Source organism: Manis pentadactyla, chromosome 4 (assembly GCF_030020395.1).
Source record: "Manis pentadactyla isolate mManPen7 chromosome 4, mManPen7.hap1, whole genome shotgun sequence".
In the NCBI taxonomy this organism is placed as follows: Eukaryota; Metazoa; Chordata; class Mammalia; order Pholidota; family Manidae; genus Manis; species Manis pentadactyla.
Genome location: NC_080022.1, coordinates 176,034,783 through 176,171,781, shown reverse-complemented (window position 1 = coordinate 176,171,781; position 136,999 = coordinate 176,034,783). Strand labels below are relative to the sequence as shown.

Genomic DNA, 136,999 nt, shown 5'->3' with positions numbered 1-136,999 from the left:
TGTCACAACTGGATGGAGGTGCTACTGGCATCTGATGGGTAGAAGCCAGGGAGGCTGCCGAATGTCCTGCACTGCGGAGGCCAGTCCCATAGCAAAGAATTATCAATTGCAAATGCCAATATTGCCGAGTTTGAGAAACCTTGTGTTGAACCCGTCAGTTATTCATTTATTTACTCAACAAGCTTGTATCCATCATGCTGTTTTCCTGACACTGCTGGGAACAGAAAGATTATAAGAATCACGTGGTCTCTGCTGAACTGGAACGTACAATCCAGTAGAGATACAGATGAGTAGAGAGCCAGTAACAACAGTGGGTCAAAGGCTGTAGTGGAGAAACTCAAAGCAAATGGCACAGAGAGGGGGCTCCTTACTCAGACTTGGGGGGATCAGAGAAAGCATCCGAGAGGAAGTGGGTCTAACAAAAGGCCTGAGGACAGGTAGAGGATACAGGTGGAAAAGGTGGGGTGAGAGCATGGCCCCGAAGCAAGGGAGCTGACGGTGTTCTTCAGGAGTCGCAGGAACACAGCCCTTTAGCCCCAGGTCTTTTCCAGCCCTATGGCTCAGTGAGTTCTCTTCAGAAAGCCACCATTGTCCCCTGGAATTTCTGCCAGGCATCCCATTGGCCTGACTCAGTCTTTGAGGGTCTGAAGGAGAAGGTCCCTCACAATTGCTCAGCCAGAATTCAGCTCCCCAGCACGGTTGTTGTTAAGACTTCACCAGTGCCATTAGCACGTGGGGGAGGAAACCTCGGCCCTTGGCCAGACGCAGCCCTTGCTTACCACCTTGTGGCTCAAGTGAAAAGGCGGACTGGAGAGAAGTGGCCACCCAGCAGGCCTTGTGAGAACAGTCTCCGCAGCAGGACTCTGCAGGGTGGGGCAGGGGGCCATCCGTGAACCCCCAGAGAGTGGGTGCAGAAGTCGTGAGAGAACACAGTTTGCTGGGGGAGAGTCTGTGGCTCTTATCAGTGTCTCAGAGACATGATCCAAAAAGGAGTTGAGAACTATGAAATGATTAAAAATCGTGCATGCACCGTATGATTTGATATCTATGGAAAGCCCCCGAAGAGTGGTTAACCTGTGTCTTACCAAAGGGTAGGGCTCATGGAGAGTTTTAAATCCAATACCCACAGAAGGACTTGGCTTGCCTTGAAAAAATTGCTTAGAATAAAGAAATAAATGGTAGTTTCAGTGTTAAAAAGAGCCCTTATCTCTAAAAAATAATAAGCTATTAGACTGTTTTGGAAAGCACAGGACTGGGCCGTCTTCATAGTCCAAAGTACACCTGAATTGTCTCTTCATGCAGATTTCATAATTCAGTGGGAAATGAAATGTGACATTAGAAGAGAAAAATTATTTCCATGTTCACATAGTTTGAAAGATGCTGGAATGCAAATAAGATTCTTTAAGAAAAGTAAAAGGCAAGTTGGAATAGGAGATTGGCCACCAATTGGCTCTCTGAAGTCACACATCCTAGGGTTCTTCTGCAAAAGGTATATTCGGGCATGTTCTTTTGGGCTGCCATTGCAAATTACTACAAACTCTGACTTAAAGCATTTCTTGTATTTATAGATGATTTTTATATTCTCGATTGTTTATTTTGAGAGCCAATGCATGGAATATTTTCTATTTTCTCTCTCTCAGAAAAAAAGAAAAAAAAAGCACCTCCAAAAGACTATAAAGTTGTTTTCTGTCTATTTTTCACCCTTGTGAGTTATTTTTCCAGGGATTTATTGGATTCATTAGGGAAAAAAATCCCTAGTTACTGCCTTACTTCCTCTTAATCCTGGGATGTGCTAGTTTTCCTGGAACCTCTTGGCTCCTGAGGGTCTGGTTTGTGGCCAGAAACTATTCCATTTGTTTCTGGTGTAACCAACACTCCCCATCTCAGGGCCTGGGTTATTCAGGCCACAGTTTGCAGCACGATGGGACTCCCACCACTGGGCTTTGAAGGAGCCTGGGACTGGGTCCTAGAAAAAGGAAAGAGTGGATTCCGGTGCCTTCCAAGGTGAGGACAAGCCCTGAGCCAGAATCTGACACCATCTCTAGAAGACCTGTCACAGCACCAGCCGGTAACTAAAAGTGACTTCAGTTTCCAGGTCGCCTCTCCGGGAGGTTAGCTAAGGGAGGACAAGATGGGGAAAGGAGAAGCTCTTCTCTTTGCCATGAGGCTTCCACCATGATCTTGTCAGGAGACCCTCGGGCAGTTGCAGGCTTTGCATCTGAGGTCTTGGTTGCTTAGGAATGACTCAGAAGATTTAGCATGTGGCAGACGGTCATCCCCGCGGGCCCTGTGGCAGGGCCGTGTATGAGGGTGCATTTTGTTCTTTCCGGGCTCCTTCTGTCCCCTGCCACCATGCACAACTCCAGGAAGCCCTGCCTGAGGCCCTGTGCGCCCCTCACCCTGGGGAGGCTGTAGGCAAGGAGGGATAGGGGTGGAGTAGCAGGTGAGAGTCCCCAGAACAAGGAAGAGTGAGCTGCAGGGACCTGCTCGCTGCCCTTATGGTGGAGGCTGGTCTCTCAGGTCTGACCACAAGGGGTGTCCCAAGAGGCTGACCATTATGCCCTGGAATTTGTAACCTTGGTCAAGATCCCCATGCACTTGACATGGCAGGGAGCCCATAGAGCCATCTGTGTTCAAGGGTCCCTGGGAGCCTGGATTTCGAGGTGCTCCAGCAGTGACCATGACCAGAATCCCTTCCCCTGTTTTCCAGGAACCACATGGTCCTTCCTGATTCTTATGCAACCCTAGGGAGAGATGGGATTTGCCAATTGAGGCCAACATTAAATTTCCCAATGTCCTGGCAGCATAGGTGCTCAAAGGCAGATTAGATTTCATTTAATTATAATGAAATAATATGGTATTCATTGCACAACCAAGTTTGGGGTTGGTAAGTCATGCCTTCTATGCAGAACTTCGAATCATGCTCATTGAGGCTGGTGTGCAGGACTAGATAGCACCACTGCTGAGTGAGCCTAGCCAGCCGCTCAGTGGCCTCATCTTATTGAATATTTTTGCAAGAAGTATACTTTTTAAATGCCTGTTAGGGGTCATTTCCTGCACTGGGTTCACAGGATGCATCAGAGAACCAGACAGGCGTGGTCCCAGGAGACTGTTACTTTGCTCAGAGAAGTCGTGTTTTTCAATCATGCTTGTTTGGGGGAAAGTTGCTAGCATGTCAAATATTCACAGGAGTTTCCCATTTCCAGTGTGAAATGTCTTCTCAGGAAATGGGTCCCCAGATCTGGAGAGCTTTGGAGTCATTGAAAAAGATAATCAAAAACATGGGGACATATTTTATCAACCTAGAACTGCATAAAGGACAAGTTCATGTGGGAATCTTTGCAACACTGTTTATGTTGCAGGGTCCTTATACTTGAACACGTTGCGACCCATTGGTCTACCACATTCCTCTCTGAGTTTTTCAGAGCTCCAGTTGCTGATGGGTGCGACTGTCCAGCCCTCGACCCATGAATGTACATAAGTAGACATGAGCGGGAACACACACATATGCTCATCCATGTGCACATGCGCACACACACAGCACACGAGAGAACAAGGATGCCCCAGGCCTGCCCTTAAACAGATCCTGTGCCAAGACCAACACAGGTGCTTCTCTCTGTTTTGTAGGAGTTGTTGGCATATGGGGATGTGATATTTAAATCAAAACAGCATGACTCCAAACACTCCAATATATCACCTTTGCTTATCAGATTTTATTCTACAAACAATGAGCTTCTGGTTTGTGCCAGGCTCCGCATGTTCCATGGCTATGTGAAAGATGCCAAGGTAAGCAGACACCCCAAAGAAGCAGGAGCCCGCAAACAGCCAGCACAGACCAAAAGCAGTTCCAGGCCAACCAGGCCTCAAAGATAGCAGCCCTTCCCAGGGGGCTTTCTGCGCTGCAGGCTCCTGGCAAACCCATCTGTGACTCTTCTTTCCAGATGGAAGCAACTGATCCATGTAATTGAAGCAAAGGGATTCAGGCCATTCTGGCAGAAACCAGGGGTTTGATTGAAGCAGAACCTAGCACCAGTTGGTGTCTAAGGTCACTTGACACCCTGCAGGCTCAAGCTCCGGGCCCTCTCACAGCCAAGAACTGTCAATATGGTAGAAGCAATGCCAGGTGGAAAAGAATGTGTGTGTGAGCGTGTATGCAACGCATCTGTGATGGACAGAGTATGGTGGGCGCTCAGGTGAAGATACAGTCACAGTGACTTCTCTTTAAAAGTGCGCCAGACAGAAAAAATGCCTTGGGAAATCTTTAAAAAAAAAAAAAAAAAGACAAAGTGTCTATAAGAAAACATGTATTGTCTTTTATTCAAATATGTTGGCTCGTATTCATTCACAGGATATTCAGAGGCTTTGTAAAGAACTGGAAGCACCAGCACAGAACACAGCAGTTGTCCCCGCTCGATGATGGGAGACAATTTGCTGGCGGCCAGAACAGGTGAATTCGCTGGGTGTGCTGTCTCTCTCTTTTGGACACATAATAAACTCTAGCGAATACTCTATGCAACTTCGAGAAGCAGAAGTGACTTCCCTCCTGTCCTCTCTCCCTAGAGACGGAATGCCCTCTGGGGAAGTGAGAAGAGGAAAGAGGAGACCTTTTACAGTAGAAAATGAATATTTATCCAACATACGAAATTCCAATCCATAAATTCCTATGGTTCAGTGTTTCTTGAGGATTTGAGACTTCAGATATTTGTAAAAGATATTCCTAGACAGGTTGAACTATGTATCCTTTTAGATTCTCTGTCTTTCATCTTTATTTTCAGTTAGAGCGTCAGAGTAGAATTCACTGGAACCACAAGAGCTGTCCCGTGATTTAATGTTATACTCTAGTCTCTGCAGAGAAAAGGATCACATTCTTAACCATGACTGGGTTTTTTGTAAACGTTGGCCAATTTGGAACACAATGCATGTGACACAGAGTTCTCCTGTAGCAGATTCGTCCTGGAAGTGGGTCCCTGCTGAATGCTCATGCTCTCTTAGGTCAGACGAGGAACACTAGGCAGTCTCACGTGCTTCCTGTTTAACTCAACTGCCAAAGCATTTACAGCCAAATTCTGCCCCTCCGTTAGGGTAATTAACTACTGCCAAGGGCTTGTTAAGTCGGTTGACTCCCTCTTCCTTTAGATGGTATCTCTTCCATTTTGGTTCCTAACTGTTCCACTTTATATGACCTTTAATCTTGTCAGCTGCTTCAGATGCTCTTTGGAAAAGGCCCAACACAAATAATACAAATTAAAATTATAACTTAAAATTTAACTGATAGAAGTCCTGCTTTTAAATTATATTCAAGTAGAAGAATAGGGACGATATCCCTATAGTCTGTGTGACCTTGGGAAAGTCTTTAACTTGCCCAAAGACCAGGAGCTCATTTCTTCATCAGCAAAATCAGGGGGCTGGGCTCCGTTATCTTGAAGGTCCCATTAAGGTACACAAATATTTTCTTGTGCACTTACTATGTGCCAGACACTGTTCTACGTGCTTGTGATATATTGGTGAAGAAAACAAAGTCCTCATGGAATAGATTCTAGCAGGGGGAGGGAGAAGTAAGCAGTGACACAATAAGCAGATTACATGGTATGTGAGAAGGTGGTAAGGCTATAGGAAAAAGAATCAAGCAGGTTGAAGGGGAACCAGAAACAGGTGTAGGGGCAGGTGGCAGCGTTCAGTAGGGTTTTCTGGGCAAGCCTCATTAGGAAGTGAGGTTTGAGCAAAGGCTTGAGGGCGCCTGGACAGTTGGCCCCGCGGAAGGATACCTGGGGGCAGAGCAATCCAGGGCCGAGGAAAGCTAGAGCAGAACCCCCACAGTCTGGAGCCAAGTGGCTTAAGGGCTGCGTGGGAGGAGGGGGAGAGCAGTAGCAGAGACCAGCTTCGTTGCTGATTATAATATGAAAACAATCGTTTCCTAATTTCAACAGCTGTGTTTCTTCACGTGCTTGTTCTTAAACCCCTGCTTCTCAAAGTGCGGTGTGCTGGCGGGCAGCATCACAGTCACCCAGTAGCTTCTTAGAAATGCAGAATCTTGGGACCCACCCTAGTCCCACTGACTCAGGATCCTGATCGGCAATATCCCCTGGTGATTATGAGTCACATCTGAGAAGTCATCTGGAAAAGGTACCGCCTTTACGAATTTGCAGACATTTTTAATGCTTCACCAAATAGCCCCCTTTTCCGATTGAGACAAAAGCACCAGGCTTTCAAGAGCCAAGGGCTACTGGGAGCGCCACCTGGTGGTGACATAAGAATTTTTACATTTCTAGGACAAGGATCACACCTAGAATTCAAGTGTCATATTTAAAGCAATCGTAGTTTCAATATAATTGGCTTGAACTGTTCGAAAATCTCCATGTTAGAAAAAACCAAAATGGGCTGAGAACCGCTCTAGATCAAAGAAGGCTAAGGAGGCCAGATAACTATATGCAACACATGATCCTGGATTGGATCCTAGACCTTTAAAAAAAAGAAAAAAAAAACTATTGAAGAACATTATTGGACCAATTGGGAAAATCTGAAGGTGGAATGTATATTAGATACTAGGATAATATTAATGTCAGATTTCCAAGTTTGATATTACACGTGGTTATGTAGGCTGTCCTTGTTCTTAGCAGACAAACACTGAAATATCAGGAAAAAAAGTGTCATGTCTGTACCCAAATTCCAAATGATTCAGCAAACATGAAAATTATGTATACATAAAGAGGGGAGCAAATGAACAAATGTTAACAACTAGTGACTCTAGGTGAAGGATATACGAGTGTTCATTGTACTATTTCTTGTAAATTCTCTGAAGGTTTGAAATGTTTCGGAATACAAAGAAGAGCCATCATCTTTGGATGTGCTTTAAGTCTCAAGGAATGACTTAAGGAGACCTGGGGCCTGTGTGGGGGTCAGGCATTACCAGGTGGGGCAAACTTAACGCCTCCCCCGCCCCGCAGTGGCTCTCTCTGTTTCTCTGGCTTATTTTCCTTGAGAGATTAAATATCACACCCACGAGCCCAGTGAAAGCTGCAGTGATGGTGCCCATCCTTCCGGGCCGGGGAAATGGGAAATCAGGCTCAGCCCTGTGTCTCAGGCATAGCTGTATCATGGGCTCCATTTCTGCATTTCCCATTTATTTCATTTCCTCATTTTGTATTACTTTAATTACAAGCACAATGCATATTTATTGTGGAAAAAATTCCAACAGTGTGTGAAGCATAGAGAGTAAAATATAAACACCCTCATTAGAACCACTTCCCTGCTCCCGCACGCCCTGCCTAGAAATAATCGGTGTGAAAGGTTCCTTCCCGTCTTGTTTGTGATTATTTACAAACCCTGGGTGCCCACGGTTGGTGAGGGCAGGGGCTTTATGGAACTTGCCTGGCATATGTAATAGGTCCTCATTAAATGTTGTTTGAATGAAGTATTTCCATTTACATAAATGGGATCGTTTTGAGCATATTTTTCTTCTGCCTGCTGTTTTCATTCAGCAGGGGGCGTTTGCCTGTCATCTGTGCAGCTCTGCTTCATTGTCTTTTTTGCCCCATTATTTTTTTTTTTTTAAATAATTATTTTTTATTGAAGGGTAGTTGATGCACAGTATTACATTACATTAGTTTCAAGTGTACAACACAGTGGTAGAACATTTATATACATAATTCTAGGTTCCAGCTATCACCCTACCAAGATGTTACAATATCTTGACTATATTCCTTATGCTATACATTACATCCCGGTTACTTATTTATTTTACCATTGGGAGTCTGTCCTTTTTTTTTTTTTTTTTTTTTTTTGTGAGGGCATCTCTCATATTTATTGATCAAATGGTTGTTAACGACAATAAAATTCTGTATAGGGGAGTCAGTGCTCAATGCACAATCATTAATCCACCCCAAGCCTAATTTTCGTCAGTCTCCAATCTTCTGAGGCATAACAAACAAGTTCTTACATGTAGGACAAATTCTTACATAATGAATAAGTTACATGGTGAACAGTACAAGGGCAGTCATCACAGAAACTTTCGGTTTTGCTCATGCATTATAAACTCTAAACAGTCAGTTCAAATATGAATACTCATTTGGTTTTTATACTTGATTTATATGTGGATACCACATTTCTCTCTTTATTATTATTATTTTTAATAAAATGCTGAAGTGGTAGGTAGATGCAAGATAAAGGTAGAAAACATAGTTTAGTGTTGTAAGAGAGCAAATGTAGATGATCAGGTGTGTGCCTGTAGACTATGTGTTAATCCAAGCTAGACCAGGGCAATAAAACATCCACGTATGCAGAAGATTTCTCTCAGAACGGGGGGGTGAGGTTCTAAGCCTCACCTCTGTTGATCCCCAATTTCTCACCTGATGGCCCCCCTGCGACTGTGCCTGTCTTAGGTTGTTCCTCCCTTGAGGAATCTTACCCGTCTCTGACTAACCAGTCATCTTCCGGGGCCATACAGGGAAATGTGAAGTTGGTAAGTGAGAGGGAAGCCTTATTGTTTGAAAAGGTTAGCTTTTTACTTCTTTGCATATTTATGCCCTGTGGCTTCTATGCCCAGCATTTGTCTTGAGGTATCTTTACCACTTGGAAGAATTACGATACTCGGTAAATTTGATATGAGGCACGAATTCTATTTAAGGGTTGTAATTAGGAAGGAAGAAGAAAAGCTATAGAAGTAGCAGGCGGCAGAAAACATGGGAAGATTGATTATTTCTTTGACATATCTTCTTGTAGAGTAACTTCAGCATGTATAGGTTTTAAGCTACTACTTAAATTGCGCACACACATTAACATAATAGGAGTATAGTTATATAACCAAAGCATATCTGTAATTACCAGCCATCTCCAGTGAAACCAAGAAAACCATTAAGGCACCTTATTGCCCCATTATTTTTAACTGCCTGGTGCAACTCCCGTAATATGGAAGGACCTTCACTTATTCCACCAGTTACCTCTTAGTGGGCTTTATCCCCCCATTGCAAACAGCAGGGAAAGTCCTTGCAGACTGCATCGTGCACATGTGTGGGCATTCTCTGGGATGCATTTCCAGACTGGAAACTGCTGAATGGCTATTGGCCTTTGGACACAATGGTCACAGGCAGTTCCCTCCTTCTGGAAACTTCTCTTTGCTGACTCTATGGGAGCTCAGGGAAACTCTCTGCTCTCTGGCCACAGGGAAGGGGGCTGGGGCCATTTCTGTTCTGAGGCAGACAAACAGGACAGCAGGCTTTTCCCTCTGGTGCGTGTGGGTCCAGACTTCGTGAAACTCTGCCAGGGTGGCCCTTGCTGGCCAGAGCTGAATGGAGTCAGAAAGAGAGAAAATGTGAAATATGACAGCCAGGAACATTGAGCTTTGAGTGTAGGCGGCGGGCAGCCAGCCTTCTGCCCACACTGGGTGTGAGCACTTCGGGTGAGGGGCCTGCCGGTAGCTGAGCCTCTGGGGAGGAGGAAACTTAAAGGCTACATTTCTCTCTCTCTCTGTCTCTCTCTGTCTCTCTCTCAATCTCTCTCTCTCTCTCTCTCACCTCACACACACACACACACATACACACACACATACACACACACATAGGTGGGGCAGAGGGGAGCCCTCCCAAGAAAATGCCATGGCAGTAAAAGCCCAGGAAAATAGACGAAGTGACGGGTGCTCACAGCGTTGGCAAAATTAGCAACCATGCACAAGAAAATAATGAGCCTGTGTGTTCCTCGGCTTGATTAAACAGTAATTATACTTGAAAAGCTTGCTAAATGTCCCTTTAAAAGAACCATCCAGCTAGGCAATTTTTCTTTCACATTTAATAGCAACTGTTCTTGTGTTCCTTCTTGTCCAAAGTGGCCATAATTATGGGGGTGTGATGAGACAAGCACCCTCATAAGCAGCTGGTGGGAAAGGACAGGGGTGCAACCTGTCTGGAGAATAAGAGCCCTAAGAACCTTCCTGCCCTTTGGCTCAGCAATTCCATTTCTAGGAATTTGTCCTGAAGCAATAAATAGACCCATAGACAAGATTTATATACAAAGATGTTCATCACAGCCTTATTTACAGTACAAAATACTGGAAATCACCCAGGCAGCCACCTTTCATGAGGGATGCACCTGAGAATCAACTCAAGTTTGTTAAGCATGTGTGCATGTACATATGCACGTGAACACACACGGGAACAGAAGCTGGTGGCCAAGCTGAAATTTGAGCATCTCTATTTTAATAAGTTCACACAGGTTCTTCTTACGCTAATACCAATTTGAGAATCATCCACCTGATTCCTCTAGGATCATGGGTATTTCTTCTTTAAATGTTTTTTCTTTAATCTCACAATGGGCATGAATTACTTTTATAATCAGAAAGCTATATTAAGAAAATAGACTAGAAGACACTAGAAGTCTGACTGGCAAACACCCATTGTGTACCAGGCCCTGTGCTTGCAGTTGGTTATGAAATAAAGAAAGCACGGTCTGCCCTTCAGAAAGTTCACAGCCTACAACAGCAGACAGCCACTGGAAGACAAATATTCCTCAATATATGCAGAGAAATATGTTGTACTAACGGTAAGTGCTAGGTACAGGGCTGGTGCAATCGAGGGAGCAATTAGTTCTCGTTCGAAGCCTTGGGAAACTGCTTCTGGAGCAGGAGGTATTTCAGCTAGTCCTTCAGGAATGTATAGAAGGGAAGGAGGGAAACAGCATTCCTGGTGGAAGAAACAGATCATTCAAAGGCAAGGACGTATGAATCCCTAGCATAGTTGAGGAAATGTCTGTGGTGAGGTATGGCTGGAAAAAAAGGTTGACATAGGATACAAGGAGAGGAGAACCTAGAGAGGCAGGCAGGGCCAGCTCAAGGGCCTGCACCCTTGGCTAAGAACCTGCAACTCCAGCCAGAGGGCCAGTGGTTCCCAGACAATGTGCCGAGGAACACCATCCTCCTTCAAACTGTGGTGGAAGCTCGTGCAAAGGGGCCCATGGCAAAATGCCTTTGGAAAACTCCAAGTTAAAGTGTTCTTTTATTTTTTTTTTAATTTAAGGATGCATCAAAGCCTATAGTATACTAATAAGGTAGGAATTCCCCAAGATGGGGCAGCATAGAGAGCATGTCTCTATTTAACTGCAGACCCACCACCACACACACACAATTTTTTTGCTGTTGTTGTTTTAAGGAAAACTTAGTATTAACATCTTATACAGTGGTGTCCCCGGGGCATATAGTTTGGGAAACTCAGCTGTGGTCAGTATGAAGCCCATGAGGGAAACCGGAGAAATGAGAAAAGCACACGCTTGGAAGTCCCACAGACCTGGGTTCCAATCCCAGGGCCACTTTTACCAGCTCAGTGACCTCAACCAAGTCACTGAAGCAAGTCGCCTCATGAGCAAAGTGGGACTAATAAAAACTGCCCTGTCAGCTTTTGGAGATTAAATAAGGAACATGGCAGACACCCAATAGCTTCTGAGTAATTGATGGGCACCACATTAGGACCTTTGCATCTATGTTTCAGAAAGATCCCTAGGCAGCTGGCATAGAGGGTGCTCAGTCAAACTCAGGCCTCGGGGTAGAGGCACTAATGAATGCGCCGTGCAGCTGCGGGGGCAGAAGGGGGCTGAACTCGTGGGGCAGTGAGGCCAGGGGAACCGCCCACAGCTGCCAGAGCAGCACCCCCGGGGCTTGGACCAGTGGGCCTAGGGGTTGGCAGGGCTTTTAGCCAGACAAAGTCCAGGCAGAGCAGCATTTCAGGGAGAAAAACAATGAATTATTGGGTATGTACAGCCTCCTCTGTCTCAGACCCTTCTGCAGGACTCAAGACTGGCTCTAGAAGCTACTCCTTGACTGATTAATTTTTTTAGAATTGTAGACACAACGATTACTCCCAGTTTCAGATTGTATCTCATGTTGCTTTCCTTTGCTAGTCTCAAAAGGTTTTTATTATATCTTTTCCCCAGTTTATAATAACAAATGAAGAAAGAATAAATTCTAGGTGGGAAAATAGAGAGCTCTGCCCCCTCCTGAAGATTTCCATGTTTGCTCGTGTCTAGGTGCTGTTGCAGAAGAAAGAGTCTAGCTCCACAGCCGTGGAGCATGGTGGGCATGGAAGCATGTGGTGGCCTTTTGAACAGATGCCAGTGGCACGTAAATGCTTTCACACTGGCCGACAGCACGTCCCCTGACGACTGTGTGTTCACCTCGAAGCCACCACTTGTTTTAAAGAACAGATGGTAGGAGGCGCCCTGAGCCAGACATTGTGCTTCAGGTAAATCTGATCCTCATGACCTCCCAGAAAGGAAGATGGCTCAAGGCAGCACCATTTTGTAGGTGAGATACTGGTGCTGAGAAAGCTAAGTCACCCAGTTCATTGTGGCAGATCTGAGATAATGGCTCAGGTCTTTCTGGTTCCAAAGCACAAATTCCACTATCCCATTTCCACTTGTCCCAGAGAAAGACACAAATGAAATACTTAGCTCAGCACCTGGCACCCGGAAAAGAAGGCGCCCGGTAAAGGCTGGCTTGGCCTATTATCATGATTATTATTCCTGCCACTCAGAGCAGGGTGGCTGCTGTGGTAGCATCTGAGAGCTACTGCAAGATCTCTGCCCCCAAGGTAGTAATAGCGCATCTGGGCTGAATGTTCTCATGGCATTTCCTTTCAGCTTAACAGCATTTGGAGCAGAGGGAAACGTTCTCTACCCGAGTTTGGGAGTTTTACAGACAAGGAAACCAGAGGCTGGGACTTGCCTGGGATCACCCAGTGAGGATGGCAGAGTGGGACCTGAATCCAGATCCCCTCCCTCCTTAACCAGGGCCCCATCACACCCTTGGCTGAGCTGTCTTCCCATTCCCTTGGTGCCCACTTTGGATTAGGGGTAAGACCCCAGAAAGCCTCCTCTAACCTACCTCTAGACCTATAAACCTAGGGGGAGGTCATTTGATCCTATTGATGATAATTGGAGATAATTATTGCAGATAATTGCTGGATAGCTATATTCATTTCCTAGGGCTACTGTTAACAAATTAGCACAAATCATGTGGCTTCAAGCAACACACCACATCTTTTCTCTCACAGTTCTGGAGACTGGAAGTCCAAAATCATTATCACTAGGCAGAAGTCAAGGCATTGTCAGGGCCATGATCCTTCCAGGGGCTCTGGAGAAGAATCTGCTCCTTACCTCTTGCAGCTTCTGGGGGCTGCCAGCATTCCTGCACTTGTGGCCACATCACTCCCAGGTGACATCTTCAAATCTCTCTTTGAAAACTATAGACCACCAGCTGGCTGACCATTTTTATAAAGTTTTATTGAAACACAGCCATGCCCACACATACTATCAGTGGTTGTGTTCAAGCATGGTTGAATAGGCAGAGTTGAGTAGTTGCTACAGAAACTATAGGATCAGCAGCCTAAATATCTGTTATCTGTCCCTTTAAGAAAAAAATTCCTATTCCCTGCACTAGAGAAGTAGGGGAAGCAGGCAGATTGCTCTCTGTTCATTTTTTTTTCTGTCTTCCCCACACCTTTCTCCATGTTTCACTGTGGGTATTTTCTAATGCTATGTCTTCAAGTTCACTCATCTTTTCTTCTGTAGCATCTAATCTGAAATTAATACCACCCATTGTATTTTTTTTCCCCTCAGGTATTATATTTTTCATCTCTTGAAGTTCAGTTTGGATCTTCCTCCATTATTTTCCAAATCTCTACTAAACATGGTCGAGCTTTCCCCTACATTCTTAAATATAGGGTATATCGTAGCTGTTTTAATGTCCTGGTCTACTAATTGTATTATCTGTGTAATTTTTAAGCCCATTTCTATTGATTGATTTTTCTCCTCATTGTGGAGATTCTTTGCATGCCTGATAATCGTTTATTGAACATCAGACTGTGACTGTACCAGTTGCCAATGTATTCCCTCTAAGCTCCACATCTATTCTTCCTTGCCTGACCGGAGATCATTTCATTGGACTTAGTAAGCATTTCCTCTTTGCAGCAGGCACCACGTTAAACTCTGTCCGCAGGGGGCGCTGCAGGGACGCTGTAGGTAGAAAGGCTTCTTACTCTGACCTGCTGGTGGCTTGCTCTTACTGAATGGCCGCTGTGGAGCGTGGGGACGTCCAGGAGCCTTCACCCCACCATTTTTTAGCAGCTTCCCATCACATTTCGGAGCTCTCTCATGGGTGGATCCCAGTCTCACAACCTCAAAGCCGTTTTCCACTTTCAGCCCATCTGGGCTCCGGCAGGAGGATTTCCTACTTGCAATCCAACCCCAATCCCATGGTTCTCTGCCCACCACACTGACTCGCCTGCACCCCAAAGAGGAGCTTCCGTGAGGCCCACAGCCGTGGACCAGCTCCGGCCCAGGGCAACCCAGTGAACTTCACCATCCAGTGGGCTGCAACCAGCCTCCTCCAGTGAAGTCTGATTTCCGGTTTGGGGTTTCCCCCTCAGCCCTGGGATGTTATTTAGAGTTCTCTTCACCCATTTGTAGTTAATCCCCTGTTATAGTTAATTCTTTATATTAAACTTCCCCTGTTCAGATTACTGTGGGGTTTCTCTCCCTTATTCAGACCCTGAATGTTATACAGACATTGTGAATTTTACTTTGTTGCTTGCTGGATATTCTTGTATTCCTATAAATATCTTTGAACTTTATTCTGGGTGTAGTTACATTGCTTGGAAACAGTTTGACCCTTTCGAGGCTTGCTATTCAGCTTTGGTAGCAGGAGCAGAATGTGTTCAGTGTAGGGGTAATTTTCACCCACTACAGAGGGGAAAAAAAACCAATGCCCCATGAATTACAAGGTTTCCACTCTGGCTGGTTGGAACATGGACTGTTCCCAGTCCTGTATGAGCTCCAAAGATTGTTCTTTCTTGCTCTTTTTGGTGGTTCTTGCTCTGGCTTCTGGAAATTTCCTCACATGTTGGTGCTGATAAATATTTAGCTGTTGATTTGAGTGGGACCCTCTACAGATTTCTGGAACTTTCTTGCTACACAGCTCTCTTTTCTCCAAGTCTCTGCCCTGGTGGCCCTGCTCCATCTCCTCAGCGCAGGGAGCCTGCCACACTCCACCAGATTCCTCCTGCCCACACCATGATCTGCAAACTCTCCAGGCAGCTAATTGGGACAATTGAAGGGCTATTTCATTTGTGTCTCATCTCTCAAAGATCACTGTCCTCTGCTACCTGATGTCTGACATCTTAATAACCATTGTTTCTTCTATTTTGTCTGGTTTTTAAGTTGTTTCACGCTGGTCCCTGTTACTCTGTCTTGATCAGACACAGACGTTCAGTCTCCTAGTTTTAAAAAATTCATTTATTCAACACATGCACAAAAAATTATTGCATACCAGCCATCCGGACGCATCATTGAACAAAATAAAAAAAGGCTCTGCCTTCCTAGAGCTTGTGTTATTACGGCAACTGAGTAAGAACCTGTCTGATGCTGTGTGAGCCCACAAAACATGTCCTGGCCGGGGCCCGCCAGGCTGCAGACCTGCCCTAGCCCTCCCCCCTCCCTCCCTGCGGCTCTGTCCTTTCCTTCCCTCCTTCTCCACTCACTGCCCACAACTCCAGAAGGGAGCCCGCCTTTCCTTTCCCAAGATAATCCATACACTCCTTCACACCGCGTATCTGTGCATGCCAGGGGAAAGAAACATGATGAATGCCTCTAAAGCCTGGGACATGTGATTTATGTTTTTAATTATGTCTTTCTAGCATCATGAGAGGAGTTTTCTTTCCGATCTCCACAGCATCAACTCACTTGTTAATAAACAGCTGAGATCAAACCTTGCCCCTTGAAAGGTCCCAGATAACCAGCCCTGCTCAGCACCCAGCATCTGACGGCTGAAGGCCAAGGTCTGTTTATTGGCCCTGTCACATACTCACCCTGCCCAGTTCACCTTTTATTATCCCATTTTAAACTGGGGAGAGAGCCAATGCCATCTCTGTCTGTCATATCACCCAGTGGCACAGACTGGGTGATGGCCATAAATATGCACGTATATATATTTAATAACAGCTTAGTCAAGATAGAATTCACATACATAAAATTCATCCTTTTAAAACGTACCACTCAGTGATTTTTTTAGTGTAGTCACAGAGCTGTGCAGCCATCACCAATCAAGTTTGGAACATTTTTATCATCCCCAGAAGAAATGCCATACCTAGCGGCAGTCATTCCTCTGTCCTTCGTCTCCCCTGGCCCTAGGAAACTACTAATCTACTTTTTATCTCTCTTGATTTGCCTGTTCTGGATATTTCATAGGAATGAGCTCTGACTGTATGCGTCCTCTGTGACTGGCTTCATTCACTTAGCATCCTATTTTTGAGGATCGTCACGTTGGATCGTGTGTCAGTACTTCACTCCTTTTTATTGTGCCACATGTATTCCTATTGACACACCACTCTTGGTTTATCCATTCATTAGCTGATGGACTTTGCAGTCATTCCCTCCCTTTGGCTCTCGTGGATAACGTTGCTACGAACACCCCTGTGCACATTTTTGGGTGATGGACATAAATATTTCACATCAATTTCCACCAGTGCTGGGGTTGAGCAGGTGCTTGAGAAAAAGTCAGTGAAGGCAGCCACAAAAGGTAGCCCATTTTCTGGCTGTCACACTGGCAGAGACTTCAAGAAGGAAGACAGGAAAGCTGGCTGCTTCTTAGAAAACTCGGCCTAATAAAGAAGGCTTTGTGTGGGGCACTGGGGTGGGTGTGTGGCCTCCCTCCTCCTCCAGACACCTTCGTCAGCTCCCGCTCTCTGCCACCCTGGGCAGTGCCCAAGGGGTCTTAGCCTGGCTGGTGAAGCAGGCACTTGCATTCAGGACAGTAAATGCCCTGGGGACTAACGGCTCCTGTCCTGCAACAGCGGCAGCCCACGAGAGGGGCGCTCGGTCCAACTCTGGGAGATCAAGGAAAGCTGCTCAGAGAGACTTCAGTCTTTCCCACGTTACGCTGTATAAATTTCTAAGCAGGCAGAAGGTCAGACATGCTTATCGACGGGATTTAACAACTATTCAATTCTTGACAGATTTTTTCCTAATTCTTTTCTGAATGGTTTTAAAGTAAATTTCAGACACTGTGGCAGCTCCCCCTTAAATACTTCAGTGCACCTTTTAAAAACAAGGGTACTTCTGTGGAGGCAATACCCTTATCACATCAGACATAAGTCATAATATTTCTTTAATACTATTAATACCCAGCCCGTATTCAGATTTCCCCAATAATTTTGAGAGCAGTTTTTACAGTTGCTTTATTGGAGAGCGGATCTGATTAGGGTGGGGTCCCCTTCACTCTGCGGCGTGGAGGGCCGGGAGGGGGCTCTGCGGCAGAGGCAGCGGGCCCTGACGGTGTGCCGGCTGCGCGGGACTCTACTTCCGCGGGGCCTGGTGTCCGGCCGTCTGGGCTCTGGGACGTGCAGCTTTGGCACCACGCTGCCTGTTCCAGTTGTTGGGTTGATCATCGGGGAAGGAAACAGCTGCAGTCTCTGTTCTGAGCCCTGTCCTTTGAGGACAGCTGGGAGGTGACCTCTGAGAGTCAAACCCTACTTCCTAGCAGCCATTCATCTTGTCTTGGAGATGTCACTCTTTCTCTGTGATGGAGCTTCAAAGGGAGGCCACTCTTCAGCCTTAGCCTTGCTGGCCCTAAGCTCACATGACAACCTGTGAACCTTCTTGAACGAGGAGCATTTAATGTCAGCTGGCAGAGATGGAGGGGCCGGAGGCAGGGAGCAGCTGGCTGCCTGACTGTGAAGCCAGGGCATCTGTCTCCCCCAGGCGCCCCCATGCTCCATGCAGTGGGGTGCGGGGTATGGAGCGGGGAGGAGTTCTCCCTTACTTATCAGAAGAACGTCTTTCTAGGCAGTGCTTGTTCAGGCCTTACTTTTCCAAGAATTTCTTTGTCAGCTTACTAATCAAGCCCTCAAGAGCTGGATAATAACCCAGCAGACCAATTTTATTCACTCATTTATTCATTCATCTGACAGTTATTTATTAGCACTTTCTTTGGCCAGGCACTGCTCTAGGGGCTGGGCCTACAGTAGTGAAAGAGACAAAGTCCCCACCCTGTACGGGCTACAGTCCAGTAAATTCATATGCAGTTACTTCTTTTCCACCAAGATACAGAACAGGCAGAGCACCGAGCGCCCATGTCAGCTGACCCATCATGCACGGGGTCAAAACTACAGTGCGGTTCATGGACTCTCATGACCCATTTTGGTCCCTGGACTACCAGAAACACCTCCAGTGCCTTCGGTGGCGTCCACTTCAGGAACCCTTGAGCTGTACCATCACGTACTGTCCGTAGGGGCCTGCACTACAGCCCTTGTCACCACAGTTGTCCTTGCCTGTTCCTAAATCCCCTCAGCCTCCTCTGCCCAACCTTCCCCATCACTTCTGTAGATGGTGCAGCAGTCCCTGTCCTAGGTATGCCACCTGGATTCACTTTGGGAGGGGCAATAGGGGTGTGGTTTGAACCCTGGGTTTTAACTACACCTATAGGTTCTTTTTCAACATTGATGGGCTATATCTTTTTTAAAATTATTATTAAAGATGTGCATCTGTATATAATAGAAATAACAATAGTTATAATAATTGCTACTAATAATAGCTCTTATGTTTTAGACACTGTTTTAAGGGCTTTGAGCTATGCATACATAAAATAATTATAATTAAATGTAAATATAAGTATAATTTAATTCTAATGAATCATTTAATCTTCACTGCACAACAGCCCTTGGAGGGAGGTATAATCTTATCATCCTCATTTCATAGATGAAGAAACTAAGGGCTAGCAAGGTTAAGGAACAGAGCCAGGAGGAAATCTGCTGCCTCCAGAGACCAGCTCTTAACCACAATGGCACATATACCACTTTGGGATGTACTTGAAGCAATGCCACACTTGGAGGAAGTTTTCCAGACTCCACAGGAAGAAGATAGACTGGCAGGTCCGGAAGGGCCATCACCTAGAGAGTCCCGTATCTCCAAACCCAGGGAGCTTTAGTCCATTACGGGTTCCCAGGCCCCCCTGCAGATGGCCAGCCACAGAATCTGTGGACTCAAGAGACAAACCTCATTATGTCAAAGCTCCCCAGGGAATTCCAGTGCAGCTGATCCGGGTGTCAGCCTCTGGGAACCTCAGGTCCCCTCCTCTACTTTGTAGGAGAGGAGGCTTGGCAGCTGGTTGAGCTCCTCACAGAGCGAGGGTCACTGGAGAGCCTCTGATGCTGGCGGAGCTAAGGTCAACCCAGGTGCAGGTGTGTCCTGGCACCGTCCCCCGCCCCAGGTGATTTTTCTGGTGGGGAGGTGTCGGCTGGGTTTTCTGTGCACTGGCAGTAAAGCCTGGGGAGGTGGGCTCCTCCCTGAAAGTTGGACACAATGGAGAAAAGCTCCAGAAAGGCTCAGGCTGAATATAAAATATCTCTGAGACAGCTGAGCTTGATTCAAGCAGGACATCTAGTGAGCTACTTGAACATATGAAATCCTTAAGCCATGTTTGTCACCTGAGGTTACAAAAACCTCATGTAATCGTCCTCAGGTGAGATGCCCCTCAGGATACCCCATGGACTGATATGGGCCTCAGGTTAGAAGTCCCACGGTAGAAGACCCAGCGTGACATTTATGCTCCTAGAGAACTATTCCATTGTCAGTTTAGTTTCCATTGAATTTTTGTCTAAGAGCAGTAGCTTAGTTTGGCCACAAGATAGCGCTAATGGGCCTGAGGCCAATAATTGGAGACGTGTAGGCATTGTGGACTTTTAAAAGGAAAACCTCAAGATGGCCCTCTTCTTAATAGAACAAATCTTATATTTTTTCCCCTGTTCTGCATTTTCCAAATTTTTTGCAGGAGCTTGCATTGATTTTGCAAAAGTAGATTTGGTTGGGGATGGGAGAATCACCCTCAATGATAAACCGTTATTTTGATATGTTAACTTTGGACACTTTTTCTTCACATGGCTGTGGTTATATAGTAGTATATTTATTTAATCATTTTTAAGCTTGGTAATATAATTTTTCTATGTAACTACAAGTTATTCATAAACATGCTTATTGCTAAACATGGTACATTGACAATATATTGAGGGCTCACTTGGAACCAGGCAAACACTTTGCTGAGTGTTTTATGTGCATGTTTTACCTGGTCCTACCCCACTAGGTGGACACTATTATTACCCATGTATTATCTGTGAGTAAAATAATGCTTCAGGAAGACTTGGTAGTAAACAGTAGAGAAGGTCTTCTAACATCACTGCCTTAACTACTCACAGGTTATTTTCTTGGGTTTTACTATAACTTCCTGAACCACTCACCTAGTGTGTCCATTTTATTTATTGCCAAAATTCATTATGATGAACAAACTGCAGAAAACATCTCTATGTATAATGATTTTTCTGGATTCAGGAAATATTTCTGGAAGTGAACTTATCAAGTCTAAACATTCTTAAGATTCTTGATAAATACATAGCACCAAACAGAAAAATTTCAGGAAAACTTGACTCTGGCTGGATGTTTGATGATATTAAAGAATTAATCTTCATTTTTCAAGGCATGCTAACAGCATTGTTTTTATATAGGTTTAAAAAAGACTTTCCTAGAGATACATAGTGAAATATTTACAAATGAAATAATATTATATGGAATTTACTTAAAGATAATCCAGTGGAGGAAGGAGTAGGGGACTGATTATAGAAGGAGGCATGTGTTGCCTGTTGATAAGACTCTGTTATGGGCACACAGTTGTCAAGATGCTATTCTCTTTACTTTTGTACAAATTTGGACATTTCTATGATAAAAAGTTTAAAATATAGCTATAAAAAGTCTTATATAAGAGCAGCCAGACCCATAATTCCTATTCTGTCTGATTAATAAGAAAGGCAGAAAACGGTGTTGCTTTCTTAAACAGTTTTGTTCAACTCTCTCTCTCTCTCCCCATCAAACAAGAGTTAAGGTCTTCCTAAAATTAAAAAACATCAATCGATTTTGTTTTGCTTAACTTTTACTTAATTTTACTGGGATTATAGAGCTGGAAAGAGTCTTAAAGATCTGGTCATCATTCTTTCAAACTTCTGAGAATCCTCTTCTGAATTATAATCAACGCTCTTACGACAATTTCAGGCACACACTTGCCAGCCACAGTTTGGTGAAGGCTTTGTTAAATTTGTGGAACTGTCCAGTGTTCCCCTCCATTGTGGAGAAACTCACTTGTCGTTTTAAATTTAAATATCAAAATGTTTTGTATTTTAAGGATGTGGGTGAGCATTGAGCATTTGGTGACTGTCCCCAGGGGAGGTCACACTATCAAAAACAAAGAGTTATACCGCTTGTCTGCTGGCACACACGAACCCCATGGCTTTAGGTCACTTCCCTTTCCCACACTTCTTTCTGTGGATTGACACCTTCTATCCACCGTCCTACATTCTTGTCCTTGAACACACAGGCCTCACTTGGCCAATTCTGCCAGGGTCAGCCTGGACCTGTGCAGCTGGTCCCGAGGGGTGGACCCCAAAGGGGAGGCTGAGGAGACTGTGAACAACATGGGTCCCCCTCTGAGGGTCTTTGTTTTTCAGTCTTCAAGAGTTTGTATATGTGGAACCTTAGAAAAAAAGAGAAGAAAAGAAAAGCCAAGCTCCTAGATACAGACACCAGATTGGTGGTTTCCAAAGGCAGGAGTTTGGGAACAAGTTGGGGGGCTGTAGGGGGCAGCTGTTGGGGTGTATGAAATGCGTGAAGGGGTCAAAAGGTATAAATTTACAGTTTTAAAATAAGTAAGTCCTAGGGACATAACGTACTGCATGGTGACTATAGTTAATAATACTGTGTTTTTGAAAGTAGGTAAGAGAGTAGACCTTAAAAGTTCTCATCACAAGAAAAATCTTTGTAACTGTGTGTGGTGATGGATGTTAAGTAGATTTATTGTGGCGATCTGCACAACAGGTTCATAAATATCGTGTACTTGAAACTAGTATAATAAGTCAATTATATATCAACAGAAAGGAAAGAAAAAAAGAACAAAATAGGTGCTTAGTAAATACATGATGTCTTCAGCTTTTACTATATGAGTAATTATAAATATAAATTTATTAAAAACCCTGGATATTCTGGGTCGTGGTGGAGGGTGAGAGAGTCCTTAAGGGAAAGCAAAATTTAGCATGCTCTGCTTCCTCTTTTTTTCCTGATTTGGCCACAGAAAAAGGAATTTTTGCCTATCCTTACATATTGTATGTGATTTAGGAAATAAGATCTTTTAAGGCAGGAAGAGTTCATTCTCTAAATACTGCTCCTGAAGGGTTTTATTAGGTTCAATGGATACTGGATATAAAGTCATTGGAGTCGCCACCCTCCCTTCAACCATACATGGAAAATGTTTTTGTACTTTTCGCCAGGCCTTGGAAATTCCATCCTAAGGATTCAGACAAGAGGATTTGCGCCCCTTTTTCCTCATGGTACTGCTCTTTTTCCCCAGTGGGATCTGTCAGTTTGAAGCTTCTGAGGCAGAGAAAGAAATGCCTGTCACACCACCGCGGGGTGAGAGCAAGAGTCTGGCTTATCCTAGCAACCTCAGCCTAAATACGTCTCAGCTCAGCCTGCGGGAACTTGTCCTGTCTTTCTTTCCGGTAGGCCAGGCGGAGGCTGACGGGGACCTTCCCAAACTCAAGCTGGATAGCGCACGCGTCTAGAAGGCCGACGGTGAAGAGAAGAGCTGAGAGATGCTTCCTTCCCGGGTCCAGCAGACACCGCAAGAGCCCTTCCCCTTCTCCTAGTGGACGTCTGCCTTCAGCAGCGAGGAGTTACAGAGGGCCTAGGATGGGCCTGGGCTTGCAGAAGGAGGGAGAGACGAGATGCATTCCCTGCTCTCCCGGAGCTTGTGGTCTAGGGGGGGAGATGCTAATAATTATTTGAATTTCTCTTTTGGTAAGTGTTGCAAAGGGACGAAGGCTACCTGATTTATAACCCAGGGCCAAAGGAAATGGGTTGCCAGGGTGACAGGGCTTGGTTTCACCCTTAGAGAAGGAAGGGTCTGGTAATAACAAATGAAGAGGTTTGAGAAAAAGGAAGTGGATATTGATGAAAATTGTTGGGAATCACTACTGACCAATCTCTAGAAAGAGAGAAAAGGCAATGAGATTTCAGGTTGTTCTCCGGGCACTCTGTCAGTGTAAACATCCACCAGAATTGTAGCAGATACATGAATTCTACAGCCAAGCTCTTGAAAAGGTCACTGAGATGCAATCAGAGCTGCATGGGAGCCTTGAGTGATGCTGACGTCAGGCCCCAAGCCACCCCATCCTCCAGAGCCACGGCCGGCGGGTCACCTCTGTGGATTGCTGCCCACGTGGGCACCTCCTTCCCGGCACTGCACCCACAGATAGAATCCTTTTAGGTGAGAGGCAAATCTCTTCAGGCATTTTATTTATTGACACCCAACTTTCCTGTGTTGCCTAAAAGTCACCATTAGAGCTGCAATAATGGAAACTGAGCAGGGGAAAAGGAGGCCCCAGCCATCCTATCCCTCTCCTATTTCAGTGGGTGAAGTTTTCCATTTCCTGCCCTGTATAAAAAAGATGAAAGGAACAGGCTGGTGGGCACATTGTTCAGTGATTGTAGCTGAATCCCAGGGCCCGCCCTGCCAACACCCCATTCTCATATCTCCTGGCACCGGTGGACAGATGGGGGTCCCACCTGAAGTCCCATCTGCTGGGCAAGGAACAGGCCCCCAGCCATGCACGACCTGGGTGCCTGAGCTCGCCATCTCCATCCCACCACGGCTTGGAGGGAGTCTGAGAGACCAGAGTTAGAGACTGAGGTTCCGATGAGTTGAGAGGTAGCCAACAGATGTTTGAAAAGGGCTGAGTAAGGGTCAAGTAGGACAAGGGACCTCCGGATTCGGGGGAGTAGAGGTCATGGATGGTCTGACAAGAGCAGCTTCGGGGGAGTGGTGGAGGAGGAAGACGCTTTGAGGCAGGTTAGAGGATGAGGGAGGAAAAGAACTCCTTTGAAAAGTTGTGCTGGGAAAGGAGAGGGGAGAATAGGCCAGCAGGGGCCAGCGGGAGGGGATTTTCCAGAAGAGAGATACATGAGCACGTGGGTATGTTGATGGGGATGATTCCATAGGGAGAAAGAAATCGACTGTGCAGGAGAAAGAGGGGAGAGGATCACAGCAATAAACCTGGAGGAAGCCAGCAAGTTTAGGCCGTCGGTGGGATCAAGGACAGAAAACAGATGGCAAAGGCCATAGGCAGCCCCAGTGCTAAGAAGATGGGGCAATTCTGCTTGACTGGGCCCGTATTTCCAGGGATGGATGAGATGAGGTCAGGGGCCGAGGTGGGGGAGGAGGCATCTGAAGAGGAGCAATCATAACTGTATCAGAAAGTAGAGAGTGAACTAACCCAGGAAATGCAGGCCTGCTGGCCAGGGTTGAACACCCATTTGAGATCCGTGATTGTCAATTAGAAGCAGAAGTACTGAGTGAAGGTGAAAGCAGAGGGGCCAGGTGAGAGCTGATGGGGGCTGCGGAGATGGAGAGAAGCAGACAGATTTCCCATAGAGGTTGGGTGTGCCTGGACCAGGACTTGCTTGTTGCCTGGATGTGACCAGGAAAAGATGAAATCAAGAAGAACATATTGTTCTCAACTCAAGCAAGTCAGTCAGTTGGTGGTGGTGCCTTTGACTAAAATGAGTGTGGGCAGAAAGCAGGAGCTCTGTTTGAGGAATTTTAACATGAGATGATCATCAGGTATTCATGGGAGACTAAGCAGGCAGTTGGAGCATAAAGGGGAGGCTCGGTGTTTTCTCCTCTGCTCTAAAATGTATGAAAACTATACCACGAGCTGGTGCTGGGCATATGATATTCCCCGTGCTGACTTGAATGGAGAGGAGGAAAGGAATCAGTACGAGATGACAAGTTCCTTGCAGACAGAGCCTAGGTTTTGTTCACTGCTGTGTCTCTGGCACCTTGCACAGCACCTAGGAGACAGAAGCTGGTCAGCATATTCTGGCTGGAGGGATGAATAACATCATGGCCAACCCCTCCCCCTCAGCCTCCGGAAACTGCATGACTTTAAAAATTATGGAACAGATACCTTCATAGCTTAATGAGAGAGGCCTTACTAATTATGATGATTATGACAATGATTTGGGGATGATGTAGTCATCCAATTGGACATAGTCATCCAAGAGGACCAGTTGCTCTTCTGAATAATCTCTTAAGTGGGTCATACCGTTTAAGCATCATGGCTCATGTTGAGAGTGGCGTGAGTGGCAAGGAGGTGCAGGAAGGTTGGGTGGATGACTGGAAACGGGAGGGAGGCAATCCCGACTCCACAGTAAGCTGGGTTTGCTTTATGAACTCAGGCTAACTACTTGACTTCTCTAGCCCTTATAGTTTCTTGTTTTGTTTTGTTACGGGAGTGACCAAGATCTACCACCCCTAAATGCCTGTGGGCACCACTAATAAAATTGTGGGGTCTCTGTGGCAAACAAGGGAACCTAATAAACCAGAAGCCAAGCACTAATTGTCAGAAGCAGAAACTTTGTCTCTACTCCAGGAAACTGGGCAAGAGCCCTGGGTTCTGTGAAAGACACCAATCATTTTCTAGCCAAATGACAACTATAGGAATTGGCCTTGAGTAAGGGAGCTGGAGAACTTAGTCTGTATGTGTTCTGCTCTTTGCCTGTGTCTCCCAGGGCCCTGTCGGGAGTGTTTCCAGTTTCCTCTGGCTGAATTGAGCAGGGGCTCCCTGCAAGGTGGCAGGCCTCTGCCTATCTCCTCTGGCCAAGTTAGGCATTGAAATCGCCAGTAGCGATTCATGAGGTGAGCCTGGAGTGCGTGCATGCCACGGAGAGAAAGAAGGAACTGGCGTAGGGGTGAGGGACAGAGATGCCACACACACTGGGGTCTTCCTACGAGAGTAAAGTGACACCAGGAGGCGGGCAGCCAGGTAGGCAACCATGAAACAGTGAGGGGTGGAAACTTGCAGAAAGAAAGGCCTGGAATGGCTTACCCTCTGTGACTTTATGGAAGAGGAAACTGAAGCCCAATGAAGGTCATCCATTTATTCACAAGACATTTCTCAAGACCCAATCACATGTCAGCTGCTGGGTCAGTGTTTTGGTTAAATACTGCTTTACAACATATCACCCCCAAACGCCTAGGCTTGCAATAGCAGCTATTTTCTTATTTCTTACGTATCTGTGGGTTGACTGAGCTCAGCTGTGTGGTTCTTGTGCTCCATATGGTGATGGCTGCTCAGCTGGGTCCTCCAGAGACGTCCACTAGTGCTGCTGGCTGGGAGATGAGCTGGGCCTTTCACCTGCTATGCCTCAGTTCTCTTCTATATGGCTTCTCCAGGTGGCTTTGGCTTCTCAAAGCGTGGTGACTGATTTCCAAGAGCCAGAAAGTAGAAGCTGTTGGTCCTCCTAAGATCTGGGCTCAGAAGTCCCAGAATGCTACTTCTAATGTATCCTACCAGTCAAAGTCAGTTATAGAGTGTATTAGTTATCTAGTGCTGCATAACAAATAATCCCAAAACAGTGGTTTAAAATGATATAAAAAATATTTATCTCATAGCTTTTGTGGGTTAGTCAGGAATTATGGGGCCGTTTTACTGAGTGGTTCTGACTGGGGGTATCTCACGAGATTGCAGTCAAAACATCGACGAGACCTGCACTCATCTGAAGGCTTCACTGGGACTGGAGGGTCTGTTTCTAAGGCGGCTCACTCACCTCACTGGCAAACTGGTCCTTGCTGTTGGCAGGAGGAGTCAATTCTGCCGCACATGGGCCTCTCCACAGGCAGCCTGAGTGCCCTCACCACGTGGTGGCTGGCTCTCCCAGAGCGGCTGATCCAAGGAATCCAGGCAGAAGCCTCAACCCTTTATGAGCTTGCTTCCAAAGTCAGACTTCGTCTCCCCCACCATACTCCTTCTCCCACACAGACCAGTGGAGGTGCGGCAAGGGTGGAGACCATGAGACGGCGTGAATGACCAGCAAGTGAGGGGCACGGGGACCATCTGAGTCTAGCTGCCACACAAGGCCAGCCCGAGATTCCAGTGGGTGCAGAAATACACTCTGCCCCTGGCTGGGTGGAAGGAGCAAGGCTGTGTGGCCGTCTTTAATCCATCAGAACCACGCGCTAGGGATTTAGCAGGGGGCCGGTCAGAAGGGCTTTGTCCTCACACAGCTTACAATAGAGACCACAGTCTGGGTTCTACAGGCTAGGATCACACAGAAAACTAACGGCAGAGAATGGACGTGTCTATCATCTTCATAATACAGATGACAAACCCGAGGCTCAGAAAAAGTCAGTCATACGCCCAAAGCCATATGGTGAGTAGCGGGCAGAGCTGAGATTGATACTCAGACTCTTCTGACCCCCAAGCCGAGCGCATCTTTCCCGCACTGCTGCTCACTCTGTTAAATTTTAAAGAGGGAATCCAAAGTATGGTAGAGAATAACAGCTCTGTAAAACAAACTATGCTTTTAAAGAGAACAGAAGGAAATACAAAGAAAATGTTGACAATTGTGAATAAGCGGTAAGAAAATGAATGAGGCTTTTTTTTCTTTCTCCTTCTAGGTTTCTGTGTTTTTCTTTAATCCTCTAAACAGAGCTTCTATCGCTTTCATAATAGAAAAACCCAAACTATTTCCTGCCGTGGGACCCAGGTCCAGCAGGAGAGAGGGGTGCTGGCCGGGGGAGGCCGGGGGAGGGGGGACGCCATCCATCGGAGGGTTTTGGCTCTTCCTCTGTTGCATGGCATTCACTGTGCTTCAAGTGTCTGGTTCTTCTCAAAGTCCAGTGGCTGTCAATTAGCTCACTTGTGTAATAAAGCTGGCCCCTCAGCCGAGGTGTGGGAGGAGGAACCGCCGCAGAACGAAGAGCTATGCTTCCCACACTCTAGGGGGAGGTGGAGCAAAAGAAACTAGAGGGCTAATGTTTTCCCTTCTTGATGAGCTATGTCTATGAGGCTGTTTTCTGGTCCAAGATCAAGGTGACTATGTGTATATGTACTGGGACAACGAGAGAGAATATTTGAAGTTGATGTTTTCCTGGAAACTCCAAGATATATAGTCACTGTAGATAAAAGCTGTTTGGTTGTTTGATGTATTAGAAATCTTTTTTGGTTTCCTACAACCACATGATATCTTCTTTCACTTCTATTTTAGAGGCTGAAGCATGCCACCCCATTGTCTTCCTGCATGAACTATGCTTCATGGCTAGTAATTTTCCCTAGAATAAAAAATAACAGCTTCCATTAGTTAGGCACCAGTTATGTAGAGACACTATATTAAGCATTTGTATATGTACTTAATCTTTACATGTGATGTGACTATCTCCAATTTACAGATGAGGGAACATGGGCTCCAGGAAGTTCAATATCTTTTCCAAGGTCACATGGCTCAGAAACGACAGAAGCAAAACCTGAACCCAGGGCCAAATGACCCCCAAAGCCACAAGTCTAATGCTACTTCCCTAAAAAGAACATTATAACAACACTAATAAGACATTTGAAACCTTATATCCCTCCATCCTGATTTAAGATGGCAGTTTTGGGGGAATAGTGCAAGGTTCCTCCTTTTGAAAACAGGCTTTGGGTCAGAAACCTCATCTACACCACTTGAGATCTTCAGCCACTGCTGTAGTGGCCAGATCTGTGAATGTCCCTATCAGCTCCTAGCAGGTGCAACCTGCCAGTGTCTTGCCTTGGGCCTGCAGCTGGCACCTCTCAACCCTGCCCAGGGCATCTCTGTCAACACCCACTTGGTGCCAGGCCAGTGCATGCTGGAAGCAGGGCTCAGGGCCCCATGCAGAGCCTCTCACTGTTGGAGAAGAAGCTGCTGGACAAATACCTTCCACTTTCTCCCCATCCTGGATGGTGGGCCCTGAGCTACTTTTCATAGGGCCTCTCAGTGTCTCTAGTGGAGCAGCCTGGAATGTGGCTGCCCCCATAACACATTACCAAGTGCCTCTGCCTCCATCTTGCTGTGGTGCCTGAGCCCCAGGTAGATGCTCCCTGAGCTCACGCTCCCCACTTAAGTATTCACACGTGAGCTTTTGTTACAAGCTCTGCTTTCTGGGAAACTCTGGCCAAAACAGATTCAAACACTTTCTTTGCCTAAGGTCTCACCCAAACCCAGCCCATCTTTGTCTTCTGGATTGCATAGGTGTTAAGTAGAGTAGCTTCATGGAAATGGCAAAGGTTAGCAATTCCACCATTTCCACGTACAGTTCTGTTTAAAGACCTGGTCAGGAGCAGACATTGCCCACTGACTTCTAGCTACTCTCTATCAGGGTGCATAAGTCACCGTCCCAAGATTAAAAAAAAAATCCCTTATGTTTCAATGAATGTGTATGTCATTAAATGGCCAGCTGAGCCTTCTCACTTCTGCTGTGTTAGGGGTACTGTGTTCTAGTGGGGACCAGAGATGTGGGGCTGGGGCCAGCGCTTGGCTGCACAGTGACCCTGCTTCCCTGGAGTTAGAATTGTACTCCAGTGTGATTAGAGGTAAGCTGGTGATTGAGTTTCCTGTGCTGGAGTGGAGCAGAGGACCTAGTGGTTGGAAGGCAGCAAGGATGGCTGTTGATGTCAAGGTTGTAGGGAAAGCAAGGTCATGACTGCTGGAAGGGTATTCATTCTCTGTGGGAAGCCTGGGAGGGCCCTGGGAGGCCAGACACAGGGTAAGCAGAGAAAGGGGGGAAATGTCGGTCTCTCTCCCTAGAAATTCCCCTCTGGCTCTGCTCCACACAGATTAGAAGCCACCATGCCCCCAGTGGCCCTCAGAATGACACAGAGCTTTGAGACATTTATATTTAATGACCGTGGGTCTCACATGCTAACTAGCAAGTAAATAATGGATGGTACCTCGCCATTTGCTGCTCCACAGTGGCCGGGAATTATTCACGGGAGCATCAACCCCCTGGCTGGGCATCTCTAAAGCCCCTGAAGACTTCCCTCAGGTAGCCTTTCCCGCAGATGCTCGTATCTGGATGAGGGTGGGAGTCCTTCTGATTATTAACAGGTTTTCATTTTAGAAGGACAACCAGATGAGAATGATATTCTCCCCACCCCTCAGCGTCTTGGAGAGTCACCTGGTGGTGGGCAGGGTGAACAGAAAGTGCTGGAGGGTACAGTCTCCACTCCTTCTCCACGACGACCTGGGGCAGGGGAAAACGCAGTTGAGGGTCTTTGGAAACTCCAGTTCTGTGGTCACACCTCCCGTCGTCATCGCTCAGAATTGTTCTGTGCAGACCTTGTCTCCCCCACCCACTCCAACTGGGCCCAGTCTGGTTCTCTCACCTCTCCCGCCACCCCATTTCCTCCTGTCCATCCCTTCCACCTTGGGTTTCTTTCTCCATCTAACATAGAACCCACAGCCCTCTGTTGTCAGTAGCAAACTGTATTATCCCCTGTTCCTGACCCTGTAAATTCCTGGATGACTTCTTCACACCTGGGCCCAGCTGCCCAGCTCCAGATAACCATCTACCCAGCACCCCGGTCCCAGGGCCCTCTGCGATGCCTGGGCCCTCGTGGCGGCGCAGGACGCTCCTCAGCCCAGCAGCTCCCTCCTTCATTCCTCTCAGTGGCTTTTCCAGTCCTTCACTGTTTCTCTGCAAGCCCCTGTTATCACTGCCCACCCACTTTAAAAAAGATGACTTTCTCATTTTAGATCTAGAAAAATAGAAGCCAGCAGGCAGGAATTTCCTCAACTTCCTATGAATGTGTCTGCAGTCACATCCATTCTTACCTGGAAGAGCAGACCCTCTTCCTGCCCCAGGGCAACTCCCCCAAGCCCTGGGTCCCCAGGGACCCCGTCCCATCCGTCCTCTCCGGGCCAGCCTCTTCATTCTCTTTTCTTAGTTCTCAGCCCTCCTTCTGGGAGCCTCGGAATTTCCAGCCCCACCTACACTGCTTTTATCAGCGACCCCAATGACCTTCTAATTTCCAAATCCCAAGGTGTACTGTCATACCTCTTCTAAGTTGACCCTCCTGAGGCAGTGCCTGCTCCTTCCTTTCCAATCCCTTCTCCCTCGACTTTGGTGATGACACTCTTAGATGGGTTTTCCTCACCTTTCTGGTTTCTCTTCTTAATAGGCTTTATCTGGCAACCCCTAAAACATTATCGGGGTTCCCCAGGGGTTATAAGTGCCTATTCTGTGCCATTTAGCTACTGGGCTTACCTTTGTGGACGGTTGTAATGGTTTTTCAGCTTCATCTTTCTCTGCTAGATCTAGGGCCAGAAGTCCCCCTTTTTTATAAGTACCTTCATTTCTACCCACTCCCCCTGCAGTGATTTCTCATTCCCGGTGCAGCTTGCCACACAATGGATCCTTAACCTTTTTTTAGGTGTATGAGTGGATCAACTATTTTTTTCATTTACTTTATAACCGTTTCTCCCTCCAAAAGCGCAATGCAGTGTCAAAAAAATTGAATACAAACATCTTAAAAGCATTTTTTGGTTTAGCACTTCATGAGAAAATAGGGATTATCTTGAAATGTCATAATTCAGAGTAATTCAAGTCTCCTAGAGCCCATGTAGGCTTAGACTGAAGCCTGGGTTCAAACTCTGGGCTGATGATGGGGGTAAGGGGGACAGATGCCAGGCTAATAACTTGGGCTTGGATTTCTATAACTTCTACCCCTACTGTAGGTGGAAAATTTAGTTCCCTTTGTAATGCTGTACATATAGAGCAGCTATTCCAGGGAGGCAAAGTAAGGAATCTTGCTTGATACCAGAATTTCATATCACATCCCTGACCTCTGTCATAGGTCGCTGTCATGAGTCACAGATGCCAAGCTCTAAAATCACTCTTTTCATTTGCAAGTTCAAAGTACATGTATATTCATAGATATATTCTTTATTTGACCTGATTTTCTTGCCAGCCCAAGGAGGCAGGATTTATTATCCCATTTTATAGATGAGCAATCTGAGGCTCAAAGAGATTTAATTATATAACTTGTTCCAGGTCACACAGCTGGAAGTTAGAGCAATGGAATTTAAACTCTCAAGGTATTGCTCCTATATTATACTGTCTTTTAGTGAAGATTAGTGTATTTGCTTCTTTTCCTCTTGAAGTTACCCATTCTGTTTCTGGCAGCAAGAAAGGGCATTTTGGCAGGCACTGGAGCAAAGCAGTTTGGAGGAGCCTGGTCATTAGGGCCATGAATGCTGGCTCCTCTCCTAGCTAGTCTTGCAGTCTTGCACTCATCACCATCCTCTGTGAGCTTCAGTTTCTGCGTCTGTAAAATGGAGAAAATAACAATCCTACCTACCACTCAGGGTTAGTCTATGTTTTCGTTGAATATGTGTAAAGGCTTAGACATAGTATCTGACACAAAGTAACCTTTTAATAAGTAGAAAGTGTATTACTGGGTTATTATATGTTCACTTATTTTTCAAAGCATCCAACTTCCTCACTTTTTAAAAAGAAGGGCTCCTTCTAAGAGTTCATGCTGGTTCTTATTGGCCTCTAGTTTGAGGTCAGGTTGATAATGTATTAACTAATCTAACATTTATGTACGGCTTGTCATGGGCAAAGAGATGTATTACCAGCTTCCAAGGCCCCTTACAGTGGTGCAGCTTTGGGGCCCATCTCCACCCCTTCTCCCGAGAAGGAAGTCTTAAGATGCAACCAAGAAGAGCCTTGGGCTGTTCCTCCACTGATAACTGCCCTTGTCGCACATTTCCAGATATCCAAGACTGGAGCCCTTCTTTGCTAAGACTGGTTTTCCTTTTCCGTTGGAAGGCCAAGGAGAGGTAAATGGTGATCCCAGGCAGTGATGTCTGCAGCCCAGAGCCTTAACCCTGACCAGGCTGATCAGGGCGTGCAGAGCAGTCCTGGCAAACGCAAACACAGCACCCATCATATATCACAGCAAAACACAGGTTGTCCTATGGTGGCCATTCACTCCTCCCTGAAGGGGCTAGGTGTTAGGAGGCTGACCTTGAAGGTGAGGGCAGCAGCTTCTGGGTCAGATGTGTGTCTGGAACACCAAGGTGGGGAGAGGAAAGTGGCTAGTAGGGTGGGCAGGGTTTGAATGGCATTGGAATGAAGCCCCAGAAGGGCAAGGCACCCTCCTGGAGGTTATGACTGGGCCTGGTGATAGCAATGAGAAAGGGTGTGTTTGCCATGAGGACATTTAAGCATTGTCTCAGGAGTCAGAGGGCAAGACTGGCTTGTGCTCCATTCAGTCCATCACCCTTCAAGTTCAGTTCTTAGCGTGACCCACTCAGAGACCGAATCGGAGTTTCTCAGTAGGTAACCTCCAGCCCTACTAGCAAGTCTGCCACCCATATTACTGATTTTGTGGATAAAAAACTGTTTAGCTTTATTTCTGGCGGTTGTATTTGAAGTTCATCATTATGATGCACTTGGAATATGTATATGAGTGGGGCTCTTGTACACTTAAATCTTGTACATCTTGGGGGAAGGATGTTGAAAAATGCGTATATCCACCCCACACCCAACTCCGTCCCATTTCAGACACAGAGAACTGGAGGCTCTGGGTGGGACCTAGAGATCTGCATGTTAAGATCCTCCAGGATGAGGTTGAGAATATGCCTTTTTCGGGGATTGGACCGGGATAGAGGTGTCTGACGGCCCTCTAAAACCCAAATTTGAGTGAATTTGCCCAGCAGGAGACCCCTGATTCCCGGAGCCTCAGTTTCTCCCTCTGACAGAGGCAGGTTCTGTTTCCATTTGATGCTTGGCTGCAAGAAGAGAAAATTACTAAGTGCAAAGAATAGGGGAAAGCGCCGCAGCGGGTTGTGAGAGAAAAGAAGCTCTTACCCCTCCCACCCCGTACTCTCCTAGTAACCCTGCTGTCACCCCTTTCCAACGCCCCTTCTTGGGGCAGTGGCCCCTTTAACAGACCAGACCAATCGCCAGCCCATTTCCGGGGCCGCTCCTAGGCGCGCGGGTAGGGCCTGGATTGGCTGGGTCTGGCTCGCCGCCTGCTCCGCCCCCGCCGCCTATGGTTGGCAGCGGCGGCCGCGAGCGCGGGGCGGGTCCGCCGGTGGGGCGGGGCTGCCGGTGCCCAGGGGGGGGCGGGCGGCAGGACGGCGGCCGGAGCTGAGCCCGAGTCGGAGCCGCGGCGGTCGCGGATCACCGGCGCGGGCGCAGTGCCATGAGGCAGCCCGCGGATCCCGGGTGAGCGTGCCGGGGCCAGGAGGGGCGGTGGAGGAGTCGCCGACGGAAAAGGCCCGGGCTCGGGGCGGTCCGACCCGTGGGGTTCAGGGTGCGCCCGGGGGCCCGCGGCCGTTGGCGCGGTGGGGCGCAGGGCCGGGCCCCCTGCGGCTCCGCCGTCAGGGCCCGGGTGTTGCCGGGACCGCCCACCCGCGATGCCGCCAGGGCAGCCCTTCCTTCCTCTGGGGCTGTGTGGGGGCGACCGGAGGTGCCCTCGGCGCGTCGCCCCAGCCTGCCGTCCGCGGGCTCCCGGCTCGGGGTTCGGCCTCGGCGGGGGAGGACCGTCCACAGGCAAACTGAGGGAACACAGCTGTAGTTTTATGAATGGGGCCCCGTTTCCTGCCGCGCCCGTCGTGAAAGGCTTGCAAGTAGAGAACCGCGGTTACTTTTACGCGGATCTGTCAGAGGCCGGCTGCGCCTCGGGTTGTTTTTCTCCAACTCTTGGAGATCCCGGGTGACGGTGGGGTGGTTTGCATGCCTTAGACCTGAGGCGGCGGCGTGTCGAAAGTCGGGGATCCGAAGGTTAACAAGTGACATTGGGCCGAGGCCTAACGCCAGGTGCCCTGCCCGGGAGCGCTGTGTGACGGCGGAGGCTGTGGCCGCCGGCGAGCGCACTGATGAAGCGGTGGGACCGAGATAGGGAACCAACAGCCGACTTCAGTTGCACCACGCACGCTGCCCAGATCCCGTGTCTGACGCGGGAGTTGTTGCAGGGGAGTTTTCCCCTTTTGAAAATGGTTTTTGGGAAACTTATTCCCTCAGTGGGTTGATGGTTACTTAAACCATCCGTTGTTATGGATACAGGGCATCAAATGTAAGGGCAAAATCTATTTCCATCCTCGCTCTTTTCTCCAAAGCTGAGAAGTACTTTGTCACTACGTGTTACAGACACTGCACAGAGAGGACATGGTTTTTTTACAGTTGAAGGGAAAGCCTGGGCTCCTTGAAGGTAGGCTTGGTGCCATATTCATGTTTGAAGTCCCAGGACTTGACACCGTGGCCGCTCTGCACAAGAATTGAAAGGAACCAGTCTTGCGTGTTTTGATGATTCTCACCAAAGGATTTTAAAGTTCTTTCAGGAGCCAGATTTAAGCTGGAAGGGAAACAATGAGTGACTTTTATATGGAAATCAATAAGGAAAACATGGAGGGGCAAATGATCCTTGAACTCTGGGGTAGACAGTGTGTGAGGAGTCTAGGTTTGTGAGTCTAGAGCTTGGTGACACAGTGAAGCTTATCTCATAGGAAGTATGGAAGAGTGAAGCTGCCATTTCTATTAGCTGTTACCCAAGCTGTTCCAGTATTCTTTCTAATTCTCGCAAAAGTTGGTAGTTGGTCTAAACTTTCAGAAAACAAGTAGGCCTTCTGAGGTGATGGGGCTAGAGTGGGATTTTTGCCCTCTAGTTTCTCTCACTTGGGTATTTCTGGGAGTGTCCGTGACGGCTGCAATGGGAGTGTAAGAGGCTCTGGGTGAACTCAACTTGTGTGCACATTTATCTCCAGAGGAAAGTGCTGTGCCTGAGAGTAAGGAGATTAACAAACTGATTAAGATCAGAAGGTGGTAGTAATTGAGACAACTGCCAGGTAACCCAAGGGCTGGGATGGACGGGAGGGAAGTGTAGAAGTTTGGTTGGGCTGACTGCTGGACATGGGAGGTTCGAAAAGCAAGTGGAAACAGCATACACCACGTGTATGGCTTGTTTATTGAGATTGCGACTGCTTCTGAGAAGAAAGGAAAAATCAGGCTTTCAGGTAGAATAAATGTGTAAGATGTCTTGGAGTTGTGGTCCAAAACAGATTGCACATAGTAAAAAAAATATTCATTCAACTAAATGAATATTTTATTGAGAGTCAGCTGGGTGCCTGCCACAAACTGTGAGGCATTATGGGTCAATGGGGGGATAAAAACAGATCAAGAGTTTGTTTCTACATTCCATATGATTCGCCTTCCCTCCAAGTCTAAAGCTGGCATCTTCTGATTTTATGAAGCTCTTGAGGAAAGAAAGGGGAGAAGTGCACAGAACATTACTCAGCATGAGAAGAAAGCAGAGGAACAGGGAAATTCTTCCCACTGTAGATCAATTTTGGTGTCATACTGAATCTTCAAAGACTGGTTTTTCTGTTTTCAGGTTTAGTATAAACTACCAGCATTCTCATATCTACTGACCAGTATCTTTTGGCAGTATTAAGTTCCTGGTCTTTCTATTTTTCCTTTTCCTGTCCATTTATTCCGAAGTTTGGAAGTTCATTAAATAAACCCTGCCCCTGTCCTCCAGGTGCTTCCAGTTTATTTTCTTTGCCTGAGTATCCTTCAGGGTCTATTGCCTTCTGCTGATCCTTATTCTCACCTGATGATCCCCGCTGGGAATTGTTGGAGTCATAAGGAATGTTTGTTTTTTTATTCTTTCCCAAAGCAGAAGGCAGCAAATATAGGAAAGAGAGCATTTGTTGAATCCCAACCCTGCCATGTACTGCTGTCTCCCTTCATATATGTGTGTCTTCTCTCCAGTCCTCAAGCAGCCCTCTAGGGAGATTGATGGTGGCAACCTCCTTTTATAGAAGAGGAGACTCAGGTTCAGAGCAGTTCAGTAACTTACCCAGGGTGATAAGCTGGTTAGATGGTGGCATAACAATTTCAGTTGAGGATTTTCTGATTCAAAGTATGCTTTTTCCATTGTACCATGTTGTTTTTCCCAGAAAAACAGCAGTTTATTAGAGATAGTTTACACTGTGCCACCTTTGAACATATGAAAAGTCAGGTTCAGAGGTGTTCAGAGAATTGCCACAGTTACTGTGCTCATGGTAGAGTGAGAGTTAGCACCCCATGTCCTGCCTCTCTGCCCAGTGCATTTTTCAGTAATTCATGTGGCCATTGGGAAATTTGAGTTTATTGCAGTGAAAAGGTGACTAGTCTTACCAAGTCTGTATTCCAGTGCTGCCATTTTCCAGCTCTGTGACCTTGGGCAAATTATGTTTTCTCTTTGTGTACTTTAGTTTCTTTATCTGTAAAATGGGACAATATCCAACAATACTAAGACAATTCAATTTGTCTCATCTTAACATTTCTGAAAAAAAGCATCTTATCTATGGGGTCTTACAGCTTTAGGCAGTGGCTTCCCTGTTTTGTAGACGGTATAATGATGTATCTTACAGTCAGAGGGGTCTTAGATTAGATGAACTATTATAGTCATGAGGATTGCATGAAGAAACTCATGTGCCAGGCACATAGTAAGCCTCCAGTAACTGTTGATGCAGGTGAATGACAGAATGTACAAGTTAGCTGGTAGATGCTCTGCAAGAAAGCTAGGGAGCATCTTGTAAGATTTACCTCTCAGAGCCCAGGCAATAATCCGTGATCTGTGGGCCGGAGGAATGTTTTCGATTTGCCTTGAGCTCTGTCTGTCCTTTGGCTGACTCTTGTCCCCATGAGAAGCATTAGCTTAGGAGCTAATGAGCCATGGATAGACAGCTCCCTTTGTCCTGCCTATTCATTAAGACCTTTGTCAACTTTAAATCCCAAATTAAAGTAAGTATCATTATAAGAGATTGGAAATCTACGATGATGTGAGTACTTTTACATAGGAATTTTAAAGCATCTCAAGGTTATGTACAAGACTGTGATGCCCCTTCCCTAACTGCTTATAATGCTTAATTGCATTGCATGAAATGTCTGAGACACCATTAATCAGAGGGACACGAGGAAGCCATGAAAGTAGAGCAGCCCTCAAAGGGTACTGGGTGAGGTGGGGCACTGGAGGTGGGGCACTGGAGCTGGCTGCAAGGGGCCAGTTTCCCATCCTGGGGCTTCACCTGTCATCCTGTCAGCTGGGGGTTCTCCTGCTGTTGTGTGTGCACATGTCACCACTCTGGGACTCGAGGGTCTCTTTTCCAAAATGAGGACTTGATTTCTTAGTCTCTTCCCCCTACTCCCTCCAACACAGTGTCATGGATTATACAAATTTATGAACCTAAGGATCTGAGAAATTAAATGGTTGAAAGGAAGTGACTTCATGCAGGACCCCTGCAGTGTCCGTTGGAGGTTTCTGATGGGGCTCTCTGTAAAGCAGAGAAAAGTCAGTGTTAAAAGTAGCCGTCATGTATGGAGAATTGCTGTGTTCCAAGCATTGTTCCTGCATTTATTATCATGGGGCCCTTAGTACTAGATGCTGTTATCAGTCTTATTTTAAGATGAGGAAACTGAGTTCAGAGAAGTAAGTAACTTGTCCAAAGTCACTCAGCAAGCACAAGAGCTTATAGCTGAGACTAGAGCTTAGACTTATGTTGCTCCCCGGTATGAGCTCTGTGGTTGTTTCCCTGGACCCTTCCTCACCTTGGAATCCTCTCAAGCCATATGCTCTGGAAGTTTTCCCAGCTTAAAAAGTAAGATTCCCTGCTTTGGGGTCCCAAATCCCTAGTGTTTTAATGTACACTGATACCTGTTTAAATTCTAAGTTCTCATTTAGGACATCTGCTGTGTCTTGGGAGAACTTTGCTCAACCTAAAGAAAGACCCCTATTGGAGTTGCAGATGACTTAAGACCTTAAAGAAAGATTTTTCTTTGGTGAACAAAAGCTGTCAGCCAGGTCTCTGAGCAGAAGTGGGACTGTTGAAAGAATAATCTAACCATTCCATGTGGAAGCCTGTGCGATGGGAAACATGGGTGGGCTTTGGAACAACCAGGTAACCTTTGGGTTTGCCTGAAATACTGGTTCTAAGGGCTTTCCTCCAAGAAGGTCATTGGAACTAACAAATTGAGTGCCTCCCTAGCTTATCCTAACAGCTGAGAACAGCACAGGGCTAGAGGAGTACTTTTCAGTCATAAGTTTTTTTAGGATTTGAGATTTAGGCCCACCCCTTGGATTGCTACTGCAAATAACCTTTCAGAATCACATTTTGCATTTTATAAGACTTTCATTTCTCTTTTGTTACTTAAAGCTGACATAAGCTGACTTGTTCTCTTATTCACTTTTAAGTCCTTTCTTACATCTAGTGCTGTCTTTTAAGCAGAGTTTCTAAAGATGGTTATACTTATCATTTGGGACTTGAAGAATTAAAAATCTTCCCACTGAAAGGACTAACAGTGATTATTAGTTACTCAACAAATATTCGAGTATCTCCTTGGGCCACCCTTTGTGCTTGGTATTGGAAATCCAGTGCGGAGCGAAACAGATGTGGTCCCAGCATGTAGCACGTTATCTAGTCTAGACAATAGACATGTCAACAGATGTATGCAACATATATACTCAGTTGTGATAAGTGTGACACCTTCCTCTGAAGGAAAACAGGGCCCTGAGAAAGAAGGGAAGGAGCCAGCACCTGGGAATGTTAGAGCACTTCAAGAGAGACAGCAGCACACACAAAGTGCCGTGGGGAGGAGGGCAGGGGGAGACAGCCAAGGTGGGACAGGCAGGAGGGCGTGTCGCAGGGAGAGCAGCTTGGTAGAGAGGTGGGGAGGTGCAGAGCTGGGGCTCAGGAGTCAGGCCCTGCTTGAGAGGCTTTGGGAATTTCTTAACCTCTGGGGGCCTCAGTTTCCCACCTCCAAGTGGCTGTGAGGATTGAATGAGCTAATATCTGGAAAGGCCTGGGAGCAGTGCCTGGCACTTACAGGAAGGGGTGAGGGTGAGGGTCTGCTGACTCTCAGACAGTGGAGAACTTGCGCTGGAGGGGATGGGCTTCTGTTCTGGGTCACCACCTTCCATCATCCCAAGTCTAAAGTAACCACAGGGCTGAAGTGAAAGCTAAGATGGCTCATATGCATCTGCTGGAGGCATTCTAAGGCAGCGTGGTGTTGGACACTAACTGTTACCACCTGTACCTGGGGGAGCCTCTGCAGAGGGCACAGTGCTCAGCGTGAAGCAAGGGGACCAGTAACTTATACCACGTACCACTGCTCCTTTCAGCAGTTGTCTGCTTTAGGGTTTGAATTTGGAAGGTAGATGTTTAGCCTTTTTTTTTTTTTTTTTTTGGAGAAGAGGAGGCAGAGGCCAGTGGCCTTATTACCAGGTGATCAAACATGACGACTCAGGGCTTCTCTGTGCAGTGCCCGCCTGAACGCCATCTCCAGCAAGATTTGGTGTGGGCTGTCATCTGGAGAATCAGCCACACCTTGGCATCATCCAGGAGAGCTTCATTAAATGAGTCACTGGCTTTTGTTCTTTGGCCTGCTTGGGATGTTCAGTGAAACACTGGTAACCCAGCCGAATCAAGGTTTATAATTACAATACAGAGTATTTGTTAGAAGTGATCAAATTGGTGTATGATTGCCTTAGTCCCTTTAAAAAAAACTTTTATTCTGGAAATATTTTTAAAATCACAGAAGTAAAGAATAATATAATGAACCCTGTTATCTCTCACTCAGTTTCAGTAATTACTGATATTTTGCTAATCTTGTTCCAGGATGGTTTCCCATTTGAAGCATTATTAGTGGATTTTTGGTCACAGTAAAAATAAAAAATCACATGGTGATTATGGTCCTAGAGAAAACAAATTCCTGCATGCCACATAATTACAGGACTGGTTTTAGTAGTTGAAATTCAGAACTGTAACGAACGTTTCTTGGAAGCTCCTTATAGACTTACTTATGAAAAGTAACCATAAAAAATAGAGTACTTTAAGATGACCAGTTAATTATATATTTGCTAAGTATTGACACTATTGGGCAGTGTGTGGAGTGTATACAAAAAAGGTACACAGTCTCTGTCCACAGCAACTTTATAAAATTATGGTCCTATTGTAAAATCATGGTTCCGTTCTTCTTTGCAAGAAATCAGTTATTTTAAAACATTCATAATGAGATTTACACAAAGCCCAAACTGTGAAACTGACTAAAAAGCAATATTGTCAAAGTTGAAGTTACAGCATTTACTTCTAAAATCAAAGAGTACACAGTTAATATGCTGAAAGTCTGTTTATGTTAAACTTTCGTGTATTTTTTTAAAGGGGAAATTCAGATTGACCATGTAAACCTGTGGAACTCTGTGCAACAGACATCCCTAAAATGTTGGACACGTGCCCTCTCTGTGCTGTCAGCACGGTAGCCACTAGCCACAGGTGATATCAAACACTTGAAACACATCTAGTGCAACTGAGAAACTGAAGTTCTAATCGTATTTGATTTTAATTAATTTCATTTTGGTAGCCCCTTGGAGCCATGTTTAATGGTGTAGCTCCAGGGTTTATAAAAAACCTTCAGCCTTCATGAGAGGATAGAATCCTGCACAAACTAATTTTGGCAACAAACGAAAGAGCACGACTCAAATGTGGTTCCAAACTCAGTACATTTTAGAGAAAAGATGTTTGATGATGGAGAAGGAAGAACTGCCTGTTGGAGCTGAGAGCAAAGTTTTGGTGGTTCAGAGACCTGGTTCAAAGATTTGACTCCATGATGCACCCCCGCCCCGGTTGCAGGCTGGGGAGTGAGCCTCCCGAGAGGAAAGTGCTGGTGCCGCTGGCTGCCTGGGAGTGGCGCGAAGAGGCAGGGGAGTCTGTGAAGTGGTCCGTAGGAAGGTTTCCGGAGGTGGGACGACCCCAGCCTTGGGAGTTGTTTGCTGCCAGGATTTAGAGGCTCAAAGGAGACATGCTGAGCGCCTGGGCTGTCTTGGTCACTTCTTTATCCCCATCACACAGCCGATGCTCAATACATATGTTTCAGAAATGGATGACAGTTTTCAGGAATAGATTTAAGAACAAATAAAGAGAACAGCTTTAAATTTATCCAGAAATTCTGAAAAATAGGTGCCAAGGGAAGTGTGATACCAGTGAGCTGCAGAATGTGCACGGCAGTGTTGCCTGCCAGAGGTAATTTACATTTCTCCTCACAGCAAATGCGACCTGGCCCTTGTCTAGTTCTTACCAAGTACTGTTGATTTTTATCTTTAAACATTTCTTGGATGGTTCTTTCTCTCCAGCTTCGTTGCCACCACTCTCATCCGCATGACCATCTTTTGCTTGGAAGACGGCAGCCGTCACCTCTCTGCTCTCCCCACAGCTCCTCCTCCTCATTTCTGGTCTGTTCACCCCACTGCAATCAGAGTGACTTTAAAATTTCCTAATATGATAATGTCTCGTCCTTGCTCAAAACCCTTTGAGGGTTTCTTGTGGCTCCTGAGAGATCCATATTCCGAACATGTTCTGAACAGTGCTGTGTGACGGAGCCCCTCCTGCCTTAGCTCCAGCCTGGGCTGTGCCTCTCTCCTCCCGGTTTATTAAATGCCAGGCACCTTTCTGCTCCCAGCTGGAAGGGACCTAGGACTTCCAGGAACTGAACCACCTGCTCCCTCTTCAGCAAACAGCTCTGCCCCCTCATCTCCCTCCCTCTTTCTTTGTCTTTCATAGCACTTTTCAAGATTTCTTATGATGGCTTCTTTAGTGGACATCAGCTTTTCCCCTTCCTCCAGGAGGGCAGGGACCTTGCCTATTTTGCTCACCATTGTGTGCCCAGGGCCTAGCACAGTATCTGACCCACTGTACATGCTTCTTAGATGTCTGTTGGGTGATGAAGGATGAATGAATGAATTCAACCACAGTAGAAAACAAGGGGAAACTTGGGGTTTTTTTGGGGCTTGAATAGAGTAGAATCACCCAGGAAGGGAATAGGGGGGAAAAAGAGTCTGTGGGGATCCACTTTTGGAGCTGTTCAGGGGGGTTAGCATATTCTGTGCCTGTGACCCAGATTTGAGATGTATTTGCACTTTCAAAGGTGGGTCTCTGGTCTGGATGGGCGTCCTGTCCCCACTGCAGGGAGCACGGCTCTCTCCCTGAGTACTCCACCGGTAGCATGGGCTCCCATTTGGGACCTCAAGGTTGGACTCTTCCATGTGCCACCCAAGTCAGGAATGTGGTAGTTTTTCTCTCTTTATAGAGGATAGCCATTCTGCCTTGTTCCTGTTTGTATCTCTCTCTTCCCTCTCATCCACCCTCCTCATTCCCATCAGCAAACTAGAGTACCCCATCCATGGGATGTGGTTGGCAGGTATTTAATAGCTCCTGGTACTGCTAAAAAATAATGCCAGGTGGGTCCTACAGAGGGCTCCAGGCCACAGTGGGAGGGAATTCTGGTTACGCCCTGCAGGTGAAGAGGCTTCCTGATGCTGGGAGAGTCCCTGTGGAGCAGGGCAGGGGCTGCTGTGTTTAGATCTCACCCTGCAGATGGGGAGAGTCTCTCCCTTCCTGAGGCTGCCTCTGGATGAGGTGGGGCCTGCCTGTGCTGTCAGGTCCTTCTATCATGTGGGGGGTACTCCCAGGAGACACCTGGACCCTTACTGGAAACTCAGAGGTTCTACATAGGAAATGGAAGCTCTGGAGGCCGAGATGGTAGTTACATTTTCTACAACTTTTGTGATTGCTATTCTGAAAGAGGAAACTGATACGGATGGCATGAGCTGGTTTCCTAGGTAATGGGTTGTTTTGTTAGGGAGGGACTGGCTCCCTAGGCCAGGGCCTCTGATAAGCAGAGAGGATATTTTACGAAGATCAGAGGGTGATATGTTTTGTGGGAGACTTGCACGTCTGGTTAAGAAGGCTCGAAACTGAATATTAAGGGAACCCCAGAAGAGAAAAGTGTACAGGAAAATGCAGAACAGCAGACATAGAGACCTGTGTGACTTAGTGGCAGTGTGGGCCCCCAAGTGGTGCCCAGGAACTCTCAAGTGGAGATTAGCACCAAAGCTGGTGGAGAACACTGCTGAGGGAAGGGGTCAGGTATCTGTAGACTCATGCCTGAGGGCAAGCAATGAATGCCTCTTTTAAATATGATGTGGTAGGTTGGGTTGGAATAGAGCAAAGTAGTGTGGATAAACCTGTCCCCAAAAGAAAACCCTATGGGAGATTCACTCTACGTTGATCACTAAAGGCTGATGGAAAACATTTCAGTTTGGATGGAAAGACCAGTGTGTGTGGGGTGGGGTGGGGGGAGAGGTAGGGGGGTTATGTCACCAGAGGACTCTGCTGTGCAGGAGGGGCAATGATTTTATTCTGTAGACAGATTTTAAAACAGGTCCCTGGGCAGGTATAGTAGACCATGCAGATGTTTGCAGATGAATTTTATTAAAAGTGGATCATGTGGTAAATTCTAGTCCTACTTACTGATAATTTACCTCTGAGAGGTAGAAGTGTGTGTGTGTTGGGGTGGTGCTGTTTGGACCTAATGATGACAAAGAAGGAGAAGCCAGCTGGTGGACAGTGTGGACAGGGTAAGCCATTCAGAGGCCAAGGGAGCCTATGACTGCGGCCCAGAAAGAATCTCAGAGATCGGGTGAGCAGGCTGTCTGCACAGTGTCTGCACTTAGCCACTAGACTCACCAGGCTGAGCATATAGTGTTGTTTCCTTTGATAGGAATGATGGAACTCCTCCTCACCTAAGCTGGCACAGGAGCCATCTTGGTGTCCTCAAATCCAGGTGCTTGTTAGAAGCGACCTCTTGAATGTTAGCCCAGAGCAGTGGCTGATTTGATGTGGCCCCCCCCTTGGTTTCCATCCACCTCACCCCCTTGTGGAGTGGAGAACAGCAACTCCAGGGCCCGAGATGGAAAGCCTGCAGGGAGCTGTCAGCGCAGGTGAGCAGCTTGCCCTGGCTAAGTTCAGAGGCAAGATCAAAGTGGAAAATAAGTCAGAGTAGTAGGACACCCATGGGAAAGGAGTTGCTTCTGTTTTAATTTCCCAGGGTAGGCTCATGTCTGTGGGGATGTGACGACTGGTATTTGATCCTGACTGGGTAAGTTAATAGTTAAGGAGGAACATTAATTTTTTTTTTTAAGGCTAAAACTCCCAGCAGAAATGGCTATCGATCATGCTCTGAGCCAGAGACCAAACTTATTTGGTCAGCCTAGCTTTTGTCTTAAGGCTTGACTCTCATTGAGGAGTGTTGGCAGAGGCTTAATAGCTGAGGTAATTTTAATTCATGAGTCTTATTTGTGGTGTGAAAATCTCATGGAAGGGAAAAACACATCTTGAGTTTCCGAATTACATGATAGTTATTTTTGCAGGAAATGGAGCAAGTACAGGGTCTGGAATTTTCTGGTGGATAGTCAAGCGGTCCTTCCAATTATATGAAGTTATAATTTCAGAGTGCTAATCTTAAAGAATAAAATTAAAAACATGTTTAAAAATGTATGTTTTTTGACCTACAGCTTGGGAGTCTTCCAGAAATTGCAGAGGTTTAACTCTTTCTAAAACCTAACTCTACCATGGCCAATACAAATATTAGCCATTTTGTGTTATTTGTTAGGGTTGACCATTTAATGACAGTTTCCCCGCATGGAAACATTGTCCTGCATTTCTGCAGTGGTAAAGCAGGGGCAGGTCCCTGGGTCGGCCCTGCAGGTCCTGGGCCTGCCTGTCACTGTCAGGTGTGCATCAGTTTCTCTGAGCCACGGTGTGATGCTGTTGCTGAGGGAGGGAGTGGCCCTGCCAGACAAGCAAGAAGCCCAGAAACTGGCTTCAGAACCCTCCTCTAACCACTGTGATGATTTCAAGCCAAGTTCTTTGAGGCTTGAGAAAGGGCTTATCAAATAGGTTGTCCCCACACTGAGTTAAGACTGGCTGGTTATCCAGCGGTCCCTTGAGCATTCAACAGATGCTGCTGCTCAGAAGACAATGGCTGTACTTAGGGACTGTCACTGGGCAGGTCCAGACTCTTGCAGGGAAACTCAGTCTCCTGTGAATCTCTTAAATGAGATTATCTTTAAAGTCTTTACTCACTTTGCTATTCCTTTTAAGGAAGGTCTTTGAAGAATCTTAAAGCAAGTATTTGAATAGTATTAAACATGACACATTCTTAATTATAAAGTGGTTCATTAGATTCTTTTCTCCCAGGTAAGTCAGTATGCCAGTTTTTCTTTCTCTTTCTTTTTTAACTTAGGTGTGTTTTGGAATTTTATTTTGTTTTTCTTTTTTCTTTTTCAGTTATTTGTGGGATGGCCAGAAAGTAACCAGTTTTCCCATTAAGATCTTGGTTCTAGGAGTAAAAATAACGGCAGTTTTGGGTGGCATTGTAAGACTGTTACTTCCTGGAGCAGTCAGTGTGCCAGTTTTTCTTTCTCTTTCTTGTTTAACTTAGGTATGTTTTGGAATTTTATTTTGTTTTTCTTTTTTCTTTTTCAGTTATTTGTGGAATGTCTAGAAAGTAACCAGTTTTCCCATCAAGATCTTGGTTCCAGGAGTAAAAATAACGGCAGTTTTGGGTGGCATTATAAGACTGTTACTTCCTGGAGCAGGACTTCACCCTACCTTCTCTCTCTGTCCTGCCCAGACTCCCAGAAGACTGTGCATCCACCATCCAAATGGGTGTAGATCAAAACTCTACACCTCTTACTCCATGTAATAAGTTCTTTGTATCAGGGTTTTTAACCCTGGGGAAGGGGAGGAAGTCTGTGTCTTCACACAAGCTGAATGTGGAACCGTGTGGGTACTTGTGTATGTGTATTTGATGGAGGGGAGAGAGGATCTGTGATGTTTATCAGGCTTTCAAAAAGCCCTTGAAGGAGAAAGGTTAAGGAAGAACTCCAGCACTAAAGTCTCTGTACTTCTTGTCTAAAATGCTCTAAAGCCAGCTTTTTAGAATGGAAGGACCGATTAACAGTAGGGGATAATGAAGAGCACAGACTACGGGTTTGTCTACGCATGCAAGCCTGGCTGCTCCTCACTAGTCACACCAGGTTATCCCTGGGTCCCTGAAGTCCTCTTCCTCACCGCTGGCCTCTCGTCTCTCCTAAATCCATAAGGTAACCTCTTGGGGAGAGCATTGCATAAACTTGTCCTCTAAGCCAGGCATCCTGAGCCAGGATACTTTCTCTGTTTCCTTAGTTTCTTTGACCAATGCTCTAATTGCCCCTCTAAGTTCTCATGGCTTCTTACCATTTTTTCTTGGGTTTATTTCCTTTAATACTACCTTCTCTTCCTTTTTTTTTTTCTTACTGTTGTTCCCTGTCATTGGCTTTTCTGTTAGGTCTGGTAATTGTCTGTGGCCAGAAAGGGGGCCCTGCGGTAGCCAGAGGACGGGGAGGCTTGTCCTCCCAGCTGTGACTCTGGACAGGTGGATCCTGCCCCTCCCTGGAATGTCTTGGAGTCTCAGCTCACCCCTTCTAGCCCAGAAGTCCAGTGATCTGCTCCTGCAGCCTCTGGCTGGTTAGGAACACACATCTGCCTTTGCTGTCCCTGGCTCTCTCCTTTCTTCCTGGACCTCATGTGTGTCCTGTGATGGTGAGCTCTGGTCATAAAAGTATGATTCTGTTCTATATTGCTTATTCCTATTTTGCCAGACGTAGAAAAGACAGAAGTTATTGCTTTCAGAAAGACCGTTCTTCCAGAGGCAGGCCCATTTATAAGACAACACTGGTGGCAGATGGGCATGAGTTCAATAGAATCCTGGTAGCAGAAATTCAGATTGCAGTCAGATGATCATCTTCTACCTTTGGTAGTTTAAGCTTCTTCCCCTCTGAATTTCTCCGTCAGTGCTCTGTGGGGAGTCCGGGATCTGGCCCTGAAAGGGTCTTGGAGGAAGGTCTCCCCTTGCTACTTCTGAAGTTCCATTAGCCCTGTGGCAGCGCACACCTTCATGTGAAGGTGGCCGTGTGATCCAGGAGACTGCTTAGGAAACCAGAGCTCTTCATTGGCAGAGCTATCCCGTGAGCTAGTAATGCAAGCTTGTTGGTAATTACAGAAAACCTACCGTGAAATTCATCTAAAATTAATGAAGAGTCAGCTGTGTGGGTTTTAAATACAGAGGGAGTTATGGCTCCGACTCTCAGTTACCTGAGGGTGGGTTGTTTCTTGCCAGCTTTTAGCCTTCAGCTGGCCTGCCTTTGCCCCCCAGTGTGCCTGCCCATCTGGTGACATTCCCCCCACACAGACCCATCATAGTGGGGAACTACCAAAAAGTGCAGTGCATTCCCAAGTCAGTTGTTTGGGATTGTCCATTCTAGTTTTCTCTTCTGTGGACACAGAAGTGAAAGGTCCAGTGTATTTAAAAGAAAACAGTAAAACGTATTGAAGAACAAAAACTTGGGAGTGAAAACCAGCTAGAAGAAAAAACATGTCTGCTTTTCCTGACTGATTTTTTTTTAAAGGAGCATTGTTCAATACTTCATTTTGTGTGTATGTCAGCATCAGAAGGTCTCTAGATTAGTGCTTATGTACACCATGATAAATGGTTAAGGTATTTGAGCCTGAAATCTTTCCTGCTTTGGTGACATGTACTTTATCGGCATACTATCCCCTGATTTAATAGGAAGGATCTCTGGTCTGTATATTCTTTTATGTGACCTGAAAAGGACTAACTATTCCATTCAAATAGATTTCAGTTAGGATAACAGTTTTGAGACATCTCGCAATGGTACATTTTCTAGATTCTTAAGATAGAAAGAATTGTCAAATTATAGCAAATAGAGTTAGAAATTATTCTGCAATTTTCTCAGCAGATTGTAATTTCTCCCTCAGTACATCTAGTCATTCTGGAAATAGCAGTGTAAAGGTACCTTTTTTGTAAAACTTGTTATTTTCCAAATACAATGGTACCTTTTGGGTTAGAAGGAATGGTAGAAGAAGGTAGGAGTCTAGGAGAGCAAGCAGAAAACAGTCATTTTCAGCCCTCTCTGTTATTGTACCTTTGGCCTAATTTTTGAAGAAAGACAAAAATTGCCATAAGCATGAAAGAGTATTGGTAACTGGGTAGACTTAGAACAAAAGTTAGATTTTCAAAGTAGCAAGACTACTTTCTTCTGTGGCTTTTAGAAACAAAGGATGTGTGATCACAGCAGGTCTAGCAGCTGGGGTTGGTGGAAGTGGTGAGTTCCAGGAATCTGTAGCATGTTTAAATTTGTAGAATATTTAAATTTCCATGTTAGAAAAAAATCAGAGCAACAGTTTGTTAAAACAAAAAAGTAAATTTTTTAAAAAGGGAAGGGGATGTATGTGTATTAATTCTTATGGATATTGAAAGCATTTTAATTATCTAGGACATGGTTTGTTGAGGGAGCCAGAGAACAGTGGGAATGGTGACTTAAGGGTTACATTTTAATGTAAAAATGCTCAGCCAAGGAAAAAACTTGCCTGGGAGGAAAGTTTCTGTGGAGATGTGCCCTGCATTTTGAGTGATGTACTGAAGCATCAAAGACTCAAGATTAATTTTGATCTTTCTTAGGAAGCTGTATAAAATATTGTGATTCTGAAAAAAAAAAATAAGTTATTATGAAATGTCAAAGCCTTGCAGTGGAAAATGCCAGCATCCAAGAGTCCAAAGCAGATTCAAGAATCCATACCCTCATGCAGACCTTAGCATCCTGGTTTCGGGGCTGCGCAAGCCATGAGGCCCAGCAGGTTGTCTTGGGGCACCCCAGCGATGTGAGGGAGCTGCACCCACAAAAGGAGGGTGGCCTCTAGTACTCTGGCTTCCTAGGATTTTTCCTGGGAAAAGTGTTCGATCCCAAAGTTTTACCAGCTTGATAGAAGCCTCTCACCAGAGGCAGCTCTGAGAAACTTGGTTTCCCAAAATAACCCACAGGATAAAGAGTGGTGTTTTAACTTCCTCTGGGACATATGCCCCTTTGGGCCTCTATGAGCCTCTATGAACTCTCTCCCCAGAAAACCACATGTACCAAATTTTGCATGAAAATGTTAGAACCCTTAATTTAAAATTAATAAAATGCAAGGTTTTGAAGGGATGGTTAGGAGTTTGCTACTGTTAGATACTATTTCTCATGAGAGGGCTGGGGTGCTCACTTGGGAATGTACTTCGGGATTGTGGGACAGTAAGACTTAGCAGGGCTGGAACATGCAGCCTGGCCTCATTGGGGGAGAGTTATGCAACCTGAGAGTGTGCTTCAGGAAGGTACAACTCCCCACCCGCTCAGGGCTGAGGACCAGTATTTCCGTCAGGGGCTTTTTAGAGAAAGTCTTTTTGTCTGAAGACAGTTTTTTTATGCATATTTGAAGAAGCAATACCAACTCTGCATTTATTTCCCTGGTTATTTATATGCTTTTCCCTTAGGGTAACAAGAATGATGTAGCCTTCAACCTAGTGGGTTTTTAGAGCCTGAAATTAATTTGTTAGGTAAATTGCTTCTTATATTAGTTACAAAGGCGGCATTGCATGCTTTATTGTATGTAAATTGACATCAGAATTCTCCCATTTGAGAATGTGTGTTCTTAAGAAAGTACCTTATGAAAACTGCCTATCTTGGATTTGTGTCCTGCTTTCAGATCCTCTGCTGTACTTCCCAATAGGCCTTGAGTGCCGGACAATCTGGGAGTGGGGTGATTCTGACACAAAGGCAGGCCCCAGAGCCACAGGCCTAGAACCTGGAGTCTGGCTGCTGGCAACAGCTCTTTGATTTCCGCCTCTGACCGCTGGTAGATGGTGACTGCAGAGGAGCTTTATTTATGCCATCAAGATCTGGACTTCACCATCATCCAGGAGTAATACCTCCTTTTCCTGAAGGATCCTTTCTTTGCTACACAGCTGGGTTGGAATTTCAGTTTCCTAAAAGAAATGCATTTTCTCAGCAGAATATTATACAAAGTGGTTCTGTGGAAAGGAGAGGTACCATGCCCCTAGTCCTCAGGAAAGCTAGCATTTCTGGGAAGGATACTGTTGAGTAGATATGACTGGGGTTCTAAGGTAGATCTCTCTCGTAGCCACAGTGTCATAATATGTTACATTCTGGAGCTAAAACTTTACAGCCAATTTCTAAAAATACACTCAACTGTAAATGATATATTTATCTTCTGTACTATAGGGAATTTTCTAAAAAAGGCATAAACAGGTTACTTAGGTATTAAGTGCAGGGTTTAGTCACTCATTCATTCAGCCAATAAATATTTAAGTGCCTGTCTGTACAGCAATGGGGACATAGCATTGAATACATTTTTGCCCATATAGCATATGTTCTGTGGGGCAACAGGTAACAAGTTAAGTAGCCATATAACGCAATGTCAGGTAATAATATTGTTCTGAAAAATAAAGAGACTGAGGGTATGGGGAGGCCTTTTTTTTTAGGATAAGGTGTTCAAGGTCTTTCTGACAGAGGAGACATTTGAGCTGGTTCTTCCATTATTTTTACTACAACAAATTTTGGAGAGTAACAGTCATCTTGGTGGCCGTGGAATTCTGGGAGGCTTCCTTGCAGAGATTTAGACTGATGAATTGGAAGGAGCTTTTGAGGAGTTGGGACTTTGGTGTCAGAGACCTTTTCAGAGAGTGATCCAACCTTACCTGGTTTGGTGCCCTCTTTTCCTTACTGTCAGGTTTCCTGCAGCAAACAGCAGGCGGGATGAAGCTGCTGCTGGCCTCATGGCCACAGTTCAAAGCAGGCCGAGCATCTCCCTGCCCCCCAGTTGGCTTGGAACTTGGCCACTTAACCTAGCTTCCTGATGTGCATGCCCGGCAGTCTTTAAAATGCATGAACCAACTCTTCACCAGTCACTCCGGGCGGCATTCCGGAGTGGTCACCACATCCCGAGACCAGCTGACCCAAGCGTGCCCCAAGTCCCAGACAGAGGGGCCTGGGTATAGGGTGAAGGATGGCAGCTGTTGGCCTAAGGCTGTTTTTTTCCTGAATGTCATTTTTAAGCATTGAATCGCAAATTATAAAACAGTCTTTTAGGAAGCAGTATACTTCTGCCAGTGATGCTGCCACTGTTCAAACCCTTCTTCACACCTATGATCTGTTAACCTGGCATTATCCCCCTTACCCACAGCCCCCGGGTATGTTAATGACCAGTATTTGTGTATGGCTCCAGTTGACAGACACATTGCCATACATCTTCCTTTATATTTCATGACATCCTAATGTTATTGCTGCCCCTTTGCAGACCAGGAAACTGAGTCAAAACCAGTCAAGGAAGGAAGTGGGGGAGTAGCCAAACTGGGAGAAACCTATATGGGGGCTTGGATAGAACTGCTTTCATCTCCACACAGTGACTGTGAGGTAGAGTTTATTTTCCCATTTTGGAGATGAAAAACTGAAGCTCAAGAAAGATTGTGTAACTTGCCTTATGCCTCAGCTGGGGTGGGGTGGGGGCCTGAGCTGGGGTTTGCCCCAGGTCTGCGTGAATTGCAAACGTATGCTCTTTCCGCCCTACCAGGTGCCTACCTCACCTGCCTGGGGCCACCTGCCCCTTGCTCCCTTTTTCCTTTTGTAACTCCAGCTCTGCCCTCCTCCTCTTCAGTGTCACCTCAGCCGCTTTGCCGTGTATGGGAGCCAGCGGCCTGCCTGAGTCGGTGCCAGAGCAGCATGGTATGGGCTGGACCGTGGTGGGCAGTGCCACATTGAGAACTGCGTTTATCTCAGGTACTTAGAGAGTTAAGAGACTTCAGAACATTTGTTGACAAAGAGCTTTGTACACATACACATATATGTACATAACTATACTTACATACACATGAGTGTATGTGGGGTAAATAGATATCTCTATAGAGGAAAGTTAAACTCTGTTATTACTAGCATATCAGACAATTGTTTACATTTTTAAACATTGGGTAACCAGTGTGCTTACCACTTGTGTTTTTTCTTCCTCATTTATTATGTTTTCATTTGTATATTTCCTCATTTCTGTATAGTGCACACATTTGCCATTGATAAAGACTATGTAGTATTTCCTGTTAGCATAGACTCCTTGGTTGACCATTTGAGCTGTTAAGCTTTGGTGGGCTGGTAAGGAATTTACCTGATAACATTTTTTTTTTCAGGAAAAAAAGTTCTGAATTTGGCTTAAGAATAAGTGGTTTTTGAAAAAATGTTTTGTAAGTTAAGGGTAGCTCATTCACCGTAGTTTCAATGGATTTTGGCTGGAAACATGTGGTAGGCATCTGATGGAGAACAAACATTTGTTTTTCCCAGATTTGAGTTTACATTTTAATGCAGTAAAAAGAGCTAAGACTTAGTTCTTTTGGGTGTGATTTACATGTCTGACATGGCAAAACTCTTTAAGAAGCTGAAGCAGAGAGGATTGAATTGACAGAGGCAACTCCTTAAAAATTAAGGTTGTCTTGAGACCAAGAATGTAATTGCTGAGTTGTAGGTAATAGTCGAAAAGACTTCCTGAAATAAACATCCCAGCACTGGACCTGCACAGCAGAGAGCTGGCCCCGGGGCGGTAGTCGCTGCTTCCCTTGCCCAGTCTGTGCACTGGTAAAAGGGCTTTCGTTGCTGAAACCTGTTTGATTTTCACTTCTGCCCTTACTAGTAATGATGCCTTAGGCAAGTTTCTCCACTTCTCTGTCTCAGTTTCCTCATTTGGGAAAGGTAAACACAATTCCTGCTTCATAGGGCCATGAAGATTACATGCAGAGTGTCTTGATATGTCTAGGACATAGTCTTCAATAAAAGCTAATTCTCTTTTCTCATTCTGAACTCAGAACTGTGAGTTCGTACAGGCTAAGGGAGTTGTTTGGGTGATGAAGAGACCTCTCGCTGCTCATTTCAAGGGAAAGTTATCTTTCTCCATTTTGAAGTTTTTTTGTTTGCTGCCTAATTTAAATTAGGGTGGCAAAAGTTGAAGAATTCTTTGTGTAGCATTTCTCTTGGAAGATAAATTCCAAAAAGTGGAACCTATGCAGACATTTCTGAAATGGTTTATTATATATGTTATGGTATAGTATTGTTAGAAGTTCATTGCCAGTTCAAGAAAATACTTCATCATCCAGCAAATTCTCTTTCTATTGGTTTTAGATTATTTGTAAGAAATCATGAGTCTCCTCTCTGGGTGGACATGCAATAGTATCAGTTACTGAACCAGAACTTTCACCACCCTTGTGACATCCGCCAAGTGTCAGACTGAGATGTCCCAAACTGCGTCCACTGCATTCCCCTTAAACCTCCTCCTCCTCCTCCTCCCAGATGTGGTAAATCAGAGCACCGGCCACTGTCCTTGTAAGCCCCAAGTCTTACTGAGCCCAAAGACTAGGCTTGTCTGTAAGAGCACCTTCTGGCTCTCCACAGCCTGCCACCAAGTCCCAATCATTTCATCTCTAAGTCTCTTGAGTCCCTCCGTTTATTTCCATAGGCACCTCCATCTCTCACCTAAAGCGTTGTAAGAATCTACCTGACCTTCCCGAGCCCCTTTTCAGTCTGCTTTCACACTACAGCTGGTGAGCTTTTCCACATGTATGTCTGATAGCCTCCATACCTGCCTCCAGACCCCAGACCACACACAATAGCCCTTCAGGTCTTCCTAATTGCTCATGGGATAAAGACCAATTCCTCAATGTGGCCTTCAAGGCCCTGCATGACCTGGTCCCTGCCCACATCTCCAGTCTCATGCTGCATACACTGTACCTGCATCCAACTGGATTTAAATTCCTCCATTAGGCTGTGCTCCTGCCTCAGGTCCCTTGCTCACACCATTCTCTCTTCTAGACTATGGCTGCTCCCATCCCTTAGCCATCGCTGATTCATCATCGAGATGTCAGCCTAATTCCCTACTTGTTCCAGGGACCCTTCCACGACAGGTGCTCAAACTGATCAGGTCTCTCTACTGGCTGGGATCTCTTGGCACCCTTCAAGTTCCTTCATAGCTCTTGCCTTGGTTATTTGACTGCTTTCCCACCACCCCCATCTAAGCTTCCAGAGGGCCGCTTGAGGACTGTGCTGCTTTGTGAATTGTAAGGCAGGATACAAATGACAAGTTCTGAATGCTAAACCATGGCCCCACTCTCAGAGCTTCAATTCCATATGTCTGATTTAAAAGGTTTGGCTTAAATTAAGATGTTTGTGCAAACAGACCTGGAACAGGGCATAAATTGTGAAACCAAGAGAGCCTTATTAGATCTACAGTCAACTCCAAATGCTTGTTTTATGTGCATTAATAAAATGAGAGGAAAATAAGAATTTGTCTTTAGGTGTTATTTTTTAAGTTAATTTCTGTACAGTGGTACCTTGAGACATTTAGATGAACATTTTGTGGAGAGGTTTACATAGGGAAAATCTGTGGTAGCCACTGCATGAGACAGCCAGTAGAAGGGAAGATAGAGACATCAGTACATCACCAGTTAATCAATGGTGTGGACATTAGCTACAGATGGAGCCTCATCTGATGGAGCCTCTCTTAGTGTCTCTGTGAAGTCCCAGTTAATTGTAACCAGCTTCCCCAAAAGATGGAAATAGATTCCCACAGCACACAAAAAGGGATGTGCAGTACTTCAGGAGTTTTTATGATTTTCTTACATGCAATAGAACATTAACTCAAATAGAGCAATGGATTAGAGGGGTGGGATAGGATAGGCAGAGCTGAGGGCTGACGGAGGCCTGCTGGGTTTCTTTTTGCTGTACACTGTCGTTTACTATAAAAAGTCTTCCCAATATGGAACCTATTTCCTTAATAGGTTGATTGTTATCCCAAGCAGGCTTTCAGGGGCCTATAACAACAGAAAGAATTAAGTATTTTAGAGCCTGGTCTGTGAATTACTGCAACTTTTTTTTTTTAATTTTGTTGTCATTAATCTACAATTACATGAAGAACATTATGTTAACTAGGGTCCCCCCTTCACCAAGTCCCCCCCCAAACCCCATTACTGCAACTTTTTTTTTAAAGACACTTTTCAAAGCTTTCCTGAGTTGTCTTTAGACTCAGGGTCCACCCTGGAATTGATGCTCCTCCTGGACAGATAGGGTGAAGGTTTTTGTGTTCCAGAGATGCGGTTGGCACATAGCCAACCCTCAGTAAATGCTGAATGGATGTAACTCTTTCTTGAAGCACAAAGCACCTGTAGAAAGTTTCTGTTGACTCTGGGTTGATAATGTCCACGAAAATATCTGAATGAGGCAGTAGTTTTGTTACCTTGGTAAGTTGCCTAAACCACATTTAGTCTTTTCCTTATCTATAAAAATGTGGAAATAATAATAGTACCTACCTCTCAGAGTTGTTAGTCTTAAATGAGATATTGTTTGTGAAGCACTTAGAGGCCTGGTCCATGTAAAATTAATTGTTAATTGTTGTTAGTGATTCAGAATCCTTCTGATACATCCTCACAAATCAGGACTGTGTCTGCTTGGATCTCGGTGGCCCATGGCCTCCCTTTCCTCCTACAAATAATCCCAGCTGACCAGGGCATGTACTACTCAAGTGCATAAAGGGTGTTCTTTACCACACAAATATAAATGCCTGTCAGTTTTGGAGTGAAAAAACCCTGTATTTTTTCAAGAAAAGAATAGCCATGATACATCTTTACTGAAATAGAAAAACTGCCCAACAGATAGGGTCTTTGAGAACAGGTAATAATATTCCCTGATACATTTCAGCCTATCATATTCATGGGGAAAGAGCAGTGTAATTAATTCTAACAACATTTCTATGCTGTCTGTGCCCAAACTTTACAGTTTATGAAGTGCTGTCCCATTCATTCTTTCTGCCAATAATCTCAAGGGTGAGGTTTCACCATCCTGATCCTTATTTGACAGATCAGAAAATGCAGACCCAGCGAGGCTGTCCCTGAACTGGAGCTTTTTCCTGTTAGCCTCTGCTGTATCTGGCAACACACTCTTGGGTAGTAAGTTATCTGAGTGGGATTTAATGGATCCTAATTGCATGTGGATGGCCAGAAAGTTCAGCTCCTGTTTTGGTGTTTTGCTTTGGCAGAGTGCTCTCTGAGGACTGACAGGAGCTGGAAGAAAAAAACCCACCACCACACTCAGCACTAACCATCTGGAAAGGGTAGGTCACTGCTGTTAGGCAGTTATTGGACCTGTGAAGAGAAAAACATCAAGATCACAACTTAACAGCATTTGTTTCTTTGAAACGTCAGCTGGAGCCCCAGTACAGCCATAAGGATTATAGTGCCTCCAGAATTAGATTAGACGTTTGGTTCCATGCCCTCTACTCGGATTTCTGATTATGAAATGCTACTTGTGCTTATTTTCCCTGATCTGCAGAGAAACAGCTTTTCTCCTGTTACTTTGTGCACCCAGGTTTCTTTTTGATTATCCTTGCCTTTCATTTCTGCCTTCTGGCCTCCTGCTTTGGGCCTTGAGACAGCCATGAAACAGACCCTCAGGAATGGGCAGCTGTGGAGGCCTCGGCTGGAGACCGCCCTCGAGGTCTGACTTCAGGGATGGTGGCTGGGACCTGTCCCAGGAGGTGAGGCCACAAGTCAGTGGGCAAACAGTGTAGACAAGTGTATCAAAGGTCAGGAGCAGAACTTAGTCCAGTTGTGTCCTGTACCCATGGAGCAGCAGCCCACCTATGATTTTTCCATTTAAAATAGCTGAAGGAGTTGATTGATTAACCTTGATGGCACTAGGACTGTTTTTTTTTTCACGGAGGTACAGAGCATTCGCCTCTTAAAAACAACTGCCTCTCGGGTGGTGCCATCTAATGCAGATGTAGACTGGATTAATTAGCTACCTACTTATTCTAGGTAGCTGGGATTGTATTTCTGAGTTGCTGGTGATTCCATCACCTTTTTTCTGTGTGTGGGTGTGTATATTTAAGTAAGTGAAATACCCTGATATCCAGGTTGATTTATACCAGTGAGTCACAATTCCATGGTAAGTATTGGGGCGTGTGTGTACACATACATAGACTGTGATTACTGGGGAACTTTTTCAAATTATATGTCTTCCCTTCCCCCACCCCACTCTTAATTATGATAAGCCCTGAGATGGGGAGGGGTGGCTGGGTCATCTGTGTGAAGACCTTTCCTAGAATTTTCTGGTACACCTGCCTTCTGCTCAAACCCAAAATGCATCTGCCTTTGAGAACTAGGAATAAGAAGGTGATTAGATCTGGCTGGTCATTTGTCCCCATGCAGTCTTCTGGGTGTTGCTCACCTAGGCTAGTCGTTCCAATCTGGCATCTGCAGAGGAACCCATGGGTCCAGGGGGCCGTTTTTGGCATTTCAAAGGACTTAATAGAAACTATACATTTGCTCAAGGTAAGGCACGAAAGCTGCCCAGACCATCAACTTTCCTTGCCTTTGTTTGGAATTGCAAGTCTTTATGGTTTCATGCTGATTCCAATTTCTGATTGGCTGTGGATGACATAAAAGGAATTTCTGAGACAGGAATGGTCTAACTCTACATTGTTAGTAGAGCTGGTATCAGATCTCACTCCCCTTACTGAATATCCTCTTCACCTTTAGAATGAAGTTGACCTTGAATGTGAGCGTCATTGACTATCCAAATTAAGCAACTGATAATCTCTTGCTTACTTAGCTATGCTTATCAGCGTCACACCTGTGGCAGCAATTTGATTTCATAATATTATTATGAACCCTTTGTAAATGTGGATTTTTGGCTAAAATTTAGATCAGCATTGAAATGGAAAAATAGTAATTACTGTTAAATGTTGTTAGAATCTTGCAAAACACGTGGCCAACATGGGGGAGGGACGGAAAAAAAGAGGTTGGTGAAACTACAAATCTCACCCACTGCCCTCATTAGCCAGTTTCCCACTAAAGGCAAAGATAACTCACAGGTCTCTGTAGTTAATACATGGTCTCTGTAGTCTTTTAGGATCCTGTTGATTGTAAGTTCTTTTTGCCTAGTTGTGTTTTTTGTATGCACATCATCCCAAGTTCTGCTTCATTTTGTTTCACAATGTGTGGACCTTTACATATTTCTACTTGGCCCCTGTGTTTGTCATTCTTAATGGTCACAGCTGCCTGAATCTGAAGTCAGACAGTCAGGATGATCTATTTCAGGTGATTAGAGAAGGCTGGAGACAAGCTGTCTGTTTGATCCTTGATAACATGGCTGATGGGGTCAATTCCAGACAGGTCAGCATGGATAAAAGAGATGTGCTCACACCTACTGCAGATACTGATAATAACAGTTGACATACGCTAAATGTTACTTCTTAATTTTCCCAGAAGCCCCTATGAGGCAGACACCGTTATCTTCTTATTTATGAGAGAAAAGAGGCTTTTTTGCAGTAACTCCTCGAGGGTCACACACTGGTAAGCAGTGGAACTGGCATCTGAAGCTCGGTCTGTTTAATGGCAGTTGGAGTTCTTAACCAGGTTTTTCTGTGCATCATGGGGCCCATCCAATTCTCAGCTCAGTTCAGAAAAGTAACCACTTTCCACCTTAATTCTGGCAACAAACACATTTATTAATGTGTATTAAACTCACAGAAGCTTAATATTAAAATATCCAAGCTAGAGAAGGCGCTGCAGGCAAGCAAAGCAGGAGCCCCTGAGAGTCTCCTGTCCGCTTTGGGGACTGTGGGCAGAGTGGTGTGAATGGCCAGCCCACGTGTTCAGTCTTTTCTTTAGTTCCATCTCCTTTAGTCGGCCTTGAAGTTTCTCAGACTTGAAGACACAAAATGATGACTAAGGTTGCCTGATACAGGTATACAGTACTTTGTAGGCGACTCAAGAGATTATCCCAGGGATAATTGTGGCCACAGGCAGCTTTTCGCCCTGACCTTAGAACCTAATCCCCACCAGGGAGTGGCTACCAAGTTCCTGTATATGCTAAAGAGAAACCCTGCTCTGTTCTCTGGATGCATCACAGTTTTCCCATGCTCTCCCTGATGCCTTTCTCCATGGCACTGCTTGGAGTCCCTCTGCTGCATGGAGCAGTCACGGGAGGAATCTCGTCCTCTGACTGCTGTGTGGGCTCCTGTGTATCCGGGAACAGGCAGATTGAATTCCCCTCTACTTTTACAGGGTCTTGTTTCTGTTGAATGAGAAAGTTTCACACATAAATTAAAGCAGACTCATGTCCATGGGCTGGATTGGAAGGTGAGAGTTCAAACTTTAGAAGTCTGGTTGGGGCAGATGGATGAGAAGCTTCTGGGCTTACCTCCAGGGCCTTGGGCTTCCTAGTCTTTAGAATTGTCTTTTTCTGGAGTGTGGGCAGGGACCCTTATTCTAGGTTCCTGGCATTATCTGAACTCAGATGTGTTTTTCTTTTGAGTTATGTATGAATAGTGGTTCTGTGTAGTTGGAAAGGTACATTTGTACCATGAGTTAGGTTATGTTGTGGACTGCCTAAGTTTTGTGGGCCTATGAACCTATTTCCCATTTATTTTCCTTCAGGATAAATGTGTTTTGAATTTCAAACAATTGACCTACAGATGAACTTCTGGAACTCAACCTGCTCTTGGTTAAGGATTCACTTTCTATGATTATTTGTGTGGTATAAATGTAGGAGGTCAGCTGAGGGGCTGGAATCTTCTAGGAGGAAGGCCCAGGGCTTAGTTCAAGCATGAGTGCCTTTGTGGATGAAGCTAGGACTGGACAAGGCAGAGAGAGGGGAAGGCATTTCTAACATAGGGAGCTGCATGAATGGAGGTGGGAAGGAGTCGCTTTTACATGAGCCGGTGGCTCATCAGACCTAACCGGAATGTTGGGAACATGTTGAAGAGTAACTAAAAATGAGGTGGAATGGAGAGGGGAGCTGGGTTATGTTGGGCAGTGAGAACCAAGGAAATTGGATGAGACATGAGCCCATGACAGGTTTTTGAGTGACAGGATGAGAGTGGTGTCTAGAGAAGGCTAGTCTGATGACAGAAGGCCATGTGGGCTGGAGACTGGGAGCAAGGGATGAAGTCAGAGAGGAGTGCAGAGGTGGGAGTGATGAAAGAAGGGCTGAGGCAGCCGGGCTTGGGGAACTGAAGAGGTTTGTAGGATAAGAGAAGACCTTTGGGGTTGAGGCCTTAATGTTGGATGGGCAGTGGTTCCTTGATGGATGAGAGGGAGTTAGTGTGGGGTCGGGTTAGGGTGGCGGGGAATAGATGATCCTTTGGGCTTAGAATTAGGCCTCTTTGGTCCTGGATAGGTTCTGTGTGTGGGTGGAGAGTAGAGAGGAACAGAGAGAAGAAATTCTAGCCAAGCGGTGGGAATAGTGATCCATGTATATGATTAGGAATGGAAGCCAAGATGGCAACTCCTACCCCTTTCCCAGCAAATTTGGGGGAAGGCCATCTGCTTAGAGGGAAAAAGGAGGGAGATAAAACTGGAGGCCTGGATGAGAGAAAAGGCCTGGAACCACACCAGTGAGGCATCTGACTTGGAAATTAGTGAGCTAATTCAGGAGTTCCTGGAAACAGCAATGGCATGAACCAGGTACGCATTCTACAGCCACCTCCTGGTTGGAGTCTACAGCAACCTCCACCTGACCCTCTGCCCCCCGTACCCTCACAGCTGGAATGCAGATGGGCTCAGGCCCAGGGTGAGGATGTCTCACAGCCAGTACATAGCAGTGCTGATGATTTACAGACACTGGTACCAACGGTGGTTTGGTCTTGAAAGCTAGGCCAGCCCTTCTCTTCCCTTGCTCTCCTTCCCACTTAAAAAAAAAGCCAGGCAGAGTAGGAAGGGGATCGTTTTTGTGAGAGGGCCTGGATTTGGTGCCTGTAAGATGTCCCTGAAGGGCTCTGCAGGGTACTGTAGAAGTGAGGGTGGTGGGAGTGTGGAGGTGGTAGTGGTATATCCACAAGAGGGTGAAGCCGAGAGGTGGTGTTGGAGTGTTTGTGTGCAGTAAGAGTGAACAGCATTGGGGTAGAGAGCCTGAAGGGAGCTCTCTCTCTATCACAGCCAGTGCAGAGGCGTCTTGGGCAGGAGATAGCTTTGTGCAGCTTGGCAGTGGTGGGGGAGGGAGGAGGGATGCTTTAGGGGGATCGACACGCGTTCTCTGTTGCCACAGCGCACAGCCGTGCTGATGAGCTGCGTCTTTCTTAGACTTGGCAAACTCTTCCACCTATGACCAGACGAAGTAAGGGATGTTTTCACAGCTGGGCTAAGCAAGACAAGTCCAGAAGATCTCAAAGTATTTGTTAATGCAAGACAAACTGTTTCAATATTATTAGAAAAGTATTTGGACTTAATTGCTTTGGGCACATTAGTCGGTTCGAGTGTACTCTGGTTTCCTTTGCTTGACTTAAGTGGTTGCCAAGAATTCTCTGGTGCAAAATGGAAAAGTAAAACTCTAAGTAGTTCTATTCCATGGACATCGAATCATAGAATCACAGACTATAGAATTTAGAGCTTCCTGGAAAACTCCTTGAAGACAATGGAGGAGAGTGCTTTCAGTTTACAGTGTAAGGATCCAAGGGTCAGGGAGATGAAGTGCTGAGTTCCATCCCTGCCATTTGAGGCCTTGTTCCTCCTCGGAGCGCCTGCCTCTGCTGCCTTGTAGCTTCACTAGGGATGTATTTTCAGTCACTGATTCTGCCACCAACAGAGCAGTGGTCAAAATCTCCTACTTGGGTGGAACTTTTGGGCTGGTTCACATCACTGGGCTGCTCTCAGCGGAGTCCATCCCTGTCACAGTCCACATGGTGTTGGAGGCAGATGGGGGACTGCTACAGGGCCGCTGGGAGGCGTCCCCTCATGCCTTCTCCTCTCACCTCCTCCCATCGCTTTCTTTCTCTCAAAGAGTTTTTTCAACTTATGAAGAATTAATCTGAAATACTTTCCTCATATGGAGAAGCTGAACAATCAGTAGATACTAATGGATTCAGATATGTGACATAGGTTTTCTAGTTTACTAATATAATTTGGAGGGGAGAAAATCCAAATACTTCTGTATTTTGGTTAGAAAATACAAAGAAATAATTGTTCATATAAGTCAGTTCTTCTAAAGTTGAGAGTTTAGTCCATGTACAGGGAACAGAGGACAATATGTATGTTATATACACTGTTGTAAACACCTAAAATGATTTTAGAGATTAATGTTTTATGTTGATGGAATGGAGAAGGCATCCTCGGGAAGTATAAAACCCAGAAAGAGATTCAACACCTCAAAATATAAAACTTTGTATATTTAAAAAATTAAATTAAAAGACAGGTCAGAAGAGGAAGACAAATACCATGCGATGTCAGTAATATGTGGAATCTGAAAAGCAAAACATGAATAAAGAACAGAAACAGACTAAATACAGAGAACAGACTGAGGTTTGCCAGAGGAAGGTGGGTGGGGGAACAGGTGAAATAGGTGAAGGTAATAAAGAGATACAGACTTCCAGTCATAACATAAATAAGTCCCAGGGATGAAATATAATCAGTAATATTGTAATAACTTTGTATGGTGACAGATGGTAACTGCTGTACTTACTGAGTTGAGCCTTTCGTAGTGTATGTAAATGTTGATCAGTATGTTGTATGCCTGAAACTAATATATTATTGTATGTCAACTGTACTAAACAAAAATAAATGTACAAAGGTCAGAGGTGGGGAAAAATATGCAGCGTGCATAGAGAAAGCATTAACCATCCATGATTCATAAAGTAAATTAAGAAAAACCCTCAGGCAAGAAATACAAATGACAAGTTAACAGAAGAGAAGGAGATGGGGAAGAACCTGAAATGATTATCAAAGCATTGAGATGCCTTTTCCCCCTCCATCAGGTAGGCAAAGATTAAAAATAATGTTCAGTCCTGACAAGAGTTCAAGGTGGATACTTTAGACACTGTTGGTAGGAATGTAAATTAGCAAATGGGACAAATTGACAAGACAGTTTTAAATGTTTAAACATGTACCTCCTTTGACCTATGGATTCCACTTCTAGGAATGCATCCTACAGATAGGCTTGCCCTCGTGGGCAAGGTTTGTGTAGAGGGCTTTTCAAGGTAGCATTGTATCTAATAGTGAAAACTGGAAAAAACTCAAGTTCCTGCCCATAAGGAATGATTATGGACGATGGTATATCTGCACTACATAGGAAAAGTGTGTGTGTGTGTGTGTGTGTGTGTGTGTGTGTGTACCTGTCGATTTATATGAAGGGATCCAAGAAATAGTACATGAAAAACAAACTGCACAGCAGAATGTATAGAAGTGTGATCTTATTTAAGACCAAAACCAAAAACAGCATTGTGTTTGTGTATATTTATAAATGCATACCAAAGAACAGGAAGGATACATTCTAAACAGTTGATTTTGGGGGAAACAGGAGTAAACCTCACTTTTCCTTTACATACATCTGTTTTTGAATTGTTTTTTACAATGAGCTTGAAATTGTGGTATGTATTTGTTTTCTTAATTAAAGTATCATTGATATATAATCTTATGAAGGTTTCACATGAGCAACATTGTGGTTTCAGCATTCACCCATATTATCAAGTCCTCATTGCCCCCATTACAGTCACTGTCCATCAGCATAGTAAGATGCTATAGTCATTTCTTGTCTTCTCTGTGCTGTACTGCCTTCCCTGTGACCTACCTATATTGTGAGTGCTAATTATTATTCCCCTTTTCCTTCCCTCCCTTCCTCTCTCCTTCCCTCCCCACCCATGCTCCCCCATCCCTCCCCTTTGATAACTGCTGGTCCCTTCTTGGAGTATGTGAGTCTGCTGTTGTTTTGTTCCTTCAGTTTTTGCTTTGTTGTTATACTCCACAGATGAGTGAAATCATTTGGTACTTGTCTTTCTCCGCCTGGCTTATTTCACTGAGCATAATACCCTCTAGCTCCATCCATGTTGTTGCAGATGGTAGGATTTGTTTTCTTCTTATGACTGAATAATATTCCATTGTGTATATGTACCACATCTTCTTTATGCATTCATCTACTGATGGACACTTAGGTTGCTACTGTATCTTGGCTGTTGTAAATAGTGCTGCAATAAACATAGGGGTGCATATGTCTTTTTGAATCAGTGATCTTCTTTTCTTCAGGTAAATTCCTAGGAGTGGAATTCCTGGGTCAAATGGTATTTCTATTTTTAGTTTTTTGAGGAACCTCCATATTACTTTCCACAATGGTTGAACTAACTTACATTCCCACCAACAATGTAGGAGGGTTCCCCTTTCTCTGTATCCTTGTCAGCATTTGTTGTTTCTTGTCTTTTGGATGTTGGCCATCTTAACTGGGGTGAGGTGATAGCTCATTGTGGTTTTAACTTGCATTTCTCTGAAGATGAGTGACATGGAGCATCTTTTCATGTGCCTGTTGGCTGTTCAAAATTGCAGTTTTAAAAAAATTAAAGTGAAAATTTATATATGCTATTCAACCCTGTGATTTCACTTCTAAAAATATTTACTAGGGAAAAAATCAGAAAGGCACTCAGTCAAAGGCTACATACAGCACCGTAATGGATTGCAACATGGGTTTGTAACAGCAAAAAATTTGAAGTAGTATCCTGTGTTGAAATGGTTACATTATGGAATATTCATTTTAAATAGCTATTTAAAGACTTGTGTAAAATAATTTTTATTGACTTGAGGGAGTGTTTAATAGTTAACATTTAGGAAATGTTTGCTTGTACTGGAGACCAAGCTCAGTGCTTTACTTAGCTTGTTTTATTTAATCTGAACAGTCTGTAGCCATTCCCATGTTACAGGTGGAGAAGTGGAGGCTTGGTTAAGGTAAATAATTTGCCTGAGGGTCAGACTCCAGCCACGTTGGTGGAACTGAAGCCAAAGGCCTAGCTGATACCCACATGCTCGATTACATCACTGTGTCATCTAGATTATAAAAGCAGATTACATCCATCCCTACATACATAAAGTGTGACTCACTTTATAAAAATGGATCTTCCTGTGTATTAGTGTGTTAGGGTAAGGTGTGGAGGATGGACCAGTGCAATTTTATATTCTGAAGATAGTGATTTTATTTTAAAGATTGACATGTATTTACATGTAACTTTTTTCTAGATTATAAAAAATACCTACAAGTAGAAAAAAAACTACTGATAAGACTTTTATGGGGAGAAAGCTAGCAATATAGCCCGCCCCCCGCCTTTTTGCCTGGTGTGTGTATGGATATAAACATTTTTGAGGTACTTAACAGCTACTGCAAAATTGGTTCCAGAAAAGTTTTTACTAGTTATGTTCCAACCCTTAGTGCACCAGAGCATTTGTCTCAACCTGCCCTTGACTGCATCACACGTTATATTTTAATGATGGAGTTTGATGACTGAAATTGTTTCATTGATTTTTGTTCCAATTCTATGCTATGTTTATTGAGTTGAGCTTTTTGGGTTTTTACTGGCCATTTGAACTTTGGGGTGAATTGCCTGTTCATGCACTTGGAAGGTATGTATTAATGACGCCTTCTTAAATTTGACCATTGAAGACCTCAAGAAGAAAGACTCTTACAGTATCGTTACTAAGGGGAAGTTTCACTCTGCCAGTTGGGATGCATTTTTCTTACAGCGGTGAATTAGTGGTCTTTGGTTAAAACCAGATTTCTTAACCACTTGGAATTTATTTCACTTTAAAGTTTGACCTTAAAATTTAAGGAATGATTGGTAAAAGGTACACAGGACCTCTCTGTACTACTTTTGTAACTTCCTGAGAGCCTATAACTGTTTCCAAATAAAGTTAAAAAAATTCAAGGAATGATAAAACTTTGACACCCTCCTTTTACTACTTGTAATGGGGCTTGATAATTCTGACGGAACCAAACAGTGGGAAGGTGGTAGGAGGTGATGTATGATGACAGATCCCAAACCAGACAATGGTTAGGAATACTGCTTTTTTTGGTTAGTTTTTGAATTTGGAAATAATCTCAAACTTTAAAATAGTTGCAGAAATAAAAACTAAATAAAGAACACAATATACTCTTGACCAAATTCACCCTTTGTTAATATTTGACCCCTTGAGCATCAGCTTTTGAACTGTGCTCCTTTGTGATCACAGCCACTACCCTCTTCTCATCCTCCTTCCCGATTTTCAGCCCAACGGTGTCCCAGGTTCCAGGCGTTCATTCACCTGAACAAAAATATTTACACCCAGTTTTCAGACAAGAACCTATAGTAGTTCTGTTTCCTAAGCTCTTAACTATAAATCCAAACACTTAACCTTTAAAGGTTTTGAACAATTGATTTCCTGCCCCTCAACTCAAATACAAACCTGCCTCCCCAGCCCCCAGCACAGCCCCAGCTGTTGCTGAACTTGTTCTGACTTGACTGACCGGTCCCCATGTCATTGCCTGTCCGAGCACTTATGTTTCATATCTGCTGTATTCCTTTCTCCACACCTTTTGCTCTGAAGTCACATGCATGACTTTTCTGCTAACAAAAAGAAAAAGTTATTTCCAGGCTGCTTTACTTAGTTAGCACCATCTGATTTGAGTAAGCCTGTACCACACTTTAATTACTTTGGGTTTTCTTGCTGTCATATAGATGTCATCATGTGGTGTCCGCCTGTTGTCACCTTGAGTTCCCCCAGTCAATGGCACCGTGGTAGCTTTCATAAACCTCCATAGGTTTTGAGTGGTTGAGCTGGAGGCTTGACTTGGCTTGAATGAGTGACTGTGAGCAGAGTTTGGATTTCATTATCAGAACCATCTAGCAGTCTAAAGCAAGATTCTAATTGTGTTGATGCTTTGGAATACCTTTTTCCTGCAGAGATGTGGCACTGTTCCCAGGTGGGCCTTGCGCGTGGCAGGTGAAAAAGTCCCTGCAGTGTCTGAAGGTGCGCACCTGTTGTTTACTAGGGTGTCAGCCCTCTGTTGTGTTTGTGGTGCAGGCCGCTGCTGGGTTGGAAGAGACTTTGGGTGTGGGTCTGGGAACCTGATAACTAACGGGAACGGATTCTAACAGTCCAAGTCTAAGTGCTGAGGAGACATTATCTGTGCTGGAAGTGGAGTACTTCTTTTTCCTTGTTTTTAAAAAATCTAAGGCTAGAGCTAGTTCATTATCTGTAATGTCAATATTGGTTTTTGTTTTCAGCGTGGAGTATTAACAGATTAGAGTGGCTGCTGGCAATTCTCAGCTGCTTCATTGAATTTCAGTGAATCAAAGGATAGCTATTAAGATGTACTTGAGAGTTTTGGGCTAAATCAGATCTTCTACTGTGGCTGGCTTTGACTAGATTTACTGTTTCCTTTGCAGCATCAAGACAGAACAGTGGAATCTCAAAACCTCTTCCTTACTTTTTATAAAACCAGATTCTATTTAAGATGCACAGATAAGAGGTGTTAAGCCACCCTCTGCAATACAATGCAGCTTTCCTCTTTTCCTCTGCCAAGAGAAGTTTTTGAATTAAAACTATTGACTAACACAATCCATGCTAGCAGATGGTGCTCATACAGCATATGCCCAAATGAAAATTTGTTCAGCGGCAGCAAGTGTCTAACAGACTGAACTTTATAAAGATAAAAAATTTTAGTAATCTTAAAGGATTAGCGATGCTCCAGAGAAATGAGGCATTTTTCAAACCAGGCTTCTTAAGATGCTAAATTACTGTGCTCTCTATATCTAGAGACTAGTTCAATTTTCAGTCAGAGTTACTTCCTACCCTCCTTGCTTCCCTTCTCTTTTTCCTTCCTCCAGCACTTCCTCCAATCTAGCATATAAATTAGAAATTAATAATTATTATTATTATATAAATGGCTATATCACTATTTTTTCTAATGTGGGAGGACCATATGGATAAGTCAGCAGCCTGGACGAAACTATATTCTCTTTTTTTATGGCTCTGTAGGATCCCAGGATTGAATTGTTTGAAATACAGCTGGGGGTTGGAAAGGGAAGTTATTATTAGAAAACAAAGAAAGAAAGCAAGGAAGGAAGGGAGGAAAGGAAATAAAGAAGAAAGGAAGAAAAAGAGGGAAAGAAAAAGAAAGAATCCCTCTCATACCAGAATTTAGAGAGGTTATTATATCTGAGTTAATAAATGCCAACATTGAGTCTTGAAATACCCCTTCATTTTTCATTATACAGCCTGATTTATTGTTGATTGGCTTTTCATGGCCTAATTAATGATGATAACCTTTTGAGTGACTAGAAATAAAATGAATTTCATGGATGTTTGGTATTCTAACTCTGACTCCACTGAAGTTGAAAGCCTTTTGGGGTTCATGATAAGATAATTGTTTACAGGCTTCCTGTTGGAGGCCTTTGTGTTTTATGAGTTCAGGTCAGTAAGAGTCATAAATTTGTTCCTTGTTTTGATGGTATAGAATAGAAACCTGCATAAATGCTGGGGAGAGAAACCTTATTAAAGGCTTTCTCAATCTTAGAGCGATAGACATTTTTGCAAAACATAGTAACTTCAGTTAAGAATTATAGTCAAGACCTTGGAAAACGCTCATTGGCAGACAGGTTGAGATATTCTGCTTCCTGGAAACATAACTAAGGCTGAGGTTCAGAGGACATTTTCTCTAAATAGCTTCCCCCCTAAAAATATGGGAGCATAAGTACATTCATATTTATTATCTTAGAACATAACCACATGGTAGTGTAAACACTAAAGAACAACGTGAGCTTTTTGAATAGACTTACCTGAGTTGGCCCACTGAGTGGAGAACAGTCATTTTGCAGCTGGGCAAATGGACCCTGAGATTTCCTTGCATTTAAAGAGCAGAAGGTGCTGTCTAGCCTCGTGGTATGTCTTGGTGAAAAACTAGTGAAGTGGAGCCAGGCTTTGGTCAGTGTGGACTTGGGGGAGTTTACTCTGAATCTCTGAAGCTACTGCCTGAGCCCTGGAGAAAGACATTAGTGATGGTGGGCTGGACTGCCTCCTGCTACTCCAGCTTCCCAGTCCTGCCCCCCAACCACATAGTTGGGCCCTGTTGGCTGGAGACAGCCTGGTCAGAGATCAGCAGAGGTCCCAGCAAGTCAGGGCCCTGACTGTGCGGAGGAGGATTGAGCACGTAGGCAGCCTCTGGTGGCCGTTCCAGGGCAGGTGCCAGCTCACTCTTGCCTGGGGCCTTGCCTGGGTGCTGAGACCACAGGCTTCAGGATGCACTGCTGTTTCCTCCTGTTGGCCCTGGACTAGACCTGACTTTGCAGATTCCCAGGCCATCCCACCCTCACCTGCAGACAGGACTGTCTGCTCATGCCATGCTCCACAGAGGACCAACTCACACTGTTCACCCCCCAAATTGTACACTCTGTATTTGCACCTGCGCCCACAGTCACCTTCACATGCAGCCACTGCTACTTGTGAAGAAGCCTCAGAACAGCAGAGCCTTGCAGACCATCCTTTATGTTATTAAAGCAATTCAAATGAAGCTTATTTTTCAGCCTACTGAGGATTATCAAGTTCCAAACTTTAAATTACCCATATAATTTTCTTTTTAAATTACCCTCATAAAAATTAGATGGCAGTTAATGAAAAACATGTGTTGTGCTTGGTATTTTTCTTCTTACTGAGCCTACAAACTTGTTGGCTTAAAGACAACAGGGCAGGATTGTCCTGGACCCAAGGCTATGTTCTTTTAGCTTGCTGCCAGCTCCTGGATTTAAATTGCCTTGTGTGATTGATAAAGATCATTCCCTTTCCATGGATCTAAAGGGAATAGGAAAGCCTATGGGTCATGAATGAGCATGGGCAAAACCCTGTTGCAAAGTGTTTATGAATGTAATTTCTCTCAAGTATTCATACTCAAATGGGTAGTTTCAGATATGCCCATGTGCTGGGCTTGTGAAACGTAATCCTTGTCATCACTGGGTACTCCTGTTTCTAATGACCCAGGATCACTGCTTCCTGCACCCCTGCCTCCCCCCCACCCATTACCTTTTCTCTTGTTGGTAGTATCAGTTGCCAGCATTTTGAACATGAATATTTGGCAGAAGGCTTACCAACAGGAGTTTTCCAAACTAAAGGAACAACCAAGGAACACAGTATTGAATGTCAGTGGTAAATTACTTGTATAAATATATCACACTGGGCTGTGTATAATTGTCAGTAAGCATAACATGTAGGGTTTTATATTTGAAAAGAACTCTTGATCTTTCATTTTACAGAAGAGGATTCAAAGAACCAGAGACGTATTGGCTTGTTTTAAGGTCCCACAGAGTCAGCTGGCAGAGGAGAAAGCAAGGCAGCCCTGTCTCCTGGTCCCCAGGCTGCTCTTCTGCTCCCTCGTGGTGCCTCTCTTATACTGGTGGCCTCCCACGGTTCCCCACAGCCACCCTCCATCCTGGAGGTGGAGGACAGACCCATGTGGTGGGACACACCCATGCTTCTTTCTAATTATGCTCCTTCTGCCACAAACTACCCATCAGTTTACAAGGCCCAGTTGGGTGTCCTGCCTCCCACACTGGTCTCACCATCCTCAGAATGCCCCAAGTCCACTTAAGTGTGTTTTAGCTCTTTTGACAGGGCCTCATTCCAGATTGTGGTGGTAATTCCCATCTTGTAGGACCTGTCATGATGCCTGGTGTGCAGTAAACGGGCCTGAAGTGAATAGGGAGAGAGGTAATATACTAGATGTTACAAAGTGGGCTTGGTGTCTTCTGATTTGCTGCCCAGCTTTTCAGGTGTCTGTCTGCTCTCCAGCTGGCTACTAAGCTCCAGAAGAGCAGAAAGTATGGCCTCTGTGTCTCTCACCATAGCCCTTAGCAGAGTTCTCCATTCATGGTGGTTACAGCATTGACACTTCATTTTCCTGCCCTTTGAAATACAAGTTTAAAATACAAGTTTACTTTATCTTGAAGCCTCAGAACATGGCCCCATCTTCATGGCTGGCTAAATGGCGCCCACCATTGGAATAAAGAAGTCAACAGGTCGTGGCAATTAGTTTACAGATTTCCCTTTCTGTACTTGGATACTGTGCTACTTATTTGCAGTGACAAGATAGTGTGGGTGTTGGTGGGAGATGCAAGCCAGATAATTGTTAGGATTGCTGTAAAAATTGCTGTGGAAACAATAATCCTCCTGGGTTAGCTTCTTATAGCTAGAAAACCACTAGTGAAATTTTTGTTCCAAGAGCTTCAAAATCACCAGGTTGCTGCATTTTATCCTGGTGGACTTCTGAAGTAATGCTGGTAACATCTACTGTGCAGGTATTTAAAACCTTGGAATACAGAATTGCTGATAGAAATGAGCCAGTTAAGAAGGAGGAAATGACACACAAATGTTGTGAAGTAAGACAGATTATATGGCATTTATAACACTGGTTTGTAGTTTGCTCAAAAAAAGAGAATACCTAACTGGAATTTATCTGGTGAAAATGAAACCATTAAACTCACTCAAGTGAAAAACCGGCGGCCATCTGCCAAGTAAAAGCATAATTACCATTTGGAAGTGAGCTTCATCTGTGCTTCTGTCTGTACATGATGGTGTCTCCCGCGGAGAACCCTCTCTGACTTATGGTTTTCTCACTGTTTCCAGAGCCTGAGCCCCTGTGAAGCCGGCAATGACAAGCCTGAGTGGTCGCCATGCCGGAAAACCCACTGACATGCCAAAACCATCAGCCCCCAGGGTGCACGTGCAGAGGTCCGTGTCCCGAGACACTATCGCCATTCACTTCTCGGCATCCGGGGAGGAGGAGGAGGAAGAGGAGGAGGAGTTCAGGGAGTACCTTGAGGAGGGGCTGGGTGACCAAAGCATTGTAACGGGGCTTGAAGCCAAGGAAGACCTCTATCTTGAACCCTGTGGCCATGACCCTGCTGGCCCTGCTGCCCAGCCCAGCCTGGCAGATGAACTGTCTGTGTCCCCTGCCATTTTGCCTGTGTCCAAGAACACTGTAAAGCTCTTGGAGTCCCCTCCTCGGTCAGTGCAAGTATTCAGTACAGTGCCATTGGCTCTGTCCCCAGGTACATCTTCATCCAGGCCCTTAGCTAGCTCCCCCAGTGTGTCATCCCTTTCTGAGCAGAAAACCAGCTCTTCTTCTCCATTGTCCTCTCCTTCCAAGTCTCCCAGCCTCTCAGCCAGTGCCTCGTCCTCCACCCTTTCCAGCACAAAGCCCTTCATGAGCCTTGTGAAGTCCCTGTCAACCGAGGTAGAGCCGAAAGACTCCCCCCACCCGCCAAGGCACAGGCACTTGATGAAGACATTAGTCAAGTCTCTGTCCACAGACACCTCCAGGCAGGAGTCAGACACTGTGTCCCATAAGCCACCTGACTCCAAGCTGAATCTACACCTGTTCAAGCAGTTCACACAGCCACGAAACACAGGTGGGGATTCCAAAACCGCACCCTCTTCCCCACTGACTTCTCCCTCTGACACGCGCTCCTTTTTTAAAGTGCCCGAAATGGAGGCTAAAATCGAAGACACTAAACGACGCCTTTCAGAAGTCATATATGAGCCTTTCCAGCTCCTTAGTAAAATTATAGGGGAAGAAAGTGGCAGCCATAGGCCCAAAGCCTTATCTTCAAGTGCTTCAGAACTCTCCAATCTGTCCAGCCTGAATGGTCACTTGGAAAGCAATAACAACTACAGCATCAAGGAGGAAGAGTATGATTCCGAGGGGGATGGCTCTGGGAGTGACCCCAGCGTCCCCAAGAGTGACCCCTCAAAACCCACTGACGAGCCCACAAGAGAGGCGGAACTGAAAAGCTCCCAGGTGAGCAGCCTAAAGGATTTAGGCCTGAAGACTGGTTCTCTAGTTCTTGAGAAATGTTCTTTGTCTGCCCTAGTGAGCAAAGAAGATGAAGAGTTTTGTGAACTGTACACTGAGGACTTTGATTTGGAAACAGAGGGCCAGAGTAAGGCTGACAAGTTCCCAGATATCCCCCTGAAACCAGAGGTGCTGGCGGACGATGGTGCGGCTCTTGACAGCGAAGAGGAGGTAGACCCGGCGGCGCAGCGCCCGGAATTACCAGTGAAGACGCTGGGCTTCTTTGTAGTGTGTGTCTACGCGTACCTCATCCTCCCCCTCCCCCATTACGTGAGCGGACTCTTTCTGGGAATTGGCGTTGGATTCATGACTGCAGTTTGCATGATTTGGTTTTTTACACCACCAAGTGCTCATAAATATCACAGACTACATAAAAATCCAGGACGGTGGAACACAAGGTCTCTGGATATCAAAGAGCCTGAAATACTAAAGGTAAGTTTCTCTGCAGCAGCTGGCTGGCACAGACTTTCTCTCATATAAGGCGTGTTTTAGATACAACTTAATTTTTTCAGTTATTGTCACTGGGTTTTGCGTAAGTGGCATTTTTTACTTTAGGGGTTTCTTCATTCTCTAGGCACCCAAGACACTTAACCTGGTAAACCACGTTCTGGTTCAAGTTTTACCAGTTCACCAAGTAGTTTTTTAAGGATAGTGCTGTAGAGTAGCACGTACATCCAGTTCCTATGTCATCTCTCTAAACTTTCTAGGGGTTTGCTACTTGCTGAGGATTCGTTATAGCTGAATCTGTTAGGATTAAATATTCTTGAGACCCTGGAGAAGGGTTAAGTACTCCTGGGATGCAAGAGAAGGGGAGGAGAAAGAGAAGGCAAACTAAGGTCAGTGGATGGCCAGTGCTGGCCCTCACCTTTCCTCTGCACACAGCGGGATGTTGGCTGGAGAAAGAGACATCACCTGTCAGTGCATGTCAGATCTCGGGATTTGGGCATCGTGAGGGGTGTCGAGACAATCTGTTAGGATGCAGGAAGAAAATACTAGAACTTCCATTTATATTTATTTTTGCATATTTAAAATATTTTTAGTATATTGTATATGTTTCATAATATACACAATATAAAAGTACAGCTGGAGCTTATATAGTTTATGCATCATAGGCACATACATTGCATATATTTATATATCAGTTTTTTTAATTGCAATAAAATACACAAAATTTATCTTCTTAATTCATTTTTCAAGTTATATGGTATTAAATACATTCACATAGTTGCACAGCCATCACCACCACCATCTCCACACCTTTTCATCTTGTAAACCTGAAGCTGTATGCCCATTACACAATAACTCCCCATTTTTCCTGTCCCCGTAGCCCCTGGAAACCCCCATCCACTTGTCTTTTTGATTTTGAATGCTTTAAGTACATCATCTAAGTATAATCACACAGTATTTGTCATTTTGTAACTAGCTTATTTCACTTCTCATAATGTTCTCAAGGTTCATCCATATCATAACATAATGCAGAATTACCTTCCTTTTTAAGGCTGAATAATATTCCATTGTACGTATAGACCACATTTTGTTTATCCATTCATCCATCAGTGGACTCTTGGGTTCCTTCCACATTTGAGTTGTGGTGACTAATGCTACTATGAATGTGGATATACAAATAACTCTTTGAGATGTTGCTTTCAATTCTTTTGGGAATATACCCAGAAGTGGAATTGCTTTATCATATTGTAATTTGATTTTTAGTATTTTGAGGAACTGCCATACTGTTTTCCACAGTGCCTGTACCAAATGTTTTACATTCCTACCAGCAGTGCAGGAGGGTTCCAATTTCTCTACATCCTTGACAACACTTGTTTTCTGTTGTTTTTTTTAATAGTTCAAAGCTTGTTTGGTTTCTCTGTTAATATGTTTTTCCTCCTCTCTGTTTAATTTAAGAATACTTAAAAATAATCTTTATTGTCCCAAAAAACAAATAAAAAAACAAAAACAAGGGGAGGAACTCTCAGGGTCCAAATACTAATTTGTTTTGTTTTTTAATTTCACAGACTTTCTACCTTATTCAAAAGAAATGCATGGCCAGTGTTTTAAAATAAAACACAAGAAACCCAAAGAAAGAATTTATTCTTTATCATGCTAGTGGGAGGGAATTAGAGTTAATGTTTTGGTATATATCCTAGTTTTTGCTTTTGTATTTTTAAATTTCTGCATTCATAGATACATACATCATACACATGCATATTCATGCACTCTTTTTGTTTAGATTGAATGGGATCATATATTTTGCAACCTGACCTTTTTTATTTTTTCCATATAATATATTAGGAGACCATACACACACACACACACACACACACATATATATATAGAGAGAGAATATATACATATTACAATATATAACATATGGTAATAGACTCAGAGACTCTTTTTTAAGAGGAGCTGGTGCTGAGTCTGGAGGATATGACATACTTAGGCTTAGTATTAATATATGAAATGGAGCAAAAATGACTCACTATGCATGATTGCAAAGCGTTTTTGGTAGAGCAGTGCTACTACCTGAATTACATACCCTCTAAGGAAATTAGTGATAACTTTACCAAAGAAAAATGATACTTATGTTTATAACTTCATTGCCCAATGACCAACTATGGCATTCAGTTAAACTGGTTTGAGCACTTGTTTTGGGAAGATTTTAATTTTAGTCCAGTCAGTGTTCAATGCTGAGTGTAATCACTGCTATGTGTCAAGAGTTACTGACTACACAAAGAATGCCAAGAGAATGGGACTTTAATGGGAGTCTGGTCGCTTTGATCTGATCATTGTAAATATAAAACAGCACCATGATATAGAGCACCTATAGTGAGCTAAGTGTTGGGTGCATTGTCTCATTTAATCCTCAGCACAGCCCTTTTCAGTTAGGGTTGTAGTCATGAGGCAGCAGAGGCACAGAGAGGTTAAGTTACTTGTCCATGGTCACACAGCTGGTGAGTGATGGAGCCGTGCAGGACTGTTTCTTTTAAGTCCTGATTAAGCCATGCAGGACTGTTTCTTATCTCTCTGTGCCTGGATAAATGTATTTGAATTTTCCTTGTAGAGAACAAGTACTTACATGCTGTCACAGATGGACACCTATTACCCAAGCAAATTGTCTTAGGCTGTCTTATGAGTATTCTTCATGATTGCTGTTTTAACGACTCTGATGATCATTCTGGTAATTCTTTTTCATTCAACTTGTTTAGAATAGCTTCATTACTAATAAGGAAAGTAATTTTAGGCTGAGGTCTGTCATTTGGTGTGCAGGACTGTTTTTAGAAACCTGGCTAAATACATTCTTTTTTTTTAGATAATTATTTTTTATTGAAGGGTAGTTGACACACAGTATTACATTATTTTCAGGTGTACAACACAGTGATTCAACATTTATATACATGATAATTCTAGGTACCAGCTATCACCATACCAAGTTGTTACAATATTTTGACTATATTCCTTATGCTATACATTACATCCCGGTTACTTATTTATTTTACAATTGGAAGTGTATATATATATATATATATACACACACACACATATATATATATATATATAAATACATTCTTTATTTTTAAAAGGGATGCCACTATAGATTAGGAGGGTCATGTATGTTGCAGTCCAAAGATTTCAAACACAGATGTTCTTTGGTCTTAATTACTTTTACTGAGGAAGAGAGCATACTGTTGGGTCTGTTTTAAAAGTATAACCCTTTAAAACCTTTAGCAGCATTGACATTGAATTTAGGACCCAAAGGTTGTGATAAAAAAAGGAAGTATAGTGGAGTCTAACTTTGAGCGTCTATTTTCTGTTGTATTTTCTCAGTGAACATTGTGCTTTACTTTCTGCAGGAGGTAGGATAGCACAGGCTATTGTAACCAACTAGAAGTTTGTTTCTTGCTCCATTAACAGTCCAGTATGGGTATTCCTGGTGCGTGGATGACCTCCACATGTTGATTCAGGGGCCTGGATTCCTTCTGTCTTGTGACTCAGCAAACTTTTTCTTAAGGGGCCAAGTAGTAAATATTTTAGGCTTGTGGGTCATACCATTTTGGTTTCAACCACTCAGCTCTTCATTGTAGCAAGAAAGTAGCCGTAGACATATGGAAAAGAATGGGTGTGGCTGTGATCCAGTGAAACTTCACAGAAACAAACCTCAGGCCCAGTTTACCCTGCCCTTAGGTAGCAGAATTTTTTGCATCCAACTGGCAGAAGGGAAAAGAAAAAGTAAAGAGAATGTATACTACTTATAATGCCCAAATCTAGAAGCCAGGCAGTGACACACATCACTTCCATGCACATTCCCCTGGGGTGAGCTATTGCACAGGCCCTGCAGAGTGCTCAGAGTCCTGGGAAATCCAGGACGTGGCTGGGCAGCTTCTTCCCAGCAACAGCGCTACACTATGGAACGGGTACCTATATTTTGGAGGCACAGCTGCTTTCTCTGCCTCACTTTCATAGTGCTTATCAGTGCCACAGTTATCTGTTTGCTGCCTTCTCTAACACACCATAAGCTGCGTGAAGGCACAGCCATGTCCATCTTGTTCAGCATTGGGTCCTTAGCACTTAGGCACTTGATAATTGTTATGCATGGATGCGTAGATGGATGGATGCATGGGTGAGGTTTTATCAGAAAATGTAGGCAGTGAGTCAGTATTGAACCTGTCATCTCCCAGTGAAATTGCTTTTTAAAAGAAATCCCTCATACTTGCTTTTAAAAAAAGTTTGGCAAGAGGTTGATAGGGGTGATCTTTTACGAAGACAAAAAAGTAATTACTAAAACATACAGCTTATGGTGAGTTTTTTCTTTTCCCACTGCAACGGAAAAGCCAAGATGGTCCATCTTTGCAGGATTTGAAACTTGATGTTTATTGCTTGATCATTTGGCAATAAGTCTGTTCTCTTACCAGCATTCCTAGAGTACTGCCCTCCTGAATTCAAAGGGTGTATGCCAAGTAGAGTCTTGGAGAAATGGAGATGGTAGCGAGTTCTAGATTTCTATTCTGCCTCCAGATTTATGGCTTTAAGGTGATGGAGGAGATGGGCTTTGGTTTCTTTATATAACAGATCTGTGCACTTGTTTCTAGGGTGAATTGAAAGGGCTTCTTTCTGAAAATAGCTTGATTTGGGGAATTAGCTGTTTGGAGTTACTTTCCGTGTATCTGGTCCTTTTTAGTTATTTTTTTATAGAGGATATAATGGTGCAGTTCTTGAAGGCTGGTATGGAAACTTTTAAAGAAATTCACTGACATAGGAGGCTATAAGCCTGCCTGTGAGACAGAGCTCTAGTACAGGGCCAGCCTCTTGACAGTGATCCTGCATATTTCATGTCCTATGTAGATTCTGCCTGGGAGCCCCATGAACCAAGCAGGGCTTGGTACTTGAGGACTGTTTCAGGAGACTATGTGTTTTTTTAAAACTCTGAGCCGTGTAAGTTGTCGTTGATGGGTCCAGGAGGTACTTGCAGCCTGGACCAAGAGTCTTGTTCCTTTTCTGGCTCCATAAACAATTCAAGGAGCATTGCAGTTTTTCTTTGAAGTGACTTCACATGAAGAGGCATGGGAGGAAGAGAGAAGTAAACCTTCTCTGTACTTTATCTCTGGGTGATTTTACTATTCTATCCACACTGCAGACGTTTGTATTTTAAAATGACACTGCTACAGTGATGGGTATGTGGGATGGTGAACCAAAAAGACCAATTTGCAGCCAATAGTAGATATTCTGAAAGACTGGTGTGCCATTGGTTAGGCCTCATGGGTGCTCCACCATCTCCCCCTCTGAACCCTGCCAGTCGGCAGCTTTACTTTCTGGAATACAGCAATCAGAGCCTCTGTGAAGCCAAAGAGTTGTCAGAATCCAGGAAGAACTCTTAGAACCTCCTCCAAATCCTGCTTGTTCTTGATGTTTGGGATCATAGATTCATGCTGTTGATGAGAAGCAGCAAATAGGAGAAAGGTTGCCGCAGGCATTCAACCCAGAATGACATGTGAAGACGCGAAAGCCAGGGGGAAGACCAGAATGTTAGGAGAAGCTAATGTGATTTAAAGCATGGCAGTCTGGGTAAGTGAGCTCAAGGCAGGGCCTCGCACCTGCAGAGCCCAGGGGCATCATTTACAGCAACAACCCGTGGGGATTACCTTCCAGGGCTTTCATTTTGGGTTCCCTGAGCGGACCGGGGAAGGAACAGGTTTGGGCATGGGGAGAATGAGGGATTTGGAATCAGCCTCTTGTGCTTGGAATGTTTGTTTGGCTGGGCATTCTTACCCAAGTTGGATGTTCCTTCTCTGAGAGTGTACTTGTCACTTGACCAGGAGTATGCTTAATTCAGTGCCTTCCTGCACACTGACCTTGCCACATGTCTGTGATGATAAGCCTCCTGAAGATTTCATAAAGTTCTTGGATTTCTGTTTGTATGACTCATGCAGTTTTGAATTATAGTCATGAGCAAATTATCTCTGACTTAAAAACCGCTTGCTTAATGCAGCAGTAGGCTGTGCAAGTGACCTCGAAGCAGGCCATTGGAAAGGTGTGGATGATACGCTCTTGGTGTTTCCCTTCCCTTGTGGACTTAAAAAATTCTTGCTGGTGTCTTTGAGCAGCATTTATTTTGAATGTTGAGTACTTGCTTGAGGCTATCATTCATAGTATGAATTCTATAAATATGTAGATCTGTTTTTCATGGTAAATCAAATTTGTATCTAAAGCTCTGTAAAGTTGAGTAGACTGTTCATGCCATAGTCTTTAAGTCCATGATCTAAGATACCATGTTTTAAGTGTGACTCTGGTTCTAAACCATTATTAATACATCAAAAAGGGCTTAAGCCTGGCAAAGAGGAAAATCTTGCTTATGTTTTAATTTTGTGGACAAAAGAAAAGTAATTATCTTTTTGTCTGCTTCAGAGATGATTTTCAGCAGCAAGTCCTAACTCTGTTCTTAGGGTTAGTATTTGCTCCTCCTAATTTAGGAATGAGGCAGGGGATCTGAGTGACAGGCAGCCTCAAATGCCCACACAGCCATGTGACAGCAGGGTGTCAGCTCAGGCATCTCTCACACTGACGTTAGGGAGCCTCATCACCTCCTTGGGCCAAAGGGCTGGCGCTTTTGTCTGGTCAGCTCAGCATCAAGCTGACCAAGAGAGCTTTGGCCTTGACCTCCTGATTGGCACTGTAACTGCAAGTGAGCACAGTAGTAGTTCTTCCAGACTCTATTATTTTGCAAAAGGTTAATTGTAGCTTTTAATCTTTCCAAGTATTAAATGAGTCCCTTTATAGATTGTGGTTTGTACTTTCAGCCAGATATGGCTTCTAAATCTAGCAGAGAATTGAAGAGAATCCCTGACCTTTTACAGACAGGATCACAGGACGAGTCTGTGGGCTGGACAGCTGCAGCCCAGCTGACTGTAGTCACTGTCTCCCAGCGGGTGCACTGTCTCCATTTTAACAGTTCCAGCTTCAGAAAGAAATAAGGCTTGTTTGAGTTGCTTTAGGGTGGGTTGAGAGCATCTCTAGTTTTTTAGTTGAGCTGTTGAAATGGAATGAGTTGCTAGCTATATGCTATATGTCTTTATACCCACTCCCATGTTCCAGAACAAAATTAAGTTGTAGAAATATCCTACTTGGTAAGAAATTCAGGGTGAAGAATTGTGGACCAGCTGAGCAGTGGACAGTTAGACACTGTATGGGGAACAGGGTGAAGGCCTTGGAGTTGCTATACGGCTCTCAAGATTTGGTATTTAACCAGTTAGGTCTGGAAGTTCCAGGGAGTTGGTCAAGTCCTATAAAAAATTAAACAACTGATAGTATCAAAAGGAAATTTGGGTTTGCATTGGGAAATTGCTTTCTGCAAAGGCAGCCTGGTCTCATGTCAGTAGGTGCATTGGGACTGAATCGGGGGACTCAGAAAGAGTTATGCCTGGTCATCTTTGGCCTGAGCCTCCCAGAAGCCAGTCAGCATCCTGGATGCCTGACTGATGTGGGTCAAGTAGCAGTACCTCTGAGTATCTCAAGGTTTGCTGTCAAAGAGTGTAATGTTCTGGAAAGAGCCCTACATGGGAGTCAGGAAGCATGGGCTCCAGTCACAGCACTTACCTCTCTCTGCTATAGATAAGAAGTAGCTAATTTAGTCTCTGCCTGGGAAACCTTTAACATTTTTTACTCTTAAGGTTCTTTCTGAGGTTACTTATTTTCTTGTTCTGTGCTATTTTGTGCAATTATGATTTGGTTTTCTCCTTGGGAACAGTGTCTAGGTTTCCTACTTTAAGGTAACTTCTGCATCTCCCTGCATTTAGTAGGACCTTGGCTCTTCCTTTGCTTCTCTCCTGTTATGCAGCTAGAACTATACTTACAAGCTGTGAAGAACACACTAGCCTGTCCTATTTACTTGTGCTTTACAGGCAGATTTTATTTAACCTTCCAGGCACCCTTTGAATTAGACTACATTCATGTATTCAGCCAACAAACTGTTGTTAAACAGGCAGTGATAAGAGGACAGCAACAGAGACCTGAACCTCAGTGATGAGAACTTCCTGGGAGAAGCGTCATCTTCGCTGTGGCCTGAGGGACAACTAGCCAGAATGAAGGTGGGCTACGCCGCGGAAGTAAGATAGGAGCCTGGGCCTCAGAGTTCAGCTAGACTTGACTTAAGGCTCAGATTTGCCACCCTTTAGAACTCTCTTCCCTTCTTAACCATTCTCTAGGCAAAGGACTTAGCCTCTCTTAGCACTTTCTTCCTTGGTAAAATTGTAGGGAATTGCAGAAATAAAGGAGACAATGCACCTGCAGGGCCTGGGTCATAATATGAACTGTGTCAGCTAGTATTATAAATATTAATATTAGTGTTTTTTAAATCATGTGTGTAAGGTTTGTTCCTTTTACTATATGTAACTTATGCCTCAAATTTGTTTGCATGGAGTCATTATGGCTTGAGCAGAGTGTGTGGTGGGAATCTGGGAGGCATGCAGCTGGGAAGTAAGCCATGACGGACCCTTTCACAGGTGGGAAAACTGAGGGTTTAAGGACAAGCATCATGCACATGGCAGTTAGTAAGTGGTGAAGCCAGCTTTGGAACCCACGTGTGTCAGACTGAGCAATTATGCTAATGTTTGGGGTTGGTTTCAGTGCCTGTGTATTGACTAGCAGTCTTTCATGTACTCAAGTATGATCAAGGGTTGGGCCTCACTTAAGCTAACAAATGTTCACAAATAGACATGCAATACAAATCCGGATTCATGGGTTGCATTTATTTGTTTTTTGGCAGCTGTAGACTTAACCTCTGATAGGTAATTAACACAAAGGAAAGAAAATGGTAGTGCTGGAAGGAAGAAATGTGAAGATGAAAGGGGAGGAGAAACCACGGGTGCCTCTGTGTTTGGAGCACAGCTGCTGGTGGCTGTAAAAGGATGGGGGTTGGGAGGAGGGTCAAACCAGGCCTGACTGGAAGCAGGGATCTTGGGCTCCTAAGGGATTTCTCAAGGGAGGGCATCTCAAATTCCCTTCCTAGGCCTACTCCTGCCTCTCTCCTCTGTCTCCTCGAGAGGGGCAGGTAGGGGCTTTGTGGTTTTGAACCATACAAGATTTGAAACCCTCTTCTCTCTTTCACATTCCTCTGAATCAGGTTGTTCTAGTATTTCTGCAACTTGGCAGGTGGTAGAGGGTGACCTGTATCTGTCAGAGCTGTCAGCAAAGGATAAGCACGTATCATCACAGAACCGTAGCCATGCAGGCAGATACTGGCTACCGCAGGCCAGCAAGAACTTTGTAGATGACTGGCTCTCCCGCACGGGTAGAAGCTCAGGCTGCTGGGTCGAGAGTTTGGATTTGTGGCTAAAAACTGACTCCCTGAAGCGCTATGAAAATGGTCATTCTTATTAACCAGGTATAAGAATTGTTGTTGAACCAGTAATTGAGCAGTTTGTTAAACTAGTGCAAAGAACTGGTCTTCATCCAAGTGACCGTGTAAACAGAGACGCTGATGTGGTGCTTATATCTCAACACACATGCTTGTGTGTCTTGTCTTTTCTACTAAAAATCAAAGGAATAAGCTAAAAACTTAACTGGAAGTTTGGTTGTAAATTGAGTACCTTTTAATGATGTTATAGAACTATAAGGGTTTTGAAAAATTTTTGCCTTCTAGCTAGATTACTTTTATTCTTATTCCTGAGTTTTTAATACTGCATGTTAGCTTTTTAAAGACTTTTTGAATTTCTAAAGTAGATTATTTCATCTGGAGATTCCTTAGATTCTCTTCTCTCATTTAATTATATAAATCAACTAGTAAAACAGCGCAAAACTGTGTGTTGAAAGTGTCCGCAGGAGGAGAGGATTTGCACTATTCTGGTTGAGCCAGGTATCTAGGTCTGAGAAGAATCGGACGTGCACCTCTAATTCAGTACTGCTGGCTACATGTGGCCATTGAGTGCTTGAACTGTAGCTAGTTCAAGAGCACAACTGAGATGTGGTCTAAGTTTTTTACAATGCCCATAGAATTTTGAAGACTTAGTACAAAACAAAGCATGTAAAATGTCATTAATAATTTTTAATATTTATTACATGTAGAAAGGGTACTATTTTGGATATATTGAGTTAATAAAATACATTATTAAAACCAATTTCACCTGCTTTTTTCTTTTTTAATATGGCAACTAGACAATTTAAAGTTACATATTTTCATGATGTACATTTATGACTCACATTATATTTCCATTGGATAGTGCTTCCCTGGATAAGGCTGCATGTTCTGACTTAGGAAAGACAAAATGAAAGCAATTAGGAAAAAAACTTTTTATTCCTAAATTTCTCTTATTCATGTCTAGTCTCAGGAGTTTTGAAAGGGAAAAAAATCTCTGCAGCTCATATTTCTCTGTTTCTGAGAGATTGTCTGATTACCCGAGAATAGCTTTATAATACAGTGCTTGTCTTTTTCCCCCTTCAGCCTCTCTAGTCTGGTGGTGACTGGATGATAACTATAACTCTGAATGTTTGGCCAAAATTCTGGTGCCATGTTAATTCTGTTGCCTTTTTTACATGTCTTCTATGATCTTACATAGCTGGAAATGAATGAAAAATTTTATATGAAGGTATTATTATGTGAATGTTTGTCTTATATCAAAGTATGATTAGTATAATTCAGGATAGTCATTCAGTAAAGGTTGAGTATCTCAGCTAAGAAGTTATAATGGGCCCACAGAGGTATCACACACGCTCTATACCTCAGGAAGCCTCTTCTCTAGCCAGGAGATGGACTCTCAGAGTGAAATGACTCAAGAAGAGCAATCCCAGGTGGGGACCATACAGCCAGATGGCTCATACATGATATTGATTAGCAAGTTGTAGTTTTAATCTCATAGTCAATCCGTGACCCTAGGGAATTCTTAGAGACCAGCCCCTCTATCCCTCCTTCCATGGAGTCTTCTTGGTTTTAGTAGCTCTGCAAGTCAACATAACCTGGCTTTGAGCATGGCTCTTGAGCAGCCCAGAAAAATTAAATATGCTTCAAGTTTTGTTTTAAGCTAGTTGCCTTTAGAAGTTTAGGCCTAATAAACTTGTTACATGTAAGAAAGTATGTTCTGCAACCAAATTGGATAAAAAGAAAATGGATTATATACCAGGAGATCGTTAGTGAAAATGTTTGTTTAAAGCACTTAAGCCAAACATTGTTTAAAAAGGCAAATAAGTGCATTTATAAAAAACTACCCAACAAAAATAGACAGGATGCATATTTTTTTATAGTGTACTTGAACATTCACCAGGTAGACCATATTCTGGGCCATAAAACAAACTGTAACAAATTTAAAAGACTTAATTATAGAAAGCATGTTTTCTGACCATATGGAATTAAACTAAAAAAATAATGAAAACATCTAGAAAATGCCCAAATATTTGGAAGTCAAACAACACACTTCTAAGTAGCCCTTGGGTCCAAAGATAGTAATAAGGGAAAGTAGAAAACATTTTCAATCAAATGAAATTAAAAATATAACATATCAGTAATTGTAGCTGACACAATGCTTAGAGGGAAATTAATAACTAAATGCTTAAATTAGAAAAGAAGAAAGGTTTGAAAGAAACAAATTACTGATGTCAGTATCAAGAGGACATCACTACAGACTGTACAGACATTAAAAGAATAATAGGGAAATACTACAGACAACTTGATGACTAGAAATTGGACAAATTTCTTGTAAGACACAAACTACCAAGGTCACTCAAGAAGAAATAGATAATCTGAATAGTTCAACAGCAATTAAAGAAATGGAATATATAATTTAAAACCTTTCTACAAAGAAAATTCCAGGCCCAGATGGCTTCACTGGCAATTTATCAAATCTTTAAGGAAGAAATAACAATTCTACACAAACTTCCAGAAAACAGGACAAGAAATACTTCCCAACTCATTTTTATGAGGTTAACTAGTATTAGAAGACATATTAAGAAAATTATATACCTATTTCCCTTATGAACTTGGACATATGAACAGAGTATTAGCAAATCAAATTCTGCAGTGTATGAAAAGAATAATAATAGTTACATGCTCATAAACTGGCTCTCTTGGTTGGGGATGGGGAGCCCTCTTTGTACTCTTCACTGGTTTCCATAGTGTGAAAACTCCCACAGAGGTCAGTTGTAAGCTACCAACGTGAGGTCCCTGATGACCATGGAGTTGGATAGAGACGTGTAGAATCAGCTTTCATGAGCCATTATAATCCAGCTTCAGCCCATCGTGACCAATACATAATTTTCCTAAGAGTGCAAGACTGGTTCAACATTTGAAAATCAATGAATGTACTTCACTATAATAACAGACTAAGGAAAAAGACAAAATACTTAGTTCTACATTTAGCAAAGTTAACCTACCCAAACTAATGCTCTGAAATACAGTCCACTTCAGGCCCCACTGTGCCCTGTATTGCCTGTCCCTTTCTTCACTTCCATTGCTGTGGTCATTGTTGTTTCTTTACAAATATTTAGATTACACCCTCTTCCCATGGCCACTGCTTGCTTATTCAACATTTCTTAATAGATGCAGTGACTCACTGGGAGGAGGGAGTGATACTACAAACTCAGACAAAAAACACTGAGGTATATAAATCTGTGTAATTAGCTCATAAATGTCACACACACAGACCATGACAAAGAAGTATGTGTGTCTATTTTTACTTCCTTAACACATTCAGGATACTCTTTTCTCTTTTACAGTTACTCTAGTGGGGCCATAGGATGGTAAAATGAAAACCGGATTCTTTGCTGGTTTGGGAGCAGCCATGGGTCAAGAATCCTGTCCTTTTTTAAATCTTCCTATCAACTGATATGTTACTTGGCATGTTAATGAGACTCAGTGTATGTTTCGATGAATGGATAAATGAATAAAAGATAATTCTGAGGATTCCTTACTTGCAGAGGCTCTCAGTTGAAGACTTAATGTGAAACTCAAATGCTCACCCCAGAAATGCTGTTCCTTGGAAGGGATAATCTCAACTCTAGTATAGTGATCTTTAGTATCTCTGCTTGTTAAAAGACATTAATAAAATGAGGGATGTGGGAAAATATCAATTAAAATTCCTTAACTTCTTTTAAAGAGGTCTGGGCCACCTATAGCATATGAAAAAGTGCTGTGGGGCGGGTAGAATATTAAATGATGAGTATTGATTATAGCTACAAGATTAGCTTTGCAGTTTTATGGTGCATTAGGCTTTTGTGTCTTGTCCATACCATTTAATGTGTGTGCTCTTTAAAAAAATCAATATATAAGTGCATTTGTGTTAATGGGTGGGGAGAGACCTGGAACACAGTTTCAACTCAAGTTACTATTTCTCTTTGAATTTTGACATTGTTGATCATATGTGTGATTTATTTAATGGTTAATTTTTGCTTTACTATGTGATTTCAGTGAGATAGAAATGGAGTGGTGAGTGTTCTCTGAGTCCTGGAATGGTAGCCTGAGTTGACGAAGTCTGTGAAATTCAGTTTGTTTGCAGGTAGGCTAAGAAGAGGGTGTGTTTGGCTAATTTAAGGCCAGACCCAGTTCAGGATTACTCACCCCCGGAGGAGCAGGCAGACAGACTTGCTTAATTTAAATGAACAAAACTTTTGAGTTTCCTGATTTGTTTGGCAGGAAGAAAGAACCTTTAAAAAACATACCAAATTCCTCCTCAGCACCGATTCTGCTTCAAGCTGAGCACTTGTCTCAACAGCCTCTAGTCATCAATAATCGACACTTGTGTAATAGTCAAGTTTGGTTTCAGTCTCTGGACTACCACAGTGATCTTCATTTTTATACTGAATGAGATTTGTGTTTATTCTAATTTCACTAATGGAAGTTTTTCTCCATCAGGGATGGATGAATGAGATTTACAACTATGATCCAGAAACTTACCATGCAACTTTGACACATTCAGTCTTTGTTCGGCTTGAGGGTGGGACTTTAAGACTTTCAAAGCCTAATAAAAATATATCCAGGAGAGCAAGCTATAATGAAACAAAACCAGAGGTCACCTACATCAGCCAGAAAATCTATGACCTCTCAGACAGTAAGGTGAGTCCAGCTTATTTTAGAAGCTTCCATAAAAGAAAAGCATTTGGAATCTTGGTTGCTTTACTGCATTTTTTTTCCCCTTCAATAGTGTGTGTGTTTAAAGTATTAGTATATAATTTAGAGCACCTTTCATACATTAATGTGTACACTAATAACCTCAGCATGTTTTTAAATGCACGTTCTAATTCAGCAACTCTGAGTCGGGGCTGAGAGTCTGTTGTTTTGAGTTCCCAGGTGATCCCATTGCAGCTGGTCTGTGGACCACACTTTGAACAGCAAGAATGTAGCACATTCTTCTGCCTTTGAGAATTAATTTTTTTCAGTCAAATGAAAAACTATCTGTAGTGGTGCTAGGGTATTAACTAATGACATCTGTGTAAATGTGAAAATTATAGATACACAAAATAACTGCATTTTGATGAAGTATTATATGCTTCTGTTTTTGAGAAATGTAAATTATGTTATTCCAATATGCTATAGGTTCTCTGTACTTCTGATAACTTATGTGAGTGATCTTTATGTTCCCCCAAATAAACAGAAGTATTTAAAATAGTTTTTACATAAATTTATTCTTGATGATAGACATTAGCTTCCCATCTAGATCTAGTTTGATAATTTTTTTTTCTCAGCTTCAGTTTTACCTAGGGTTATTAAACGCAGTTGATAAGTAAATTTAATTGATGATAATCTGCTAAACAATTACTTACTACTGTTACATGAAAACTATACATATTTTTAACTCTTGCAAAAATCTTAACCATTTGCTTTCTGGAATGATTTTGAAGAATAATAGGTTATTTCTAAAAATTTATTCCAGTTTCTATCATTGTGTTATAGACAGGTGGTAATTATTTTACATTCATCATCTTAGTCAAAAGATTATAAAGTTTACATTTGTGCTTTGCATAGTATTAATGCACAGTGTAGCCAATTCTTAATTTAGTGTGTAAATCATCATTTCTCTGTCTCTGTAGATTTATCTTGTACCTAAAAGTTTGGCTCGAAAGCGAATCTGGAATAAAAAGTACCCTATTTGTATCGAGCTTGGTCGACAAGATGACTTTATGTCTAAGGCCCAGACTGATAAAGAGACCTCTGAAGAAAAACCACCAGCTGAGAGAGAGCTGGGAGGGGAGGACCCTAAGAAGCTGTCTCATCCTCCTGAGGGAACAAGAGCTGGCCAGCGAGATCAGATACTGTATCTTTTTGGGAGAACTGGCAGAGAAAAAGAGGAGTGGTTTAGGAGATTTATTCTGGCATCTAAGCTGAAGTCAGAACTCAAGAAGCCACCTGGTGTCTCTGGAAGTAAACCAGGTAAGGACGTGTGTGCCAAATGCTCGTGTATTTTTAAAGGGCCTATAGGAGAATTAAGAGAGACTCCCAGGTAGGAAGGAAGGATGCCCACCCTGAATTGATGACTCTCTGCCACCTAAGATTTGTTCTCATGAATCTTTTGCCTTTTAGGTTGATCACTGCAGCCCCTTTTCCTGAATCATTTAACCAGTGATGGGACCACTTGCAGATGCATGTTTTTTGCCTTTGCTGGTACCTTAGGATTGTATTAATGTTTACATATTGTGACTCCTCTGAGAAAAGAAGCAACAGGAGAATCCTAGTTAAAATATGAAGGTGGGTAAGTCAGGGAGATAGTTCAAGCTAGTGCTCTCAGGCTCCTGGCCCTCAATAGATTCTCCAAGCCTGAGATGCCATAGACATGCAGAATCCTCTGGCCTCCCGGCTTGCTTCATTTGCACAGATAACCATGCACCACTGCTCATTTCCTGTCCCTCTGCCCCATATATTCCAATTCGCTGAATCTCTCACTGTTCTCCAAACATACTATGCCCTGTCATTGCTTTTTGCATATGCTATTCCCTCTACTGGGAATGCTCTTCCCCATCCCGGGCTAGGAAAATGCCTACTAGTTCTTCAAGAAGCAGCCCAGAGGTCACTACCTATGAAAGTCAGTACTGGGGTAAGTGCCTTTTGGATCTCATGGGCACGTGCGCAGAGGCTGTCACCCCCCTTCTTTCTGCCCTGAAAGCTCTTTAGTGCTGCTTCAGTTACAGTACTTATTAGAGAAACTTGTGATTTATTTGCCTAAGTGCCTGAGTTCAAGGGCAGGGATTATGTCTTATTCTTTTTAATGTGAAATTGGCCCAGTGAAAGTGCTTGGTGAACAATTTGTTGAGTGGAAGATGGCATGTTTGGTATTGCCATGAGCTGTGAATGAAAAATTAACTTTCTGCCCACTTTCCATTTGTGTTAATCCTATATTGGACCCTAAGACATCAGGAAGAAAGACAAAGGTACCTTACAGAGATGTTTTTCATGGCTCCCATTACTCTGAACTGTCTTGGAAAGGGATAAAAGCTGCTCTAAAAATTATCTATCATTAGAGTGCAAGGTCTTTTTCAGGGTGGGAAATAACCTTATAAATATTTTTTAAACAGTCATTTGATAGCATTTTAGCTGCTTTTCAGCTTAACCCAGTGGAGTCTGTTCTGCGTTCCATGTACTTGGCAGTCATTTTCTCCATCCGTATTAACAGTCATCACCTCTTGGCTCCAGGGGTTTTGTCCTCACACAGCAGACACAGCAGTCCCTCGGGGCACCTGGCCCACAGCCGCAGCAGCAGCAAAGGCAGCGTGGAGGAAGTGATGTCCCAGCCAAAGCAGAAGGAGCTCGTGGGCGGTGTGCGGCAGAAGATGCTTCTGGACTACAGCGTGTACATGGCCAGATGTATCCCCCAAGAAAACCAAAGCCCCCAAAGGAGCCCTGTCCAGAGCGCTGAGAGCAGCCCCACGGCTGGGAAGAAGGTGAAGTTGGCTGCCTGGGCTGGGCCTTTTCTGTTCTACTTCAACTCATTTCTTCATACATAAGCACTTTGTGTCTTGTGTACCAGACCCTGTTCTGGGCACTGGGGACACAGTGATGCACAGGACAACTAAGGGCCTTACCCTCACGGAGCTTGCACTCTAATCAGGGAGACAAAACATCAGGTGGTGATAAGAATTAAAGCCAAATAAAGGACAAGGGGAAGTGGCCAGAACTGCTATTTTAGGTCGGTGGTCAAGGAGGACCTCTTTGAGGAGGTGACATTTGGTCAGAGACCTGAGTCATGTCTCAGTGAGCCATGGGACATGTGTGAGAGGAGTGTTCTGGGGGACCAGCAAGTGCAAAGGCCCTGAAGCAGGGATGTGGTTGGAGTATTCAGGGAACGTCAGAGGCCAGGGTGGGTGACAGTGAGCAAGGGACAGAGAGGCAGAGCCTCATGGGATCAGTTCCAAGAGGGATGGAAAGCCCTGGAAGAGTTTTGAGCAGGGAGTAATGTTGATCTGATTTATGCAGAATTGGTGGTAAGAGGAAAAGACTGTGTGGGAAACAATTCAGGCAGTGGAGTGCGGATCTGAGGTCAAGGTTGTAACCGCAGGTGGTGAGAGGGGCAGTGTTTGGGATATGTGCTGGAGGGGAGCTGGCTGGGTTTGCCCATGGGGCTGATGTGGGGCTTGAGTGAACCAGAAGAGTCAAAGGTTGCTCCCTAGCTTTTGACCTGAGCAACCGGGTGATCGCTAGAGAAGCTGACAGTCATAAGTAATAGAGGTCTGGTTCCTCAATAACCATTTTATTCTCCAGTCCTCCACTCCTCAGCTCTGTCCAGATGTCAAGCGCATCATTCCCAAAGTGTAACAAGCTGGACATTGACTCAAGATCATCTGTGACAAGATAACTAATATAAGCTGCCATATGCCAGATTCTGTTAGGAACCGTAATATAATTACTCTCATCCCTTGAATAGTCTTACAAACTAGATGGTATTCTCTCCATTTTGTAGATGGAGAAACTGAGGTTCCCAGAAGTTAAATAGTTTAATTTCACAGTTACTAAGTGATGGAGTAGGCAAAACCTGATCTGAGGTGCGAAGCCCTTGGCTGCCAAGACTGCCGTTTGGCAGGTGACCCTCAGCTGGGCTTGACCTAAGGCCTCCTGCCACTACCCCAACCAGTGAGCACGAAGCCTGTGCTTTTCATGTTCAGTTATTAAAGTGTTTGACCTATTATAGTGACCGTATTTCTGTTCTTAATGGGAAGCATTTGATGCCTTCCTCTTTGTGCCTGTAGCCAGTCATTGGTCTTTGTTCAGCTTCAGTGAGGAAGAGGCCCCTGAGCCCTCACCCAATCTACTTTATCAAGGTAAAAAAAGGCCATGTGCTGGCCCCTGACCCACACTGCCTCTACCCTCCAGCCTGTGTTACCAGCTGGAGTGGGAGGTAGACCTCCTTTTAGTCCAATGGGGAAATATAATGGTCTTCTAGAAATGGCCTCTTCACTACCAGTGATGAATCCTCCTCCCCAAAATTCCCTTTCTCCCTGGGCTGTCCTCAGCATCAGGGAAATCAGAAAGAGAATTGTATACTAATGTAAGTAAATTATCTAAGAAAATGCTTTCTTCTTAAGATAGTTCCTTATTTCAAAAACAAAACAAAATGTTTTAGAACATTGCTTCCTCAGTGCATGTTACATGTGCTTGCATCTGTATTCACCAGGGTCTGTGGAAGCCCCAGGCGGGCCTGGAAGGCCCTGGTGGCACCCAGCCCAGCCCCTCCAGCCAGTGTTACAGTCGGTGGGGAAGTGCTCTAGTGTAAACCTTCTTTATGGGTACTTGGCACTTACCTCTTGAAGCACCAAAACCTTTTTTCCTCTTCTAAGTCTGATGAAAATCTTTTAAAAGCACATTGACTTCCTGGCTCCCTTAGGCATAACAGGCAGGGATGATTTAATCTTTTCTTGACAATTTAGAGGCTCAGTACAAGCGGAAATTCAGGCCTGTTGTCGTCACTGAAGGGCAGCTGAGGTCAGAAGCCTTTCACCCTGGTTGGAGCCGTCCTGGGCTGCAGACTCTGTAGCATTTTCTCTTGGTTGGCAGTTGGCTGGTGTTGGAATGTGTCCTTCTAGCTGCTTTTCCTTGAGCACTTATCCCACCCCCAACCTTAATTTAATGATTTGAATCTGCATGTACTAGGAAACACAGAGCCAGGACTGTGTGAATGCAAGCAATTCTCTTTGAAGGGGCCTTTGAAAAAAGCCCATGAGTTTTGGTGCTGGGCTCCCACATCCACTTGGCCTGCTTGAAACATGAGTGGGCCGTGTACTGGCTCTCAGGGGAGGTCTGGTAGTTCAGATGGTCTTGAATAAGGCAGAGGTGTGTGTTTTAGTTATCTATTATGGCATAAAAATAGCCCCAAAGTGGTGCCTTAATAACATTCATTTTGCTCACAAATTTGTAATTTGACCAGACTTAGCATTGAAGGCCTCTCTCTGTTCCAGTGTCAGCGGGGGAGGCTGGCCTGGGGGCTGGAGGGTCTGCATCCAAGGTGATTCACTTGCATGGCTGGCAAGTAGATGCTGATTGTTGGCTGGGAGCTCAGTTAGAGCTGAGGGCTGAAAGCCTTAGCTCTTCTCCACATGGCCTGGGTTTCCTTCTACGTGGTGACTGAGTTCCAAGGGCATGTGTTCCTAGAGTTGGTGGATGTTGTATTCCCTATCCCTTCTATTCCTCCATGCCATTCCCACTCACCCCCTGTAGTAAACCAATCTCCTTAGCCTCTGGTTTCTCCTTTCTGGGTTGAGATTCCCTTTTGTCATACTCAAAGAGTAGTATACTATGAATACTCTTGCACATTGCTTTTTCACTTAGCAGTACCTTCTGGAAATCATTCCACATCAGTTCATAGATACTTCCCCTCCTCTCGTTTTTAAACAGCTGCAAAGTACTTACTCCACTATGCAAATGTTCTATAGTATATCCAGTCTCTTTCTTATATGGGCATATAGGTTGTTGCCAATATTTTGCAGTTACAAACAATGCTGCAATGAATAACTTTGTGTATGTGTATTTTTGTGTTGTTGGGGGCATATCTTCAAGATGAAATCTTAGAAGTCGGATTGTTAAATCAGAAGGTAAATGCACAGGTGATTTTGTTAGATATTGCCAAATTCCCTTTCATATGTGTTGCTCCCGTATTCCTTCCCACCAGTAATAAGAGCCTGTTCTTCCAGTATCACCAAATGTGGACCCTTTGCATGTGGTCATTATGCTCATCCCTCCTGCCAAAGACTGGGCCAGGTTATTTCTTAGGGTCCCCATTGCCTCTGATAATTGTGAATCCAAGAGGAACTCAAAGGGCTCAAGAAACACTAAGGAACCTTTGACATCTCTTAAAGTTACACTGTCACATCATCAGTGTTAGCCCCCACCCAGATGCCACCCCTTCCTTCCTGTTTCATAGAAGGAGCTTGGGACAAAGACCAGCTTTTGCCCCAGCCTGTACCCTCCCACCCCCACCCTGCTACTGCCTCATATAGACTGTGATCAAACATCTCTTATCCTGAGGACTCTGGATCTAATGGCAACTTCCACACGCTTGACTTCCCCTTTCACATGTTGCCTAATGCTCAGCTAGGTCAGGAGGTGAATGGGGCCACTGGTGCTCAGGAGCCAAGGCAATGTTAAAACACCCAGTGATATAATTAGTAAATAAAGATTAGATTTGTGTTAAACAATGCTAAAACACTTTGGTGGTTATTCCTACCCATAATAATTAAAAACATGTTCAGGGTATTCCACATATTGAAACCAATTTGGAGCTCAAAATCTGAATTGTGAAATATCACTGTTTTTGGAGGCAGGGCCTGGTTCTCCAGATATTTTGTGGTTAGTGGCCAGTCACTGAGCCTCGGCTTCCCCTCATGACCCTGCTTTTTCTACAACGACAGGCTGTGCAAGCCTCTGTGGGCTCCATGCCCCTGGGATCTTGGCGCTGTTTTCTCTCTTCTGAGGCAGCTTACCCTGTAGCATAGTGGGAGAGACCATGAGGCTGGCTGAGGAGGCCCAGGGTTTTACTCTCTTGTCAAGAGAGTGTGCTTGGCTTGAGGAGGAGATTTAAGTAATAATTCAGAAAACAAGAAAATAAGGAAGCTCTCTTTTTAAAAATGTCTGCAGGTGCCACCCCTGGTGTGGGTACTTCAGGAAGGGAGACCCCACAGGCTGCCTGGCAGATTTTCTCAGGGGTGTGAGGCTGGGGAGGCTGCTAAGTCTGCGTGCCTTGAAGTGACCTGCGTGGAAGAGAGGACTATCAGAGGGGCGGTGGCGTGCCTGTCCTTTAGGCAAAGGCTCCAGTGTTCAGATCACGTCAAGCACTTCCATGCTCCTTTTCAATGGAAGATTTTAAGAAATGTTTAAAGATAATGGAGGCCACCCCAGGTTGGAGAGTCCTGTCTTCATAATTACTAGTTTTCACACTAATTATCTTGTCACCTATAAACTGGTTCAAACAAGATATTACTCCCTGTTTGGTGTTATCAGGAGGTGAAAACCCTACAAAGCAAATAGGAATCAAGCAGAAACCAGGACATCTTAATTAGCAGAGTGGTTTTCCAAGGTTTCCCCTTTTCCCCTCTCAAAGACACCTTTTCACATCTTTGAAAGTAGAGTTGGAAAGTGCTTATACAGTAAATTTTTTTAAATGAAGCCATATATCCAATTTAAAAATAACTTTTAGGTAGAATACAGACAAGAGTGCCAAGACAATTCATTGGGGAAAGAACAGTCTTTTCAATAAATGATGCTTAAACAACTAGAAGAATGAAGTTGAACCCTTACCTCACACCATATACAAAAGTTAACTCAGAATGGATCGTAGACCTCAATATGAGAGCTGAAACTATAAAATTCTTAGAAGTAAATAGGAGTAAATCTTTGAATTTGGGTTAGGTAGAGCCTTCATGGATAAGACACCAAGAGTATATGCAACCAAAGGAAAAATAAATAAAACTTTATCAAAAATAAAAACTTGTACTGTAAACAGTACCATTAAAGAAGTGAAAAGACAGTTCACAGAATGAGAGAAAATACTTACAAATCATATTTCTGATAAAAGTCTAATACCTAGAATATATAAAGAACTCATAACAAAAAGGTAAATAACCCAATTAAGAAATGGGCAAAGAGCCCAAATACACATTTTTCCAAAGACGTTACACAAATGGCCAGTAAGTGTATGAAAAGCTACTCAGTCTTTAGCCATCAGGGAAATATGAATCAAATCAAAATGAGATACCATTTCATAACCACTAGGATGGCTAGAATAAAAAAGATAATAAATAAAACTGGAATGTCTGTACATTGCTGGTGGGGACATAATATGATGCAGTTGCTGTGGAAGACAGAATGGTAGTTCCTCAAATGGTAAATAGAGTTACATGATTCAGCCGTTCCTCTCTTAGGTATGTGCCCAAGATAAATGAAAACCTATGTCCACACACAAAAACTTACAAAGATGTTCATAGCAGTATTATTCACAGTAGCCAAAAGTGGTAAACAACTGAAATGCCCATCAGTTGATGAATGGATGAAGTGTGATATATACATAGAATAAGTATATCATTCTGCAATAGAAAGGAATAAACATTGAAAACTTGCTTAGTGAAAGAAGCCATTTACAGAAGAACAAATATTGTATGATTCCATTTATACCAAATATGAAATGTCCAAAATAGACAAATTCACTGAGACAAACAGGTGGTTTGTTGCCTCAGGCTGGTGGGGGGAGAGGGGTAGGTAGGGCAGGGGTCAGAGTTGGGGAAAATGGGGAGTGATTGCTAATAGCTACAGGGTTTCTTTTAGAGTATTTTCATTAAAAATACTCTAAAATTGATTGTGGCAGTACCTTTACAACTCTGAAGATACTGAAAAGCACTGATTGTATTCTTTAAATGGGTGAATTATATGGTATTTATTTCTTAATAAAGCAGAAAAAAAAGATAAAAGCCATGTTAGTTTTTTGGGAAAAAACCCCAATTTTTAAAAAAAATTCTGTATTAAAAGTATATATACATTGAAAAGAGACTAGAAGGAAATACAGTAAAAAGTTTTAAATAATTTTATCTGGATAGTGGGGTTAAGGGTGTTTTTTACAATGAATGTGCATTGCTTCTGTAATCAGGGAAGCAACTAACAGACCTCGGGGAAGGGTCTCCTGTTGTGCCTTCTCCTGGACCAAGCAGCCCTTCGTGAGACTCCCTGCACGGACTGTGTGTGACCAAGCCTTAGGAGCAGAGGCACTAAACGCTCTTGGGCAGCAAAAAAGCTGGGCTGGTCTCCTGGCCATTTTTAATAGGAAAGGTTGTACCATAGAATTACGTAAATGTATATTACTTTACTTTGGATGTCAGTTTTTAATAAAATATATCCCAAAAGTTACTCAGTTATGATAGCCTTCAGCTCTGGACTATTAAACTCTCCAAACTGGTTTTTTTTTTTTGGAAGCTATTTTTAGAGAGTTACCCTTTCTAAATATACATATATAGTTGATGGTGAAATGAATATTCTTCTCACATTCTTTCCTGCAGCCAAATGGCAATATTAGGAAATGTATGCCCATTTACTCTTTAAGCTCTTAAATCTTTAGGACATTCATTGGAAGTGAGTTCTTTCTAGGAGCCTGGCGAATCCAGATGCAGTTCATAAAGCTGCTTTGATGCACTGTCAGTGTTCTGCTGCCCTTGGACTTTCCTTTGCTCCCGGTGAGTCTGTAGAGGGAAGCCTGCAGAAGGAACCTGTTGAAAAGAAAAAACGACCTGCTTGTCAGTTATTTCAGAAATTTGTTTCCACATCATAGGCCTTTGGCTTGAACATTAATTGTGAAATAGCCTTTGTCTCTTGCTATTTTGTGCTAAACCTGTTTCCTGTGAATAACTAGGGTTGTAAAGAAAGGTTATTAAAGGGCAGACTCTCCCATTTGAGAGGGGAATGAGTAGCTTACTCTCTCATGTAGCCTGGAGATCTAAGACTTGCCGTGCCCCATGTGGGCAGCACCTTGGCACTGCCTGAGCACCCCAGGGAGGAGGGCATTGTCCTTGGATGTGTGTTTACTCAGAAGTCTGTAGGGAGAATCTGATGTGACTCAGAGACAGTAACCTCAGAAAAGCTGGACAAGGTGTTCTTGGGGTGGGGTGCAGATGTTCAAGCAGAGAAAAGTGATTCCACAAAACATGCAACTTGCGGCATGACAGAGAGCTTGCCGATCACGCCTTCCACTCTTCGGTCCAGGACCTGATGTTAGAAATGTCTTCGTTAGTATCAAAAGACATTATAGCACTAGAAAAGCACAGATAGAATACTCTACAGCCATTAAAATGAGTGCGGTAGAACCATATCTTCTGAACTGGAATAAACAGCATGCTTATTTTTATTTTTTTATTTTTTTATTTTTTATTTTTTTATTTTTTTTATTATTATTATTTTTTAAGATAATTATTTTTTATTGAAGGGTAGTTGACACACAGTATTACATTACATTAGTTTCAGGTGTACAACACAGTGATTCAACATTTATATACATGATAATTCTAAGTACCAGCTATCACCATACCAAGTTGTTACAATATTTTGACTATATTCCTTATGCTATACATTACATCCCGGTTGCTTATTTATTTTACAATTGGAAGTGTGTACTTTTTCTTGGTTGTTGTTGTTAGGGCATCTCTCATATTTATTGATCAAATGGTTGTTAACAACAATAAAATTCTGTATAGGGGAGTCAATGCTCAATGCACAATCATTAATCCACCCCAAGCCTAATTTTCGTCAGTCTCCAATCTTCTGAAGCATAACGAACAAGTTCTTACATGGAGAACAAATTCTTACATAGTGAATAAGTTACATGGTGAACAGTACAAGGGCAGTCATCACAGAAACTTTTGGTTTTGCTCATGCATTATGAACTATAAACAGTCAGTTCAAAAATGAATACACATTTGATTTTTATACTTGATTTATATGTGGATACCACATTTCTCTCTTTATTATTTTTAATAAGATGCTGAAGTGGTAGGTAGATACAACATAAAGGTAGAAAACATAGTTTAGTGTTGTAAGAGAGCAAATGTAGATGATCAGGTGTGTGCCTGTAGAAGCATGCTTATTTTTAAACCAGAGTGATTTTTTAAAATGAGACTCACCAACATTTACAAGGGAGACCTTAGAAAACACCTAAATTTGAAGGGCTTCTAGAACATAAAATCTCCTTATGCAATAACATTAGATTGAAAAGTGCCAGTGAGACCCCAGACCCTCAAAGAGAGAGATGGCTCATGCTCTGACAAGGTGAGTGGGCAGGTGGATGCTGGGCAGTCCACTAGGCCCAGTGCAAGCTTGGTGACTGGGTCACCTGGTCAGACCCTCAGATCTCCAGGCTTCACAAAAATCACACATAGGTCCATGCCATAGACTTTGGAGTACTCACAAGTCATTACCAAAGCACCAAGCCACCTGTACACTCTGTCCCTGGCCTCAGTACACAGCTGCTCACCACCGATGGCACTGGCGTGAACACATGCATACAGAACATGGAGGCAGTGAGGGTGGCTGGTGTGTGTTGTGGCAGCAGACCACCCGTGAGGGCAAGACCGGGGAAGAGAAAGGGTGAACGATTTACAGATTACTCATTACTAGTTCTTTTGTTGGTCTTTGCTTTCCAGGCTAATTGCTTCTGTAAGGCTATAGTCTAATTAGAGACCTCAGCATAGGGCAGTGTCTGTCACACCAGGGCCAGTCACACCCTGTCCTCCCTCCCACAGGACAGAGCAGGTGGCTCTGAGGCTGTGTTGATAAACAAGGGGCCTCAGGAAACTGAGTGGTTCCAAGTTTGTGTCCTTGTCCCTAAGATAGAAAAGTAAAAGTTCTGTCTTTAGCTGGGGTGTTGTGAGCCCCAATTGAGGGAACCTGGTAAGGATCTTACCCGAGGGCCCACGGACAGCAGCAGGGACAGCAACGGTGACTGAGCGTTCCCTGCGCCGACCAGCCCGCTCCACCCTCAGTGGGTATCACGTGCTTCTCCCTTCTTCGCCTCTACCACGTCCTCTCCAGGCAAGAGTCCACGGTCTCAGTAATCAGCCTGGGGAACTGGAGACCAGCCCAAGTTTGCTCCCCTGCCTTGCACGGTTGCCATGACCGATGTTTTAGATGGATTGTATCCAGTGGAGGTGAGGCCCCAGTGTTTCACTTGTCCCCTTGCCCAGGAGTATCATAAGCTCACAGGAATCGGGCTGAATGTCAGGGACCTGGGCATTGGGAACCTAGGGGGTTGCGGGGTGAGGGCCAGCCCGACAACTACACGTCCAGGGAGCCTCAGCCGGAAGAAAGGCGCACAGACATTTGACGAGATGTGCCATTGATTCTGAATGTTGGAATCAAGCTAATTTGGGGGGGGGCAGGGCAATTGGCTGAGCCACTCGTATGAAAGAGCTAGTTCACAGAAAGATGGGCTGAAAAATAACATAGACAAAGGGAAGTTCTTACCCGCGATGGTGGCATTGTTTCTTCCTTTTCTGTTCACTGACATATGTGGGACTTGGAATTTATAGGGAAGGAATGCAGCTCCAAGGGTCACCGTCTCTGCAGCGGACCATCAGTGACCTCATAAAAATAAGCACCTGTCTTGCTTTCCAGTTGCATTCTAGCTAATTTTGGTCGCTTCTCTTTTGCCAGCTGCCGGAGGCACCACCCACTGAGGAGGAAGAACAGGAAGCCTGGGTGAACGCCTTGCTTGGAAGACTGTTTTGGGACTTCTTAGGAGAGAAATACTGGTCTGATCTGGTATCTAAGAAAATCCAAATGAAACTCAGCAAAATAAAGGTATTGCTTACCACACAAGAGACTTCCCAAATTCTTCACATTTCTTAATTTCTGAAAGTTTTGTACCATTATATCCTAAGTGAATAATAACTTGGCTTAAAGTATGTAACATGTGAGAGTCGTACGTCCTTATCACACAGCGTATCTGGTCTGTGACCTTAACCAGAGACTAACAGCATCTGGGGACTTAGTCCCTCCTTCCTTTTCCCTTGTGTTGCCCTCATTGTTATCCACTCTAGTGATAATCCAGAACTTGGCTTGGGGAAATGTGAGCCTTTGTCACTGGTATGCTGAGTAGACTTCTGTTGTCTTTAAGTTGGTTAGGAAGCTGAATTGTATTTCCATAGTCCCCCTACCCCCGCACCGAGCCAGCCTCCCATCGAGGTCGCACAGTAAACGCTGAGGACAATGCCAGATATGAAAACCTCCTTCCCAAGTCTTGCTCCCTCGCAAAGCCAGGAAAGTTAGCCTTGTACTCTAAATGTGTCTGTGTTTGACTGTTACTTCTGGCCAGATGGTATTTTATTTTGGGCTCACTCTGCTGAAGAGACAGTCCTGATGCTGATCTAGGCCCACCTGGAAATGAATTTAAACTGCGTAAGTATTCCTCACAATTGCCACCAAATGACTCATTTATACCACCTTTGCCAACCAAGAGACATTATTTAAGTTACTCATAAGTAAGTTTTAGTTACTAAGAAGCAAGACCCAGTGAAGGCCCAGCCAAGGAAGGGTCACTTTGGTCCCCAAATTTGCACTGAGAGGTCGCAGTCAGCAGCTTAAGCCAGTGGATCTTTTGGGTCATAGATACCTTTGAGAAGCAGAAACATATGGATCCTCTCTCTAGAAAAATGCAGTGACACGGAATCTTGTTCCTAACGTTAGGGTTCAAGGGCTCAAGGTCAGGAAATGGGGAGCTAAGGTAAAATCACAGTGGAAGGGAAGTGAGGGCAAAGAGGAGCTTTGGTTTGATCCTGTCATTCCTTTGAGTAACAGACCAGTCCTTCTCTGACTCAGTGAAGCTCTGGCAAGTTCTGTCTGCTGGTCGCAGGCTGTGCCGTTCCTCCCCTAGCCCACGATGAAGAGGAGAGGCTGCTTCCAGAGCCAGAAGGGTGGATTTGGAGGCAGAATTCAGGGCATGGGTTTGGGGGTTTGGGAGGGCTCTGCTGACAAGGGTCAGCCTGTTTGTGTTCTTCAGGTGGGTTGAGGGTTGACCCCTCTCTGCTCACCAGGTCCATGGGGGGGCAGGGGGCAGCACTGACCCTCCTGTGTTGGCATTAATGGTCAGCGGCTAACCTGGAGCCGCTCAACCTCTCCCACTTTTTGGAAAATATTGGAGGGCTTGAGTTCCTAGGTGAAGGCCCTTGGGCAGGACTGGCTGTCCTCTTTTCCTCGAGGCTGTCACGGGCCCTTCCCTGAGCAGGTGCGCTGCAGGCCCTGGCAGTGTGTGTGACAGAAAGCAGGGCATGCCTGGACTCCAGACAGGACACCGCTCTCCCTGTTACCCACACCTGAGAACAGAGCAGACTTGGAGGGGGCAGTGACCCACACATCTCTCTAGGGTGGGAAGTCCATGGAGCCTGTGCCCCTGGTGGACAATGCTCGGTTCTCTCATCCCACAGGAAGCTGAGGAGAGTCTTTTAATTTCATCTTCCCCTTTTGCTGGTCACGTGGACCTTCGCAGTCCACAAACTTCAACTCCCTTTTGGTTTTTGAAGCTGGAAGTGCTGGAAGGTTAGGATGGAGAGAAGTGGCCTAGATCCAGCAGCACCAGCAGGTCAGAGGTGGGCGCTGTGCCCCCTCCGTTACCAGCCTCACCGCCTCCACCCTGACCGGGGCAGTAGAGTAAACAGGAAGGCAGAGAATATCAGCCAAATTCTGGACGTACCACCACCCCTGCCAAAAGAGCTCTTGTGGTAACTCATCAATACCCACATATTCCTGTGAAGAGCTGTTCCTTAAACTTGGTAGTGAGTATTGGTTAACAGCCAGTCCGGAGCCAGAGCAGCTGGGGGAACCTGAGCCAACCTGCTGACAAAGGTCTACTCACCTCCTGGTTTCCCTGGGAGGCCCAACGTACGCAGAACTCTGCTGGCCTTGCTCTGCAGTCCCAGGTTGTCACCCTCGCATGGGATAGTGTTGTGAAAGAGCAGCCCTGTGGATCCCTGTGGATCTGGTGCCCATTAGTGGGTTTAAAACAAGCTGAGTTTCGGCCCCAACAGCAGGTACTCTCTTGGCCTCAGCTGGCTGCTCCACTACCGCGGGGGGCCCTCAGTCACGGGCCTCTTGTGTCAGCAAATGCGGCTGTTCACACACACAGCACCCGCCAACGTGACAATGTCCCGTACACCTGAACGCCCAGGCCCCAGTTGGGTTTTGCAGGTGGGTAAAGAACATGCAGTGGCTTCGGGTGGCACTATGGTGCCTTTGGGTGGGAGGAAGAGAGTTTGTTTGAAAAGAGAGGAGGAGGAGGAGGAGGAAGAGGACCTTGCCTTGCCTGCAGAGTAAGAAGGAGGCTGCTGTAGGGCCTGAGGCTGAGTTTGATTCAGATCAGAGATCTGAACTAGGATGGAGTGGGAAGGGAAGTTAGAGGTGTTCTTGGAGTTCGGTACTCAAGTGAGTAAGTAGCAAGCCAGGCCCTGCTGATCCTCCTCCCCATTCTGCTGATTTGAGCCCACCCACTCCTGGCCAGTCCTTCTTAGTCCCCTTCTTCAGCTCTGGTCCTGCCTCGGGTCCTCTCCCTGCCCTTGCAGGGACCACAGGATGCAGAAAGGGATGGAGTGGGCGGTGGACCAGGTACAGGGAAGGACATCGTGTTCCTGCCCTCTCTGTACTTGCTCCCCTGGCTCAGTGTCGGACTGTCCCATAGAAACCCAACCTGCTCCTGACACACTGGGCATTAGAATGACAATAATAGACCAAACGGACTGGGGCAAGAGGGTGACATTTTGGCTACATTCTTGGTCAGGTAGCATTCTGTAGCCCGATTGGGAGGTCAGCTGCCATACAACGCTGATGCTTTCGAAAAAGGTTTCCAAATACAGCAGCCACCAGGTCAGAAGTGCATGTTTGAATACTGTCTCTAGTCACATTTTTGTCCCTCACAGACACCATACCCTCTTTACATTAACCCGTCCACCCCTGAAAGATCAGAGATGAAGTTCTCTGACTGGTGAGTCCTAAAAGTGTGTAAGTTTGATGGCTGAAGAGGTCTAGCCAAAATAGGCATTAAATCCACACCTGGCTAGATGTTACTGTGTTTTATGGGAAATGTTCAGCATATATTTAATTTTAAAAACCTCTTAATTTTAAACTTTACAATATTTCTCAATGTTCAAATAGAGAAATATTCATGAGGATAAGAAAATTCTGGGGGAAAAGAAAGGAGAAGGACTTGCCAAATTTCACAATGTATTTTAGAGCTACATTAATAAAAGCAGTTTGATACTGGTAGAAAACAGAGTCCTCAATACAGACTCCAGTGTAGGAGGAATCTCATATTTATAGGTAGCATTACAAATTGTTAGGGAAAGAATTGGTTGTTTAATTAACAGGTTAAGATAACTGACTAGCCATTGGAAAAACATTAAGATGGATTCCTAATTTACATCTTATACTAAAATTAGAAATGGACTAAAGATTAAAAAAAAATACATACACATATGTAAGTCCAGGTGCAGGAAACACAGATGAGTTAATTCTGTGGTCTTGAGGCAAGGTGGGAATTTCTAAGCATGCTACCAGCACTTTTCTGTTACTTCCTTTAGAGTAAAAGCCTACCATAGTTGTATTAGTCGGGTCCCAGCAGGAAGCAGATGAATGGAGTAGCCCGAGCAGAGGAAGACTTTTAATGCCCCAGCAGAGGAAGAATTCAATAAAAGAAGGATTTATAAAGGTTTGGGCTGGTGTAGAGAAACCAAAAGGGACAGTGTGGCTGCCCAGGGCTGGCGGCAATGGCGAGCTGTTACCACTCCCTGATCAGGCAAGAGCCCAGAGCGGTCACCAGAACTCAGGCAACGTGGCTGGGGAGAGGAGGGCTGCCTGTCTGACAGGAGCGGGGCCCTCGCTAGAGGGAGGGGCAAGGCCCAACGTTCCTGCTCCCTGTACCTCCCTGTCGCCCCTCCCACTGGTGCATCCCACTGGCCACACCCCACCGGAATCCCAAGGGCAGGAGAGCTGCTGCTGAGGTTCACAGACACCAGCCTCTGGGCTAGAGTGGGCTCCAAACCAGGGGTCAAGCAGAAATTGTCCAGCGTGGGGTCAAGGGATGTGATTTTTTTCAAGAACTTTAATAAATGTTAGGCTCATCCAAAATGTTGTAGCAGTTTCTTAACTCCCCACTAGTGGTCTAAAAGAGGTCCATTTTCCCACACTTTAGCCAATCCTGGGGATTGTTAACCTGACCGGCATGTTAGGCTGGCTCCTTCTCCACAGTCAGATCTCTGGCCAGATGCTGCTCCTCAGAGAAGCCTTCATTGACCTCCTCAGCCAAAATTGTCACCCCTGACCCCTGACCCCAGCTCCCTCTGTCCCATTACCTGCCTTATTTTCTGTGTGGCACTGATCACTCTCTGAAGTTGTCTACTTATTTTTCTGTTTCTGCCTCTCCGATATAAACCCCACAAGAGCAAGGACCTTGCCTCACTCATCCAGGCTCTGTCTGTAGTATGATGCCTAGTATGTGCTATGTGCTTAATAAATTTTGGTTAAATGTGTCCCCAGAACCTTAACCATCATCCCTTCTGAGAGTATGCTGAATTCTAACATTGGCCAGGTTACTAACTTCTCATTCATTGTTTACTTCTCTTCTCCAGCTCCCCTACTTTATGAATGAGCTAACTCTGACGGAACTTGACATGGGGGTAGCTGTGCCAAAAATCCTTCAGGCCTTCAAGCCTTATGTTGATCACCAAGGTAATTCTAAATTGACTCTAGAGAGAAATTGACCATTTAAATGAGTGTTAAAATGTCTCCTGTGCTGCAGATCAAATGCCAAGGCTTTGTGTTTTGGAGTGAGTTGGGGACTTTTTAACCATCTATTTCATATTGATTGTCTTGTTCTTAACAGCCATAGCCTTAAACTGATGGGGAATAGGTCCCCATCCTAATCATTTTAGTGTCTTGGATCCTATAGGTCCTCCTCCAGCCCCAAGATGTATGTGCCAGTTGGTGGGACCTGAGCTTTTGTGTGATTTAAAAAACAGACCCTGCCCTGGATGGCCACACAGTCCTTGTAGGGTGCGAGGCCGTGGGCTGGATTTCAGTCCCTTCACCCATCCAGGCCTCACTGTAGGTATCTGCCCCAGCCCTGAACTCTTACCTGGAGCTGCCTCTCATACATATTCACATACTTACTTCTAGGTTGCAGATTCTTTCGCCATCATGTTGTACATCTTTATGTTCCTTACCACTCCTAGTAGACACTCAGTAAATGTTTGAAAAAGGAAGACATATATCATCAGGCAATATTTCGAGAGTAAGGCTCTCTGATGGAGGAAAGTTCTCAGATTTTATTTTTAAGACATATTACTATGGACATGTTATTTACAGCCTGTCGTATGGGTCAGGGGAGAAAGAGTTGATTAGAATGTAGAGAGAGTTTAAATAAAATTATGATGTAAAGATACATGTATATTTTGAGGCATGTGGTTTTAGAAGGACCCTGATGGAAAATTGAGTACCTAGGAGTTTGGCGAAGAGTGAGCCGGGTAGGCAGGAGTGTAGGGCGTGAGCAGGAAGAAATCTGCTGTCTTGGGAGCATCTGACTTTTTTCTGTGGCACCCCTTTCCAAATGAGCCTCTCTCCACCTAACCTGGGTTTACATTATTCTTCCAAGGAACAGGAGCAAGGTAGAGGAGAAAAAATTTACAACTTTTCAAAAAAGTGATATTTGTTTTGAAGTAAATGTTTTATAAAACTTAGAGATGAAAATTTAGAACATCTATTTTTGTCTCTGTATGTCTCTGTCATATTGGCTCTTGAATCATATTTAGTGAAATCATTTTCTGTGTTGTGTGCATGTGATGTAAATACAAAGGTTGTTTTCTAGCAGTGCAATTAGCAGCTCTAACTCTAGCGATATTTCAGCTGACAATTAGCCCATACTTCCAAGTTGTTGGCATCTTGTGGATTTCAGAGAAAGACAGACTGGAGTATTTGCAAATCCAGAAGTCCACCTAATATTTGCATGTTGAGATCACCTGTAACCACTTAATATGTCTGCGCTTTGATAAATCTGTGTGCTCCCGGGTTTGGTTAATTTCTGTTTCACTAATAGTAAAACTAGAAAAGGTCATTTTCAAATGGGTTAGGTAGAGTTCTTTTAAACATGTGTGAAATTTTTAAAAGAGCATTATCAGTGTGTTAAGTGCGTAGCTAGGATCATCACCCCATTGGCATACGAGGGCTGCCTGCCTTCTCTGACTGTTGGTTCTGGGTTGCCCCTTGCTCTTTGCCTCTTGGAACTGACTTGTAATGAGCTGGTAAATGATCAGCTAATGTCAACCTCCTGAGAGTCAGGCTTAGAGAAAGCAAGTAATAGTGTACACGTTCTACTTTCTAATGTGTTAGCAGTCTATCTCAGGACTGTCCCTTATATTAGTAGAAATTTCCAAGGGGAGAGAAGCAGGGCCACAGCTGGGTTTTGCCACATCTTAAGAAGTGTCCCTGTGGCTCTGAACTCTGCTGCTTCCCCGGCAACTTTGTGAAGCTTTGAGTGAAATTCACCAAATGCCTAGGTCTCTAGTTTCTTTCCTGTTCTTTGGAGCAAGACATTTCACTATATAGATCAAAGCTTTGCCGGGTTTTAATCTATTCAAGGCTTATTTAACTCCTTTCAGGGCAAGTTTTAGAGATCTGCTGCTTATGTAACAAGGGAGAAAATGTTACTAAGGAAAATGAGAAAGACATAGAGCCTGTGGGTTTTAAAGTTTGATCAAGTAAGGTTTTTCCACATCTTCAAAGCATGCATGTAATGGTAAAACAGAAATGAGCACAAAGGAAACATGCATTTTGGTTTCCATTGCTCTAAAGACAACTTCCCTTTTAAGGAAATAAAAATCAGGGGTGACTGGCTGAAACTGATGTGGAAAGCAGAGCTCCCCTTTCAGGGAAATGCACCCCAGATGAAGAAGGCTTTAGCAGCGGGAGAGAGAGGTGCCTCCCGTGGGATCCCTGCCAACACCCTTTAAAAAATTTTTAATGTTTCCTCACTTGTGCTTGTTTGTTGGAGGCACATGGTTCAGGAGGGATGTTCGGCCGGAGTGGGTGGATCACTCCATCCTCAGGATGCCCCTCTTGAGGCAGCACAGAGCCATGGTTCTGAGCGCCAGCCCCGGGGCCAGCCGGCCGGTTCACAGCTCTGGGCCATAGGCAAGTTCCTTAGGCCTCCTGGCCAACTCCTCTCTCAAGACAGGAGACTGACGGTGCCTGCGTGGTAGGCCTGTTGCGAGGATTAAGGGAGTTCACACAGGAAAGGCCTTCGAGAGCATCTGGTGAGAGGCGAGCGCTCCGTGCAGCGGTGCAGCTATTTTACCGTGGTTAGTGCCGCCCTCTGTGTGGCTGCTGCTGCCCTTGGAGAGTTTAAAATGTGTTGGCCATGGTGTCCGGATGACCCACCCTACAGCTCGAAGCCAGCAGATCCTACCAGGATAAAAGGGAAGAAAAGGCCCTTCTCAGCTGTGGTGGCCTTGTCACTAGAAGAAGCAAAGTCTGTAGTTCCTCTGAATGAAGTCCCACGTTGACCCCTGTCGGCCTGTCTTGAGTCCCAGGACACAGCCAGTTTCCAGTGTCATGAATAAGGCTAATGGAACGCCTTTCCCAGGGTTGGCATGTCACACCAAAGGCAAGTAGTGGAAGATGGAGAGCGTCTGTCCCTTGGGAGCTGCCTGCACTTCCTGCCTTATTCCTGACCCCTGTCCCCATCACACACATCTCTAACTGTGGGGTATGTGTGGATCTCCTTCCTTCAGACCACACAGTGGGGCCCAGAGGTCTCCTTGGACTGGCCTCCCCTCCCAGCCCTCATCCACACCCTGGGCTTCTGTCTCTAGGTTTGTTCTCTAGGGCCCACTGGGCCACGCTGCTCAGCTAAGCTCTTTCCGGTTGTTTTATTAATCCCATTAAGGTAGTATTTGCCCCTTCATTTGTTCAACAAATACTCATTTTGGGGAAAACTGAAATATTACCCTCATCCTATGATTCACAGACAGCCTGGGTTACCTTTTTGGTACATATTGTACATTTTTAGCTTATTCATTCCTAATATTTTTTCTCTGGTGGATAAAAATTACTTGAGAATGCATAGTTCTTTTTCATGTCCTGCATTTGGTTGTGGTGATTAAATGTCACACATAAAGGCTCAGAGAGCGCACAGTGAGCCATCAGGGCTTGCTGTTGCTGTGGCAAAACTTCATCATTACTGAAAGCTTCCCGGGAGCTTGGGGGGATCCTCCCTGTCATCTGTGCCTGGGACTGAGGTTGTCAGATCAGTGTCAGCATGAACCACAGATGTGGACTGTCACCCCTTCAGGTTCAGATTAATTTATTTTGTCTTCAGAACATATGCTGCACATATTTAAGTCTGCAGGTAGTCGTTGAGTGTCCTCCGTGGACAAAGTGCTGTACTGGTTTCTCCCAGTTTCAAGATAGCCAGATACCTACCCACGTTTCCACTGAAGGTGTTGGATTCTGTGGAAGGATTACCTCATGCTATAGGAATAGGAACCTTGTCTTCAGCGAGGCCCTTCCTTATGACTACCAGTGTCCACCATCTACAGCTCGCCCCCGTGGACCCTACCCTCTGGTGCCTGGTGCCTTTATCTGGGGCTGGGACTGAGATTACTTGGCCAACTGAGAATTTCAGAAAACCAGAAGCAGAGGCAGTTTGTGGCCTGCCCGTTCTCCCGCTGCGCCCTTGTCAAGAGCAGACGTTAGGAGAGCAGCTGCCTGGGGCCGAGCACAGTGACGGGGCTGGGCCGTGGGGCCCAGTACTGCAGGAGTGGCACGCACACACTCTGACCAGATCGTGTTGTGGAAAAGGAAAAAAATGCCCTTTTGTGGAACTCATTTGGGGTGGGAAAGAGAAGACTGATTTGTGACTATGTCCACCTTGAAAGGAAGAGCTGTTGCTAAGAATGGTTACAGGTAGACAAAGCTAAAAATGATGTCTGTCCTGGAAGACACGTGCAAACACTAGGCATGCTGGTCTTCTCTGGTGTCCGAGTGAGCCATGTGAGGCAGTCTGTTCGCCAGGAACAAAACAGTCCCTGGTGTGCCCTTCTGAGAGCTGAGTAGCTCAAACATCTTTTTGGTAATATATTATTAAATGTTCTCTTTTAAGAAATTTTGTTTTTTTATATGCCAAATGTTGACTTTCAAAGTGAAAATCAGCCACTAATACAAGTAGAAGGAAATGGCGGAGCAGATACACTGGGGCCAATGTCAGGTGAGCAAGGATTTAGGGTCTCTTAACTCCTTCTAAGCAGTGGGTGCCTGTTAAACTCAACCTATTGCAATGAGACCGATGCCTCCTAGTTATTTTAATTGTAATAAAACAGTGAACTGCCGAGTGACATTACTAGATTAATGTGGCCACAGTAGACCGTTCCTGAGGCCAAGGGGTCTGTTAAGTAGAACACCAGGGACCAGGCAGAAGAATCTGTGTCTAGCTGTCCTGGTGGCACCAAGGTCTGATCTGCACCAGGTGGCCCAGGCCGCTCTGTTCTTCCTCAAGTATAAACTGCCTGAGGGCATGGATTCATCGCAGTGTCTTTAGTGCTGGTATCTTGCATTAAGAACTCAATAAGCATTTTTGGGTGGAGTGACCTGTATGTTTTGCTGCAACCTCCTTCTGAGTAAAGGTGGTGGCACCTGATCCTTCTCTCATGACCATGAGCAGCCGAGAAACTGCCGTCTGAGCTCCTCGTGGGTCCTTGCATGGAAACTGCCTGAAGCCTGTCGTCATCAGGTGTGTTTCCCATGTTGCCAAACGAAGCACCAGCTTCACAGGGACTGGTCGGTAATCAGGCGCCACTCTTCACCCCTGGAGTTCTCTCAACATGAGGACACTTGCGTGGGGGAGATTGTTGTGGATGGAATGTTTGGGCCCACCCCCATCCGCATTCGAGGCCCTAACCTGCAATGTGTTGGTGTTTGGAGGTGGGGCTTCTGGAGGTGATTAATTTTAGATGAGGTCACGAGGGAGGTGTGCCATGACGGGATTAGTGCGCTTACAAGAAGAAACCAGATAGCTGCCGTGCTGTCTTGCTGCCATTGAGAACTCAGAGGAAGGGGGGCAGCTGGCTGCAAGCCAGGAAGAGGACACCCGCCAGGAACTGAATTGGCTGGCACCTTGATTTCAGACTTCCAGCTTCCAGAACTGTGAGAAATAAATGTGTTTTGTTTCAGCCATCCAGTTTATGGCATTTTGTTGTAGCAGCCTGGGAAGATTAAGACAGGACCCTTTGTGTTCATGACCTTTTTCGAGAACCTCACAGCATTGGACTGCCTTCCTCCTATTTAGAGGCTTAAAGAATTGTCCTGCTCAACTTCTGGGTTTTGTCCTTGAGCACCACCAAGAGCAGAAGGTTATAGAAAAGCAGCATTTCAATTGAAATGCCTCATGATACAGCCGTAACATTTGTCAGGAACACAAAAGGAAAAGCTCTGCAACTGTATTCATCTGTGTCAGCAGCGTTCAGCCCAGAGTGAAGAGCTGAGACACGTGAACAGTGCATGTCCCCATCCTTACATTCTTGCTGCATTGATCCCCAGTGAGAATACAGTCTTTCTAGTAGCTGTTACTTTCATCTTTCAGTCATGCAAGGCGGCAGCCTCCTGACTCACCCACTACATAACCAGTGGGTCTCGGCTCCATGTTGGGTGTGCTGCAAGGTTTTCATCTGCTCTTTGCCTGCTGAATCTTCATCACCAAAGCAAGTTTTTCTTTGCACCTAATGTTAAAATAGTCTAACCCTCATCTGAACGCAAGCACATCATATTAATTTGTTGGAATGTTTGCAGTTTGTATCTGCAAAAAGTTAGAAGTTAAATATGTTAAGAGTTCAAACCCTTCTTGATTCCTTCATATTTTCACTGAAAACCAGGGCTGAGCAAGAGTCTGTGTGGGCCTGTTGGGGCATATACAGTGAAATAAAACGCAGCCCCTGTGCCCCATGTCAGATGCCTCCTCCCCAGCCTGGACAGGGCCCTCTGGTTGCCCAGTGCTCCCTTGGCCCTGAGGCCTCCTCTGGTCTGGTCCCCGTCTACCATGGCAATAGCAGCAAGCTAGGCTGGAGCGAGGAGTCTGGAACTAAGGAGGCGCCTGGCTGGAAGGTGCCTGGCCCTGGGCTGTACACAGCCACACCCTGAAGAGGCAGTGTGGTCTCCCTCCTGCATATGAGGAGGCCCATGTACAGAGGTCAAGAAACTTCCAGTGAAACTCAGCCTTCGGCTCATGTGACTGGGCTCCACGTGCTCTGCCCTTGGCAGCCCACTGCCTCAGCTCCTGGCCAGGGTCCTGGACCACATGTCATTGGGTGGAACGTCCCAGTGACGGGGTGAGCCAGCAGTTTATTAAGGTATATCCACATCCCCTGATTTAAAAAACAAACAAAACCTTCCATTTTATAAGAAGTAAAATTTGATGTCTTTAATATGACAGCCTTCAAAGGCACTGTATACTATTATTTATTGGAAACTTGAGTATGATTTTCAAAGGAAATGATTATTTCTGAATTCATATAGCAACCAGGAATTTGAGTCTATCAATTCTCAAGTTAAGAAAAGCTGGAGATATTGTACAACAATAAGTACCTTTCTTACTGATGTTCCATTCGAGTATAAAATCTATTAATATCTAGCCTTTTGCCCTAATATCACTGGAAGTGATTAACAACTAAAAGTCTTTATTAAAGTAGATATGCCCTTTATTTCCAATAGCAGTACCTTTGAAGAGCAAGCTAATTAATGATTTTTAACTATTTGATATAAGGAGGAAATAAAGCAATTTTGTGAGTTGCTGCAAAAAAGACAATCACAGCTGATCTGCATATCACTTAATTAAACCAGGTCATTCATGGAAAATATTACCTTCAATTATGATAAAAAGAGTTGGTTGTAAACAAAATGGAAATAATTCTGCTGTTAGGAATTACACTGTTAGTGTTTCTTGAGGTTAAGCAAAGCTTTTATCTGAGATGGTGGCCAAATAGGAGATAGGTTATTTACTGCAATTGCTTAAAAATGCTGCTGTGCCAGTAAGGATCGCCATCATCGAAAAGACAAACAACAACAAATGTTGGCGAGGTTGTGGAGAAAAGGGAACCCTCCTCCACTGCTGGTAGGAATGTAAATTAGTTGAACCATTGTTGGGTGGAGCTAGAGGAAAGCAGTATGGAGGTTCCTCAGAATGCTCAAAATAGAAATACCATTTGACCCAGGAATTCCACTTCTAGGAATTCACTCTAAGAATGTAGCACTCCAGTTTGAAAAAGACAGATGCACCCCTATGTTTATCGCTGCACTATTTACAATAGCCAAGATATGGAAGCAACCTAAATGTCCATCAGTAGATGAATGGGTAAAGAAGATGTGGTACATATACACAATGGAATATTATTCAGCCATAAGAAGAAAACAAATCTTACCATTCGCAAGAACATGGATGGAGCTAGAGGGTATTATGCTTAGTGAAATAAGCCAGGTGGAGAAAGACAAGTACCAAATGATTTCACTCATATGTGGAGTATAAGAACAAAGGAAAACTGAAGGAACAAAACAGCAGCAGAAGCACAGAACCCAAGAAGGGACTAACAGTTACCAAAGGGAAAGGGACTGGGGAGGACAGGTAGGAAGGGAGGGATAAGGGTGGGGAAAAAGAAAGAGGGCATTACAATTAGCATGTATAATGCGTGGGGGGCATGGGGAGGGCTGTGCAACACAGAGAAGACAAGTAGTGATTTTACAGCATCTTACTATGCAGATGGACAGTGACTGTGAAGGGGTATGTGGGGCTGACTTGGTGAAGGGGGGAGCCTAGTAAACATAATGTTCTTCATGTAATTGTAGATTAATGATACCAAAAAAAAAATGCTGCTGTGTTTGAACAGTGGTTTTAATTTTCTCTGACTTTTAGATTTGTCATTTGTCTTATGAGGATGTATAAAAGTTTATTAACATCTGAACACCCACTTGAAGGACCACGTTTTGAATGAAGGTCCACGAGGTATTTATGGACCTCTGAATCTGAAAAATCACAGCACAGCCTGTCCTAGCCTGCCTTGCCATAGAATCCTGGTGTAGAAGGTCACGAGATAAGCCCTGTTTGCATATTAGACGTCTGGTCACTGGCCACTGCTGCTGGTGGACCATCCCAGTGAAATTACACAAGGCTAAGAGCCTCTTAAATGTGACCTCATTGACATTGGTTTCTTTTCTAAGGAATAGATTTTTAAACTAAGGAACAAAGTGGTTACCCAACTTTATCTGGGTAATCCTGGGGCTTGAATTTTGTTTCCATTATTAGACAATTTCCATAAAGAAAAAGGTTCTAAAGGTTTTTGTCGTTATCCTTATCTTACCAAGCCAAATCCAAATCATTCCCTATGCCCCTTTCCGCACCATCACCCCCCTAACAACATTAGATAATTTTAAGAAAAACAGTGGTTCTCACATTTGTCTTTAGAGAACAGCCCAGCCTGCAGTGAAGTCTCTGCATCTCTCTTCTGCCTCAGAATCTGCACACCTCATCCTGGCTTTGCCCTGGGGACAAGCCATCCTCTGCCTGGGAGTGTGTTTTCTTTCTGAATGCGAGAAGAACCCAGAGATGGGACCCTTCCAGTGCTAACAAGTGCACTGAGCTCACTGTGACTTTTCTTAATGGCTGTTGAAATGCTGACAATTTGCCGAATGCTTGAACCGTTTCCAGAAGCTTTTTTCCCCCCCACAACCTCCTCTTGCATGCATTGGCAGTACAGGTGATACATATGTACAGACTTTTAATGTGATACCTACTTAAATGCTTTAAAATAGAAAACTTTATACTGTCATTTATAGTCATGTTTTCTGGGGGGAAAAAACCTATTTTTTCACCATTTCTCTAGGACTCTGGATCGATTTGGAAATGTCCTACAATGGGTCCTTTCTGATGACTCTCGAGACCAAAATGAATTTGACCAAACTAGGTAAAGAGCCTCTTGTTGAAGCCCTGAAGGTTGGAGAAATTGGCAAAGAAGGGTAAGGGGCTATATGACTTTACTAATCCACCCTGGGGAACCAGCCTCTCCCTCCAGCCTGTGAGAAGCAGCTTTGATGTATAGTAGCCCCGGATGTTGAGTGAGCTTCCATGTAAGGGCTTCTGGAGCACAGGATTTCAGGGAATGGTTCCTTCCTTTCACCCCACAGACCATGGGTCCCCCACCTCTGCTCAGCACCTTTGGGCCTCAGTGCTGCCAGCAGGGCCACCATATCAGTTACCCAGAAAGCAGCACTGACAGACCCGGGCAGTCCCCTGTGCGCAATAAAATGCTCTGTGAAGAGAACTGTCATTCAGAAAGGTCCTCCTCCAGCTTGCAGCCACAAACAGCAATGTGTGGGCAAGGCTAAGGTCCCTAGGGGGTCTGGCTGCTTTAATCACAAAGTCAGAATTATTTATGATTAGATGATGGATATTACAGTCAAGAGAGTGCTCCTAAAGTGTCTTGAGATACATTTTCCCTAAATAATATAACATTGATTTGCTTAGTAAATTCCTCTCTTTGTAGAAGATACTGCATCTACTGTCCAGAGTTTGTCTGATTTAGTAAATATTCCAGATTTGTGAGATAGTTAATGAAGCTTGAATTTTTTTTTTTTCCTTAGATGCCTAGAATGGATATAAGCTGGAACTTTCACATTCCCACACACCTTAAAAATGACAGTTCGTGACTACAGCTTTAAGTTTATTCTTGTTTTTACTAAACTAAAAATGCTGATTGGGGTCTGCTTCTCACGTCTTAGCCCCTTTGCATGGAGTTAACAGTGTGATAACAGGAAAACTCCACAAGGAGCACCTTCTCAGGACCTAAATATAAAACACAGACTCTTAGACTTTTGCTTAGTAATGATCTAAAGCTTGTGATAGCAGATGGGGGGAGAGTAGGGTTATACATTTAAGAATGTTCTTTTACTTAGATTATTCTGATTTATCCAGGTTACTTAATGAAATGTTCCTATTTTAATAATTGGAGAATTTCACCTGCTGTATGCAATCTAACCTGTATCTGTGCTATTTTCCTTTCATTTTTCTGCTATTTGTTAAAATGTGTTTGGATTCGACAATCTGTGGATTGTATTTTCTGGTGAGTGGTATTTATCAACTCTCCATGTAGATAGCATTTCATACCTTGTCTGGTCCCATGTGATGCCACTCGGAAGCTTGTTCTCCCATCATGTTCCTAGACACAAAGGCTCAGTTTGTAGACCCAGGAGTATTTAAGACACTTTCCTGGCAGTGAAAGTCTTACCAGCTTCCCTGATTGGAACTGCTGGGGTCCTGATCTAGTCGTCTAGTCAGACTCAACTTCTTACTGCCAGAGGCCCCCACCAGCTGAGCATCATCAGTCCAGCCTCTAAAACCAAGCCTTAGGCAGAGCAGTCTTGAAAATGAGATCTAACTAAATGGGGGCATGACAGAGCAAACGTCAGTCAGAAGCCTTTGTGCGAGGAGCCCTTTCTGGAAACAGCACAGAGCTGCTGGGACTCCACGGCAAAGAGGGTTCTGGGCAGCAGGTTGGGTCCCAGATGGCCAGGTCTCTGAGGTCCTTGCCACTTGGGCATTCCACATTCATGTTACTCATGTGGCCCTCTTGTTACAATTTCAAGTTCATACATTCTGGCTGATCAGAGGATAGACAGGTTTCTGAGCAAGCAGTGCTTCTCTGGACTGAAAAAATGCTCTGCCTTAGAAATAGGATGGCATTATATTTAATGTCATATGCCTCTGAAGTTCCATATTTTCCCTAGTAAATCTGATGTTTTGCTTCTTCCTATGAGGGTAGTAACTTGTATGTTGATATGTGATTGGCTGTCATTTAATTTTAAAAGCAAAGAAAAGTGGAATCCAATCCAAAAGTACTTCACTTAGGAGGAAGTGAAGAAGTGGATTCTACAATCAGTCCTGGGATTAGGTTCTTAGCTGTGGATGGACTTTTAGGCTCTCCATGCTTCCAGACATTGTGAGCCAAGCGGTGTATGTGTAGACATTTTCTGGGAGAAGGATCCAGAGCTCTCAGATTCCCAACAGGGTACTTTATGCGAAAAAAAAGGTTATGGGTCCATTTTTCTAGGCCTTTTCCTCCTAAGTGAAGTACTTTCAGATTGTCTGCACATACGCCGTTTGGCTCACAATGTCTGGGAGCATCAAGAGCCTCTAAAAGCCCATCCACAGCTAAGAACCAATCCCAGGACTGATTGCAGAATCCACTTCTTCACTTCCTCAGTCATGAGGATATGGAATCACGGTGAGGCTAAATACCAGAGCGACAGATGTCAGTATCCATGGTATCTCTTACTGAGTGTGTGACCTTCAGAAGTGATGTTTTCCTTAATAGTAAACCTCTCCAAAGAGCAGCATGTCTGAGGTTGGCCAGCGGCATCCCTGCCCCCAACCCAGGCCCTCCGTTCAGGCAGCGGCTGCCTGTCCAGGACCCCACTGCCACGCGAGGGCACGTTCCCCTGCTCTCCTGCTCTGGCAGGGCCTCTGCTTTGTCTCACTGCTTTTTCAGTCCCCTTCAAGCATGTGATTGTGCCCTTAGGGAGTCTCTGAGAAGAGGCTGCTTAACGTGGGAAGGCGTCCTTAGTGGTAGAAAGTTTATTCCAGCCTCACGTTATTACCCTGAGGGTGATATTGAGGAATTGAAGTCTGTGTTCCTCTGTTCCAGGATAGTCCTTTCCCTTTGTGTACACTTTCTACTGGCAGACATTTTTCCTTTAATCTTTTTATTTCCTGAATAGTCTTCTTACTACATATTGTAGTTAACATAACTGGGTCAGTAACGCCCTCAAAATGGAATTCAGGTAGTAAGCTGAATAGTCCCAAGTTCAGGAATTTACCTCAAAAGGACCAAAGTAAGTCAATAAGGGAAATGTTCTGCATGTGGCCTGCTCTTGCAGTGGACAGTGGCACTGGAGTGGGTCCTGTCCTGTAAGGCACTTGGTCTCTTAATGCTCTGCCTCTGCAACCTGGGCCCAGGGTCCGAGTCCTGTGTGGAGGCCCCCTCCGACCTCCATATTGGGTCCCCAGGCCACAGTGTACCCCATACCAGCACTACCACCCCACCCTAAGGCCCCTGATGTTCTGGGAGCCGAGAGCTCGCAGCCCGCACTGACCGTCTGGCTCTGTGGTCGTATGCACATGCGTGTCTGTGGCGGATGTCTGGAACTGATTTCTCTCAAGTGAAAAAATGAATACAAGACCCCTCACTGGGCCGTTTAATCTGATTGTGCCTCCTTACAGCAGCTTTTGGAGCTGCTTTTTAGAATTGCCTCTGGAGTTTGACATTCTTTTAACTATCCCAAATGACACATTGTCCTGCTTTGTAGGCAGATTGGATCTTTGAAAAATTGCTAGATGTCATTCAGAGGCAAAGGTGATGATGAGATCAAGAAATAAAATGTTTGGTCTGAGACAGAGTATCAGGAATAAAATCATTCACGTTTTCTTATGTGTCTGACTCCAAGCACATTTCCAAAAATATTTTCAGCAGAGACAGCAAAAGTAGAATAAGCCTCTTAAGGTGGCTCTTTGAAAGGATGTCATACTCATCTGGAATTCTAAGGTGTGTTATAAAAAATTAGGCTTGTTATGTTCTAGCACATATATAAGAATGTGCACTGTGTCTTTCTTCTAAGTTCCTGGTGACATCATGAGATCATAAAATGCATGTTCAGTTATAAAACTGAGTATCTCAGTCAAACATTTAGTTGCCCCTGTAATTATTAAGTATTGTGTGCCACATAATATAGCTCCCCATGCAGAGGTAAGGTACCATTTGGTCAAAAATCAGAATTTCATGTTATCTGATCTACTATAACTGATACAGCATTGTGTAAATTATTAACTTCAACCCACAAAATTTGTCCTCTTCTCTGTTCTGCGGAATTACTTTGGGAACCTGGGAGCTCACTGCAGTGCTCAGCCTTTGGCATCTTCTGTCCCAGGTCTGGAGGCTGCCAGATGACAGATACTGGTGGGAACAGGAGGGGATGGTGGCTCGGCGGGTTTCACTGTGGTCGCAGATCATAAGGTAGTTGTTTGTGCTGTAAGGACACAGGTTCTTTACCTGGCAGCACCAGGTGTGAGAGTCAGGGAGCAAAGTTGTTATACTGATAGAGGTAAGATAGGTTTCTGAGATGGTTGTGTCATCTGTGGGGATTTGTCTCCCTGTTACTCATCCCAAGACCCAATTTAGGCTTTTTAGGAATCATATTTTGCTATGTGCATTTTATGTAAAAGATCTCTATGAAGGCTGCCTAACTGGAAAGTTCTGAAGTAGCTTCATGGCCAGAGAAGACACATAAGCATTTCCTGGACTAGCCGGGCCTCCAATGGAGGAAGAAATAGTTAGTTGGGTACTGTCACCATGGCCAGGGACAAGAGGCTTTTGTTTCTGCCAAGGGAGTTTCCCTTGAACACTACTCAAGCCTGTTGCCTGGAGTGGCTGGCTGTAATGCTTCAGCACCCAGGCTGAGGAGGATCTGTGTGTCCTGCCAGGGAGGATGCTCACGAGGTCCTCTTCCAGCCGGGCTCCTGCTTCAGGGGCGGAGATCTCAGTCTCCCCTTCTGAATGCTGACTGGTGTGCAAGCTCTGCCATCGGTGCCCTTGGCCCTCCTTGGCCAGGACATGCCTACCACTTTGGGCTTCTGCTGGCCCAAGGACAGCATCAGAGGAAGCCCCAGGGGATTGCGCCTGCAAGGGAGCTAGGCCCTCAGCTCCACTGCCCTCCCCAATCCCAGTCATTCTGTCCTTTTCAAAAAGGCAAGACCCAGCCTCTGCTTAGTAACCATTTGGTTGCTTAATAGTGTTCAGAGACCATTCTGTCTCTTGTTCATTTCGTCCCAATTAAGTCTTTGAGCCTTGGAGATGGGCCCTGTGCATCTGCCTTCCTGAAGCAAAGCCACCATCCAGGGGGGAGCTGTTCTTTGTGGGGCTGAAACTCAGCCAGGAACCCCCAGTGCCCTCAGAGGGGACCATGATCACTCACCATGCTGGTGATCCAGCAACCTTCGTGCCTCTGGAAACCGAGTTTCTGACTTGGAAAGATTAATGAGGGACACTGCTTTCTGATGAGGTTTTTTTGTTACTTGATTTTAGTAGTGATTTTTAAATGTGTGCTTTTCCAGGGAAGGCCCTGGGTTCTCATGTCGGGTGCTTGAGATTTGTACCTTGTGACTGTTGGCTTTTTCTGTGACCTTCGGGAGCTGGGGCAGGTGTGGGGTAAGATACACAACCTCACTAGGAAGGAGTCATGGGTCTAAACTAATTTAGAGGTAACAAGGCCAGAAAGCATCACAGTTGCTGAACTCCGCTAGTCAGGGACTTGCCTAAACATCCCCATCATCGATGAGAGGTGGTCATGTCACCAGCATAAGCTGTCACTTCACCTTTGCAACCCTCATTCTTGCCATTCACCCTCCCTCCTGGCTACTGCTGCCCAGTTGGTGGAATCACTGCATTTTGTGTGAATCACAGCACACTCTCACCACCTGTCCTTACGCATGCGCAAAATCGAACGTCCCTGTCCCAAGTCCTCTGTGCCCCTCTCCTGCCAGGGGACTTGGCACTGAAGGATCTCCTGGGTAACCAGCCGATCTCGGGACTCCTGGGTTGGGCCTCTTCTCGGCCGGGTGGGTTGGGGAGGATGATAGCGTGTGTAGCCGTGGTGGCGGAGCGTGTGTTTTCTCTCTGGGCAGAGCCTGATGGGCAGGCTGTGGTGCTGACTCTGCCCTGTTCAGTTGCAGGCCCAGGGCATACTGTCTGGCTGACAGTGATGAGGAATCCTCCAGCGCTGGCTCCTCCGACGAAGACGACGCGCCAGAGCCCAGTACAGGAGACAAACCACTTCTCCCAGGGGCTGAAGGGTGCGTGGAGCCACCTGGGGTCTCAGGTGCCGGTCAGGGCAGGTTGGGAGCGAGCTTTTGTCCCCTCTCCCCCCATGATCTTTCTTCCTCCTTCAGGTCAAGCAAATAGTTTTTGCATTAAGAACCCAAAGTCAGTGGCTTAAAATTCTAGGTCCCAAAACAAAAAGACCCATGTAGCTGCCCTTAATTAAGAGGGTTCTGACCACAGTGGCTTTCTAGGGCCTTGTGGAGCGTTGAAGGGCCTGCTAACCCGAAGGAGCACAGATTGTACACCACCGCCCCCTGGTGCTCAGTGGGAGCACTACTCCCCTTAATTTGCTTCTGTTGCCGCACTAGTTCCTGTAAAGCTGAACATTGAGGTGATTTCTTTGGTGAATTTTGAAAATGTGGGTCGCTTAGCTGATCTTTTGGGTCATGGAGTTCATTTTTCTGGTCTCCCTTTGTCTGTTACTTAGACTGTGGAATGACCAGAGTGTTTAGTCAGCCTCTCTGTAAGGATCTTTTAATTATTTAAACTGAGTTGAAGAAACTAAGATTATAAAGAAAGCAGGTGATTCTGAAACATTTGTAAGAAAATATAATCCTATTCACTTCTGAACTACTACAGAAGATGAAGAGAGAACCTAGATGTCTGAGGAGTTCATACTAAAGTTTGTATGCATTATTTAAAATTTACTGTCTTGACCTTAAGAATGGTTGCTTTTCCCTACACTTGTACACTTACTGCTCCTGACACTGTGGAGCTATGCAGGATTGTAAAAGGCAAACAACCTCTTTTCTTAGGGCTGTCTTATGGGAGGTATGACCTGATAAAAAACCTTGCTTTCTTAGCATGCCCACTCAGTGTAACATTTTTCTTTACAAGTTCCTAAGACCTGTGAAAAGTAGTTGCCACTTAGAGTTAGTATGCTGTCACCTAAAAGGCAGTCATTTATTTACTGTTTTGTGTCCCTGTCGATGCAGCATGATTTCTTATTTGCTGTAAAGAGATGGTGAGATTTTGCTAAGAAGACAGTAAATTTATATTCAGTTTTTGAGAGGTGTTAAGGAGGACAATGCGATGCCTTCTCTGCACTGTGAGAGGTTTGTCTAACTCTCCATTGCCAAGACTTGGGTTCTGTCTGGTGTCTACTCCTCCTGTAAAGCAGTTGTTCTCAACTAGCCACCGAGGGACATTAGCAATGTCAGGGCAGCGTGCTGTGGCCATACAGTAGGTTGAGGCCAGGAGTGCTGCCAAACATTGTGCAATGCACAGGACAGGAGTCACCCAGTCCAGAGGGTCAGCAGTGCTGTGGTTGAGGACCTTGGGTCTAAAGTAAGGTGAACAAAAAGCCACAAAGCTTTTGTTTGTGAAGGAGCAAAGTTTATACGAACACCTGTTTGTGTCCCTCATTTATAGGTATGTTGGAGGTCACCGAACAAGTAAGATTATGAGGTTTGTTGATAAAATTACCAAGTCAAAATATTTCCAGAAAGCAACGGAAACAGAGTTCATTAAAAAGAAGATTGAAGAAGTCTCCAATACACCCCTGCTGCTAACTGTAGAAGTACAAGAATGTAGAGGAACCTTGGCGGTCAACATCCCACCACCCCCAACTGACCGAATATGGTGCGTACGGGGGCTCTCAGCTATGGCAAGTGGGTCCCCATAAAAATTCCAGTCTGCTCACCCTTCTCATTATGGAAAGGACCTTCTCCTGGGCATAAGCACTTTCAGACGTTCTTCATGGAGTCTTAATGTTAGTTGTAAATCCAATTCTGCTTTCTTCTGTGAATGATTAATTCACATTTAAATGTTAATTCACATGCATTAGGAAGAGCTAAGGTCAGGAAGTGAAGTTTAAAGGATGAGCTCTCTGTATTCTTGGTCTTCCTCCTCTCCAAAGACCATTGTGTCCACCAGTAGGAAAACTGCCGTTTGTAGAGTTCTTCTCTGCCCAGCCTGGGGCATAACTGCTTCACCTGGAGGGTCCTCACCGCAGCCTGTGGAGATAGGCGCTGCTCTACCCCCACCTTCCAGCTGCGGGTCACGCATTGGGCAGAGGCCCACGTGCTTAGGGGATACCTCCTGCTGGATGTTCTGGAGGCAGGAGCTTGGGTGTTGCTAACTGTGGTAGGAGGTCTAGCCAAAGCGTTCTCATTGAATGGCCAATGGGTCTCAAGCCCCCCTGCACATCCCAGTCACCTGGGGACCTGATAAAAATAAAGATATGCCCAGCCTGGCCCCCAGGATTCAGGGCTTGGGAGACTGAGCCAGGATGGAAAATCATTGCAGTAAATTGTTCATGAGTCCAGCAGAAGAAAATCACTTCAGATCGGCATTCCAAGTCTTATAAAGTGTACATAAGCATATACGGAGGTTGTGTAAGAGACCTCATTGTACCATAAACCACACTCATATGAAAAAGATAGCTCTGTTGTCTGTCCTAGAGTGAAACCAACATGCTGATACCCATCCTCGGTGTTCAGAAGGGTTTGTGGGAAAGATCAGAAAACAAGTTTTGGATTAACTAATGATTTGATGATGATAGTGGTGTTTCCCAGTAAAAACTTAGTATCTTATAGATTTTATTTTTAAAGTGACATTTTCATGGTAAAAAAGAATAAGATTGGGGAAAAAAAACAAGAAAAAAAGCATCCAGAAATAACTATTGCTAATACTTTACAATCTTCAAATCCTAACAAAAAATTTTTTTTAGTAGCAAGTGTTGATGACAACATTTCTTTCTTTACAGTGGAAGATAAAATTAAAGGCCTCTAGGATAGTGCTACCCAGTATGTGCTCAAATGCTGAACTATTTCCTATTGATCCATAAAGATATAAGGATAGGTATTGAGAGTGTTTAAAAACATTTATAGCAACTTGACATTTTTATTTTTTAAAACATCGGTCCATGCAGATGAAGTTTTTATGTAGCTTGATAGCGCAGTCTCTTGTCTGGCTACTTTACCAGCAGTTCTGAGTGGCAGTCTGCTCCACTGGGAAGCCATAACAAGCCTGGTGTGGAGTGTGGAATGAAAACGCGGGTTATAGAACGTTTTGTATTTACGTATGCATATCAGGAGTCTGGGGAGAATTGACTCCGCTTCTCTCAGGTCCTGTCTTGGGGGTGAGAATCAGGGAGAGGCAGTGTCTTTCCGTTTCTGCTCTGTACACTTGTATTCTTGGGGATTATAAGGCATGTACACTACTCTTATTAAAATAGAAACAAAAAGGGTCCTTGTCATTTTAGGAACAAGAACCAGAAAACAATGCCCGGGTCGCAGACTTTTCCAGCAGCACTCACTGGCTTTCCCAGTGTGTCAGAGCTGCCCTCAGGTCATCGCAGCCCTCCATGCGGGCCAGGGACACTGGGAGCTCACCGCGCATACCTGCAGGGTTGAAGTATTTTGAGCGGATTTCTGACCAAGACAACATCTAAGTAGTTATAAGCCCTGTGTAAATGAGGAACGTTTGCTGTTGGTACCCATCCACTTCCTTTCTTTGCTTCTAAATGTGGTGGTTTATTACTTGTCTTCTTCCAAAAGGTATGGTTTCCGGAAGCCGCCATATGTAGAGCTGAAAGCGCGGCCAAAACTTGGAGAGAGAGAGGTGACTTTAGTTCATGTGACAGACTGGATAGAGAAGAAACTGGAGCAAGAGTTTCAGGTAAACCTGCAGTGTCCCCTGGTGTTCCGCCATGTCTAAAGCCCTGGGTGGGACCCAGCTTCCGGGCTTCGGCTGGGTCAGGATCTTGAGACTGATGAAACTATAGGCTCTCATACGAGGGAAGTACACATGTGATCAGACAGGTTAAAATTGTAGGTATTGTTTCAAAAACCCTGCAGCTTATCCACAGAACCCTATTAAGTAGTTCAGAGGACCCTCCAAAGGTGGGTTTGCTAAGCCAGAGCTCATTCTGCAAGCCTTTCTTCTGCATTTTGCCACCAAAGGTAATAGCAGTGGAGCCCTGGGATGAGCCATTTTTGTCACAGTCTTACCAGTATTTGAGGCACAGTTGTCTTTCAAGGTTTTATGAATTAGCAGTTTGTTTACTTGGTAATTAATTTCACCTTCTGAAGAAGACCCGTTTTATTTTTGCAGTAGTTTCAGTTATTACTTTTAAACAATTATATTATTATTTAAAAGCTATAGATTACCTGTAACTGAAAACCAATTTCTGAGAAGCTTAATATTACTACATGGAGTTCTTTGAACCTAAAGGAGAAAGACAACCTCGTACCTTCAGTTTTTTCTTTTTCCTTTTCCCTAGATCCTACATTAGGAATTTAAGTGGGTCATCTCTTTTAGGGGTGTTAGTGTACAGTGAGCGAAAGAAGGGATGAGGGGCAGAGACTGGTCCCTGGTATTTTTGAGACAAGTTGGAAATTGAAGGGTAATTGCTGCACCCCCATAGCTACCTGCTTTGCCAAAATTCACTTAATATAAACTGAGGTTATAAACAGGATAGGCAAAGCGCTATCGCTATCACTCACTGATGATCCTTCGGGTGTTCACTCTAGTAGGATTTCTTTTGTATATAGCTTTGTCTGGTTTGAAAAAAAATTAGCTTACATTTTGTTGCTAGGACCTAAAAGGATAGATTCACGTGGAATACGTGTTCTGTACATAGTAATTTGGAAATACTATGAGCAGCTTAAGTCAGTTCTCTTAAAAATGTCATTTATCAATTCATGAGTCATTGTATGTATAGGAAATCAGTCTGCTTCTGCCTTTGAACTGACTTACTGGGTTCTGTGTCAGTGCAGCAGTATGAGTCCCCAACTCCTTCTAAATATGGTAGAGGAATCAGTGTGGAACATACAGAAAAAGTTGTTTCATACATACTTTAAATATTGTATAAAGCCTAAAATTATCACCAAAATAGTGCAACAACCTGAGCAAACAAAGCATTCTCCCACACAGCTGCTCCTTAATTTCTTTCTGCAGAAAGTTTTTGTCATGCCAAACATGGATGATGTTTATATCCCTATAATGCACTCGGCCATGGACCCTCGCTCCACCTCCTGCCTCCTCAAAGACCCACTAGTGGAGGCTGCTGATCAGCTGTGATGGGTGAAGATCTGACGTTCCCAGTATTATGAGACCTGGCTCAACGTGTGGGGCTCCTGGCTGCCATCTGCTGTAGCACTGTGCCACAGCTTTCGCCCTCTGCCTGCCGGTGCCCATTCCACTGAGGTGTCAGTCATTCCACGCATCCAGCGTCTGGTGTCTGGATTGCCTACTGCAAAGCTTTGACTCAGCAAAAGAGACTGGGAGAATCATCACAGATTCAGAGGTTATAGATGACTCACACCCTGGCTTTTTGGCATCTACCAGTTTCTGTGGCAAAAGAGCACAAGAATGTGGCTGTACAACTGGAAGGCTTCCCTTTGCCTCCATGACTCCTCCACAGCTTTTCCTCAGCCAGTCAGGGCACAATGGAATGTTTTCTCACTCCTAGTTTGTGAGATGCAGACCTCCACTCCCAGATAATGTCAATTCAGTAACATGCTTAGAGGGTGGGGAGTGGAATTGTGGAACCATTTCATTGGTGATAAAGATACACGCATAGCAACTTACTTTTTTTCATATTAAATTGTGCTTTTGGAAGCAAGTAGCCATAGAACACTCACACACTAACACTCTCAGCTGGGGTGAGGACAGTGGGATTAATGTGAACATTAGGCAAAGCCATGAGATCAAACCATGCCAAGCCTTTTATCAATGAGGTACAGTCACCTGGTTTCTAATCCCAAATGTTTTCCTGAAACATGAGCATACATGAAAATGTCAAACACTGCACATGACTGCACTGGGGTGGGCCCAGAAAGCCAGAGCCACCATCTTTCCATTTGGCACGCCCTGTTTCTGGAAGCTTTACATAGGCATCTAAATGCTTTGCAATTTGTGGGCCATTTCCTTTTCTGATAGCCAAAATGGAGAACTACCCTCTATCATTGTTAGAGTGAAGACCGAGTTTGCTCAACATCAAACACTATATTTAAACTAATGTGACCTCCTTTAATGTTGCCAACTTTACTTTGTGCATTTGTGTCAGAATATTTAGTTTACAAGTTTGGGGGCTCTACGTGTATCATTTGCTTTGAGTACACTTAAAATACAAACTGTTTAAAGCTGAATTCAGCATCAAAATTACCTTGGGTAACTTTGGTAACGTAATGTGTGGACAAAGCTAATAGTGATTTTTTAAACAGCACCTTGCCTGAACATAACTGTAAAGAAATTAATATATTGAAAAAATGTATTTGAACCCTTACTTTAATTGCACCATTAAAACATTTGACTTAATTTGATCATTCCAGTCAGTGCACTGTTGTGATTTTTCATCTTGTACAGATTTACCAGTCCACGTCTTCACTGTTTATCATTTTTGTGCAGGAACTAAAGGCAAAGGATTAGATGCACTACCGTGTGGAAATTATACAACTCTACCCTACTGCACTTAATCAAATAGTATGTGGGCATCTACAATTGCTTGCATTGTTTCACAAAATAAATGTCAAATACTAGATAAGCATTTAAATTACTTCTACTGAATCCTGTTTAGGTAACAGAATTAACAGCTGGTACGGGGCACATGGGCCCTAAGCTGCTAACCAGTAGTTTGTTTCCTAGGTGATCAGATTACCCATCAGTGCTCTTGTAAGGTTGCAAGGTAGTTCTCACAACACCCTTAGTAGGTGCTATTAGCCTCAACCCAAATTTAAAAACCTGAGGGGGTCAGGCCTGCTAAGCTGCATCTTACACCTGCAATTGCCTAGTAATCCTGTTAACTGGGGGTCTCCTCCAGTTAAGCACCAAAGCAGTTTGACCCCGCACTTAGGCATCCTTGCCCTCAACCCATGCACCTTTGTACTCAGAACTGATGTGTATTTCACCAAAGCCCGAGATTGTTCGCCTAGAACCTAGATTAGGATTATTCTTTCATATTATTTTATGTTGTGCCCTGAAATGCATAAAAATGTAATTCATCTTCCCAACTACCCCGTTATTGTGAGCTGTTTAGGCTTAAACATTTGCCCAAAGCCTTTAGTCCCACACTTAGCACAAGATCCAAATAAACTGTTGGCTCTAAAGGGTATTTGTAAATAGATCGGAGCTACACCGTAGCCAGATTAAATCCATGCGGCCTAAGACCAAAGCCCGTTCCTGTCAAGCGTACCGTCGTCCTTAAAACTACCGAAGGCCATAGCATGATTCTCCTCTGCCCGCCCAGCAGACCCAACCAGGACGCTGTTAGCTTAACCTGCATGCCTCAGCCTTCCAAGGGCTGGGCTGAGTCGCCGCAAACCCCAGCGTAACTTCTGGGGCCTGGCGGCCTGGCGCTGCGTGTAGCTCACGATTAAAAGGGCGGCCCGCGGCAGGCAGGCGGCCCCAGTTATGCGCAAGCACGTGCTCTGGCGCTGCAGCCTGACCCCCGGCGCCACGCGCAGGCGCAGCGGGGGCTCAAAGGCAGCGCGCTGCGACAAAAAAACACCTTAGCGCTAGAATCAAACCACTTTTTATTAAGGGGTGCAGGAGAGGGTCGACCGGAGGGCTGGGATGAACGTGAGATCCGACGTTCTCGGGGCGGCCGGCAGCTGCAACGAAGAGAACGGAGAATGAGCGATTGTGCGCCCGCAGGCCTGTCTCCTCCCGACCGGCGCAGCGGCCCGGCTCAGACTCCAGTTCGCATCACCCGCATCAGCAGTCTAACACGTGCTTTGATTGGAATGTCATCACCGCTGGCTGCCCGCCCCACATCCCACCCTGGAGCCCCGGCCCGATCAGCCACGAACACAAACGGAACCTCACCTGCCCAGCTTCACAGTCGCGGAAAGACTGAGGTGGCTTCCCGGCTTCTACTTAAAGGAGTAGACAGGGTGGTTGGGCGGGCTTCACCACTACTAACCAATAGTAAGTCATATTTCAATCCACGTGCCCGCAAAATGGCCTCCTGATTGGTCACGCTCGCTGAGTCCTCCAGAGTATAGAATGGTCCTCATGTCAACCATAGAGATGAGAATCAAGGAAAGAGTTACCCAGTGCCTCGAGATCGTCTGCGTTTCTTTCCGCGTCTCAATCTCCGCTTGTAATTAGTTCCTGCTTCTACAGCGGTCAGAAGAAAACTTTGCAAACAACAGAACGCAAGTAATGCGTAACTTGTTTGAGGTATTCCATGCTGGGAGCTCGGTTTGGAGATGAGGATATAAAGATGACAAACTAATCTTGTTTCTGAATTCAAATTAACCTGTTACCGTAGAAAGAACTTGTGTTTGAAAGTGCACTGGTGCAACCACATACTGGCCTTGTGATGAATTCGCTCTTTGACCTTGATCACGTAACCTTTCGGAGACAACAGGAGAATAGGAAAATAGGAATATCAAAAAAAGTTGTAATGATTAAATGAATTAATGTCAATCGCTTGGCGCATTCAGATTGGTAAACAAAATGCATGTTTTTAAGAGACAGGTGTTACTGCAAAACTCATGTAATTGTAGTGCCTTAATAAATGCTAAAACAGAGCTTTGAACAGCCTGTTCTGGAAGCCCAAAGGAAAGGAAGCCTAACTTGGGGAAAATAATCGTGCTTCTAACTATTGAGTTCTCACAGTGAGCCAGATGCACTTTTCACTACTGGATAACGGGAATATGGCCCTGCCTTCTAAGAGCTGGGAGAGGGAACAGTGAACAGTCAGGATACCTGGTTATCTTTTATTACTGTTTTCCTTGGGAATTCTTTCCCTTTTTTCCTCCTAATTGGATAAGGAAAATTTGTTTTTTGTAATAATGAAACCATTTCAGTCTGAGTTTGTAGCAGAGTAAGGATCTTATGTTCATCATTTTCCACAGCCTTTGAAAATTCCTCTTTGGTTCCAAATCAATAAGTATTTTGTCAAGTGTTTTGTAACCTCTATATGATTATTTTTAAGCTTTTGTTATTTCAACATTTATTACATTGTCATACAGTTTCTGCATCGGGAAGTGAATTAAATTTTTCTTTGTGGCTGAGAATATGATCTATTTTTATAACTTCCACAGATCCTTGAAAGCGTTTTCACTATAATGTACAAATACTGACATGAAGTATTTGTTAATTCAATCTTTTTTTCTAATTCTATTGTCCAAATCTCTGTCTCTGTATTTTACACTTGATTGGAGTGTCTCAATTGTCACAGATTGATAGTGCTATGTTAAGATTATACTTCAAATACCAAACGCTGGCAAGGATGCAAAGCAACAAGACCTTTGTTTGCTCCATTACTATTAGGAAATGCAAAATAGTACAACCATTTTGGAAAAGAAGTTGGACTATTTCTTATATACGTAAACATACAAAAACCATATGACCTAGATGTCTCTGGGTATTCATCCAAGAGGAATAAAAATATATGTTTACACAAAATTCTGTACACAAATGTTCATTATAACATTATTCATAGTTCCCCCAAACTGGAACCACCCAAAAGCCCTTCAATGGGCGAATAGTAATTAATTGTGGTACAGTCATAAAACTGAATGCTACTCAGCAATCAAATAGAATTGATACACCTAACACTTTGAAGAATCTCAGACACATTATGCTTAATGAAAGGAGCTGAACTCAGACACAGTATGATTCCATTTATATGATATTCTACTAAAGACAAAACTATAGAGATTGAGAACAGATCAAAGTTTCCAGTGACTGGGGTGTGAGGACTCAAAGCGATAGCATGAGTGCATTTTGAGGGTGATAGGGTTCTGTATCTTGATTGTGGTGGTTACACAACTTAGGTATTTGTCAAAACTCATAAAAATTAAATCTTTAGGTACGCCCAAAAGATTTAATTTTAACTGTATGAAATTTTAAAATGTCATAAAAAATTATGCTTCATATATATATATATGAAGCATTTCTATTTGTTATTTCTATTTGTATATTCTGAGGCTATGCTCTTTATCTCATTTTGGTTTGTGACAGAATATTTTCATCATGGATTACATAAATATCTATGCATAAAATAAGGCTGTAAGCTATTTATGTTTTTTGCCCTGAGTTCATATTTATCTTACAGTAGCATTGCTGTTTGTGTCTTTTTTTGTTTGCCTGTCTGATAGAACTTTGCCCGTTCCTTTATTTTTAACCATTCTGTATTAATGTGTCCTTTGTATGAGACATGTAGTTGGAATACAGTGTTTAGCCCAATGTGATATTTTCCTTTTAAAAATTCATTTAAATGTTTCAGTATGAAATATATCTGCATACAGAAGGGCATATAAAGTATGTGTGGTTTGGAGATTATTAATAAATTGAAGATTCATATATTCACCACTTAATTTAAGAAAAATGACATCATCAATGACATAACTTTGAAACTCACCCCCTTCTGATTCTAGCTCCCTCCCTTTCAGAGAAAACTGTCCTTAATTTTGAGTTTGTCTTGCTTGTTTTTTTTAGCTTGACTTCATGTGTTTATTATTTAGTTTTGCTTGATTTTGAAGTTTATAGAAAGAGAACATACTGTATATATTCTTCTGTAACTTGCTGTTTTTATTGCTTAATTTTGGTGACATTAATTTTATATGTAATGCAACCAGGCTTACTGCCGTGTAACACTCTGGTGCATAATTAATTATACCACAGTTTACACTTCCGTTCTCCCTAGGTTGGATGTTTAAAATAGCTTCCAGTTTTTCCTGTTACAAACAAAGCTGCTCTGAATATTGTATGTGTGCAGAAGTCCCTTTGGGCTATATCTAGAAGCACAATTGCTGGGTGGTAGAATAGGCACATTACCAACTTTTTAGGTAATAACAATTTTCCAAGATGGACGTTCTAATTTACATTCTCATATTGACCTACGCCCCTCACCAATTCTTGATATCGTCAGGCTTTTTAATACATGAGCATAAAATGGTATCTCATTGTAGTTAAATTTTAACAGTTTAATATATTTGTAACTGATCACTCATTATTTAACAATCATGTTCTCTATAGTTGCTCTTTTAAAAATCATTTTTATATACATCCACAAATAAAAGGTACTCCTTAAGTGTTCATTAACCTGGGTTTGTTTTTACAAATATATACCCTTGTGCAACCTCCCCCACAATCAAGACAGAAAATTCTCATCACTCCAGACTACTTCCCTGGTATCTCTTTGCAGCCTATGCCCATCCTATCAACCATCCACCTCAGGCAGCCACTGGCCAGATTTCTGTTATAACAGAATGCTTTTCCCTGTTTTAGATATTCTTGTTAAGTGGAATCATCTTTGTACTCTTTTATGTCTGTCTTCTGTCACTTAATGTTTCTGAGATACACCCATGTTACTGTACCAGTAATTCATTCCTTTTTGTTGCTGTGTCATCTTGTTTTTCCAGTCACATGCTAACAGAATTCGGGTTGTTTCTAGTTTGGAGCTATTATGAATAAAGCTGTTATAAACATTTGTTTTGAAGTGTTCTCATGTATTTGTGTTCACATTTCTTTCAGGAGTAGAATTACTAGATTATGTGGAAAGTGTGTATCTTTAGAAGAAACTACCAAACTAGTTTCCAGAGTCGTTGTGCCATTTTACACTCCCACCAGCAATATATGAGAGTTTCATTGACTTTAAATCCCAGTCACCACTGGTATTGTCACTTTTTCTAATTTTAGCCTGTTTAGTAGGTATGTAGTGATACTGTGATAAACATTTACACTTTTCTGTTGATGAAAGATTTTGACCATCTTTTCATAAAAGTGTTTTTATGAAACACTTTTTTTTGGTAAAGTGTTGGTTTTTTGCCCACTTTCAAAATGTTTCTTATTAATGAGTCATATGGATTCTTTATATCTAGATCCTTTTTCACACATAAGTATTGTGAATATTTTCTCCCAGTTTCTCATTTGACTTTGTATTTTCTTAATGCCTTTCAAATGCCATTTATTTCTTTTTCTTGCCATATTGCACTCCACACAATGTTGAACAGAAGCAATTTTGATTCTTTCCCTTGATCAGTCTAGCTAGAGATTTATCTATTTTAAATTTTGTTGAAATCCAATTTATCTTTCTTTTTTTATGAATAGTTCTTTTGGTGTCATCATCTAAAAAATCTTTGCCTAACACAGGTCACAGTTTTTCCCCCCTTAGAAGTTTTATAGTGTGTGTTCTTTCATTTGGGTCTATGATTTTTTAGTGTGAGCTAATTTTTGTGTATAGTAAGAGATGAGAATTAGGTTTATTTGTTTGCATGTGGATATCCAATGATAAGTTTATTTCTTAACTCTGTATTCTTCTGCACTGATATTTTCTAGCTTTATGCTAGTACCATAGTGGCCTTTAAACTTTGGTTTTCTCAAAATTCTTTTGACTATTCTAGGTCTTTTGTACTTCTAAATATATTTTAGAATTAGCTCATCAATTTCTACAAAAAAGTCTGCTGGAATTTTGTCTGGTGTTCTTTGAATTCATAGATGAATTTGGGAAGAACCGACATCTTAATACTGAGTCTTCCATCCTGTGAACATGGTAGATTTCATTCATTTAATTTTCAGTGTACAGTCTATTTTTGTGAAACTCATCTTTATTTCATTTTCAGCACTCTAATTTCAATGAATAATACTGTTTTTGTATTTCAGTTTCCAAGTGTTCATTGATAGAATATGGAAATGCAATTGATTTTTATAAGTTGACTTTGTATCCTACAGTCTTGCTAAACTCTAGTAGCTTTTTGGTAGATTCCTTTGGATTTTTCTATGTACATATTTTTATTTCAAACTTGTATGCCAATTATTTCTTTTTCTTGCCATATTGCACTCCAGCACAATGTTGAACAGAAGCAATTTTGATTTTCTTTTCCCTTGATCAGTCTAGCTAGAGATTTATCTATTTTAGCTTTATTGATAATCTGTTTTTTAAATTGATTTCCACCCTTATCTTTATTAATTCTTTCCTTTACTTATTTGGAGCTTAACTAGCTCTTCTAGTTTCTTAACATGGATGCTTAGATTGTTCACCTGAGACCTTTCTTTTCTAAAATAAGCCATTTAAAACTGATTTTCTCTCTAAAGACTGCATTATAATATAGCACAGATTATGTTGTGTTTTAAATAATGTTCAGTTCAAAATATTTTCTTATTTACCTTGTGATTTCTTCTCTTTTATCCACTAGCTATTTAGGAGGATAATATTTAATTTCCAAATAATTAACAATTTTCCAGTTATCATTTTGTTATCAATACCTAGTTTAATTCTGTTGTGGTCAGAGAATATACTCTGCATGATTTCGATCCTTTTAAAATTTATTTTGTGTATTATTTATTGCTGCGTAATAAATTACCCTGAAGCCTACTGGTTTAAAACAATTTATTATCTTACACTTTCTGTGAGTCAGAAATTAAGGAGTGGCTTAGCTCGATAATTCTGGCTCAGGGTCTTTGTGAGGTTACAATTAAGGTATCACCCAGGTCTGTAGATTTTCCTGTCTTCTGGTTATTTGCTTTTTCGTTGGGAAGTTTCCCTTGGTTTTTAGACTTACTATTTAGACTGTTTCATTGTATTTCATCTTCCCTAGTGATTTGCAATCAGGAACCTTTTAAACTTCTCTAGGGTTATTTCTAGAGAAGAAGAGAAATGTATGCTAAGAAAGGAAACACCTATATCCCCCCCCATGATTTTTAAAGGTACATCTTCCTAATTTTCCAAGTAAAGAAAAAGCAACAGTCAGTAACACTGTAGCAGTAAGGGGCTTACCGTGCTTTTATTTCTCCTCCCCACCCTACACAGAGCTCCATCCCTATCCCTACACACACATTCCCAGAGAATAGTAATTTAGAGGGGAGTCTGCAGAACCAAGGACCGGAGGGATGAATGAGGCTGCGAGGCAGGTAGGAGCTGAGCACCCAGGGCCTTGTGGGCCCTGATAAAAGTCTCGGATTTTCAAGAGCGAAGGAAGTCATTGACAATTTTACACAGGCAAGTGACAGTTCGGTGAAGTTCAAGTTCCTTGTGACATTCCACGGTCCAGATTTATCTCCCCACTGAGAATAACATCAGTTATCAGTAATAGAGTATGTACCACGGGCCAGGGCACTTGACATATTTTAGCTTTAATTCTCAGAACAACCATAGAACTGAGCATTTACACAATAAACGGCCAAGCAGAGAGGGGATCTGAACTCACAACAGTTTGAATTCAAAGTTTATGTTCTTGATCACTATACCATGCAGACTCCTAAAGGCCACCCTTTATTTTAGTCAAAACTATTCCTTGTTATCTGAGAAGGTTGAGTTCATCTGAGAAGGTTGAGTTCATCCAACATTTACAGCTACACCCTTCACTCTTGAGGGAGGTTAACCAGCCCCCAACGCCATGACCCACCCAGTGAACCAACGGACCAGGAGCAGGAGGGGCAGCGGAGAGCGCTAACTCAGAAGGTGGCATCTCGTTGTCTTGTTCTTTCAACAAACATTTTAAAAGTCCTTCTGTGCTTGATCCTGTTCTGGGCACTGGGATAAGAATGAGAATAAAGTAGACCCTACCTCACCCAACCCAGTGTAGCTGAGGGTAAAAAAAAAATCCCTACATTTTATGTACTTCGTATCCTCCCTTCAACCATAGAGCCTCCTTCACAGGTATGAAAACTATCCTTTATTGTTGGCCTCAGGCCAGGGGTGGTCATATTTGTTGTCCATTTAGTTCTCTTAGAAATGCTGAGCTAACGGTTTACTCGGGATTTATTGGTTGTAAGTGATGGAAACCCGATTCAGTCTAGTGGGATAAATAGGGAACTGTGTGGTGCAGTCGGAAGGAGAGCTGGGCAGGTGGATCTCACACTTGCCCAGGACTCCCTGACGGCATTGCTGCTGATCTTGGCAACTTCGTCTTTTTTTTTTTTTTGGTATCATTAATCTACAATTACATGAGGAACATTATGTTTACTAGACTCCCCCCATCACCAAGTTCCCCCCACATACCCCATTGCTGTTACTGTCCATCAGCACAGTAAGATGCTATAGAATCACTACCTGTCCTCTCCGTGCTGTACAGCCCTCCCTGTGCCCCCACACACTATACATGCTAATCGTAATGTCGCCTTTCTTTTTCCCCGCCCTTATCCCTCCCTTCTCACCCATCCTCTCCAGGCCCTTTCCCTTTGGTAACTGTTAGTCCATTCTTGGGTTCTGTGAGTCTGCTGCTGTTTTGTTCCTTCAGTTTTCCTTTGTTCTAATACTCCACAGATGAGTGAAATCATTTGGTACTTGTCTTTCTCTGCCTGGCTTATTTCACTGAGCATAATACCCTCTAGCTCCATCCATGTTGTTGCAAATGGTAGGATTTGTTTTCTTCTTATGGCTGAGTAATATTCCATTGTGTATATGTACCACACCTTCTTTATCCATTCATCTACTGATGGACACGTAGGTTGCTTCCATTTCTGGGCTATTGTAAATGCAACTTCGTCTTTTGTGCTGACTTTCTTTGCAGGATGGAAGCAGCTCCTGGGCCTCACACTTCCTGGCTTTGCCACTAGAAAGGAAATGAGTCTCTCTTCATGGCTCTAGTTGGAGGCATGTTGGGTACTAGCCTACCCTGGGTCAACCAAAGGTGGCCAGATGGGTAGCTGTCTTGGTTATCAGTTACTGCATAACAAACCGTAGTGGTTAAAAACAATAGTCATTTGATCCTCTCAATTCTGTGAGTTAGTTAGGCTCAGCTGGGAGGTTCTTCTGTTCCATGTAGTGTCAGCTGGGATCACCTAGGGCTTGACTGGGACGGGACATCCAGGCCGCTTCCCCCGGCGGAGGGCAGCTGGGCGCTCAGCTGGAGCTGTTAATGAGAGCAGCGCTCTCCTCCTCCACTGGCCTGTGTGTGGCTTGGGCTTCTCCCAACGTGGCAGTCGGCTCCGAGAGGAAGCATCCCAAGAGCGAGTACTCCAAGAGGAAGGAAATGAGAGCTGCCAGGCCTCATGAAACCTGGGGTGGGAAGCCCCTGAATGTCACTTCTGGTCAAAACCAGTCCAGATTCAAAGGGAGGGAAAATAGCTCTACCTTTTCATGTGAAGAGCAGCATGTGTATATAGGGAGGGTAAGTATCATTTGGGGCCATCTTTGGGAACTAGCTACCACAGTAGAGTAATACGATTGGACCAGCTCAAAAAGGTGTCCACCAAGGGACAGTCCACACCTAGCATACCTGCCCCTCTGGCAGGGGTGGCCCCAGCTCCTGTCCGCTTGCTCCCTGTGTGGGCCCGGCAGTGAGAAGAGCCCCTTGAACGTGGTAAACATTTGATGCACTGTTGTCGAATTCCTTCTTCCTAATCTTATCTGTGTAACTGCACCAGCCAAGTGCTTTCACTTCTGCCTTAGGCAGGGTCTCTGGTATAGATCCTGTTCCCTCCTTCCT

General features: G+C 44.1%; 1 protein-coding gene, 1 long non-coding RNA gene and 2 other non-coding genes across 10 annotated transcripts; 1 reads left to right on the top strand and 3 right to left on the bottom strand.

Annotated features, from left to right (window-relative positions):
• Positions 1–33,952: 33,952 nt before the first annotated feature.
• TEX2 (testis expressed 2) lies at positions 33,953–126,938 on the top strand. 7 transcript variants are annotated; one of them, XM_057501620.1, is made up of 14 exons: positions 33,972–34,099; positions 52,297–52,418; positions 56,704–56,778; positions 72,071–73,730; positions 87,625–87,825; positions 88,800–89,139; positions 90,397–90,644; positions 100,378–100,524; positions 105,339–105,438; positions 114,627–114,759; positions 120,518–120,643; positions 122,043–122,252; positions 124,172–124,292; positions 125,574–126,938. In XM_057501620.1, exons 4-14 carry the CDS (start codon positions 72,096–72,098, stop codon positions 125,694–125,696), a joined length of 3,384 nt encoding a protein of 1,127 aa, XP_057357603.1. In that variant the 5' UTR covers positions 33,972–34,099; positions 52,297–52,418; positions 56,704–56,778; positions 72,071–72,095; the 3' UTR covers positions 125,697–126,938. The 7 variants fall into 7 exon arrangements, 4 of the variants coding, with proteins under 4 accessions (XP_036755840.2, XP_036755839.2, XP_057357603.1 ...); XM_057501621.1 differs by lacking the exon at positions 56,704–56,778; XM_036899945.2 differs by lacking the exons at positions 52,297–52,418; positions 56,704–56,778 and having other exon boundaries at positions 33,953–34,099; positions 120,524–120,643.
• Positions 126,939–127,974: 1,036 nt separating this feature from the next.
• On the bottom strand, positions 127,975–128,106 carry LOC118919747 (small nucleolar RNA SNORA76). Its single transcript, XR_005027642.1, has one exon. It is a non-coding gene; the product is annotated as a small nucleolar RNA SNORA76 (small nucleolar RNA).
• A 26-nt stretch (positions 128,107–128,132) lies between these two features.
• Positions 128,133–129,893, bottom strand: LOC118919740 (uncharacterized). Its single transcript, XR_005027633.2, has 2 exons — positions 128,442–129,893; positions 128,133–128,227 (listed from the first exon to the last, which is right to left on the bottom strand). It is a non-coding gene; the product is annotated as an uncharacterized LOC118919740 (long non-coding RNA).
• LOC118919750 (small nucleolar RNA SNORD104) lies at positions 128,303–128,372 on the bottom strand. Its single transcript, XR_005027645.1, has one exon. It is a non-coding gene; the product is annotated as a small nucleolar RNA SNORD104 (small nucleolar RNA).
• Positions 129,894–136,999: the final 7,106 nt, after the last annotated feature.

Bases quoted from the DNA above. Each gene is read 5' to 3' on its own strand.
- TEX2 (XM_036899944.2), top strand. From the start codon at position 72,096: ATGACAAGCCTGAGTGGTCGCCATGCCGGAAAACCCACTGACATGCCA. The intron at 89,140-90,396 runs GTAAGGACGTGT...TCTTGGCTCCAG, and splicing joins TGTCTCTGGAAGTAAACCAG to GGGTTTTGTCCTCACACAGC. The intron at 120,644-122,042 runs GTGCGTGGAGCC...CCTCATTTATAG, and splicing joins CTTCTCCCAGGGGCTGAAGG to GTATGTTGGAGGTCACCGAA.